General features: G+C 42.9%; 5 protein-coding genes, 1 long non-coding RNA gene and 1 pseudogene across 11 annotated transcripts; 5 read left to right on the forward strand and 2 right to left on the reverse strand.

Annotated features, from left to right (window-relative positions):
• Window positions 1-2,424: 2,424 nt before the first annotated feature.
• On the reverse strand, window positions 2,425-38,597 carry LOC146672658 (uncharacterized). Its single transcript, XM_085402595.1, has 3 exons — window positions 36,809-38,597; window positions 2,584-2,904; window positions 2,425-2,481 (listed from the first exon to the last, which is right to left on the reverse strand). The coding sequence occupies exons 1-3, from the start codon at window positions 37,085-37,087 to the stop codon at window positions 2,425-2,427; spliced, it is 657 nt and encodes a 218-aa protein (XP_085258721.1). The 5' UTR covers window positions 37,088-38,597.
• On the forward strand, window positions 11,535-14,819 carry LOC146672659 (uncharacterized). The gene is made up of 2 exons (XM_085402596.1): window positions 11,535-11,592; window positions 13,306-14,819. Exons 1-2 carry the CDS (start codon window positions 11,535-11,537, stop codon window positions 14,817-14,819), a joined length of 1,572 nt encoding a protein of 523 aa, XP_085258722.1.
• Window positions 28,014-36,415, forward strand: LOC146672660 (uncharacterized). Its single transcript, XR_014908421.1, has 2 exons — window positions 28,014-32,004; window positions 32,336-36,415. It is a non-coding gene; the product is annotated as an uncharacterized LOC146672660 (long non-coding RNA).
• Window positions 38,598-41,184: 2,587 nt separating the features above from the next.
• Window positions 41,185-45,404, reverse strand: LOC146672661 (uncharacterized; annotated as a pseudogene). The gene is made up of 2 exons (XR_014908409.1): window positions 45,202-45,404; window positions 41,185-42,116 (listed from the first exon to the last, which is right to left on the reverse strand). The product of XR_014908409.1 is annotated as an uncharacterized LOC146672661 (transcript).
• A 24,870-nt stretch (window positions 45,405-70,274) lies between these two features.
• Window positions 70,275-102,212, forward strand: LOC146672662 (uncharacterized). Of its 4 annotated transcripts, none has more exons than XM_085388218.1 (4): window positions 70,275-70,365; window positions 95,801-95,906; window positions 96,325-96,471; window positions 100,364-102,212. In XM_085388218.1, exons 2-4 carry the CDS (start codon window positions 95,889-95,891, stop codon window positions 101,651-101,653), a joined length of 1,455 nt encoding a protein of 484 aa, XP_085244344.1. In that variant the 5' UTR covers window positions 70,275-70,365; window positions 95,801-95,888; the 3' UTR covers window positions 101,654-102,212. The 4 variants fall into 4 exon arrangements, with proteins under 4 accessions (XP_085244344.1, XP_085244359.1, XP_085244354.1 ...); XM_085388228.1 differs by lacking the exon at window positions 70,275-70,365 and adding an exon at window positions 70,421-71,134; XM_085388222.1 differs by lacking the exon at window positions 70,275-70,365 and adding an exon at window positions 85,223-85,376.
• LOC146672663 (uncharacterized) lies at window positions 78,460-80,452 on the forward strand. Its single transcript, XM_085388242.1, has one exon. The coding sequence runs from the start codon at window positions 78,992-78,994 to the stop codon at window positions 80,441-80,443; it is 1,452 nt and encodes a 483-aa protein (XP_085244368.1). The 5' UTR covers window positions 78,460-78,991; the 3' UTR covers window positions 80,444-80,452.
• Window positions 102,213-107,112: 4,900 nt separating the features above from the next.
• LOC146672664 (phospholipase D1-like) lies at window positions 107,113-109,125 on the forward strand. 2 transcript variants are annotated; one of them, XM_085387581.1, is made up of 4 exons: window positions 107,113-107,435; window positions 107,726-107,974; window positions 108,398-108,491; window positions 108,830-109,125. In XM_085387581.1, the coding sequence occupies exons 1-3, from the start codon at window positions 107,214-107,216 to the stop codon at window positions 108,449-108,451; spliced, it is 525 nt and encodes a 174-aa protein (XP_085243707.1). In that variant the 5' UTR covers window positions 107,113-107,213; the 3' UTR covers window positions 108,452-108,491; window positions 108,830-109,125. The 2 variants fall into 2 exon arrangements, with proteins under 2 accessions (XP_085243707.1, XP_085243712.1); XM_085387586.1 differs by having other exon boundaries at window positions 108,834-109,125.
• The last annotated feature ends 35,054 nt before the right edge of the window (window positions 109,126-144,179 follow it).

Genomic DNA, 144,179 nt, shown 5'->3' on the forward strand with positions numbered 1-144,179 from the left:
ATAATAGAGAAAACAAAGCACCATCACAATAAACTAGCTAGTCATAGATATCAATATTTACTAAATAATAAACGATATTGTGCAGCACGCAAGATAGACAGCGCACAGTGTGCTTTGAGGCAGCAGCCAAGAAAGCTTTAGTCCGCGTCTGTGAATACCCATGTGTGCATACCTGTGTGGATCAGCATGCTTGCATTCCAAAGGTTTCTCCATGTAATGATCTGCTAGGGAGTGTGGGGGGGCCACAGCCCCGTCCTCCAGGGTGTGAAGCGGGTATGGAGGAGATCAAAACTCCAGACATCCAGAGGCCCCCAGAACACAAGAGACCATGGAAGACCAACAGAGGGGCAGCCGCGCCACTGTTCCAGTAAGAGCTGAGGAGAGTCCCAGATTAGGGCTCGCCCAGCAGCCGCGGAGCAGAAGTCAGGGGGAGTTGCAGTGACGCGCCCGTGAGCTCCGCCGGCCCCCAGCTGTGCCTGAGTGACCGAGCCCCAGGCCGAGAGGCCGGGGGCACCCCACCTCCAAAGGGGCCCGAGCGAGCCCCAGGTCCCAGGCCCCGACAAGCGGCCGCCAAGGAGTGAGCCGGTGTGTACCCGGACGCCCACCCCCAGACACAAAGAACCACCAACACACCGACACCTGAGGGAGTCCGCCACCGGCAGGGGAAGTGGTGGTGGGTGGAGATAGGCCTCCAAACCTTGGAGGGCCTGAGGTGTCCCCAGAGAGGTGGCGTCTGATACCCAACCTGACATATAGACACAGACATACAGGCACACACAGACACAAACATCCATTCCCACCCTCATGCTCTCATATGCACTCACTCCACACTCAACCAACGTGGAGACAGACATAAAGAGACGCTGTACACACAATCACACTCCCCAAGCGTACTCTACAAACCGGGTCTAGGTACCCTTGCCCCTGGAGGGGGGAATTGCACCCAGACCCAGGTGGTGTTACCCTTTTCCCTGCGGTGGGGAGAGGCAGACCACCCCGACTCCGCAGCAGCAGGGAGGCCCCACACCCCAGACCGCAGTCGGACGGCCAACTCCTCCTACTAGCCCTCCCGCTCCAGCAGGCCGCAGAGAATGGGGGTGGGAGAAGACTCCAAACCTCCCTCCACCCGCTCATTGTAGTGTTGATGCATATGTGTTCTAAGGTGCAATTAAAACCCAGGAGGGCATGGAGCTACCTGCCAAGGAGCAGCAGGTAAGCGCATAGTCCCTCCTGCTAGCCCTCAATGACTAAGTGTATTTAAAATTGAGAGGTGGGCAACGACGTCAGGGGTGAGGTATACACCCTGATGGTAATTTGGACTCCGTGATTGTGCCCACCCCCAAGATCCTATATGTATGTGTAATGAGAGTGTGAATAATGTGAATGTCTAAGTTGTGGGATAAAATTGAGGCAGAGGCAGCCAGAAGGGGACGGGGGGGGGGGGGGGGGGGGGGGGGGGGGGGTAGCCTCCTCTGCACCCTGGTGACATACCCCCAACTCCAAGGCCCTGCATGTGTGGGTGGTTGTGGAGGAGCGGGAAGAGGGAGGCAGCTGGAGATGGGGAGGGAAGGAAGGGAGGGGCAGGTAACCCCTCCCTGGGGCCAGCTCCCCCGCTGACCCCAGTAGGCACTCCCACCCTTCGCGACCCGCCAGGGAAGGGGGGCCCAGGCCCATCAGACCGGGGCCCAGTGCAGTAGCGCCCTCCGGCTCCACAGAGCCCTGGACAGTCCACCCAACCCCACCACAGAGAAAACTGCACCCACCCCACCATCCACACATCTTCCAGACTACATAAGACGGTAAACGCCCAGGCTGAGATCTTCCTCCACCTCTCCTGTATCTCCCCCTCCTGCAGAGAGTTCCTGAAGAGAAGAAAGCTCCTTCAAGATGTGACCATCCCCCCCACCAGTTGAAGAGCCCCCCAGGCGGCTCGACGCACCGGCGGCACCCTGCTCCAGGGCCGGGCCCCCATGCACCCACCCGCCCACAACCCCGGCAACACACCAACCAGGACCCAAGCCCCCGAGGCCCGGCCTGAACGTCGCCTGAAATAAAGAGCATCTCTGCAGACGTCCAACTACATTTGACTGTTTCAGTTAACACACTCAGTTTACTGGGCTGCAATAACTACAATACTACCACCATAATACTACAGTAATACTAAAATCATAACTGAAAGGAAAATCTGAATAATCACTCAGAGCTGCTTTTCCATGCAGTAGAATTGCTAACATGCTAACACAGTTTAATGAGCAGAGTTGTTCCAAACAGTCAGGCTAAAATGACGAGATAACAATATAAAAACATACCTCACAGTAGCTGCACTTGTAGAGTCTCTTTCTGGTGTGGATCTGTTGGTGTCGTCTCAGGTCATGTGGAGCTTTAAAAGTCTTCTCACACAGGTCACATTGATAAGGTCTCTCCTCAGTGTGGGTAAACGTGTCGTTGTAACTGTGCGTCTGTTGTAAAGTATTTGCCACACTGTTCACAGCAGTACACATCATGTCTAGTGTGAATGCGTAGGTGTGTATTTCGGCTCCCTCTCTGGCTGAAAGTTTTCCCACAGATGTCACAGCTGTATGCCTTAATTCCAGAGTGGGTAACTAGATGCCTCTGTAAGCTGCTACTGTGAGTAAAAGCTCTGCCACACTGATCACAGCTGTACGCTTTAACTCCACTGTGGATGAGTTGGTGTGTTTTTAGAGCATCCTTGAAGGAAAAAGACTTTCCACACAAGTCACAGCTGAACGGTCTCTCTCCAGTGTGGATGACCTGATGCTGTTTTAGTTTAGCCCTCACAGTAAAACCCTTCCCACACTCGTCACAGGTGTGTTTTTTCTCTCCCTTTCTTCTGTGAGGTTTGTCGGCCTCCTGAGAGCGCTGACTTCTGGCTCCATGTTGGTCCTGCAGTGACAGAGATACAAACAGAGGCAGTGAGTGAAATGCAGTCGTGGAACAAACTCAACCTTCAAACTCCATTAACACTAGTTTTAAACCTGAAGGTGGAGCGTGGCACCAAACACCTTAAAGGTCTCTTATCCCCACCTGCTGGTAGTTCTAACACATTACATCCAACCTGCTGTTAAAGATAATTCATGACTGTTCAAACACTAAAATCATGCCCATCCCTCCTGATTGCACACACACACACACACACACACACACACACACACACACACACACACACACACACACACACACACACACACACACACACACACACATTATTTTATAATTTAGATTATTTTGTTGTTTCCTATTACATATTTCTATCATTTGTATAGATTTATACATAATTATTCAGTGATAATAAATCCTATGTTTGTTTATTCTAAAGGAACCCCGTTAGCTTCCACAACAGATGTTGCTCGTCTTCCGTCAAATACTCACATAAAATATTACACAATAAAGTGGATTCAAGATATCCACATAATTTCACTCTTACATCCACAGTGAGGTTTCACAATTGTTCAAATATAAGCAATCAATAATAATAATAATAATAATAATAATAATAATAATAATAATAATAATATTTCTCTGTCAGCCTTCTCAGTTACGAATCATCTTCTGCTCCTCTGTCATGCGGCGTCCCACAGGGCTCAATTTTAGGGCCACTGCTCTTTTCACTGTATCTATTGCCTCTGGGTTCTATCCTTAGAAGGCATGGGATCTCATTTCATTGTTATGCCGATGACTGCCAAATTTATTTGCCACTAAAACACAAGGATGGCATCCCCATAAAACCTATAACCTTATAAATAAAATTGAATTTAATATATTCTGAGCTAAGTTGATCTATAGTGTTACATCATATTCTATAAGGATGTTATGTGTTTGTAGACTTTCTGCCCAGTTTGACCCATTTAGCAGAAGTCAGCCTGTTTAAGGCTCTGATATCTATTCTGTGTGACTTAAAGCAGTTATGACATGGTCTGATTTTCTCACCCAATAAAGGAATATTTCATATATCAGTCTACTCTTCATTCTATCAGACACAGTTATCACAGCTCCTACATTTGCTTTTTACACATATATGTAAGCATTGAGCCAAATTTAGTACCAACATATTAAACGAACAATATTTGTCTCTTATATATGATACATCTGTATACACACTGTCACAGATACTTGTCTGTGAGTGAAGTGATTAATATAATAACTATAATATTGGCCATATTATATTTACATTACCACAGTGAGGTGACTTTAGTCTCATGAACAACATCAGCTAATTGTTATTTACAGCTAATCTTAAACAACTGTTCAGCACAGAAATGAAGCCCAACAATCATGTTTCACAGTCCTGTGGTCTCAGCCTCAGATACTCATCAAATCACACAGAGCTCATGTAGAAACAAATGAATTAAATATGTTCTCCTTCATTTCTGTCAAACAAAGCTGTATGAAACGTTTCCAGCTGTTAGTATCATGGTTGCTAGGCAACCTGGGCAGCGCGACGGAGGCTAGACGTCCCATTTCACGAGCCTACGAGCCTCGCACTTCGGCCTTAGCGGTCTTTGAGTACGCGGCCCTTGAGGACTTTAAAGCTGCAGAACCTGAATCGGGATACAGCCATGATGATCTCCAGCCTCGTGCTCGCCAACATTCTCACCTGAGTTAAGAAGACGATCACTGAAATGGTCTCAGCAGGTCCTTTGATGACAGCAATGAAATGCAGTGGTAAGGCTTTTTGGGGATTAAGTTCGTTTTCATGGCAAAGAAGGACGATGCAGTTCATCTGATCACTCCTCATAACATTCTGGAGTGCAGGCAAAATGCTATTATAAAAACTTAAGCAGCAACTTCTCCAGGTTCCAATATTTATGCAATTCTCAAACCTTTTGGCCACGACTGTATAACCTCTTCTGAAGAGAAGTTTCCAGCAGAAATCATCATTAAGGCAAATGAAAAGGGCTGGATGGATGAGGAAATGATGAAAGAGTGGCTGAGGGAGGTGTATGTAAGGAGACCAGGTGGTTTTTTCCACGCATCACCATCGCTGTTGATCTGTGACTCTATGCGTGCCCATCTCACAGCCGATGTGAAAAAACTTGTGAAGCAAATGAACTGTGAGCTTGCTGTCATTCCGGGAGGCCTGACAAAGGAACTCCAACCGCTGGACATCGGTGTGAAAAGCCCGTTCAAAGTAAGGCTGCGAGCGGCCTGGGAGCGATGGATGACCGGTGGAGACCACAGTTTCACTAAGAGTGGAAGGCAGTGCCGGGCGAGTTACGCCACAATTTGCCAATGGATTGTAGATGCTTGGGCTAACATGTCTGCTGGCACTGTTGTTCGAGCTTTCGCAGAAGCCGGCATCGTTTCCGAGGAGCCGCACGGCACGGAAAGTGACTCTGACGGTGAAGACAGTGAACCTGGCATGTTTGATGGAGATTTAGCGCAGCTGTTCAATTCAGACACAGAGGATGAGGACTTCGATGGGTTTGATTGATGATAAAAATGTGAGTACCAAACTTTGTTTTGCTCCTGCTTTATTTTTAAATACGCACACTTGTATGCTTGTGTGTTGTTGATGATGACGATTATTGGTAATAAAAATGTGAGTACCAAACTTTGTTTTGCTCCTGCTTTATTTTTAAATATGCACACTTGTATGCTTGTGTGTTGTTGATGATGATGATTACCGGCAATAGAAATGTGAGTAAGGTACCGAATTCAGGTTTGCTCCCGCTTTATTTTTAAATACGCATACGGTACTTGTATGCGCCCTATGGTCCAGTGCGCCTTATGTGTGTGTTAAATACAGTAAGGGCACACATAACTGAGACTGCGCCTTTTAGCACAGTGCGCCTTATGGTCGTGAAAATACGGTATATTTATTGTTTGTTTACTTGCACTGCTGTAACTGCAGCCTCGTCGTCTCATCTCTCTATATGCTGGACTGTCTGTAGCGGAGATGACAATAAAGTTTACTTTGACTTCAGCAGCGCGCAGGCGCACCGAGGGCTCTCGCGCTCACGTTATAGAATTTAGAAAAAACATCGGTGCAGATTATAAGTCTGTATCATAATATCTGTTTGTTGTTTTTATTTTGTTTTGCGAGTTGGTTATTAGATGCCGCTCCAGCCAGCCAGAGACTCCCCGCCGCCCCGCCCTCTCCTCCCTGTGCCGCCAGCAGCAGGCGCACCTCGCAAACGGAGGGCGCCCTTACTCCCAGCAAATGGCTGATAGAAAACCGATCGGTGCCTACGAATTTCCCAATATGCACTGGCATGACGTCGGGGAAGCATGGGTACGACCGATTATTTTATTTTTTTCTTGCCAATGCCCGTGATGCCCCCCCCACCACGATGCATTCTATTGGTTTGCACACTTACACACACCCAGCTGTGGTTTCCTGTTTTGCTGGACTCTGGAGAGCCCCGCCTTTAACGCTCTTCTCTCACAGAGAGCAACAGAAAACTTGGAAAAACTCCAGATTGACTGAACTCAGTTCAAAGTTACCTTGACACCTTTAGATGTGAGACGTAGTGATGGTCCGCTTGAAGCTGACGCTCCGGTGCGTGTGTCAGAAAGATCAACGCGCTGCTTCAGAAGCACCGTGTCGAGGCTTGATTCGTTTGGCCAGAGTCACGTGATCAGTGACGTCTGAAGCTTCGTTTAGAACGTACCTTTTTTTAAATCGAACTTTATTGAAACACAATGAGTATACAACATACAAATAGATGAAGTTTACAAAAGAACAGAACATGAACATACAGAACCAGGAGTAAAAAAATTATGATATGAGTAGGCAAAAAAAATCAACATATTGTAACGTGCAGTGGAGGTGAAGCCAGCCGCGGAGGTGTGCAGGTGGATAGCGAATGAGCAACAGCTTCTGACTTTCCAAAAAGTACTCATTTATTTACAATATCAAAAATAAAAGTGCTACCTCTACCACACATTACTAAAGAGCACACTAGTCCGCGTACACACGGGAGCATCCATTACAGGAGGAGTGCGAAGAAGAACAAAAAGGGGGTGACACCAGTCGTGAGACAGGAGGCGCCGCCATGTGGTGATACACTGCATTACAATAGCAACTGTTACAATATAAATATTGTTCTGAGAGGCTTTTTGTTGGTTGAGTCTGAAATTGATTGTATGTACAATTCATATCCTTATAGAACGGCAGAAATATGGTGTTTTATTAATAAACTTACATTTATGGATATAAAATAGCTAAAAGTATTAACATGCCTCAGAGAAATCACTAATAACACTAAGGGCTGGACGGATTTGATTTGCATTCTTCAAGAAGAGTGTGGTGTCATCAGCTAGCTGGCTGATGATGAGCTCCTTATCAGCTGTGCTGATTCCTTGTATAACAGGTCAAATCTCGGGGTGGAGTCTTAATCATTTTAATTGAGCTATTGCCATTTGTGTACAAGGTTTTGATAGCTTTACAGAAAAATGCCAAATTTTTCCAAAGAGTGGAAAATAAATTGATGTTCAATTGTATCAAAAGCCTTTTAAAAATCCAGGAAGAGAATGAAGCTATAGTCAGATACCAAATCAGAGTAATCAAGTAGATCTAAAACCAGTCTCATGTTCTTAGAAAGGTGTCTGTTTCTCATAAAGCCTGATTGTGTCTCATCCATAATTGTGTCCAAGAACTCTTTCATTCTGTTAGCAAGTACTAAAGCCATAATCTCATAGTCATCATTGAGCAGACAGATGGGTCTCCAATTATCAATAAGAAGTAAGTCTTTGTTTGGCTTTGGAATAAGTGTTATGAGACCCTGAGTAAGAGTAGGAGGGAGGATGTTATTCTCTACACTTCCTATGAAAAGCTGCAGTAAGAACGGAGCCAGGAGATTAGAAAATGATTCATAAAACTCTGCAGTTAAACCATCTGTGCCGGGAGATTTGTTGGCCTTAAGTGCAGAAATAGGATTACAAACGTCCTCCACAGTCAGAGGGCTGTCACAGTGACTTCTATCTTCCACAACAATAGTTTTTAGGTTTTTAATATTATTGAGAAACAGCGTTGAGACATATATATATATATTCTACTTTTCTAAATGATTGACTATTTCAATGGAGAACCTAAATGACACGGACCCGTGTTTGTTATTACATATCTCTATTTTGAATGTGACAAGTCTATCATTCCCTGTTATTCATAGGTATTAACAGAGTTTTTGGCCTTTTTTTCCATCTATAAAAGCTAATTGACTCTTTACAGTGGCCTGCTATGGTTAATAATAACATGTTCAGTCATGAGTGAAATCAAAGCTTTTCTTCACTTTAGCATTTAACATTCCCAACAATATAATGTGATACCTTAATTAAAACATGGCTAATAAAACACAATTTTCTTAATGCAAACATCAGTGACTCAACATTAGCAACCAAAGGGTTCAGTCTGCAGCTCACACTCATGTGAAGCTACAGCCTCCCCCTTTAGTCTCTGTCATTCTTCTGCTCCTGCAAAAACAAAGCAAGACAAAACCTCCACCCTTCTTCTACAGGCTGGGTGAATTGTTGTGGACATTCACTAATCCTAAAGTCGGCACCGTTTTTGTCTCAGTATCAAGTCAGTTAAACTTTTAGTCGTCAGTCCATCACAGTCCAGTCACATGCATACATCCACACACATTCATACCAGATATTGCTGATAATGGAGTCTCACGCGCAGCCTATTCAAGCCTCCATCACCAGCAAGATGACGTCATCATTTTAAAGGAAAACAGCTCCTTGTTTTTGGACTGGATTGACTCGCTGCAATCCTTTTAGGCTCAGGACTTCTCATGTGATCAATGTCACATATAAGTGAATTTCTCCCAAGCCCATTATAATCATGGAGAAAAACACTTTGCCACTGTTTCCAGTAAGAATATTTTATAGCGCTTTAAAGTTCAACCTCTCAGGTCTGGATTAAAGAGCTGATTTGTTAAATCGGGAACTCACAAAATACCAAAATATCACCACCGGTGGATCACACCTCTCAGATGTTCTTATCTCAGTGCACTGTAACAAAAGCACAAACAAACGCAACCAATAAAATACTAATAAAGTAACAAATACTGGGGCCCATTGCAAACATGTCCAAGCATAAAACCATCTTTCTCTCTCTTAGAGAAAGAAAACAATCCAAACCTCACTGATAAAATCAACCTAGTGTCAAGCAAAACACAAAAATCAACCAAAACTTCACCAGAAAGTTTTCCTCCCTCCCGGGACAATATTGTGCAGGAGTACAGGCACCGTAACTCCTTCTTGCACTGACAAAAACATGTTGGATTTACTTGATTCAATAGTGGACACTGGTTGCACACAAAGGTTTTGCTTTGGCAGAAACTTAAACAACTGAGTTAAATCAACACAACCTTTTCATATTCAGTAAAGCTGCATGTTGTGTTCATAAAACACGATTGAAACATGTTCAGATGGAGTAAGTTGAGCTCCTGGAACATTTTAATCCTTCAATTGAAATTGAATGGGTCTACAACAACTACCATCCTCCTATCTCTATCCTGGTTGCAGCAGGGCTGGGAAATAACCCTGAAGTGATAGGTTACCAGGCAGGGTACACCCTGGACAGCTCACCAGTCTATCAGATAGAAACACACAGCCGTTTACATTCATGGATAATTTAGCCCAGGACCTTCTTACTGTGGAGCAACAGCACTAACCAGCATGCCAACAATGGAGGAAATACAGGAAAGCTATGATTTCCTGTATTTGAGGCAGAATTATTTTGTTCTTGCCCTTGACAGGTTAATCCACAATAAATAGCAACAGCATGCATGTGGTGTGTGTGTCGTTGTCTGCCTCTTATAACTCCAGTGATTTTCCTGTAGTTTGAAATCTTATGCGGTGTTGACACAATAATTTGTTGTAAACCAGGAAATTCCCAACTGTGGTAGAAAGCACAGCTTAGCCTTAGCAAATGTTCAAAGAAAAGTCGTCACTTCCTGATTTCTGCTTCACTGATAAATATTGTCACACTGGGGTTTTTGCAAATGATATCAGTGAGCACTGTGTGGCAGCTGGAGTCAGACAACTGAAGCTCCCACAATCAAGACCACAAACAGCTTTCAAAGGAGATTTGAAGCTTTTCTGGCAGCAAGCTTCATGATTTATGGGACTGGAACTGGAACAGAAACTACCTGATCACGAATGGTGAGCTGGCATGGAATTATTTTTATGACATTTTATCAAAGTTATAAATAAGCATGCCCATTAACACATAGTGAGTGAGCATGTTGTCTTCCCACGCAGTGAACAGCGGACGCTAATGTTTTTGTCACTTTTTACAGAGTCAAACTCAAAGTAAGGTCAGTGCTTCCACGCTTTAAACGCTGCACGCTCACACTCTCTCCACACTCGATAGATTATCCATTGTTCATCTGCACACAGCTGCGGTTTTAGTAACGCAGTAACGCAGCGTGCTTACGGCAAAGTAACAGTAATCTAATTACCTTTTTTGCAATAGTAATCCCTCACTTTACTCGTTTCTTGAAAAAAGTAATCGGATTACTGCCCATCTCTGGTCGGAGCTGTGCACTTGTGGGTTCCACCTTGTGTACACGTTTATCTTTGCTGTGTGTACTTGTACCTCTGAGTGGAAGCTGAACTCTTGAGTTCGAGTATCGAAGCATCAGCTGTGACGTTAAAGTCCAAACAGCTCGTTCATTTGACGTGCAAATGAACGAAGGTAACGCCGTTTTCATGTGGATGTGTCACTGAGACACTTTCCACATCCACAGCTCACAAAATGGGAAAACTATAGAAGTATAACAATGAAGAAGTTACTATGTTACGGGTCCCAAGGATGAAGACCTCGATGACAAATATGTTACCTGTAAAAGCAGGTGAAGAGCAGAGTAAGGAAGACACGATGCGTCTCTGCTTTCCTCCAGAACGTGTCTGAGTCTGATTTATTTCACACAAATAAATGCTATAAAACACCAAACATGAGCTTTCAATATACTGTTCAGCTGGTTCCTCATTCACATCAATTACATTTACTTATTTCACAACATCAGTGAAATATACTCTTTTTAACTGGTTCAGTTTCTCAAGTTCACACTTCTTTCCATAACAGCTACATCCTTTTATCATATCAATAAACACATCACATTGTCTTCTGCAGTGTCTTACTGGCTAAACAGTTCTATTCAATAACAGCATTGGTAAATACATTACATTTGTTCCCTCCAGTAATTTACTGGCAAAATCACTATTTAGTGCATCATGAAACACAGCTTGTTTAATCAACCCATGAATGCCTCTGTTAGCTACACAGAGTTGCTCAGAGTGCTTGTGTTACACTAGCTAATCTACTCAGTCACTTTAACAGAACTATTAACATTCACATCTCACAGAACTGATTTGATTGGAGCATTACAACACGTTTGCACAGAGCATAGGAGCGCACTGACTCTGCTTCACGAGCGCTCCACCTAACGAGCGGGCTCGCGGTGCGGTCGCGCGGGACACTCCTCTGGTTTTCTCCCGTGTTTACATATAAATAACTTTGGCGGACCGCCTTAACTCTCCCATTCACATTAACGTGGGTAACCATGGTGACAATAAACAACATTTTCGGTGCGAGCACCGTGTACCGACCTGTAAAAGCAGGTGAAGAGCAGAGTAAGGAAGACACGATGCGTCTCTGCTTTCCTCCAGAACGTGTCTGAGGAAGCAGCGGAAGGTGGGCTCCACTTACTGCTCCCCGAAACCCCGGAGCAAGCACCAAAGTTCCGCCCTCACTGCTTTCTAACATAAAATGAATCCCTGTTACATGGATTTTCTATCCTCTTAAAGAAACTGAAAATAAATACATATAGCAATGAAAAATGTCCCGTTACATGAGTGTTTTACACAAAATAATATTAATGTGGTCATTCCCTCACAGGGGTGCCACAACTACACTGCTGTTTTGACAGAGACACAGTGTGTTTATCTAACTTGGCTGAAGCCAAAGTTCTCCAGACAAATTCAGTCTGTTTCTGCCAAGTGTGAACTCACTGGATGAGCGCCAGATACACAGAATCAAAAAGGGATAAATTACTTTTCTTATGTCATGTTCCCGTCACAAACTGGCTCAAGGAGAGGGGAAGCAGGAGTCCACAGATGAAATGTTGTAAGACTGCATGCTTGATACAGCACATGTGCATTCAGTGCTGCCATGTCAATCATGTTATAAAACACGGCAACTGGCCAGGTTGAAAACACCTAAGAAATAAGATAAATTGTTATTTCCATAGCCCTTTTACACTTACCTGTGTACACTTACACATACCTGAGTGGTGAATTCACCACTCAGGTATGTTGCAGGTCTTTTGTGGTTCTATGTTTATGTGTTTCATTGTGTGTAAAAGGGCTATGGAAAAAACAATTTATCTTATTTCTTAGGTGTTTTCAACCTCTGCTGCCACGCTGACGGCGTATGCGGCCAAACGGAAGAAGACAGTCTATATTCTTAGCAGCATGCACAGCGTGGTTCAGACTGATAACACTACCAAAAGGAAGCCAAACACTGTCACCCTTTACAACAAAACAAAGTGTGGCGTGGATGTGATGGACCAGATGGTTCGGGAGTACACTGTCCGCAGAGGAACACGGCGCTGGCCAGTTGCCGTGTTTTATAACATGATTGACATGGCAGCACTGAATGCACATGTGCTGTATCAAGCATGCACCGGGATGAAGGAAAGACGGGTGGACTTCCTGGTGGAGCTTGCAACAGAGTTGGCTCACTCTCATGTAGCTGCGAAGAAGGCAAGAAAAGAACAGTTGCTTTGGACACAACCCTCCACACCAAGCCCTGGAAAAAGAGCCATGTGTCAGGTCAAACACAAATGCAAGAACAATCATGCCACTGTGCGATGTGTTCACTGCAACAGATACACATGTGGTAAATGCAGACTAAAGATACCATGGCAGTGCTAGGATTGTGAGTGATTGCTGAAAATGTTGAAATGTACTCACTCACTTTTTATTATTATTTGTAAATATGTGTACAAATGGTTGGTTTTTTGTACTGTTTTTATCAATAAATGTCAGCAACAAAGGACATACACCCATGTGTGTTGATTTCTCCCTAAGATGGAAAACTGAAACACTCCACTCCCCCACCCCCTCAATCACACACCCCCACTCCCCTCCCTCCAGAATTCCCAGGTAACAACCTAATATACATATGAATGACTAGCCCATTTAGCTTCCACTTGTCTGAAGCTAAAGCCTAGCTAAAAGCCAAATGGCTGCTCTCCGGGGGTTTAAGTGGTGTTTGGTGCCACGCTCCACCTTCAGGTTTAAAACTAGTGTTAATGGAGTTTGAAGGTTGAGTTTGTTCCACGACTGCATTTCACTCACTGCCTCTGTTTGTATCTCTGTCACTGCAGGACCAACATGGAGCCAGAAGTCAGCGCTCTCAGGAGGCCGACAAACCTCACAGAAGAAAGGGAGAGAAAAAACACACCTGTGACGAGTGTGGGAAGGGTTTTACTGTGAGGGCTAAACTAAAACAGCATCAGGTCATCCACACTGGAGAGAGACCGTTCAGCTGTGACATGTGTGGAAAGTCTTTTTCCTGGAAGCGTTCCCTAAAAACACACCAACTCATCCACAGTGGAGTTAAAGCGTACAGCTGTGATCAGTGTGGCAGAGCTTTTACTCACAGTAGCTACTTACAGAGGCATCTAGTTACCCACTCTGGAATTAAGCCATACAGCTGTGATCAGTGTGGCAGAGCTTTTACTCACAGTAGCAGCTTACAGAGGCATCTAGTTACCCACTCTGGAATTAAGCCATACAGCTGTGATCAGTGTGGCAGAGCTTTTACTCACAGTAGCTACTTACAGAGGCATCTAGTTACCCACTCTGGAATTAAGCCATACAGCTGTGATCAGTGTGGCAGAGCTTTTACTCACAGTAGCTACTTACAGAAGCATCTAGTTACCCACTCTGGAATTAAGCCATACACCTGTGATCAGTGTGGGAAGGCTTTTACTCAAAGTAGCCACTTACAGAGGCATCTAGTTACCCACTCTGGAATTAAGCCATACAGCTGTGACGAGTGTGGGAAGGGTTTTACTGTGAGGGCTAAACTAAAACAGCATCAGGTCATCCACACTGGAGAGAGTCCGTTCAGCTGTGACTTGTGTGGAAAGTCTTTTTCCTCAAAGGGTTCCCTAAAAACACACCAACTCATCCACAGTGGAGTTAAAGCGTACAGCTGTGATCAGTGTGGCAGAGCTTTTACTCGCAGTAGCCACTTACAGAGTCATCTAGTTACCCACTCTGGAATTAAGGCATACAGCTGTGACATCTGTGGAAAAACTTTCAGCCAGAGAGGGAGCCGAAATACACACCTACGCATTCACACCAGACATGATGTGTACTGCTGTGAACAGTGTGGCAAATACTTTACAACAGACGCACAGTTACAACAACACATGTTTACCCACACTGAGGAGAGACCTTATCGATGTGACCTGTGTGAGAAGACTTTTAAAGCTCCACATCACCTGAGACGACACCAACAGATCCACACCAGAAAGAGACTCTACAAGTGCATCTACTGTGAGAGAAGCTTCTCACAGTCAGGTCATCGTAACATTCATGAACGTGCACACATGGAAGGAAACTACAGCTGTGACCAGTGTGCCCAAACATTCACCTCATTGTCTGCTCTGTGCAAACATCAGCGCGATCACTCAGGGCTGAAATCACTCCCATCACTGGATCACAGTGAATCTGAAGACACAGAAAGATCCTCTGGTTTCTGTGTCGGACTCAAAAAGCTTGAGATCAGGCTCCACAGAGTTCAGATAGAATCATTTAAACTTGTGTTGAACTGAACTGGTTGCTGGGCTGAACTTCTACATAATACAGATCTACATGGGATCTTCTTTTCTGTTTTTTACTGAGTCAGTTTTGTCCTTTTTTCTCTGTCCTGGTTTTGCTCGTCTGTAAATGATTGAAACTCAGTCAAATAGTTCATTGTTCTCCAGCAAAACGTTTTGGAAACTCATGTTTAACCTTTAAAACTCTGACATGTTTTAGCACACAAGGCTTCATCGGGGAGTTCACTCATGATTGGACCATGAGAACAAAGGTTTTTAGTTCTTTCAAAGAGAGTCTTGGAGATGTTTGATGTTTCTGTTTTTTCTACATAAAGGAATAAACTATTTTTCTTGCTTCATGTAGTGTGGAAGTTTTTAATGTTTCTTCATCTGTTATGTTCTTGAATGTGTTCACGTGAAGATGGTATAAATAAACTCTTGTCAGAGATTTACAGTTATCAAACAGTTAGGTGAATAAACAACACTGAGACACTTGGAGACGGTTAACGTGCTGCACGGGTGAGGGCTCAGAGAGGACTCACACCGAGCTGCAGTAGTCGTTTATTATTTATAGCAGGGTGAAACAAGCATAGCAGTTTCCTCTAATTTTGCATATGTGTGTGTGTGTGTCTAAGTTCGTATAAATATCATAGGGTGAACTTCCTCTTTCTATAAACAGAGCGAGTAGTACATTTTGTTCTTTTCCTATTAAGAGTAAAATATGAACATGTACTTTAATTCAACATAAAACTCATTAAAGCGTTTCTTCTTTAACATCCCCTCCTGATGTTAATATTTTTCACTTAATCATACTTTATTATCAGCCAACAATCACTTGATTATAACATTTTCAATTGTAGCATCATTCAGTATGTGTGTGTGTGTTTCTATACTAAATCTTCTTCATCCGGTTCATCTTCTAGTGGCAGTCCAACATAGGTAATTACTGTGGCCTGTACCATTTTGTCAATCATGGATCTTATGCATGGTAGGATACATGTAGAAAACAAGCATAATAATAGAAGCAGAACTCCTATCAGTACGAGTCCTTTTATCACGAGGGTCTTCCAGCTGCCACTCAGCAGCCAGGTCAGCCAGTCCTCATTGTTCGTGACATAGTCTTGTTGCTGCGCATTACTCAGTTGTCGCAACTTGTCTAGGGCGGTGGTCATGGTCAAGGAGTGCACGTTGTCCGGGATATAGGTGCAACAAGTGGTGTTGAATAAGACACAGAGGCCCCCTCTCTCAGCGAGAATCATGTCCAGGGCAACCCTGTGTTGCATGACCACTATTCTGATCGCGTCGATTTCCTTATTCTGAGCCTTATTTATCTTTGTTGAGCTGTTCAGGAAAAGTCCAAATCGGTAGTCAAGAGTCTCAATTCTTAACGTGTTTTTTCCAGTTCCGACCCATGGGAACAGTGAGTGCAGGACCTTCTGTCCGGTGGTCCACAACTTGAACTCCGCTGGTACATCACTGCCCCAGATTGGGTCATAGGGTTGCACGTCATCAGTGTTCCTCTTGCGTCGTGGTTGGTTCTGATGACATGGTTGACCATAACATACTATTGGCGAGACTAGAGCACACTGTAGGCATCAAGGGCGCTGCCTTGGATTGGTTTAAATCTTACCTCTCCGATCGGCTCTCTTCGGTTCACTTGGCCACCTCCTCCTCCTCCGCTGTACCTGTTTGCTGTGGTGTCCCCCAGGGATCTGTGCTAGGCCCTACCCTGTTCTCACTGTATATGCTTCCTTTAAGTGTCATTTTTGAGAAATACCACATTGCCTTTCACTATTATGCCGATGACATCCAGATCTATTTTGAGCTGAATGATGATCTAGCTATGTCCGTGAGTAACTTTCGAGAGTGCATGTGTGAGGTCAAGCAATGGCTTCTGGCAAATTTTCTTATCCTTAACGATAAGAAAACTGAAATTATGATCTTTGGCAGTGACGCTCTTTGTGCCAAACTTCATGATGCTTTTGGTTTTCTCACTAGTTCTTTCCCTGACACTGTTAGGAATCTGGGTGTGCTACTTGACAGCTCATTTAAACTTGATAAACAAGTATCTGCTGTCGTCAGATCTAGTTTCTACCAACTTCGCCTTATTTCCAGGGCCAAACACTACATCCCGCACAATGACTTGGAAAAGCTTATCCATGCCTTTGTTACGTCAAGACTAGATTACTGTAATTCACTTTATTATGGTCTCCACTCTACCCTTTTACATAGATTACAGACAGTCCAGAATGCCGCTGCACGCATTCTAACTAAAACTAAGAAGTTTGCTCACATCACTCCCGTCCTTGCTGATCTGCACTGGTTGCCTGTGAAATTTCGTATTCAATTTAAAATTCTGTTGTTTACTTTTAAAATTACTAATAACACAGGGCCAAGTTATCTTAAGGAACTCTTAAATTCATATCTTCCTACGAGGGCCTTAAGATCTTCCTCACAGTCATTGTTGGTTCAGCCCAGATCTCGCTTGAAGTCTAGAGGTGATCGAGCGTTCGCTCTAGCTGCACCTGAGCTGTGGAACAGTCTCCCGATTGGCATCCGGGCGTCTGATTCTATTCAATCTTTTAAATCACGGCTTAAAACATATCTGTTTGAACTTGCTTTTTCTACTAGTTAAATTCTCGCCTTGCTTCTAGTGAGTTGTTCTATTAATGTGTCTGGTTGTTTTGCGTTGTCCTGCGCTGTCAATGTTTTCTATCACTGTGTTTGATGGTACAGCTTTACAGCTTTACTCTGCTATAGCTGTGTGCTATAGTTTATTTTATTAGTGGTTTTACCTGTGAACATAATCTCTCACTTATATGACTCTGACGTTATAGTGCTAATTATTTTATTATTTTATTGTTGCGTAGCCTATGTCCTCTATCACTGTGTATGATGGTACAGTTCTACTTTGCTATAGCTGTGTGCTATAGATTATTCCTATTAGTGGTTTTTACCTGTGAACATAATCCCACACTTATATGACTCTGATGTTTTAGTGTAAATCATTTTATTGTTTTATTGTTTCATGTAAAGCACTTTGGCATGCCCCTGGCTTTTAATGTGCTCTATAAATAAAGATTGTTGTTGTTGTTGTTGTTGATGGAATACTCTGAAGGTGTGGTCTGACACTAAAATTGGGGCGCAGAGTCCGGTACAAGAAAAGCTCACAACTAAGACAAAACTGCTCCTGCAAGGAAAGCTCACTGTTATGCATGCAAGGTGATCAGCTCTAGGTGAGAAGACATTTAAATCTCACACTTGTTCTGCTGCATTTTTGAAGCTCAATTCCAGGAACAGATCGCAGGGTTCATTTTTATATACACTGCAACTGCCATGAGGACAGGGCCATTTTTTTGTTGTTGTTTGTTTTTCCTTTTGCTCTGTGCAGCATTTTGGCAGCATTTTTAAATTTCTCTTTGTATTTTTTCTTTCTTTTACTAGTGAAGAGATGTAGCGTGAACAGTTATACAGTCTAAATATCCCTTATGGGTCGTGTGAAATGGTGTTTTCAGTTTCATTCAGTTGAAGTAAAGAACGTTGAATATTTCTAAGTGTGCTGTTTTGAACCAACATGTCACAGTATGATCAGTGCTGTAATTTTTGACAGTCACTGTATCAATGTTATTTTTGCATCTCTTGAATAAAGGTTTTGACCTGCAAGTGCTAATTTCTTTAGTTATTGGGGTAAAATGGGTAATGTTAATAGGAAGGTGTTTGCCAATTCAGTAACCTAATTTAATGTTAATGGAAACTAACATTATCTCAAATTGTTTAGTTATAATTGTTGTTTAACTGAATCTTGATTTTTGATCTTGATTTGTTCTTTCCCAACATTTTTCAAAAGAAACAGTCTAATTTCTTTGCTGTGATTGATTCCAGAGAACACGGAAGAACTGACATTATTTAACTGTTGATTTATGTAGATTCAGTGGAGGAGTAATGTCAGTTTAATTCTTTACCTACTGTCAATGCAGTGAAATTAGACATTTTGTTTTGAAAGGTTACTGGTGGATGCCAGCAACCATCTTGGAAGAGAACAATATAATCTGTTATAAGGCCTCCATTTGAAAATTGTGTATTTGATACTAGAATATAATAGCAAAATGTAATTTGAAGATAACATGTAGTATTTAAGTGACCAAGTAGTATTGGGTAAAAGTTATTGAATGGTGTTGGGATAAAGTGAGAAAATTGTGAAGGATTAAAATATTCCAAGAGCTCAAATTACTTCATCAAAACATGTTTAAGTCACATTTTATCAACACAAATTGCACAGGCTTATTGAACTTGAATAAATTGTGTTAATTTAACTCAATTGTTTAAGTTGCTGCCAAAGCAAAACATCTGTGTGCAACAAATGTCCACCATTGAATTAAGTAAATCCAACAACATATTTTTTTCAGTGTAGTTTGGACTTTATGATTTCTGTAACTGGAAAATATTATTTTGTTTAAAGACAGAAGTGACCGCATAGTTGCAACATCAAAGGGAAATATTAATTAATTAGCATCAAGTATATTTGTTGCTTAAGCGTTTGCACTATAACTTAAGTAGGATTATAACTTTTAAGGAAGGAAAGATTTCAGATATTTAGTTCACTGCTTCAGTTATTTTTATATGAAATGAAAACATTTACGTTGGTCAAATATGATGCTCTAAATCAAATAAAAGTTTGAAAATAAATGATGTATTTTTAAATGCTGCAACAAATGTTCACAAAAAGTAACTATAATTAAAACCAGTTAAACAAAATCAAATGTTTGAATCATGCTTAACCAAATGCCAGGCTGGAGAGCTGAACCTAAAGTATACGTAGAAAGATTTCAACATGTGAGCAGTTTTTAATGTTTTTATCACATATAAATGTCACAGCAGTGGGTCCTGGCCCAATGCTTTGTGTTTTTGGTTTTCTTTGACTCTTGTTTTTCTTGGTTTTTGTTCTTCTTATTTATCAGGCTCTCAGTAATCTTAGTTCTCCCTCCCTCAGTGTTCATTTCAGCCTGTGTTTAGTTTCTGTTCCCGTGTCCCACGTTTCATCGTTTCATGTCGAGTCAGCCCTGTCTCTCTGTTTCCTGTGTCTCCCCAGTCAGCCCCGCCTCCCTCGGGCACTCATGTGTGATACAGAGTAATAAACCTGACTACATTTGCTACACTCTCTTTATTACCTGTTACTTTAAAATTCATACACTAATTATGTCTGCCCATCTCTCTAATGTGAAGGTCAAAGGTCAACATCCCAGTGACATAAGAATAATCCCAAAGGGGCAAAGGCAGCGGTTAATTTAGCACATTTAGCATTAAGGGTACAGCAAGGATATACTTTTACTTATTGTGGCAGGGGTGTGGTCTCTGGCCTGCTGCAGTGGAGGCTGGTGGCAGGACGTTGGACGGCACAGGTGAGGGTGATGGAGCTCATGACTCTCCCCTTTATAGTGACGGAGGAGACTGGCGTGGGGGAAGCGTGTAGTGGAGGAAGCCGAGGAGAGAGCTGGTTTCTGGCTACAAAGACGGCGTCAAACCAGAAAAGATTGCTTGTGGTCAAATAATGTGTAATAATAATGAAATAAATAGGCCATTGGGAAAAACGGGATTTTGAAATAAAGACTGACTTTGAAAAAAAGGACATTTTGGATTAAAAATGGCTGGGAATAAATAAAATGCCTCAGGAATAATCTCTGTTATTGTGAAAAATAATGATCATGAAATAATATTTCACAATAATAAGTAAATTTACCGTATTTTCACGACCATAAGACGCACTGTGCTAAAAGGCGCAGTCTCAGTTATGTGTGCCCTTACTGTATTTAACACACACATAAGGCGCACTGGACCATAGGGCGCATACAAGTACCGTATGCGTATTTAAAAATAAAGCGGGAGCAAACCTGAGTTCGGTACCTTACTCACATTTTTATTACCAGTAATCGTCATCATCAACAACACACAAGCATACAAGTGTGCGTATTTAAAAATAAAGCAGGAGCAAAACAAAGTTTGGTACTCACATTTTTATCATCAATCAAACCCATCGAAGTCCTCATCCTCTGTGTCTGAATTGAACAGCTGCGCTAAATCTCCATCAAACATGCCAGGTTCACTTTCTTCACTGTCAGAGTCACTTTCCGTGCCGTGTGGCTCCTCGGAAATGATGCCGGCTTTTGCGAAAGCTCCTACAACAGTGCCAGCAGACATGTTAGCCCAAGCATCTACAATCCATTGGCAAATTGTGGCGTAACTCGCCCGGCGCTGCCTTCCACTCTTGGTGAAACTGTGGTCTCCATCGGTCATCCATCGCTGGATGTGTTTGTCGCCGATGTGTTTGCTGCAGTAGGAGCGGAAGATGGCCAGCTTTTCCTTATAATCCGCTGGAAGTTGCTGCGCTACCGTAGTCCTGGTCCGGATGGAAAAATGGCACCGTTTCATAAAAAGTGAAAGTGAAACTGCTTTTAGCCGAATGGTGACCGTCGAAACGCTTCTCCCGCTCGTTCTTTGCTCGATGATCGCCTTATGTCCGCGGAAACTCAGCTGCGTATTCTTGACCTGTCGGAGCTTGTTTTCCAGCTTCCTCCACTTGCGAACCATCGATTCATTAATCTTAAATTCTCTCGCCGCTGCTCGATTTCCATGTTCCTCCGCGTAGCTGATGGCCTTCAGTTTAAACTGTGCTTCGTAAGCGTGTCTCTTTGCCATTTTCAGGGTTGTTAAAACAACGGTGTCCTGCATAACGCACATACCTGTTCTTTTATACAGGTATGTGCAATAAAGTCAACGCACACACTTCACCCTTTAGCGTTCTCATGGTGTTCTCTACTACGTCCTCCTTACAATACAAAGGGCGCACTGCGCTATAGGGCGCGCCGTACTTTTTGAAGAAAATCTAAGACTTTTAAGTGCGCCTTATGGTCGTGAAAATACGGTAAATAGCAGAATGCAATATATTTCACAATAATGAGCTTTTTTTCAAAATGTGTTCAATTATTTCACAATACATATCTGTGTCTTATTTATTCACATAGTTATTTATTTCATCATGAGTTATTTATTTATTTAATTTTGAACACTTTGGAGTTCCATATGGTTGTAGTGGGCTTGTAATGTAAATGTGGTCTGATTAAATGTGACATTAATGCTGACGCTGCATAAACCTGATAAAACAGTTCTATTAGTGGGTCTGTGTGATCAGCATCAGTGGGTGAAGGTGTTTCCTTGACTAGTAGAACGTCATGTTGGTGTTTAACAACACATGAGCCAACATCAGACTCCGAGCGCTACGATGCTAAAGATCAGAAGATCCAGTGTGACATCATCGTTACCTGGCAACAGTAGCCCTCATCTGACTTTATTGGAGGATATTTACACCAGCAACACGGTTTAGTTTGATATGACGGATCAACAACATGCGCTGTGATATCCAGTTCATCTGTAATAGATACTGGATCTAATCAGTGAGCAGATATTTGATCAGCTTATTTATAACTATACTAGAAACAAACACAACTGTGTTGGTGATTCATGCAAACTTGCATATCAGCCTTTGAAGGTTTTGTAGTATTGAGAACAAAGAGGTTGTGTTAGGGCTGAAAAGCCCGACTTGTTCTCCTCTGCAGGTCATCAAATGCACCACAGAAGTTTGTATTTGCACAGCCTGTATATGTTTGCTGGCTTTATTATTCTCTGTTCAAAGACAGTAAATATGGAAAATGTCTCATGTAGTATCAGCTTCATTTAAAATGACTGCAAACATTTAGAGAACATGTGCTGCTGTTTGTCCTACATTTCAACACTGAATGAACCCTTAAAACGTGATGGCAGCTGGCAGGTTGGAGTTCACATGAAATATCGGCTGCATGAAGACTGGAAATATAGATGATAAAAACATGCAGCCAAACATTTGTGGACATGAATAAACTATCTGATCCAAAAAGCAGGAAGTGACACAGCTAGAAAGTGTGTAACAGCTGAAGTCAAATTTAATGCAGAGTTGAATCTGCACTTGGATCCATCTGTGAAAGGTCCACATGTAGGGATCACATGAGTCCTGATGTTTGTCAGTCAGCTTGATAACTCCATCTACTGTGGCTACATATACTGGGCTGGTAGCTCCACAGTGTTGGAAAGAAACTATTAAATGTGCAAAGTTTAAAATCAGAGGCTCTTCTAACACAGGAGCCATGTTGAGTTTAGATCACAGCCGACCACCGGCAGTCTGAAATGGAATGAAGCCCATTGACAGCCAGCAGGTCTAAACAGGAACGCACCCATTTGTATGTGTGGCAATGATGTGGCTGCAGCTGACACAGGATTGGTTCAAACTAAACATCAGACACATTTCACAGAGTTCACAAATAAACTCACGTTTTTATTTTTGAAGATGATCATAAAGTAGAATTTATGGTCCAGTAGAAACAGCAGGAGGTTTGAGCCCTTCTGATGGCAAGGCAAGTTTATTTGTATAGCACAATTCAACAACAAGGTGATTCAAAGTGCTTTACAGAGACATTAGAAACAAAAACAAATAAAAAGCATGATTTAAAATTGATTAAAACAAGCAAACAAACTAACTAATTAACAAACAAACAAACAAACAAAACAGTATATAAAATCAAAACAGATCAGAACAGTAGATAAAATCAGTAGTTAAATGTAAGTTTTGAAATTTAAGCTTAAAAGTGTGGATTTGGTGCTTTATTCAAATGCAGCTGAGAACAGGTGAGTCTTCAACCTGGATTTAAATAAACTGAGTGTTTCAGCTTATCTGAGGCTTTCTGGGAGTTTGTTCCAGATATAAGGAGCATAAAAGCTGAATGCAGCTTCTCCGTGTCTGGTTCTGACTCTGGGAACTGATAAAAGACCGGATCCAGATGACCTGAGGGATCTGGATGGTTCATACTGGGTCAGGAGGTCACTGATGTATTTTGGTCCTAAACCATTCAGAGCTTTATAGACCAGCATCAGAACTTTAAAGTCTATCCTCTGACGGACAGGCAGCCAGTGTAAAGACCTCAGAGCTGGACTGATGTGGTCCACTTTTTTGGTCTTAGTGAGGACTCGAGCAGCAGAGTTCTGAATGAGCTGTAGTTGTCTGACTGATGTTTTAGGTAGACCTGTAAAGATGCTGTTACAGTAGTCAAGCCTACTAAAGATGAATGCATGGACTAGTTTTTCCAGGTCCTGTTGAGACATCAGATCTTTTATCCTTGAAATATTCTTGAGGCGATAGTAAGCTGATTTTGTTATTGTCTTAATGTGTTTTTCTAAGTTTAGGTCTGCATCCATCACTACACCCACATTTCTCGCCTGGTTTGTGGTTTTTAGATGTATAGATTGAAGTTCTCTGGTGACCTGTAATCGTTTTTCTTTGGCGCCAAAGACTATTACCTCAGTTTTGTTTTGTTTAGCTGGAGAAAATTGTACGGGGCCTTGGTCTCCTGGTGACATTGTGATATATATTTGTGTGTCATCTGCATAGCTATGACAGTTTATTTTGTTGTTCTTTATAATCTGTGCCAGTGGGAGCATGTAAATGTTAAACAGAAAGGGTCCCAAGATGGAACCTTGGGGAACTCCACATGTGATACTTGTCTGCTCAGATGTGAAGTTACCTGTTGATACAAAGTATTTCCTGTTTTCTAAGTATGTTTTGAACCAGTTTAGTACAGTTCCTGAAAGACCTGTCCAGTTCTCCAGTCGTTTGAGTAATATGTTGTGGTCAACTGTATCAAATGCTGCACTGAGATCCAGTAAAACTAAAACTGACATTTTTCCACTGTCTGTATTCAGACATATGTCATTAAACAGCAGAAACAGGATTTGGAGGAAGATGTTAATAGATTAGAAAGAATTGTACACTGTGAATCAATGCAAGTCTTTCTATATAGACAGATCTGTAATAATCCCTCAGGTAGGTTCTTCTGGGACAGTCACAGATAGAGACACCAATTCTGACATCCTTTGAAAGCCTGACTTTGAATTGTCATCACTCGTCATGCACACAGATGTTAATTCTACATATTCCTGGTACTGAACTCTAAATCAATATGAAGAAAATGCTCCTGCTAATCTGCATCTATGTTGATATCAAATCCTTTTCCAGCACATGGATAAATCTCTATAAATCTTTCAGTCTGATCAGAATGGGCACAGTGTTGTTATTGCAGCTCCCTGATGTTTGAAAAGCTAAATGTCCATTTTAAAGTGCTCGTGTGTAGGATTGTGTTTCCTTCCTTTGTGCAGTTCTTACAGTAAACATGTTTGAATGTTTCCTGTTCATGTCATGACAAGTCAGGTCAAGCATGATGAAGAGATTGATTAGTCAGTCACAGTGTAAAGAGTCCTCCTGCCTGCATCGCTCGCCAGTATAAACAGACCTTTGCTCCTGGAAAACAAATATATCAAAGTCATGTTGTCCAAGAAATGCATTTTATCTCACCAGTGAATCAAAGAAAGTCTGTATACTTTCTGAGAGTGAGAGGTGAACGTCAGACAGTTCTTAGAAAATGTAGTTTCTCTTTAAGCTTTTAACGTCTCTTTTACCCCCATTTGTCTAAAACTACTTGACAGCCCTTCATGTCAGAGGTTTATTACCTGTGCAGGATGGAGCACATGGTCTCAGTCAGGCCGGGAATGATCACTCCTACAGGAAGTAAATGTACTGTGATTTTATTTCACCTGTGAAATGATGAAAAACAGCAGAATAGCTCACGCTAACAAACGGGTGTTGAAATGTTTCATTTTCTGCTGTTTCACAGGTCAAAAAGGGCGTCGAACCAAACTGAAGCTGAGCTGCTGCTGCTGTTGTAGTGCAGCATCTGCTGTGTGCTTCATCAGAGAACCTTCTGTACACAGCAGACAGAGGCTGCTGCCACTGAAGTCCATCTGCTAGAGAGCTTTAAACACTGGTTATTGAAGTGGCTTTGATGATACTGATACACAGTCTTTGCTGCTGTCACAGGACAGGGATCCACCAGGGAGTAGTTGTCAGGATAAAGAGCCTTCGCTTCTCTAAATATAAACTGGATACTTGTAGGAAACTTTGGGAAGCAGCATTTTTCCTCATATCGTCTAAACTGAAGTTAGCTCAGGTGCTTCTTCCATACTTGCTCTGCAGAAAGCCAAAGAGTTTGGAGCTCTGCAAACATTTGCAGCACAGCTGGATGTTTGTAACTTTGGTCACCTCTGTATCATCCCTCAGATTCTTTCTGCACAGCTTTGAAACCATGACAGCACGAGTGATGCTGAGGAGACGTCCAGTTTAAACAGACCTTTATTCCTGGAACACAAACACATGAAGGGATGCTGCTAAAGAAGAACATTTAATCGCACTAATGAATCAAGCATCTGTATGTTTGTCTGTCAGTCTGTCAACAGTTCCTCTGATCGACTTCAGACTTGGTGGGTATTTTGTTTTTGCAGCGGTCAAAGTCGATCAGCGTGTTGCTTTGTCTGCTGTAAATCTGCCTGTACAAAGGGAAACATGCATGTTTTAGATGCAAACTCACAACATGGCTGCATTTTTGTGATTATGTGTATTTTATATTGATTTATTCTATTATGTTTTGTATATGAATCTTTACAAGTGTGTCGATACAAAGGCTTGATTAAAACAAAGGTCTCAGCTGTGCTGTTAGGGATGCTCTCATATTTGTTTCAAATGTAATAAATCAAAGGATTTCAGGCTTTTCATCCTTTTTATTTGTTTGGTTCTAACAGCAGGTGGATAAAAACATGCAGGTGATGAATATAATTGTGTGATATTATGAGCATTGTGAATAAAGAAAGAGCAGAGATAGTAAAAAGGAAACAGGTGATGGACGTGAGATTTTCAGAACAAAAGCTCCTCAGTGAGACGATCACCTGGACACAAGGTCAGGCAGCTGGGACTCATCTAGAGAGCAAAATGGAAAAGTGATCTGTGCAGAACATCACTGTTGATTGCAGTTATTTACATCAGACTTCTTCTCTGAGATAAGAGCACCATTTGTGGGAAAGATGACAGTATTTCCAGGCTGGATGCTGTTTGCAGGGAGAACTGAATGAAACTCTCCTGCACCTCAGCGCTGAGGTCCACACCTGTGAACACAGATGAGGTCAATCTGCTGCAGCACGTAGAGCTTTACTGATCAGCAGGTTCAAAGGATTCAGCAGAGCGTAGAGTCAGAGCTAAATGCCACATCACCATAGAGTTAGTTAACAACAGCTTTCTTTGCCCTTTGTCTCGATGGACTGAATCAGGGATACTCGTCATACTTCACCTCAACCACGTCACTGAGAGACCCCAGCCTGACACAGCAGCAGAGATGATGAAAGCAGAAACAGCAAACAGATGCTTCAGTTGTGTTTCTCTCTGTGTGTGCGCTCACGCCCACTTGTGTGTGTGAACTTTCCACGTACCTCAGCTTGTTTCTCCAACATGAGCCATCAGGGCTGAAAAACATCACTAACACATGAATTCTTTCTCTTTTTGTTATCACCTGTGATCATGTGTCTTATGTTTCTGTCATTCACCAGTTCTTGTATAGTTACGTGTAACTAGACTTCTGTGGGACGTAAATGATTGTTTTGTATGCAGATCTGTACAAAGGATGGAAACACTTGATTACAAAGGAGATCTCAGCTGTGTTGTTGTGGATGGACTTCAACGTATTTGTTAAAAAAGAGAATAAAGCAAAGTGTTTTAGCTGTTTGGGAGTTTTTGTTTGATTCGATTCAGTTTTATTTCTATGGAGTCAAATAATAACAAAGGCTCTAGAACAGCCCTGAGTTTGTCCAGGTGACACTCCTCTGAAGAACAAAGACAAAGAGGAAGAAGGGGATTCGTTTTCAAGTCTTGTTTCTTTCAAAATAAAAGCTGAAATGTTTTGGAAGCATGATAATATTTTCAGCCGGTCTCCAAGGAGACCTGCACCTCAGCGCTGAGCTCCACATCACGCCCTGTGAAAGCACAGATATAAATCTGCTGCAGTGAGAAGAACTTTACCCAACACAAGTGTAGAAGTAGACATTTGACTTTACCTACAACCTGTTAACAACAAAGCTTTCATTGCCTCTGTTGTTGATGTCATGTAGGACTAATCATACTTCACATCAGCCATGCACACGTCAGAGGATCTCCAGGCTTTCAGTAATAAAGCCAAGCAGATGATGTGAACATAGCAATAGTAAAACATGCATCATAATCAGCTGTATGTGTCGACTATGTGGCACCTCAGTCTTGTTGGCATGAAGAAAAGTTGTGTAACATGTAGCATAAGGGCTGCAAAGACATCATGTAGACAGCAGTCGTCTGTTAGTCGTAACGTATCTCCTGTTAAAGAGTTAAATGTGCGTTCTCCATCTCTGTCCTCTCACAGCTCGCCGTATACCAACTCCAGCTGAGAAGCCACCCGTCAAAATAAAAGTCTTAGTTCTGATATTTTGTAATGAGTTTGTAGATTTCCCACAGCTGATCGTAACAGCAGGCTGCCGGTTTGGAGAAGCCAGTTCAGGAATACTGGAACAGAAGCTAAACAAAGTCCTGCTGTGAACAGCAGCAATATGGATTTTACACATCCATCCATCTTTTCAGCTCAGGGTCGTGTGTGTTTGCACCATGTTTACAGAAACTGGAACGTGACTCCACTTGTGGACAAAATGAGCGTCGCCAAGAGTTTGAAGGCGTTTTTGAGACTAAACATGGTGTTTTAGTGTCAGGGGTACGATTAGGTTGTGGTTAGGTTTAGGGCTGAAGGTTAGGGTTAGGCATTCAGTTTTTAGGGTTAGGGTTAGGTGTTAGGTAAAGCATTACATCAATGTTCCCACGGAGATATGAAAACAGGACTGTGTGTGTGTAACCCTATCCCAGCTGTTATTAGGCAAGAAGCAGTTAACCTGTGGGAGGATGTCAGGGTACCAGGAGAGAATCAGACATGGATTCAAACCCACGACCTTCTTGCTGAGAGCAGGTTTATCCCACCTACAAAGATCATCTGTTTAAACGTGCGCTGTAACTGAGTATTTTTTAAACATGAGAAACCGAATATAAGGGTTGCTCTGCCACTGCTGCCTTGACCGGTTACTTCATTTTATCCAGTGACCACGTTGGCAGCATCAAAGCTGAGTAAGGCCACGCCCACACTTACACCGGAATTTTTGAAAACGCAGATTTTTCTGAGTGTTTGCGCCTTTGGTCCACACGTAAACGGCGTTTTCACTGAAAACTGAGATTTTTGAAAACGTCTTGTTAAGTCTAATTGTTGAATGTTGCCATTGTGTTTCTTAAATTTGTACAGTCTTAGTTCAAGCAGTAGGATCAAAGCCATCCCTTTGATCCTGACCACCTCTCCAACCACTCTGTGCTGGGGGAGGTTTTATTGTAGATACATCCTATCTGAAAGATCTGTTTCTTTTGATGTAAGCTTCCTGGGTTTATGACCCTTTGGTCAGCAGGAGGTCTGACACAGACACACACACACACACACACACACACACACACACACACACACACACACACACACACACACACACACACACACACACACACACACACTCAGTGTATACATTTACATACAGTGCCTTGTCTTTGTAACCAAAGGGGGTTGCAAGGGGAGGTGTTTTGTAAACTATTGTTTGAAGTTTGTCAATAAAAGGCAGCGAGAGGAGGCCACCATTGGGGTCATTTGTGGTGCTGGACACAGACGAGGCCTCCCTTGCGCAAGTAATCGATCGATCGACTGTCTTGTTTTCTTCATGATGAATAAGTCTCTAGAATTAGCGGGGTTTGTGGAAACACAGACCCAACATTTATTTGGTCCTCCGAGCCGGAGCCTAACACATTACATCCACCGAGGAGAGGGAGAGGACGCCACCGCAACGTCTGGGATGATTGACGTAAAGCCCTGGTGTTTCACTTTGCTTTGTCACCAGGCCGGGAAGTTTGCGCCTGAACTCCCCTCGGGATGGATGACGATTGACGGGATCCAGAGACTCTTCCCATGAACGTAAACAAACAGTGAGTACAGAAGGCCTTAAAGAGCGGCTACATGACCCTGCGTTGACCGCAGGTATGGGAGCGCGCTAGCCGCGTGAGAGAGACGCAGGCTTCTCCGCCGTGTGGGGAGTGGAGATAACCTAGGTTCGGTAGCTCCGCCATGAGGAGTCCGGAATCTCCGCCATTTGGGGTGTTAGAGAGTGTCCGAAGGTTGAATTCTCCGCCACATGGGGAGTTTGAGAGTTTTCAACAGAGAGCGCTAGCTGTGCGTGCAGGCGCTAGCTGTGCGTGCAGATGCAAGCGATAGGCCTATGTTGTGTGTGTGTGCGGGCCAGACGTGGTCTGCGTGAGTGTGGCTGATTGTTGTCTTGTAATGGAGAATAAAATGTGTAAGTCTGCCTTAGAAGGGGATGTAAAATTTATGGAGAAATTTTTACCCGGCAGCACGCAGTATGTAGGTTGTTGGTGTGAGAAATATGGATTTGAAGGGACATTAGTGGAAGTTAAGTGTAAAATGCGGGTAGAAAGAATAGCTGTAAGTGTAGCAGGTAAAACAGGGAAAGCGAAGCAGAGGAAGGAATTGCAGTTAGCAGTTGCTAAGTTGTGGCTGGAGCAGGCTCAGAAGAGGAGAGAAGCACAGAATGTTAAAAGAGCAATATTGCAAGCAGTAGTTGTGAAACCAGAGGACGAAACTACAGCTCAATCCACTGCAACTACTCTAGAACAACACCGTAGAAAAGCTTTAGAAAGAGCAAGAATGTTAGCAGAAAGGAGAGCCAGAGAAGAGCATGAGAGAGCAGAGGCAGAGGTGGAGGAGAAATTAAAGGCTGAGTATGGAGAGGCATTAGGAGCAGCATTGAGTCCATTACAGACTAGGCAGGGTAGGAAACAGAAAGTAAAGTTAGTGAACACAGACGTTACAACCACATATCCATCCCTGACACAACACAAAAAAAACCAAAAACAAACATATGGTGTTTCTGTAACAGAGTGTGAAGATGAAGAAAGTTTTTCTCCTGATCCATTCCGTGAGTGTGAGAATGTCTGACGTCATGGTGTGTGTGAAAGGTATCCAGCTGGGGCAGACGTGATTCTGCAGGTCACCTGCCCAGTGGACGAAGAGAAATAAAATAGTTGTGTGGATGAATGATGGCACGAAGAGTGTTTGGTGTTTCTCAGTCTGAAACAGCTGTAATGCTACTTTCTGTTTTGGAGAAAAGTACAGTTAAAGAAAAAAAAAACAGAGAGAGATGTGTGTTGTTTTAAGCAGTGATGAGAATAATGGAAGTGTGATGAGAGATGAACACAAAAACATACTGAAGATGCATTAACTATACTAACCCTACATGCATATTAGTTACATGAGAAGAAACTTATTATGTGCTAAGACAACAGGGTTATGCTGTATGTTGTGTGTATGGCTGATTGGATGAATGTTTGAGATTAAACTGGCTGTTGATTTGTCTTTTATTACTAAAGTTGAACCTGCCAATTGGGTTGTTACGATTTATCCCCCTGGCATGAAGAACACGTGTCATGACTTAAACAAGGCCTATCTTTCTTTTATTTTGTTACTTTCATGGTGCACTGAAAGTTTTGTTTGATGATCTCTGTTTGAGCAGATCTGCACGATTAGAATCGAAGCGTCGTCGAGAAAACTGTTGCAAAGTGAGCTTCTCCAAAATTAAAATGGGCTCAGGAGAAAGCCACTTATTTGGGACAATCAGGAAACAAGTTCCTGTCCAAAAGGATTCAACGAGGAAATCCAGTCTAAATTATTTTTCTTTTTGAAATGATGTCATTTTGCTGAGCGTGGAAACGAATGCGACGATAATTTCCACAATCAGCAAAAGAAGGAATCACTGAGTGAATGAGTAAGAATTTTAAAATAAATGGGGAACTGACTGACTGACAAAAGCTGACAAGACTGACTGACTCAACACCATTGTGTGAAGTTAACCCCCACCTGACAAAGGTGTGGATGTATCTCTGTGTGTGTCTCTGTTGCAGGAGCAGAAGGAGACCACAGGAGGAAACTTGGGTCACATGACTATGTGAACTCTGAAAATTTAACCTTTTTAGTTTCAATTCTCTGTCTGTGAATTTACCAGGTACCATTCACTACCTTGTGTTGCTCACAGAGATTACTGTGAGAAAGAGTGTATACACCTGCGCAGCGCTAACATTTACATTTCTTTTTACAGCCGATGGTTAATCATGTGATTTGATCATGTGATTTATAGCAGGACACAACTTAATGATGTTTCTCTACCACAGGATTACTGAGATTTTGTATGAAGGAAACTGTAGTTACAGGCTATATGTTGATGATGAAATTGCACTGTGTTGTTGAGAGAATGTTGGAGAAAATGTGAATGTTACAGGGGAGAAATTAATGCAGTGTGAGACATACTGTGATGAGACCATTGTTACTTTTTCCACAGCGAGTGTTAACTTTACGACTTTTCACAGCTCCTCTGGAATCTGGATGGCCGACACCTGACAACCAGGATGAACCGTGTGTTTGGCTGATGTTTGTTTTTCTTTAAGAGTGCTTGTAAAGGATTCAGCACAGACAGACAAGTGACAATTGAACAGATGTGCAGTAGTTACAGAATAGTTACATAGAGCTCATTATCTGACCACACTGTTGGGCTCATGGTGAGTGACAAACTTAAGGGAAGTCACTGATTACAATGTGGAATGACGTTGAGATGTTAAATAATTTGGAACAAATTATGGGAAAAGTAGGAGTTTAATGAGTTTCAAATAAACCTGCAATGATACTTGTCTCTGTGATGCTGAATACTTTACTACTCTTATGATCTACAGTTGGTTGCAAATGTGAAGTTGTTTTAAATTTAAGACTTTGTCTTCTAGGATACAGGAGCTGGGAGCTAAACAAGCTGAACATTTAAGTGCTGACTAATGTTTTTACACAGGGTTACAGCGAGTGAAGCTGCTCCAAGGGACAAACCCTGGAGATTGTTTTAGGGAGACTGTGCAACATTCTTGTACATGTCTCATTGGGGAGTTGACACATGGCGAAAGCCGTGTGGCGAGAGGAGTGTCATTTTTTCAATTTGTAGATGTTGTGAGGTGCCATGACGAGAAGGAGTGACTGAGAGGATCGCCCATAAGATGGAAGCTGAGGCCTGGAGAGAGTCTTCAGGAGGATCAGAGATCACCTTCAGCACAGAGAGCTGTGCTACTGGGCTTCCAAAGGATCGTCACGAGGAGACTTTGCACAGCAAATCTTAAATAAGATGAAAGAGTTTCGACGTTGACGTTAAGGAAGACAACTAAGGTGTACGACGTGCTCTGCCTTAAATCTTCAGCAGCGTTGGAAAATGGAAGCTGAGGGAGCGTGCCAAGCTCCAAAAAGTGATAGCGCAGAGGAGGTCCAACGATGGACTTGTGGTTCTGTGAACAGCACAAATGCCAGGTGACTGTAAAATAACTAACAGCACTTTTTCCACAAGTGAAGCCAGTAACTTACTATCCTAAAAGATTAGCTCTAGTTGCTCGTGCTTTACCTCCATGCGTGAGATCAGTATGTGCAGCAGCTTAAGCTGTACAATGTTTCAATAGTTTATTTCACCTTTTGACATTGTTAGTTCCACACAAGGTAGATGTTTACTACTGCAGACTAAACTTACATTTCTGTCACCTACAAGACACTTGTCTTTAATGTTACTGTTACTCTCACAACCACACATATTACCATAAAGTGGTGCAGAATTCTGAATCTGTCCAACCCTTTTTGCCAACGGAGGAGGGCACTTCTCATGAGAGTAGAGAGCGCGAGGAGAAGAAGTGTAAGCCGAGGGATGACTTAATAGATGTGCCACTCGTTGAGGGAAAGGTTTGGTTTGTTGATGGTTTGAGTTTTACAACAGCAGAGGGACAGACTAGAACAGGTTTTACTGTAGCAGACAGTGAGAGAGAGTTATCTATGTAGGACAACTAGCATGTTTCATATTTGCTTGAGCAGCAGAGATGCTAGCTTTAACGGAAGCGTGTAAAGCTGTAGAGAGACAATATACACTGATAGGCAGTATGCATTTGCTACTGTACATTTCTTTGTAGTGCAGTGAGTGAGACGAGGTGTGACAACCTCTACAGGGAAACCTGCAGAACACACCAAACTCTTGCAAAATCTGCTGGAGGCAGTGTTATTTCCCAGTAGAATTGCCGTTTGTAAATGTGCAGCACACATGTGAGGGAAAGATCCAGTTGCATTAGGGAAAGTTTTTGCAGATATGATCACAAAGGAGGCAGCAGTAGTTAAACATGGTGTTAACATTTTAGCAGTACAACATCAGCAGACATATAGGGCCACTCACCTACTGCAGGAAAACAGTTGTGACTTACAGAAGGAGCGAGCTTGCAGGATGGTGTTTATTATCTGTGTGATAAACCAGTACTGCCTAATAATTTGTATAAGACTGCTGCTATTTTGAGCCATGGGCTATACCATGTCTCAACAGGAGGGAGATGAGCAGTCGTTATACTCACTCTAGAATTAGTTTATACTCTAGGATTATTAAATACTTTTTAAAAAGAAAAAACTTTTTGCAGGCAGAGAGAACTAATGGAACAGTAAAGTTAAGATTTAGGAAGACAGGCAGGACATGGTTAGACTGTATAGAATAAGTACATGAGGATTACTCCAACAGAGAATGATCTGACTCTTTGAGATTACACATGTTAGAGCATTTAGAGTTCCAGTCTTCTGTAGTGATGATAGAAGAGCAGAAGAGAGAGCATATTAGCAGATTAGATGCTTGAAATGTTTAAAAGTAAAGTAGTCATGAGAACAAATGATCTGCCAGATGATTCTGTTTCTCTGCAGGAGCAGAGTCTGAAGTCTGGAGATTGGATGTTGATAAGGCCATGGAGAGGAAGTGCTGGTCCAGTCCACGATGGAAAGGTCCCTATCGGGTGCTGCTGACGACGACCACAGCAGTGAAGATTGCCGGAAGAAACATTTGGATACATCAAGCGCACTGCAAGAAGGTGACACACATCCAGGCCAGCTCGGAGTAAGTGCCAGGAAGACAGGGTACAAAGGGGGGGGGAGCCTCCAGGGCCCCTCGTCTCAATCCGGTGAAGAAACCAACTGAGCCACAGGTACTCATCAGAATGGCTGGGAATGTGTAGTGCATCTTCTTGAGCCTGTGGACCCTGAGTGGGATGACAGGGAGCGCACTGGAACAGAGCAAACCACACCCAGTACCAGCATGGGTTTTCAACAACTACTGGTGGCAGTTTATGAACACAACCGCTCACATAAACAACGAGACCAATGGTTATGCTTGTGATGCCACTGGCTACACATTCTTCTGGACTGTGGCCCTATAGCATCACTGAGAGCGAGACAGTTTGTTTGGTTGCCTTAGCAACACATCCGGGAACACTGCCAACTTTTCAACTGCTCTGAACCTGAATGGAAGGTTGATTCACCAGTAGCTGGGAAGGTGAACTGCTCTGGTAGGACAGACCTGCTCGTCTGACTCAAAGAATATGACTTGTTGCAGGACATTATACAGTTAAACGAACTGGAAACAGGCCAATTGCCTATGTGTATGAAGGACAATGGATTAGCCCAAGTTGGAGATTAACCATGGAACATGGCAACATCACCTATTCTTTTGTCTTTTGCAAGAAGGATGTAAACAGAGAAGCCTTTTGTCTACATTCACATCATGAACACTTGAGGTTTTGAGCCAAGAAGATCAAAACAGCTTGATCCAATTTCCTTTACAAAGCTTTTTCTGTGGTGACAACAGGACAGGAGAAGAGTTGTAAATGCAGATAATTCACCAGTTGACTCTAACCCCCACAGGATGCCTACAGTGAGAAGATTTGGGGGGTCGATAGGAGTCATAAAGACGGGTGTTGACCAGGCTGCAGCTTACAAGTTAGCTGAGAGCCACATGGACAAACAATAAAGTCGACTGATGCATTTAAATACCTATGTCTATATACAGTTGGATTGTAGAGACATGTGATTTTTGAGAATGATGATTCTTCTTGTTTGACCTTTGACATTCAGTTGTTTACTTGCAGAAATACATAATGAATTGCACGACAGGAGTAGATCCGCCACAAGGCTGGATAGCTTGGTTACTGTCTGGTCCTTGGTGGCATCTTCTTTTGAAGATATTAATTCCTGTTTTTGAACTGTTGAGACTGATTTGCTGATGTATAGGATGTAGTTTACTGTGTATGAATGAAATCTACACTGACACTGTCCAAACAAAGGGTGCATAAGTTGAAATTTAAGTATACAATGACAAAAAGGAGGGAAATGTTAAGTCTAATTGTTGAATGTTGCCATTGTGTTTCTTAAATTTGTACAGTCTTAGTTCAAGCAGTAGGATCAAAGCCATTCCTTTGATCCTGACCACCTCTCCAACCACTCTGTGCTGGGGGAGGTTTTATTGTAGATACATCCTCTCTGAAAGATCTGTTTCTTTTGATGTAAGCTTCCTGGGTTTACGACCCTTTGGTCAGCAGGAGGTCTGACACACACACACACACACACACACACACACACACACACACACACACACACACACACACACACACACACACACACACACACACACAAATTCTCACATAACACACACACACACATTCTTACAGAAGTTCACACATATACCATATTTTCACGACCATAAGACGCACTGTACTAAAAGGCGCAGTCTCAGTTATGTGTGCCTTTACTGTATTTAACACACACATAAGGCGCACTGGATCATAGGGCGCATACAAGTACCATATGCGTATTTAAAAATAAAGCGGGAGCAAACCTGAGTTCGGTACCTTACTCACATTTCTATTACCGGTAATCGTCATCATCAACAACACACAAGCATACAAGTGTGCATATTTAAAAATAAAGCAGGAGCAAAACTGAGTTTGGTACTCACATTTTTATTACCAGTAATCGTCATCATCAACAACACACAAGCATACAAGTGTGCGTATTTAAAAATAAAGCAGGAGCAAAGCAAAGTTTGGTACTCACATTTTTATCATCAAACCCATCGAAGTCCTCATCCTCTGTGTCTGAATTGAACAGCTGCGCTAAATCTCCATCAAACATGCCAGGTTCACTTTCTTCACTGTCAGAGTCACTTTCCGTGCCGTGCGGCTCCTCGGAAATGATGCCGGCTTTTGCGAAAGCTCGAACAACAGTGCCAGCAGACATGTTAGCCCAAGCATCTACAATCCATTGGCAAATTGTGGCGTAACTCGCCCGGCGCTGCCTTCCACTCTTGGTGAAACTGTGGTCTCCACCGGTCATCCATCGCTCCCAGGCCGCTCGCAGCCTTACTTTGAACACCGATGTCCAGCGGTTGGAGTTCCTTTGTCAGGCCTCCCGGAATGACAGCAAGCTCACAGTTCATTTGTTTCACTAGTTTTTTCACATCGGCTGTGAGGTGGGCACGCATAGAGTCACAGATTAAGAGCGATGGTGATGCGTGGAAAAAACCACCTGGTCTCCTTACATACACCTCCCTCAGCCAGTCTTTCATCATTTCCTCATCCATCCAGCCCTTTTCATTTGCCTTAATGATGATTCCTGCTGGAAACTTCTCTTTAGGCAAAGTCTTTCGCTTAAAAATCACCATAGGCGGCAGTTTCTGTCCATTAGCATGGCAGCCAAGCACAACAGTAAAAGAAGACTTTTCATACCCCGTTGTGCGTATCGCTACCGTGCTGGTCCCCTTCTTCTCCACAGTGTGACTCACCGGGATGTCGAAAGTGAGCGGGACCTCGTCCATGTTTGTGATGTGGCTGGCCTGGATGTGTTTGTCGCCGATGTGTTTGCTGCAGTAGGAGCGGAAGATGGCCAGCTTTTCCTTATAATCCGCTGGAAGTTGCTGCGCTACCGTAGTCCTGGTCCGGATGGAAAAATGGCACCGTTTCATAAAACGAAAGCACCAAGACGGGCCTCCTTGGAAATGTTCAATGTTCATCTCTTCAGCTAGTGAAACTGCTTTTAGCCGAATGGTGACCGTCGAAACGCTTCTCCCGCTCGTTCTTTGCTCGATGATCCACCGCTCGAGTCTTTCCTCCAACTCGGGCCACCTCGCCTTATGTCCGCGGAAACTCAGCTGCGTATTCTTGACCTGTCGGAGCTTGTTTTCCAGCTTCCTCTACTTGCGAACCATCGATTCATTAACCTTAAATTCTCTCGCCGCTGCTCGATTTCCATGTTCCTCCGCCTAGCTGATGGCCTTCAGTTTAAACTGTGCTTCGTAAGCGTGTCTCTTTGCCATTTTCAGGGTTGTTAAAACAACGATGTTCTGCATACCTGTTCTTTTATACAGGTATGTGCGATAAAGTCAACGCACACACTTCACCCTTTAGCGTTCTCATGGTGTTCTCTACTACGTCCTCCTTACAATACAAAGGGCGCACTGCGCTATAGGGCGCGCCGTACTTTTTGAAGAAAATCTAAGACTTTTAAGTGCGCCTTATGGTCGTGAAAATACGGTATACATTTACATACAGTGACTTGTCTTTGTAACCAAAGGGGGTTGCAAGGGGAGGTGTTTTGTAAACTATTGTTTGAAGTTTGTCAATAAAAGGAAGCGAGAGGAGGCCATCATCGGGGTCATTGTCGTGCTGGACACAGATGAGAGGCCTCCCTTGCGCAAGTAATCGATCGATCGACTGTCTTGTTTTCTTCATGATGAATAAGTCTCTAGAATTAGCGGGGCTTGTGGAAACACAGACCCAACAGAAAACTTTAACCTTGTAGACTTCATTATGTTCCAGCTGCTCTACAGACGCTGTGACCTCGAACTTAAGCAGGTCGTAACGTATGTGCAGCTCAATAACTTCATAATCAGACCCTGTGGTATTTAGGCAGCAGAACAACTAAGAATAACAACTACAAATAATGTTTTTAAGTTTCTGTTGTACTGCAAGGTTCTGTACAGGAGAACCAAACCAAGAGCAAATATTACGTCTCATTTACACCTGAGCACGAAGAGCCATCAACATTTAGCAAATTGAATCATCTTTGTTTAGATGCAAGAAGAATCATATAGAAATGAAAAAGTAGAAATAGAAATCCAGAGCAAAGATATCCTCTAATTCAGCGTAGCACATGTGCAGCTGCTGCGATTCACGTAAGCATTCGGCTCGTCGCTGTTGCAGATTTTTCTCTCGCTGTTCTGGCTCACAGCGCTGCAAACACAAAAATAAATATCCCCAAAGGTGTGAAAGGGAGCTAATTAGTAAGAGTATTGTTACTCTCCGCAGGAGTAGTCCAGCAGTAGAAATCAGTCCAATAACAAGGTGTGTAACATCTAGCAGGGTGACAGAAAAACCCAGGGTAACTTCTAAGGACCTCAACGTCTCTCTCACATTGTGTTTTTTAAACATGCTTCCATTTGTCACTTCAGTCTTTACTCTGAAATACAGGAAGAGAAATCATGGCTGAAACAATTTCTCATGAAACCAGGGGTGTGGTCCAACAGTCAGTTTGGTGAGGAAGGTTCCTAACTGAGAGAAGTGACCCAGAAGTATCTGTGTAGCAGCCACAATGAATCAAGATCATGAGCTTTATTAACTGATCAAAGTCTCTTCTTTCATCTTCTGTATCATTCAGTTTGCATTGGTAATGCCCATTATTGTAATGCTTTTTTAAGACCAGCAAAACTTTATTTCACTTTGGGTTAGCTGGGATAAGTGATGGATGGAGGGAATTTTACTTCAGCCACAGAAATCCTAAACAGGAAGGAGGAGCAGAGTTACAGTGGATCACTATCCAGCAGGGAAACAAGGTTTATTTCAATTTCTTGGCCATGAGTGAGATTTACTGAGTGGGCAAATTAGGGAGACGACACCATCAGATCCCGAGCCCTCCATGTGTTAATCAAGAGACGGCTGCTGTGCTACATCCATAAATAATGAATAAATTAGGAGCTAAAGCTGAAAGGACAGTTTATTTGTACCATCTTCACGTGAACACATTCAAGAACATCACAGATGAAGAAACATTAAAAACTTCCACACTACATAAAGCAAGAAAAATAGTTTTTCTTTCAGGTGGTTTCAGAAAAACAGAAACATCAAACATCTCCATGACTCTCTTTGAAAGAACTAAAAACCTTTGTTCTCATAGTCCAATCATGAGTGAACTCCCCGATGAAGCCTTGTGTGCTAAAACATGTCAGAGTTTTAAAGGTTAAACATGAGTTTCCAAAACGTTTTGCTGGAGAACAATGAACTATTTGACTGAGTTTCAATCATTTACAGATGAGCAAAACCAGGACAGAGAAAAAAGGACAAAACTGACTCAGTAAAAAACAGAAAAGAAGATCCCATGTAGATCTGTATTATGTAGAAGTTCAGCCCAGCAACCAGTTCAGTTCAACACAAGTTTCAATGATTCTATCTGAACTCTGTGGAGCCTGATCTCAAGCTTTTTGAGTCTGACACAGAAACCAGAGGATCTTTCTGTGTCTTCAGATTCACTGTGATCCAGTGATGGGAGTGATTTCAGCCCTGAGTGATCGCGCTGATGTTTGCACAGAGCAGACAATGAGGTGAATGTTTGGGCACATTGGTAACAGTGAAACAGTTTATTAGTAACGTGGGATCGTTTGTGTGCAGAGTATGAACTGAGATTCCTGAAGCTCTTGTCACACTGGTCACAGCTGTAGTTTCCTTCCATGTGTGTACGTTCATGAATGTTACGATGACCTGACTGTGAGAAGCTTCTCTCACAGTGTCTGCACTTGTGTGGTTTCTCTCCTGTGTGGACTCGTTTGTGTGATTTAAGCTGACCTGCAGTGGTGAAGGATGACCCACACTGATCACAGAGGTGCTTTTTAACCGCACTGTGAATCAGTTCATGTTGTTTTAAGTGATTTGTTGTAGTGAAGCTTCTCCCACATTCTTTGCAGTATTTCAGTTTGTCTCCAGTGTGTCTACGTTGATGTACTTTTAGGGTCTTTTGCTGACTGAAAGTTTTTCCACAGAGGTCACAATGAAAGTCTTTCCCACCACCACAGTGATGACAGGGTTGAGAACTGGAACCATCTGTGTCGCTCTGCTTCTAAACAAAGACACAAAGACAGTGTAAGTCAGTCCTTCAACATTTGTATCCTGAACGTCGCCTGAAATAAACAGCATCTCTGCAGACGTCCAACTACATTTGACTGTTTCAGTTAACACACTCAGTTTACTGGGCTGCAATAACTACAATACTACCACCATAATACTACAGTAATACTAAAATCATAACTGAAAGGAAAATCTGAATAATCACTCAGAGGTGCTTTTCCATGCAGTAGAATTGCTAACATGCTAACACAGTTCAATGAGCAGAGTTGTTCCAAACAGTCAGGCTAAAATGACAAGATAACAATATAAATACATACCTCACAGTAGCTGCACTTGTAGAGTCTCTTTCTGGTGTGGATCTGTTGGTGTCGTCTCAGGTGATGTGGAGATTTAAAAGTCTTCTCACACAGGTCACATTGATAAGGTCTCTCCACAGTGTGGGTAAATATGTGTTGTTCTAAGTGTGCGTCTGTTGTAAACTGTTTGCCACACTGTTCACAGCAGTACACATCATGTCTGGTGTGAATGCGTAGGTGTGTATTTCGGCTCTCTCTCCGGCTGAAAGTTTTTCCACAGATGTCACAGCTGTATGGCTTAATTCCAGAGTGGGTAACTAGATGACTCTGTAAGTGGCTACTGTGAGTAAAAGCTCTGCCACACTGATCACAGCTGTACGCTTTAACTCCACTGTGGATGAGTTGGTGTCTTTTTAGGGAACCCTTCAAGGAAAAAGACTTTCCACACAAGTCACAGCTGAACGGTCTCTCTCCAGTGTGGATGACCTGATGCTGTTTTAGTGAAGCCTTCAGAGTAAACTCCATCCCACACTCGTCACAGCTGTATGCCTTAATTCCAGAGTGGGTAACTAGATGACTCTGTAAGTGGCTACTGCGAGTAAAAGCTCTGCCACACTCGTCACAGCTGTATGCCTTAATTCCAGAGTGGGTAACTAGATGACTCTGTAAGTTGCTACTGTGAGTAAAAGCTCTGCCACACTGATCACAGCTGTACGCTTTAACTCCACTGTGGATGAGTTGGTGTGTTTTTAGGTGACCCTTCAAGGAAAAAGACTTTCCACACAAGTCACAGCTGAACGGTCTCTCTCCAGTGTGGATGACCTGATGCCGTTTTAGTTTAGCCCTCACAGTAAAACCCTTCCCACACTCGTCACAGGTGTGTTTTTTCTCTCCCTTTCTTCTGTGAGGTTTGTCGGCCTCCTGAGAGCGCTGACTTCTGGCTCCATGTTGGTCCTGCAGTGACAGAGATACAAACAGAGGCAGTGAGTGAAATGCAGTCGTGGAACAAACTCAACCTTCAAACTCCATTAACACTAGTTTTAAACCTGAAGGTGGAGCGTGGCACCAAACACCTTAAAGGTCTCTTATCCCCACCTGCTGGTAGTTCTAACACATTACATCCAACCTGCTGTTAAAGATAATTCATGACTAGGGATGGGTACCGGTGTCCTGACATAAACGGTAGTAACCAGACCGAAAAGCAGCGCACATTTCGGTGCTTTATTTCTGTCCTTTTTTTTTCCTGAGCTGTGATACACTTCTAGCCAATCATTTTACGTTTCCGAGGATAGTAGGCGGGGCCAGGTACGTACGTTCTGTTAGAGCAGAGCTACAGATTAAAAATGCCCAAGGCGAAGCGGTCAAAAGTCTGGCTGTACTTCACAGCAAAATATGCAAACTCAGCAGCAACAAGTGCTTTAAGCTGATACTGTGCAAAGGAGGTAACACCTCAAATCCGATGAAACACCTGGCGATGCATAGCGTTTTTTTTTTAAAAGCCGAGAAATGCGCCGTATTTGATGGCAGCAGCAGCCGTTCTTCTCTGTTGTTCGTGTGTAATTTACGTTGAGTAGGCTAACCACGTTATTACATTAATGCATGTAAGGTGAACTAGCAAACATCATCATAGCTACATGCGGCTGTCTTCTTGTTTGATGGCAGATGCTCCCTTCACCCTGGCCAAAAAGGCTAAAATGACCAAAGAAAAAGAGGGAAACAGCTAAACATGAGAGGTTTTTGGACAAAGTTTGTGTTTTTTCCATTGTTTAAGCTTCCAGCCAAGAGTGATACCATATATGCCCCATAGCTGCAGAAAAGGCTAACATTGTTATCTTTTTACATAAAACCAGCTGAACATGAGAGGTTTTTGGACAAAGTTTGTGTTCTCCATTCTTTAAGTACCGGTTTGAGCACCGTTTGAGCACCGGCACCGTTTCAAAAGTACCGATTTGGCACCGGTATCGGATAAAACCTAAACGATACCCATCCCTATTCATGACTGTTCAAACACTAAAATCATGCCCATCCCTCCTGATTGTACACACACACACACACACACACACACACACACACACACACACACACACACACACACACACACACACAGTTTTATAATTTAGATTATTTTGTTGGTTCCTATTACATATTTCTATAATTTGTATAGATTTATACAGAATTATTCAGTGATAATAAATCCTATGTTTGTTTATTCTAAAGGAACCCCGTTAGCTTCCACAACAGATGTTCCTCGTCTTCCGTCAAATACTCACATAAAATATTACACAATAAAGTGGATTCAAGATATCCACATAATTTCACTCTTACATCCACAGTGAGGTTTCACAATTGTTCAAATATAAGCAATCAATAATAATAATAATAATATTTCTCTGTCAGCCTTCTCGGTTACGAATCGTCTTCTGCTCCTCTGTCATGCGGCGTCCCACAGGGCTCAATTTTAGGGCCACTGCTCTTTTCACTGTATCTATTGCCTCTGGGTTCTATCCTTAGAAGGCATGGGATCTCATTTCATTGTTATGCCGATGACTGCCAAATTTATTTGCCACTAAAACACAAGGATGGCATCTCCATAAAACCTATAAAACCTATAACCTTATAAATAAAATTGAATTTAATATATTCTGAGGTAAGTTGATCTATAGTGTTACATCATATTCTATAAGGATGTTATGTGTTTGTAGACTTTCTGCCCAGTTTGACCCATTTAGCAGAAGTCAGCCTGTTTAAGGCTCTGATATCTATTCTGTGTGACTTAAAGCAGTTATGACATGATCTGATTTTCTCACACAATAAAGGAATATTTCATATATCAGTCGACTCTTCATTCTATCAGACACAGTTATCACAGCTCCTACATTTGCTTTTTACACATATATGTAAGCACTGAGCCAAATTTAGTACCAACATATTAAATGAACAACATTTGTCTCTTATATATGATACATCTGTATACACACTGTCACAGATACTTGTCTGTGAGTGAAGTGATTAATATAATAACTATAATATTGGCCATATTATATTTACATTACCACAGTGAGATGACTTTAGTCTCATGAACAACATCAGCTAATTGTTATTTACAGCTAATCTTAAACGACTGTTCAGCACAGAAATGAAGCCCAACAATCATGTTTCACAGTCCTGTGGTCTCAGCCTCAGATACTCATCAAATCACACAGAGCTCATGTAGAAACAAATGAACTAAATATGTTCTCCTTCATTTCTGTCAAACAAAGCTGTATGAAACGTTTCCAGCTGTTAGTATCATGGTTGCTAGGCAACCTGGGCAGCGCGACGGAGGCTAGACGTCCCATTTCACGAGCCTAAGAGCCTCGCACTTCGGCCTTAGCGGTCTTTGAGTACGCGGCCCTTGAGGACTTTAAAGCTGCAGAACCTGAATCGGGATACAGCCATGATGATCTCCAGCCTCGTGCTCGCCAACATTCTCACCTGAGTTAAGAAGACGATCACTGAAATGGTTTCAGCAGGTCCTTTGATGACAGCAATGAAATGCAGTGGTAAGGCTTTTTGGGGATTAAGTTCGTTTTCATGGCAAAGAAGGACGATGCAGTTCATCTGATCACTCCTCATAACATTCTGGAGTGCAGGCAAAATGCTATTATAAAAACTTAAGCAGCAACTTCTCCAGGTTCCAATATTTATGCAATTCTCAAACCTTTTGGCCACGACTGTATAACCTCTTCTGAAGTTTAGTGGATATTATACATGGTTATGCTCAGGATGTGTCGGCCAGTTTCCACTGGAAACGCCTTTTGGTTAAACTGTCAGCGAGGAATTTGCATTTGCACTGTTACATTTTTATATAACTGTAATGCACATAAACAACAGCTGCTTGTTTCAGTGAAAATACATTGATGGGTTTTTAATAAAGTTGTGCAGCTGTAAAGTATTTTGTCTGGTGTCAATTATATCGTCAGCTACATCATTATGGCAAATGTTCAGATGTATATGGTGATAAATATCTTTGGTCATATGGTCCTGCTCTGTCTGTCACCTTCTGTGTTGAGCTCATTGTTTCCTCTGTAGTGGCTGAGCTGAGTCCAAGTAGCTGAAAATGTTCCTCTGCTGCTCCGTCAGACTCTCCTCCTCCTGCTGATCAGCTGGGACACAAAACAGATCTTTGTTAGGCTCCACACTGCACTGAAGAGTCAAAGTGTCTCATATGTTCATCTGACAAGTAAAAGAACACATTTTTGTTTCCCGAGGTGGACAACTTGTTGGAAACAAACGCAAAAGGTTTGAGCACTGATACCTGCCATTGCTGGCATTGAAAGATGCAACGCCAGCAATGTGGATTGTCAAGACTCAAACCAATCATCAAGCAAAGACAACAGGGATCATTTGTTTCTGTTTATTTAGCATTCACAGCATTTGTAGTTGCCTTCTGTGCAGGGGAAGTCCACGCACACTGTGTGGTACCGCCATCCGCAGAAGGTGCATTCAACCTCTGTAGGAGAAACGAGATTGTCTGAGACTGAAATGATATTCACTAAAGAAGTGGTGATTTGTAAAACTTCAAGTGTATGATAAGGTGAAAACAAATACACAACTGCATGTCATGTAGTTGAAGGTTTTTTTTCTTTTGGAAGACCGGAAAACACTGAAAGTTATAAATTAGTCCTTTATTTATCCAGGTAAAAAAAAATCTCATTGAGATTAAAAATCTCATTTCCAAGAGAGACCTGGCGTCATGGCAACACAAGTCACATACCACACAGGTATATAACATTTAAAACAAACACAATATCCCAACATGTGTAACAAATGTATTGTGCTTGAAACAAATTCAGAATAGGTGATAAAGCAGCTGCACATGTGTGTCACGAGTAAATCTGGCTGTATAACAAACAGAAACAAGTGATGCTGCTGTCTTTGCTCAATGGTTGGTTTGAGTCTTGACAATCCACATTGCTGGCATCTTTCAATATGTTGAATGCACCAGTGTAAGTGCAGCCACTCAGACTCAATGTGTTCATAGAAACAGGTGCAGATGTGTCACGAGTTCATCCAGCAGTAGCTATGGCACTTGGCCACAGGGGGCAGCAGTGGACTGACCTGCATTTGAGACTGCTCCAGCTGCTCTGTGACAGTCAGTAGATCTGCTACAAATTGCAGATCATATGCAAGTTTTGGAAATGACATTATAAATATTCCTAACTTAGCCACGGCAGCATTGTTGATGTATTACCTATATACTACAAATTATTCCACCTGCTGAAAAGTGGATCTAATGTGGGCGGACTCACACTTAGCAAATAAACCTGTGATGTGAGAATGTAATCAAACTGTTGATCAGAGGCAAAGTAATTTAAAGTTTATGATGCTATCGTCTAATGTTAGCTGACATGATGTTAGCTTGTAAACTTATGTTGTTGTCTGGGTCTCATGTCTGATCTGATGATAATAACTGTGACAACACAGAGATTAAATAAAGGACGTTGGTGGGACTTCTTATGTTAGAACTATAACTTCAGTTAAGGAGTGAGACGTAAGGTGACAAGGAGAATGAAGAGAATGAGAAAGAAGTAACTGGGAAGAGAAAATGAAAACAAAAATTTGAAATGATCAAATTTGTGTTAACAGATGCTGGTGATTTTAAAAATTCAAGTAATTTAAAGGTTTTATCCTATTTGTTGTTGTTTTTTTCATATTCTTCTATTTGCAAGAGGTTATTAATAAAACAGGTTCTCTTTCTGGTTTCTCTTTTTGGACGCACTCTCTACAGCTTATCACATCCAAAATGGTGGATGTCAAGTACAAAACCTCGACAGAAACAATCAGCAAGAATTTTAGCATCAGTCCAAAATAAAACTGTCCAACTACAGAGTTTTAAAATCCAACTAAACTATGAACAGAGATCTTTTACAAATAGGCTATTGATGAGATGACAGTGGTAACAAAAACGTACACATCCGCGCACACAGACAAAATGGCGGGAGAGCGTTTAACGGTCGACCTCATGAGTCCGTTACCGTGAACTATGGAGCGGCAGATTTGTGCTGGAACTGAGCTGCACACAGCTGATGTTAGCCAGGAAACATTACACACTGCTAACGTTACCTTCACACGGAGCTCCACACGGAGACGATCAGTGTCAGGCACAAACACCAAGTTCAGAAAAGAGGAACTTTGAGCAGGAAGGAAAGAGTCAGAGCGGCGTTTGAGGACACGTTTACAACCACGAACATCAGAATCTGTCTGTGCTGCATTCAAGTGCAAGTTGGAAACTCACTAATCTCTGTCATGTTGTCCAAAGATGATTTATTTCTGCTGGTTTTCCTGTTTGAAACACAAACATGTGTCAGCACTTTGTTGTTCTTCACCCTGCAGCATTTGAATATTTCAGGAGTAAACTGATCATAAATTCATGAAGTCATGAATGAAAGTGCAGACTGAGAGTGGATCACATGATGTTTGAGGTGTGTCATGTGACATGTTCAGTATTGTCACACATGTCTAGATTGTCCCTGATATCATAACTGCTCAAACACTGATGATTATATTTGAAGAATTATTCCTGATGGCAGCAAAGTTTGAATGGAGCTCTCTGTCTGTGCTGATTTGTCGCCCTCTGGAGGTCAAAGCACAAACTGCATGATGTCACTGTAACCACCACAGAGACAGGAAGTGTTTTTAAATGATGAAATATGTCAGTGATGCTGATAGTGTGTTCATCACAGACGTTCAGGCTTCGTGTTGACATGAATCAAAGTTAATGTCATTATGGACCAAGGACAGTACTCTGGGTCTCCTGCAGAACAACTCGAGCTGTGATACCTGAATGAAGAGCCTCTGCTGCTTTAAAGAAGGAGGCTCGAGGCAGAGGTGAGGTGCAGACCAACCAGCTTTTATTCAGCAACTTTAACAGAAGGATGAGAAAAATAAAACTATACAGCACAGTGATGCTGACTGAAGCCACAGCATTAAACTAAACAAGCATCTGATCATCTTTAACAACATCTAATAAATAATGACAACTATTTAATCCTGTATTTCCTACAATAAAGCCTGTTCAGATATTTGTTGCTGATGGAAATGTAAAAGGCTCCCAGGAACCAAAGGACAACAACAGAGGCAACAGTCACAACTGCAAAGGATCCCCTAACACATAAACTGGTTCTAAGATATTTTCTAGCTCTGCAGAGGAGCTTGATTGCACGGACAGTAAAAAGTGGATTCAATAACAGCAGCGAGCGCTGAGTGATATAACGGTGCTGCGAGCAGCAGTGCAAAGGCTCACACAGAGACAGCAGCTACACTGTGTGTGGATGTGATCCACAGTCACAGCTGTGGGTTTCAGTCAGTGTGTCTCTAACTTCATGGTCACATTTCAAAGCTTATTGGAGCCAGAAGATGTTCAAGTAAAAGATTTATTGCTGTACTCGTCTACCAGGATAACAGGAGGTTCATAAAGCTGTGTAATACTTCAGCTTTCCATCATGGAGTAGTAGTTGTGTCCCTTTGTGTTTATTAGTGTGTTCACACGTCTACTTTAACTTCACTCTGTAATGAAAGGATTCAAATCACTGATAAATACATACATGCTGACTCTGAGTCTCAGTGAAGGAGGAAAGGATGGATGAAGGCAGCCTAGTGTGGGTCATGTGTGTCCAGCAGTCATCCAGGGCCTGGATCCATCTGTAACAGGAAGACAAAGTCCAGCCTGTAATCATCCTATCAGGCACAGCGTTTCCATCCAGCATCCTGACTACGCTAACAACCCGTCAAACGTCTCCTCTGGTCCACAGAAGTCACACTTCCTGTGTCATGTTTACCTTTTTAAGTGTGCTATTCAAGCCTGTGTGACCAACTCTGACTCTCCAGATTCCATCCTGGTCTCTGCTGCAGCTTCTTCTACACGACTGTTTTCTGTATAATATCTGCCTTTCCCGTCTCTGTCCCAGTGTGCCTGCCACTCGTCCTTCATCTTTACCTTCATTATACTCTTCACCTCACTTTCACTGTATTTTATAGTCAAACCTGCACGACTTCTTCTTGCTGCACCTTTTTAAACTTATCGTCCTGTTCATTGCATCAACACCGATATTCACAGGGAGCCATAAGAAATCCACTTCTATCCCTCTGTGTTTGATTCTATACAGTAAATGAAGTATATCAAAAACAATATGTTGCCTAGAGTCTGACGACATATCACCTGTACTCACTAGCACGCTGCTAGAGTCCCAGCAAACCACATACCTCCATATTAGTGCGTCCTCCACCCAGTTCAAGCCAGTAACATCACTACCAGCTCCCAGTATAAACTGCCACATCATCTGTAATTCTTTTACTCATCACCAAACTTATTTGTGGGAGAACAAATGCAGCAGCCGTTCTTTTATCTGACAGTGTTGACGCATCAGTAAATATCCTCACATGACCTGAGGACTTTCCCACTATATGAACCTGCTTTTAGTCGCCCCTCCTCCCTCGCCACAAGCTTCCTTTACAACATAACTTATAAAAAACAACTTTATTGACAATCAGCAATAACAGTTACAGACAGTCTAGAAGAAGAATCACATGATCAAGGAGCAGAAGTTTATGGTTTTAATAGCTTTTACATTTTGGGAAAGTTTTAAAAACATTGTTTGGTTTTCTTTCTAAAGCGTTGAAAGGACGGCTTTGCATCAGAAAAGTAAGATCAGCAAATGAATCCATTAAAGTTCTTTTGCCTTGTTTGCAAAAGAAGCCAAACAACATTTGTGTTACAAAGAGAGACTTCAGAACAGATCAAAGATCACAAACATCAGGCACTGATGGAAACAGCCAAACACAGAAACAGAGGCACCAGCAGGTGAAGGAGGCCTGTTGTAGAAATGACTCTGAGTGCTCAGGTAGAAACGCATGAAGAACCAGTGCGTCTAATATTTGGAGACCAATCTGTGTTTGAGTGTCCTGGATGAAACACAGATCATGTTGCAGAGCGAGGACGTCGTCTTTCCTCCCGAGTGTGTAACTACAGGACGTGTGCAGAAGGTTTAATCGTCCTCCTGACAGTTACTGATGAACGAGTCCTTCAGGGAGGCTCCAGGATCACTGTGGCTTTTACCAGCTGCTGCTAAACTGAGAGGTGTTGCTGCTTCATGTGTGAAGATGTTTGCATGGCTTTAACAGTGCAGACGTTCCTCATGTGCACCCATTTCATATGTTTTATTGTGATGTTTAGTAACATCTGCTTCCCTCCTTCAGGCAGACGATAAAGTGAGCTCAGCCTTAAACATGTGGAGAGAACGTTTGACCGACAGTCCTGGGACGACTGCAGAACAATGGTTTGTTTTTAATGATAAAGTTTCATAATGGAAATAAATGCTGAGCCTGTTTCATGATGTTCGCCCTGCAGCATCAGGCAGGATTAATACTGTAACAAACGTGTGTCACAGTTATAATGACTTTAAATGAAGACTTGGGTTGGATGGAGATGTCAGCTGGATTTGTGCTGACTGTCACTTTAAATGTTTTCAGTTCTGTTCAGCTTCTAAATCTACTTTTGTATAATGTTTGCTGAGTTTTGCACTTCATGACGCTTTTAAGAAGAGCCAATAAATCCTGACTTTACACAAAAATAAAGGTTTAATGTGTTTAGTGTGACAGTGGAGGAGAGCGCACATAATAAGAGTCATTAACAGAATGGTGACAATTATAATCTGTCTCATTTTAGGAGCAGCTCACAGGCACAACAGACTACAGAGCAATCAAAGCACCAGTTAAACGTCCATGTGACCGGCTTACAGCCAATGAACAATCAGTCCCCACTGTCCCCACCAACATCACTGTACTGGAGAGACTGTGCTGCCATGGTCAGAGATGAACTGGTACTAAAATGTAAGGCAGCTGATGTGTGTGGCCTTAGCAGCACAAATGCATCACGGCTGCAACGCTGCAGTGTGTTTAAACATTTGAACATTTCTGTGGCTTCAAACCAGCAGCTCCTCTGTACTCAGTCGTGTTTGTGTGTCTGTCAAAGTGATTGTTGTCTTTAAAAAGCCTTTTGTGTTTGAGTTTTGTGAGCCGAGCTTCTCTTTAGTCTAAGCTGAGTCGATATATTTGATTCCATGTTTGGTGTGATTTTCAAAGTCAGCAGCAGCAAACGCTGAACAAGCAAAGTTTGGGCCCATCAGAGACAGCAGTGGATCTGCTGACCTGTAGGTGTTGGAGGTGTTTGTGTGCAGCTGTGGGTCAGTCAGCTTTATTTCACTTATCCATGACAGAGCGCTGTTAGCTGTGAGTTAGCATCCACTGAGCTGTTTCATCTACTCTGTCACTGCCAGCAAGCAGAGCCCAGGGTTGGCTTCATAAGCTGGACGTGGCCTTGCTCAAGGGCACTTTAGCAGCACGTTCCCAGCAGTAACAGAGGGATTCAAACTGGTGACCCTGGAGTAGGAATCACCCAGAAAAGTCACCTTATGCCAGAAGTTTTAGTGAGACGGGAACAACATTACAGCTCTGATGTCATTGACCTGTGCAGTGAGGACATATTGAACTGTGAGGACACAGCTTATAGGTTCAACACTGACCCTGGGTCAGCATGTGCAGGTGACATGGTGTTGGTGTCACCACTACAGACAGCTCAGGTTCAACTGGTTCTTCTTTGATTTGCTTCTATAGCACAAAGGTTGACACCAGTCTGGTCCAGTTAGCATCTGAATCCATAAACGTGTGAGCTCGTCCCACCAGAGGACGTCAGCATCATGGGGATAATGTCTACAGCAGGAAAACACAGGGACAGTTGGGTTTGCTGCACATCTGGAACACACAGTTAGCTCAGATATGTTCATGTCGCTAACACCAATACAGTGACTGAGTGCTCTATAGCAGCTAATGCTAACAACTGTAACACTGCTGTTTGTCATGGTTTTCAGACCAAATGATAACAAAACGTTGGGAAAAGTGAAATATTGGAACATGAAATCATAAATTATTACATTTAAACAACAATAATACAGCTAAATTTCCCCTGTTGGCTCATAAGCTGCTCACCTGGATGCTACATCAGTGCAGTCCTCTCTGAACATTAGATAATCAACACACACACACTTATTGTTGAGAGGCTGACTTCACTAAACTCACAGAAACTCTTAAGAAGCTCCTCAAATGATGACTTTGGAGTTTTGTGTTACTGTCAGTGTATAAAAGCTAGAAAAGGAAGAAAAGCAGGAGAAATGATCAAAGTGCTGCTGTGTGCAGGAAGAACTACAACATGTTAGTGAGAAACACAAACAGGGTGTGAAACACACTCCAGAGGAAACGCTGTGTGCAGGCTGTCTGTGACTTCCTGTGTCTCTGCCACAGACTGGGACAGACACCAGTGAAACCAGTCACTGTGGTCATGTGCTTGTAGCCAGCAGCCTGTGATGTGAGGCTGCTTGAGTCAGTCGTCTGCTTCCACCATGTAAACCTTGGTGTCTCCTACATGCACAGATGTTTCCTGCAGACTGTGCTGCTCCAGCTGTCACACAGATGTTGAATCAGCAACATCTGCTGTCACGTCCTCCCTGGTCCCACAGATAACAGGCTGCATACAAGAGGCTCACCTCTGCTACCTGCTGCTCCACTCCCCATCGCTGTTTTGGCCACGCCTCCCGTTGGTCAGCAGGTAAAGGTGAAGCCTGGGACATGGAAGCCTTTACAGCAGAGCTTCATGGGCCTGTCCAGCAGCAGGCTGAGGAGAGAAAGGTGACAGAGTTCGCTGTTACAAACAGTTTCTCAGCTTTGATCTAAAAGAGCTTCTTTCCTGTTAAAGCAGCTGAGAGTGAGCACATGTTCTCCCCCTGAGGTTCTCATGACAGAGGAAGAACTCACAGCTGAGGAGGACCAGGATCTCCATCCACTCACAGTCCCTGCAAACAAAACCACCATTTGAACTTTAACATTTGTTGTCAGTTCTTGTGTCACTCAGCACATCTCAGCTGTTCCTCTGAGTTTCTTCTGAAAGTCTTCCTGTGATTGGCTGTTCACAGACACATGACTACATGAATCAGCTCCACATGTTCTCAGCAGCAACATCTGGGCAGCTGTGACAGGTTAAAGACAACATGTTTCTAAGTGCAATTAGAAGAAGAAGCCAGTAAAGACGCGTCTGTGATGCAAAGCAACAGAAGAGCAACGTGAGCCACAGTAAGTGATGGAGGATGAACTGGTCCTGTCTCTGTTGGTGGGCTCATATACTGGCAGGAAGGAAGCTTCTCTGGGATTTCTCCCTCAGCACCAGTGAAGCCTCTGTTTCAGTCACTATTGTCTCTTTGAACTGTGATTATTTTATGCTTTCACAGCATTTTCCTGTTTCATGGTGTTTTAGAAGCAGCAGTGTGTGTGAGCTCTCAGGGCCACCGTCCATCCTGTATACTTGTTGTTTGTAGTGTCACCAGTGCAGTGATGACCACAGGGTGGCGCTGTGCTGCATCACAGGCAGCCTGCGCTGGGCCTGTTCCATATAACATATATATCAGATGATGATATGAAACATCGTTTGTTTCATGGTGTAAAATATGTTACATGGTTGTGATGCTCACTGTAGTGTCTGTATTAAAGTTCTCTCTTTCTCTTATATTTAATTTAACCACACTACGGACGCTCGTTAGCAACAACGCCGGCAAAACCATCGCGTGGCTCCGCCGTCCGCTTCTTTATTTTCCACGTAAACCTTTCACAATAAAGCTCAAGATCCTATTGAGACTTTTCAAAATAAAAGGAATCACATGAAAGAGCATGCAGAGAGTTTAGGGATGAAAAGCCAAAAAGAGCCGTCAGGGGCTAAAACATGAATTTACAACAGGCTTTTCCCCGCAGCACGCCGTGTGATAAATACTCACAAAGACTCACAAACGTGTCGTTTCATGCGTCGGTCAAACACTCGACGCCCAGCTGGAAACACTTCAGGGAAGTTCATCTGCCCGAGATTCAGAAAATCGCCATAAACGCTCCATATTCACCTTTACATGGAATATAAAGGGAAAAGAAGAAACACAGTGCTGTGTCAGCGTTAGACATATAGATATATCCTTGCTTTTAATACATTTGAAGGTGGGTGGGAGAGGTGCTTCTCCGCGTAGTCTACGGTCTCTTTGGGATCGGTAAAGCTTTTCCTCACATCACCATGGGTCACTAACAGCTTTGCAGGGTATAGCAGTCTGTACCTGACGCCGGTCATCCCACGTAGTCTTCCTCTCATATTTGCAAATGCGGCTCTGCGTTTCCAACAGAGGGAGGGAAATCTGGGAGGATGTTTATTTTAAAAACCCTTATACATCAGGTTCTTGTTCTCTGCAGCTTTCAGCAGAATTTCCTCACCAATGTGGTAGTAGTGCAATCTCAAGATGATGGGCCGAGGAAGATGACTTTGTTTGGGACGCTGGCGATTCACTCTATGTGCTCGATCGATGAGTGGCTTCTCCTCGAGAGATAGCGCCTCCGCCAACAGGTGTGAACCAACTCAGTCATCTTGGGTCCCTCTGTGCCTTCTGGTATTCCTGCAGTTCTTAAATTATTCCTCCTGGAGTGCCTCAAGAGCTCCACATCTCTCATCTAACTTCTTTACCTCCGCAGACAAACGCTCCACAGTGGCCTGGAGAGTGGCGATGGTGTCAGAGTGGTTCGAGGCACAGTCCTGCAGTTCAGTCAAAGTGTTATCATGCCTGGCCACGTCGCTTTTTATGTCCGAAATTGAGGGCTGGATGCTCTGGTTCAAGGATGATATCTCGCCTCCTATGGTGGTAGAAATCTCTAATATGCAAGTGTCCAGTGCTAGTTAGTTAGTTCTAGTTCTAGTGGTTAGTGGGGCTTTATTTGATGATTCTAGAAACCTTCCGATTACAAGACGAGCTGCCAACTCTTGAGCCACGATCGGCCCACATATTGTTGTCTTTTGTTGCAGACACCAAGTGTTGAGATCCTGTCTCAACCTCCTACATTCTTCCAGCAGGTTACACATTATTTTTTGTATTTGGAATCAAATATATGTGTCAGTTGGGCCTAGTGCAGGGGTCAGCAACCTTTAACACCCAAAGAGCCTTTTGGACCCGGTTTCCACGCAAAGGGTCAGGGTTCGGGAAAACACTGGGAGCCGCAAATACTTTGTGACATCTAAAATGAAGATAACACTGTGTATATTGTTTTTACCTTTATGCTTTGTGTGAACAACTACAGTGTGTTGCTTATGAAATCCATGAAGTGCTACAGAGAAAATTACATTTGATTTATGTAATGAACACATTTTGAGCTCTTAAAGAAATATAACAAAGGAAAGCTGAACTACAATGATCCATGTAGCAAACACAAACTGTTATATCGCCTTTGGGCTTTTGGAGCCTTGACCTGACTTTTAAAAAAAGCGCGTTCATGCAAACATCGTCGGGTCTGCCGTGATATGTTTACAACGGGACTTCTGCTCCTGAACCTCTGCGCACAGCGTCTGCAGGTAAGGTAACTTTATTTATACCCAAAGGCAAGGTAAATTTGCTTTACAGAAAAATGACAGCATTTGACATCCCTTTAAAAAAACACATACCTAGTAAATATATAAAGCTCACTGTGACACATACTTTAATATTTCGAATCAAAAACAGTTCTTATTTAATTCAGTGACAGCAACGGGGACAAAGCTATTTTTATAACGCTTTGTCCTGCATCTCGGAAATAGAAACCTCCGTCCTGAGGGAAGAAGCTGAAATTCACCACTTAGAGGATGGGAACCATTTTTAAGGATTGATAAAGCCATCCTCTGTACCTTCTCAGAGTACAGGGAGGCTAAACAAGACTGTGGCTCACCTATCAGACGACTGGACCATCTCACTATCTGATTCAGAGAGTTTTTCTCTGTGACAGAGGTCTGACCGAACCATGCCACCAAACAAAAGGATAAAACAGACTCAATAAAAGAACGAGAAAACAAAGTTAAAATTTTTTGGTCAATGTGGAAATGAACAAGTTTCCTAAGGCAATAAAGGTGCTGGTGACCCTTTTTACAAACTGATTTGCAATTTTGATCAAAGTTCAGTTTTTCATTGATTATGGTCCCAAGATATTTATATGATTGTACTTGCTCTATTTTCTGACCTTTAATTAAAGTGACTCCGTGCCCATTTTGTTGTTTCCTAAAATCAACAACCATGTCTTTTGTTTTAGATATGTTCAGCTGGAGATAAGACTCCTCCCACCACTGAACAAAGTCAACAATGACTGGGCCGTGGTTAGTTTCACCCTCTTTCAGTAAGCTGACAATAACAGAGTCATCTGCATATTTAATAATGACCCTGTTTTCATGTCTGCCCTGACACATGTTTGTATAGAGAGTGAATAATAAGGGCGATAGGACGCAGCCTTGAGGAGAACCTGTGGAGGAGAACACTGGGTCAGACAGAACCCCATTTATTCTCACTCTTTGTGACCTGTCAGTTAGAAAATCTAAAATCCAGCCCACCAGGTTTTTCCTGATTTCAAACTGTTCTAAAAGTCTTTTAATTAAAATATGGGGCTGTGTTGTATTAAAAGCCGAAGAAAAATCAATGAAAAGAAGTCTTGCAAAAGTCCCTTTACTCTCTACATGTTTAAGAATCAGATTTAGTAAAGTCAAAAGTGCGTCCTCCACTCCTCTGTTGGGCCTATATGCAAACTGCATTGGATCCAGCTGACCTTCAGTCTCTTCATAATCACATTTCTGATGATTTTTTCAAAGACTTTCATGACAACTGAAGTGAGGCAACAGGCCTGAAGTCGTTTAGATTTAGGGACAGGAACCACGACTGCTTCTTTGCAAAGAGAGGGCACATGTTGTGTTTGCAAGGATTTGTTAAAAATAACCTGAAATATAGGACTGAGTTCATCAGCACAAGGTTTAATTAGGCGGCCACTAATATTATCAGGACCCTGGCTCTTGTTCACATTGACTGTATGAAAGGCCTTTTTAACATCGCTGAGTTCAATGATAAAGTGCTGAGTATCTCTCAGTTTCTGTTTCACTTCCCAAATATCCTCGCTGAAATCAGAAGAACTAAAACGAGCAGAAAACATGTTTAAAGCATTTGAAAATCTCTGTCTGAATTAAAACATCTAAAATGACCTGACTGCTGCTCTGGGGATTTTGAAACCCTGCTATGGTTTTCATACAAGTCCAGGCAGACCCAAAAGTTTTTGCAGCAAATTTGCTCTCAAGAAGGTTTTTGTCTGTTTTGCTTTCAAGATCTCGATTTTCATTTCCTTGGTAGCTGTCTGAAAATCGGTAACAGCCCCTCTTTAAAGGCCTGTCTCTTTTTCCTTAAACAGGATTTGACACTTTTAGTGACCCATGGCTTATTGTTAGCGTAAATTTTAACGCGCTTACGGGGTATAATCATGTCTTTACAAAATACTGCATAGGAGCTAGTAACATCAACCAAAGCGTCGAGATCATCTCCACAAGACTGAAGACGGGGCTGTACGAAGTCACTTTATCTCTACAGGACTGTAAGCTGTCGTCTGTGAGGCGTGAGCGTGTTTGTTTTAACACAGTTCACGGTGGAGAACAGCTGCTGACATAATGTGGATCCGAAGATCCATAACTGGCCTACCTGGGGCTGAAAGTCTCCATAAATGCAGGCGTTTCGGCGGCTACACCGGCTTCCACCAGTGTGACGCTTATTTTGAGAAAATAATAGAATATAAATGTATTTTTATATTTCAATATCACAATAATCTTCCAATGTAGAACTACAAGTTAAAAAAGAACTAACATAAATCAAATCCACTTCAGCTAAATACTTCTCATTTATTTCCATCTTACATGCTGTGACTGCAGCCATTCCCACATCTCTGTGAATGGGACTCATGGACATGGATCAGTGGTTGTTGATCAATGGTCCTGAGAATCTGCATAATTAAGATGAAGGAACGGAGCTCCCAGCCCATCGTTCCTGCAGCTGCTTTCAGTCTTTATGCAAATGTCCTGTTTGTAAGACTGAAACCTGCAGCTGAGACTGAAGACGTCACCTGATGATGACGACACGTTTCTCCCACAAAACGCTGCGTCCAGATGAACAGAAGCAACAGACTCACTTTCCTGGATGATTGAGATGCATCAAGACTTCATTGTGTGTTACTTCTCATTCAGCACAGACACATTATTCCTGTTAGGTCATGTCAGCTGTCACTCAGTACAAGCACAACTGTGAACAACACAAACTTCTCTTCAATGTGTCACAGAAACACTAAGTGTGAGAGCCTGTATGACACACAGGACAGACTGTAAGCTCTGCTGGCTGCACAGCACTTTGTAGCAGTTTTCCAACATGTCCTCCACCCGTGATGTCAGTGGTGGGACCCCAGTCACAGCACTCAGCACCACCTCCTTTAAATGGATTTTATAGCAGTTCCTCCCGTTACTCGGTGCAACGCTTCTTAAATGTGTTTTTGCAGGATAAAACACAGCAGGTGGTGTAGAGAGGACGTCAGCTGACGGAGCAGAGGGAGGCAGACTGTGGATAAATGACAGAGTGAGAGGAGAGCAACCATGACAGAAGCACAGGTGTGGCAGATAGAAGTGGCTTTATAGACACTTATTGTCAGTCCTCGTGCATGCTGTGGAAATAAGTGTCTGTGTCATGAGGTGACATGTGAGCTTATCTTTGGTCAATAAAGCTGAACGACCAGTTTTCACTTTGCTTGTTACGCTTGTTTAGTGACGTCTGGGTTTCTGTGGAGCCCGAATTTTGATGAGTTCTGGTGAAATCATCTGAGATCATCTGAGCATCGGTGAAGAGTCAGCAGAGAAAGTGTGGGACAGAAGTTTGCTTTGGACACATGGACTGAAATCAAAAAGTAACAAACAGGATTTCCAATGGACAGTATGGAGAAGTGAAAGTACACAAAGGCTGTGCTGGAACACGTGTGTTACACTTTTTGACAGCTGAGAACAAAACACAATATTTTGCATCATCTCTGCAGTGTCTCTTCTTTCCTCTGCTGTTGTGCTTTTAGCTCCAAACTGTTTCAAATGGTTTGTCAGCAAGCTGACCTCTGACCTCTGCAGTACTAACTCCTGACCCGTACAAAGAGCGGGCGTTTCTGACCTTTGACCTGCAGCTGTATGTCTCTCAGTCTCAGTTCTTCTCTCCATCACTGATGGAGCAGGTGTAGTTGCTGCTGACAGTCAGTCGTTTGTTTTCTCAGAGTGAGGCTGAAGTCTGAACTGTTCAGAGCATCAGGTCTCATCAACGTGCGCTGCTGTAACGCCGCTTTGTCCTCTGAGATCACCAGGTATGAAACCTGAGTGCTGACAGAGCAGCATGTTCCCCCTCATTCACCTCCACCACCACAGCCAAGGCATGCTGGGAAACTGAGGACACACAGACGGAGAACTGAAGTGTCTGCTGTGTGTTCATCTCAGAGTCCTCACAGGTGACACATTAGCTCCAGAACACCAAGCCAGGTGTTTGAAGCCTGACAGGGATTCTTCCCATCCAGAGGGAGGATTTAGCTGCACAACAATGAACATTAGTGTGTAGTTTAGAAACACAGACTGTGCCTGCACTGCATCTAGTGAAGAAAAGTGTTACTGCGAGAGAACGAGGCTCCTTTAAAGCAGCTGATATTAAGGTTGAAAAATCAACAATAAGCTGATGTAATCAACGTTTCACAAAATGGTCAGCAGCTAAAATCTGGAGCCGTTCTTTGGTGGTAATTAACAGTTTGTTCTTGTTAGCTAATTATGTAATTAAAGGTAGCAGCAGAAGCCTTGTGTTGAAAGCCCATTCACTCACACATTCACACAGTATGTGTGTGTCTGTGTTACACTGTGGACATCCCTTCTGTTGGAGCGCCATCTTGTGGCAGGTTTAAGAAATGTTATTCTTGTAAATCCAAACTGATGCACCTCCATAGCAGACTGTGGAGGCTTTCAGTGACATGAAGACTTGATTTATACTGTCATATTCTCCTGTTACACAAAGCACAGCACGCTGAACATGGATGAACTGAAACTCCCAGCATCTGACTGAGGAAAAGCACAAATCATTCTCACACTGACTCCTGCTTGATTTTAGATTTGCTTTCAAATCCTCACACTTTCATATGAAGCACTAAATGGGCTCCAGACTGTTTATCTCAGCTTCCTGTCAAACACACTGCTGCTCACACCGAGGCTCAGTTTACTCCTCCAGCCTGGCTTAACCTGCTGTCTGTTAAAAACAGTCCCACACTCCTCTGTTTAATCCTTCTGATCAGACTCTTTGATTTTGTATTGTTTTTACCTGAAGTTATGTTTTTGACATGGTTCTGTCTGTGAAATAAACCTCACACACACACTGCTACAGTCCTTCATACACTTAGAAACGAAGCTGCTCCTTTCCTCAGTGCTGACACATAAAGAAGAGTTGGTTTTATATCCAACACGTCTCTGTTCCAGAAAACAGCTTCAGCAGCCTCTGAGTCTGAACTTGGAGTTGGTTATAAGCCACAGGCCTGTGTGCACAGCAATGAGGAAATATAATGCAGTAAGTGAAACATGGATGTGTGGAACAGATTATCCCAAAGGTTGATTCTGTTCATCTGGACGTTCTCAGTGAAACATTTGGTCTCTCGGTCAGGTGACTCCTTTAGTCTCAGCTGACTGCAGGTTTCCAAACCTTTGTCACTGGATCACTCACTTCATCTCCAACGTGTCCCTGACACAGACAGCTGGAGCCGTTACAGCAAAATCATTGATCATCGTTTTTAGAACATTAGCTGGTGTTGGTGGGCAGGCTAGCAGTGCTAATTGTTAGCACTAGTTCTGCTGCTCTCCCTTTGTCTCTGTTATTGTTGGTCTTTAGTGAACAATAGAAAGTGTCTTCATGAGACTGTTGCCTAATGTTCAAATGTAGATAACACCACCTGCACCAACCTGTTACACAGCACAACCCTCTGGTGTAGCTTTGGCTGGAGCACATATTGGCAGCTCCAGTGACATCACCACTCCATGGTGACATCATCTCTACAGACTGTGGCTGTTACATATCCTCACCTGGTAATAATAAGACTGTCCTCAGCTGCACACAGCTCCAAGATGAACAAACTGAAGTAAATACAAATTAGAGTTACGATAGATTGAAATCTTGTAATCAGAGCTAATTCTTAGTGAAACTCTCACAACATCATATCATGATCCTGGGTTAGTGTCTCGGTCTCAGATCACAACATCAGCACAGGCTTGGCTTGGGTGAGGTATTGAGTGGTTCTTGTCCATGACAGCTGCAGGTACAGTGCCATCAGCCATGCTGCACCACATGTCTGCCCAGGAACATTAGTGTGGCTGAGTCTCATGTAAACAAGCACCACGACTGCAGTTTTTGTGTTGGATGTAAAAGGCGCACATGACACTGTGATGTAGGCTAGAATCATGGCAGCAGTCAATGACGGTCCAGGCGTGGGATTTCTCTCGTGGAAATATGCACATTATCTTCTCCTTTCTATTGGTAGGTGGCACAGTGCACTTGTGGCACGTAAGCAAGCTAGAAGACTGGCAAAGTTATGGAAGCAACACATTAACAAGAGAATTCTGAGTAAAACCAAAGTTACTTTCCCTAGTAACTAGTTACTTTGAAAGTAACGAGTAACTTGAAGTAACTGAGTTACTTTTGAGAGAAGTAACTAGTAATGTAACTAAGTTACTATTTTAAAGTAACTTACCCAACACTGCTTATAACCAACTCCAAGTTCAGACTCAGAGGCTGCTGAAGCTGTTTTCTGGAACAGAGACGTGTTGGATATAAAACCAACTCTTCTTTATGTGTCAGCACTGAGGAAAGGAGCAGCTTCGTTTCTAAGTGTATGAAGGACTGTAGCAGTGTGTGTGTGAGGTTTATTTCACAGACAGAACCATGTCAAAAACATAACTTCAGGTAAAAACAATACAAAATCAAAGAGTCTGATCAGAAGGATTAAACAGAGGAGTGTGGGACTGTTTTTAACAGACAGCAGGTTAAGCCAGGCTGGAGGAGTAAACTGAGCCTCGGTGTGAGCAGCAGTGTGTTTGACAGGAAGCTGAGATAAACAGTCTGGAGCCCATTTAGTGCTTCATATGAAAGTGTGAGGATTTGAAAGCAAATCTAAAATCAAGCAGGAGTCAGTGTGAGAATGATTTGTGCTTTTCCTCAGTCAGATGCTGGGAGTTTCAGTTCATCCATGTTCAGCGTGCTGTGCTTTGTGTAACAGGAGAATATGACAGTATAAATCAAGTCTTCATGTCACTGAAAGCCTCCACAGTCTGCTATGGAGGTGCATCAGTTTGGATTTACAAGAATAACATTTCTTAAACCTGCCACAAGATGGCGCTCCAACAGAAGGGATGTCCACAGTGTAACACAGACACACACATACTGTGTGAATGTGTGAGTGAATGGGCTTTCAACACAAGGCTTCTGCTGCTACCTTTAATTACATAATTAGCTAACAAGAACAAACTGTTAATTACCACCAAAGAACGGCTCCAGATTTTAGCTGCTGACCATTTTGTGAAACGTTGATTACATCAGCTTATTGTTGATTTTTCAACCTTAATATCAGCTGCTTTAAAGGAGCCTCGTTCTCTCGCAGTAACACTTTTCTTCACTAGATGCAGTGCAGGCACAGTCTGTGTTTCTAAACTACACACTAATGTTCATTGTTGTGCAGCTAAATCCTCCCTCTGGATGGGAAGAATCCCTGTCAGGCTTCAAACACCTGGCTTGGTGTTCTGGAGCTAATGTGTCACCTGTGAGGACTCTGAGATGAACACACAGCAGACACTTCAGTTCTCCGTCTGTGTGTCCTCAGTTTCCCAGCATGCCTTGGCTGTGGTGGTGGAGGTGAATGAGGGGGAACATGCTGCTCTGTCAGCACTCAGGTTTCATACCTGGTGATCTCAGAGGACAAAGCGGCGTTACAGCAGCGCACGTTGATGAGACCTGATGCTCTGAACAGTTCAGACTTCAGCCTCACTCTGAGAAAACAAACGACTGACTGTCAGCAGCAACTACACCTGCTCCATCAGTGACGGAGAGAAGAACTGAGACTGAGAGACATACAGCTGCAGGTCAAAGGTCAGAAACGCCCGCTCTTTGTACGGGTCAGGAGTTAGTACTGCAGAGGTCAGAGGTCAGCTTGCTGACAAACCATTTGAAACAGTTTGGAGCTAAAAGCACAACAGCAGAGGAAAGAAGAGACACTGCAGAGATGATGCAAAATATTGTGTTTTGTTCTCAGCTGTCAAAAAGTGTAACACACGTGTTCCAGCACAGCCTTTGTGTACTTTCACTTCTCCATACTGTCCATTGGAAATCCTGTTTGTTCCTTTTTGATTTCAGTCCATGTGTCCAAAGGAAACTTCTGTCCCACACTTTCTCTGCTGACTCTTCACCGATGCTCAGATGATCTCAGATGATTTCACCAGAACTCATCAAAATTCGGGCTCCACAGAAACCCAGACGTCACTAAACAAGCGTAACAAGCAAAGTGAAAACTGGTCGTTCAGCTTTATTGACCAAAGATAAGCTCACATGTCACCTCATGACACAGACACTTATTTCCACAGCATGCACGAGGACTGACAATAAGTGTCTATAAAGCCACTTCTATCTGCCACACCTGTGCTTCTGTCATGGTTGCTCTCCTCTCACTCTGTCATTTATCCACAGTCTGCCTCCCTCTGCTCCGTCAGCTGACGTCCTCTCTACACCACCTGCTGTGTTTTATCCTGCAAAAACACATTTAAGAAGCGTTGCACCGAGTAACGGGAGGAACTGCTATAAAATCCATTTAAAGGAGGTGGTGCTGAGTGCTGTGACTGGGGTCCCACCACTGACATCACGGGTGGAGGACATGTTGGAAAAGTGCTGTGCAGCCAGCAGAGCTTACAGTCTGTCCTGTGTGTCATACAGGCTCTCACACTTAGTGTTTCTGTGACACATTGAAGAGAAGTTTGTGTTGTTCACAGTTGTGCTTGTACTGAGTGACAGCTGACATGACCTAACAGGAATAATGTGTCTGTGCTGAATGAGAAGTAACACACAATGAAGTCTTGATGCATCTCAATCATCCAGGAAAGTGAGTCTGTTGCTTCTGTTCATCTGGACGCAGCGTTTTGTGGGAGAAACGTGTCGTCATCATCAGGTGACGTCTTCAGTCTCAGCTGCAGGTTTCAGTCTTACAAACAGGACATTTGCATAAAGACTGAAAGCAGCTGCAGGAACGATGGGCTGGGAGCTCCGTTCCTTCATCTTAATTATGCAGATTCTCAGGACCATTGATCAACAACCACTGATCCATGTCCATGAGTCCCATTCACAGAGATGTGGGAATGGCTGCAGTCACAGCATGTAAGATGGAAATAAATGAGAAGTATTTAGCTGAAGTGGATTTGATTTATGTTACTTCTTTTTTAACTTGTAGTTCTACATTGGAAGATTATTGTGATATTGAAATATAAAAATACATTTATATTCTATTATTTTCTCAAAATAAGCGTCACACTCGTGGAAGCCGGTGTAGCCGCATTTATGGAGACTTTCAGCCCCAGGTAGGCCAGTTATGGATCTTCGGATCCACATTATGTCAGCAGCTGTTCTCCACCGTGAACTGTGTTAAAACAAACACGCTCACGCCTCACAGACGACAGCTTACAGTCCTGTAGAGATAAAGTGACTTCGTACAGCCCCGTCTTCAGTCTTGTGGAGATGATCTCGACGCTTTGGTGGATGTTACTAGCTCCTGTGCAGTATTTTGTAAAGACATGATTATACCCCGTAAGCGCGTTAAAATTTACGCTAACAATAAGCCATGGGTCACTAAAAGTGTCAAATCCTGTTTAAGGAAAAAGAGACAGGCCTTTAAAGAGGGGCTGTTACCGATTTTCAGACAGCTACCAAGGAAATGAAAATCGAGATCTTGAAAGCAAAACAGACAAAAACCTTCTTGAAAGCAAATTTGCTGCAAAAACTTTTGGGTCTGCCTGGACTTGTATGAAAACCATAGCAGGGTTTCAAAATCCCCAGAGCAGCAGTCAGGTCATTTTAGATGTTTTAATTCAGACAGAGATTTTCAAATGCTTTAAACATGTTTTATGCTCGTTTTAGTTCTTCTGATTTCAGCGAGGATATTTGGGAAGTGAAACAGAAACTGAGAGATACTCAGCACTTTATCATTGAACTCAGCGATGTTAAAAAGGCCTTTCATACAGTCAATGTGAACAAGAGCCAGGGTCCTGATAATATTAGTGGCCGCCTAATTAAACCTTGTGCTGATGAACTCAGTCCTATATTTCAGGTTATTTTTAACAAATCCTTGCAAACACAACATGTGCCCTCTCTTTGCAAAGAAGCAGTCGTGGTTCCTGTCCCTAAATCTAAACGACTTCAGGCCTGTTGCCTCACTTCAGTTGTCATGAAAGTCTTTGAAAAAATCATCAGAAATGTGATTATGAAGAGACTGAAGGTCAGCTGGATCCAATGCAGTTTGCATATAGGCCCAACAGAGGAGTGGAGGACGCACTTTTGACTTTACTAAATCTGATTCTTAAACATGTAGAGAGTAAAGGGACTTTTGCAAGACTTCTTTTCATTGATTTTTCTTCGGCTTTTAATACAACACAGCCCCATATTTTAATTAAAAGACTTTTAGAACAGTTTGAAATCAGGAAAAACCTGGTGGGCTGGATTTTAGATTTTCTAACTGACAGGTCACAAAGAGTGAGAATAAATGGGGTTCTGTCTGACCCAGTGTTCTCCTCCACAGGTTCTCCTCAAGGCTGCGTCCTATCGCCCTTATTATTCACTCTCTATACAAACATGTGTCAGGGCAGACATGAAAACAGGGTCATTATTAAATATGCAGATGACTCTGTTATTGTCAGCTTACTGAAAGAGGGTGAAACTAACCACGGCCCAGTCATTGATGACTTTGTTCAGTGGTGGGAGGAGTCTTATCTCCAGCTGAACATATCTAAAACAAAAGATATGGTTGTTGATTTTAGGAAACAACAAAATGGGCACGGAGTCACTTTAATTAAAGGTCAGAAAATAGAGCAAGTACAATCATATAAATATCTTGGGACCATAATCAATGAAAAACTGAACTTTGATCAAAATTGCAAATCAGTTTGTAAAAAGGGTCACCAGCACCTTTATTGCCTTAGGAAACTTGTTCATTTCCACATTGACCAAAAAATTTTAACTTTGTTTTATCGTTCTTTTATTGAGTCTGTTTTATCCTTTTGTTTGGTGGCATGGTTCGGTCAGACCTCTGTCACAGAGAAAAACTCTCTGAATCAGATAGTGAGATGGTCCAGTCGTCTGATAGGTGAGCCACAGTCTTGTTTAGCCTCCCTGTACTCTGAGCAGGTACAGAGGATGGCTTTATCAATCCTTAAAAATGGTTCCCATCCTCTAAGGGGTGAATTTCAGCTTCTTCCCTCAGGACGGAGGTTTCTATTTCCGAGATGCAGGACAAAGCGTTATAAAAACAGCTTTGTCCCCGTTGCTGTCACTGAATTAAATAAGAACTGTTTTTGATTCGAAATATTAAAGTATGTGTCACAGTGAGTTTTATATATTTACTAGGTATGTGTGTTTTTAAAGGGATGTCAAATGCTGTCATTTTTCTGTAAAGCAAATTTACCTTGCCTTTGGGTATAAATAAAGTTACCTTACCTGCAGACGCTGTGCGCAGAGGTTCAGGAGCAGAAGTCCCATTGTAAACATATCACGGCAGACCCGACGATGTTTGCATGAACGCGCTTTTTTTAAAAGTCAGGTCAAGGCTCCAAAAGCCCAAAGGCGATATAACAGTTTGTGTTTGCTACATGGATCATTGTAGTTCAGCTTTCCTTTGTTATATTTCTTTAAGAGCTCAAAATGTGTTCATTACATAAATCAAATGTAATTTTCTCTGTAGCACTTCATGGATTTCATAAGCAACACACTGTAGTTGTTCACACAAAGCATAAAGGTAAAAACAATATACACAGTGTTATCTTCATTTTAGATGTCACAAAGTATTTGCGGCTCCCAGTGTTTTCCCGAACCCTGACCCTTTGCGTGGAAACCGGGTCCAAAAGGCTCTTTGGGTGTTAAAGGTTGCTGACCCCTGCACTAGGCCCAACTGACACATATATTTGATTCCAAATACAAAAAATAATGTGTAACCTGCTGGAAGAATGTAGGAGGTTGAGACAGGATCTCAACACTTGGTGTCTGCAACAAAAGACAACAATATGTGGGCCGATCGTGGCTCAAGAGTTGGCAGCTCGTCTTGTAATCGGAAGGTTGCCGGTTCGAGCCCCGGCTCGGACAGTCTCGGTCGTTGTGTCCTTGGGCAAAAAAGCACTTTGGGGTCCTTAGGGACGAGTAAAGCGCTCTACAAATACAGGCCATGTAATGGCAGAAACATTCTCTAGTGTAAATCCTGACTAGTTCATTAACTACAGATCAGTTTCAGTGAACATTATTCACAGAGGGATCTGAGTTCCTTATACCAGACTCTACAGAAACTGTAACACTGTACAGCTCTGCGACTCAACAATATGACAACAATGTAACACACACTAGAATCATCAAATAAAGCCCCACTAACCACTAGAACTAGAACTAACTAACTAGCACTGGACACTTGCATATTAGAGATTTCTACCACCATAGGAGGCGAGATATCATCCTTGAACCAGAGCATCCAGCCCTCAATTTCGGACATAAAAAGCGACGTGGCCAGGCATGATAACACTTTGACTGAACTGCAGGACTGTGCCTCGAACCACTCTGACACCATCGCCACTCTCCAGGCCACTGTGGAGCGTTTGTCTGCGGAGGTAAAGAAGTTAGATGAGAGATGTGGAGCTCTTGAGGCACTCCAGGAGGAATAATTTAAGAACTGCAGGAATACCAGAAGGCACAGAGGGACCCAAGATGACTGAGTTGGTTCACACCTGTTGGCGGAGGCGCTATCTCTCGAGGAGAAGCCACTCATCGATCGAGCACATAGAGTGAATCGCCAGCGTCCCAAACAAAGTCATCTTCCTCGGCCCATCATCTTGAGATTGCACTACTACCACATTGGTGAGGAGATTCTGCTGAAAGCTGCAGAGAACAAGAACCTGATGTATAAGGGTTTTTAAAATAAACATCCTCCCAGATTTCCCTCCCTCTGTTGGAAACGCAGAGCCGCATTTGCAAATATGAGAGGAAGACTACGTGGGATGACCGGCGTCAGGTACAGACTGCTATACCCTGCAAAGCTGTTAGTGACCCATGGTGATGTGAGGAAAAGCTTTACCGATCCCAAAGAGACCGTAGACTACGCGGAGAAGCACCTCTCCCACCCACCTTCAAATGTATTAAAAGCAAGGATATATCTATATGTCTAACGCTGACACAGCACTGTGTTTCTTCTTTTCCCTTTATATTCCATGTAAAGGTGAATATGGAGCGTTTATGGAGCTCGTTTATTGACCAGCTGTCAGTTAGAAGGTAAGAGTTACTAGGTTAACAGAGGTTAGCAGTAACAGTACGGGGAAGTATATTGTGTTGTTCTTTTGTTGGTTTTTATTTTATCGTACTTTACTTTGTTATTTTGATTTTACCTGTTGTGAGTGCTTCCCGTAATTCTCCTTTTTCTTGCGCCGCTGCGGCCAGAGTTCACAACATTACATATTTTTGTATCTATAAACAGGAAGCTGACACTCTCCAGACTTTATCAAAGGTGTGAGCGTCACAGCAGAGGCCTTTGTGTCAACGTAGCTGAAGACAAAACACAGAAACACATGAAGGAGATTTTCCTGGCCTGGATTTTATACAAATATTCTGCAGTACATCAAAAATGAAAGAAAACCATTAGTCAACATATGAACATCACCTCTGAAGTTACAGAGCTTTGATTGGAGACACAGCTGAGCGTTTTGCATTTTGCATAATTAATTACATAATTAATTATGTAACCATAATTAAATGGTTACATCATCTTTAAAGTCCCCAGAGATCAGGAAAAGGGCCTGAGGGTGCTGTGTTTGGAGTCTGCTGGTTACAGTGTGCAGGACCTCACAGGCTGCTGCAGCGTTAGCAGAGGGCGGGACATACACAGCTATCATAATCACGTGTGTAAACTCTCGTGGTAGATAGTACGGTCTCATGCTAACCGCTAGCAGCTCAATGTCCTTACAGCATAACGTCTCTTTGATAGAGAAATGCCCAGAGTTACACCATCTATCGTTCACAAACACAGCCAGACCCCCTCCTCCCTTCTTACCACTCTCCGCTGTTCTGTCATAAGAGGCTCAGCAGCTAAAGCAGCACACCTGGGTCTCCCAGCCTATTAAAAGCAGCCCTTTGCTTCACCTGCTTCACTAAACATTATTATTTTAAGCAGAGTGGTGTGATTTATGTAGGCATTGCTGTGTGACAGGAGGACTTTTCTTGCACACCCACCAAATGAGGGCGCACATGCTTCCACGCCCACTGGTGACTGCACACATCCTTTCAAGGAAGCATTTCATTCATCCCTAACAAATGGAACAAAACACTGTGCAGCGTGTTCAGGTTTGAACGTGGCCCTGGCCTCTCTCTGCATCCACCTGGCACATGCAACACACATCCACTCCCTGCTGAACTGCTTGTATTTGATGTGTTGAAGTTTTGGTAAAGTTTGAATAAATTCCACTTTATTTATAGGAACATTTCATCTGTGGACTCCTGCTTCCCCTCTCCTTGAGCCAGTTTGTGACGGGAACATGACATAAGAAAAGTAATTTATCCCTTTTTGATTCTGTGTATCTGGCGCTCATCCAGTGAGTTCACACTTGGCAGAAACAGACTGAATTTGTCTGGAGAACTTTGGCTTCAGCCAAGTTAGATAAACACACTGTGTCTCTGTCAAAACAGCAGTGTAGTTGTGGCACCCCTGTGAGGGAATGACCACATTAATATTATTTTGTGTAAAACACTCATGTAACGGGACATTTTTCATTGCTATATGTATTTATTTTCAGTTTCTTTAAGAGGATAGAAAATCCATGTAACAGGGATTCATTTTATGTTAGAAAGCAGTGAGGGCGGAACTTTGGTGCTTGCTCCGGGGTTTCGGGGTGCAGTAAGTGGAGCCCACCTTCCGCTGCTTCCTCAGACACGTTCTGGAGGAAAGCAGAGACGTATCGTGTCTTCCTTACTCTGCTCTTCACCTGCTTTTACAGGTCGGTACACGGTGCTCGCACCGAAAATGTTGTTTATTGTCACCATGGTTACCCACGTTAATGTGAACGGGAGAGTTAAGGCGGTCCGCCAAAGTTATTTATATGTAAACACGGGAGAAAACCAGAGGAGTGTCCCGCGCGACCGCACCGCGAGCCCGCTCGTTAGGTGGAGCGCTCGTGAAGCAGAGTCAGTGCGCTCCTATGCTCTGTGCAAACGTGTTGTAATGCTCCAATCAAATCAGTTCTGTGAGATGTGAATGTTAATAGTTCTGTTAAAGTGACTGAGTAGATTAGCTAGTGTAACACAAGCACTCTGAGCAACTCTGTGTAGCTAACAGAGGCATTCATGGGTTGATTAAACAAGCTGTGTTTCATGATGCACTAAATAGTGATTTTGCCAGTAAATTACTGGAGGGAACAAATGTAATGTATTTACCAATGCTGTTATTGAATAGAACTGTTTAGCCAGTAAGACACTGCAGAAGACAATGTGATGTGTTTATTGATATGATAAAAGGATGTAGCTGTTATGGAAAGAAGTGTGAACTTGAGAAACTGAACCAGTTAAAAAGAGTATATTTCACTGATGTTGTGAAATAAGTAAATGTAATTGATGTGAATGAGGAACCAGCTGAACAGTATATTGAAAGCTCATGTTTAGTGTTTTATAGCATTTATTTGTGTGAAATAAATCAGACTCAGACACGTTCTGGAGGAAAGCAGAGACGCATCGTGTCTTCCTTACTCTGCTCTTCACCTGCTTTTACAGGTAACATATTTGTCATCGAGGTCTTCATCCTTGGGACCCGTAACATAGTAACTTCTTCATTGTTATACTTCTATAGTTTTCCCATTTTGTGAGCTGTGGATGTGGAAAGTGTCTCAGTGACACATCCACATGAAAACGGCGTTACCTTCGTTCATTTGCACGTCAAATGAACGAGCTGTTTGGACTTTAACGTCACAGCTGATGCTTCGATACTCGACCTCAAGAGTTCAGCTTCCACTCAGAGGTACAAGTACACACAGCAAAGATAAACGTGTACACAAGGTTGAACCCACAAGTGCACAGCTCCAACCAGAGATGGGCAGTAATCCGATTACTTTTTTCAAGAAACGAGTAAAGTGAGGGATTACTATTGCAAAAAAGGTAATTAGATTACTGTTACTTTCCCGTAAGCACGCTGCGTTACTGCGTTACTAAAACCGCAGCTGTGTGCAGATGAACAATGGATAATCTATCGAGTGTGAGCGTGCAGCGTTTAAAGCGTGGAAGCACTGACCTTACTTTGAGTTTGACTCTGTAAAAAGTGACAAAAACATTAGCATCCGCTGTTCACTGCGTGGGAAGACAACATGCTCACTCACTATGTGTTAATGGGCATGCTTATTTATAACTTTGATAAAATGTCATAAAAATAATTCCATGCCAGCTCACCATTGGTGATCAGGTAGTTTCTGTTCCAGTTCCAGTCCCATAAATCATGAAGCTTGCTGCCAGAAAAGCTTCAAATCTCCTTTGAAAGCTGTTTGTGGTCTTGATTGTGGGAGCTTCAGTTGTCTGACTCCAGCTGCCACACAGTGCTCACTGATATCATTTGCAAAAACCCCAGTGTGACAATATTTATCAGTGAAGCAGAAATCAGGAAGTGACGACTTTTCTTTGAACATTTGCTAAGGCTAAGCTGTGCTTTCTACCACAGTTGGGAATTTCCTGGTTTACAACAAATTATTGTGTCAACACCGCATAAGATTTCAAACTACAGGAAAATCACTGGAGTTATAAGAGGCAGACAACGACACACACACCACATGCATGCTGTTGCTATTTATTGTGGATTAACCTGTCAAGGGCAAGAACAAAATAATTCTGCCTCAAATACAGGAAATCATAGCTTTCCTGTATTTCCTCCATTGTTGGCATGCTGGTTAGTGCTGTTGCTCCACAGTAAGAAGGTCCTGGGCTAAATTATCCATGAATGTAAACGGCTGTGTGTTTCTATCTGATAGACTGGTGAGCTGTCCAGGGTGTACCCTGCCTGGTAACCTATCACTTCAGGGTTATTTCCCAGCCCTGCTGCAACCAGGATAGAGATAGGAGGATGGTAGTTGTTGTAGACCCATTCAATTTCAATTGAAGGATTAAAATGTTCCAGGAGCTCAACTTACTCCATCTGAACATGTTTCAATCGTGTTTTATGAACACAACATGCAGCTTTACTGAATATGAAAAGGTTGTGTTGATTTAACTCAGTTGTTTAAGTTTCTGCCAAAGCAAAACCTTTGTGTGCAACCAGTGTCCACTATTGAATCAAGTAAATCCAACATGTTTTTGTCAGTGCAAAAGGAGTTACGGTGCCTGTATTCCTGCACAATATTGTCCCGGGAGGGAGAAAAACTTTCTGGTGAAGTTTTGGTTGATTTTTGGGTTTTGCTTGACACTAGGTTGATTTTATCAGTGAGGTTTGGATTGTTTTCTTTCTCTAAGAGAGAGAAAGATGGTTTTATGCTTGGACATGTTTGCAATGGGCCCCAGTATTTGTTACTTTATTAGTATTTTATTGGTTGCGTTTGTTTGTGCTTTTGTTACAGTGCACTGAGATAAGAACATCTGAGAGGTGTGATCCACCGGTGGTGATATTTTGGTATTTTGTGAGTTCCCGATTTAACAAATCAGCTCTTTAATCCAGACCTGAGAGGTTGAACTTTAAAGCGCTATAAAATATTCTTACTGGAAACAGTGGCAAAGTGTTTTTCTCCATGATTATAATGGGCTTGGGAGAAATTCACTTATATGTGACATTGATCACATGAGAAGTCCTGAGCCTAAAAGGATTGCAGCGAGTCAATCCAGTCCAAAAACAAGGAGCTGTTTTCCTTTAAAATGATGACGTCATCTTGCTGGTGATGGAGGCTCGAATAGGCTGCGTGTCAGACTCCATTATCAGCAATATCTGGTATGAATGTGTGTGGATGTATGCATGTGACTGGACTGTGACGGACTGACGACTAAAAATTTAACTGACTTGATACTGAGACAAAAACGGTGCCGACTTTAGGATTAGTGAATGTCCACAACAATTCACCCAGCCTGTAGAAGAAGGGTGGAGGTTTTGTCTTGCTTTGTTTGTGCAGGAGCAGAAGGATGACAGAGACTAAAGGGGGAGGCTGTAGCTTCACATGAGTGTGAGCTGCAGACTGAACCCTTTGGTTGCTAATGTTGAGTCACTGATGTTTGCATTAAGAAAATTGTGTTTTATTAGCTGTGTTTTAATTAAGGTATCACATTATATTGTTGGGAATGTTAAATGCTAAAGTGAAGAAAAGCTTTGATTTCACTCATGACTGAACATGTTATTATTAACCATAGCAGGCCACTGTAAAGAGTCAATTAACTGTTATAGAGGAAAAAAAGGCCAAAAACTCTGTTAATACCTATGAATAACAGGCAATGATAGACTTGTCACATTCAAAATAGAGATATGTAATAACAAACACGGGTCCGTGTCATTTAGGTTCTCCATTGAAATAGTCAATCATTTAGAAAAGTAGAATATATATATATATATATGTCTCAACGCTGTTTCTCAATAATATTAAAAACCTAAAAACTATTGTTGTGGAAGATAGAAGTCACTGTGACAGCCCTCTGACTGTGGAGGACGTTTGTAATCCTATTTCTGCACTTAAGGCCAACAAATCTCCCGGCACAGATGGTTTAACTGCAGAGTTTTATGAATCATTTTCTAATCTCCTGGCTCCGTTCTTACTGCAGCTTTTCATAGGAAGTGTAGAGAATAACATCCTCCCTCCTACTCTTACTCAGGGTCTCATAACACTTATTCCAAAGCCAAACAAAGACTTACTTCTTATTGATAATTGGAGACCCATCTGTCTGCTCAATGATGACTATGAGATTATGGCTTTAGTACTTGCTAACAGAATGAAAGAGTTCTTGGACACAATTATGGATGAGACACAATCAGGCTTTATGAGAAACAGACACCTTTCTAAGAACATGAGACTGGTTTTAGATCTACTTGATTACTCTGATTTGGTATCTGACTATAGCTTCATTCTCTTCCTGGATTTTTAAAAGGCTTTTGATACAATTGAACATCAATTTATTTTCCACTCTTTGGAAAAATTTGGCATTTTTCTGTAAAGCTATCAAAACCTTGTACACAAATGGCAATAGCTCAATTAAAATGATTAAGACTCCACCCCGAGATTTGACCTGTTATACAAGGAATCAGCACAGCTGATAAGGAGCTCATCATCAGCCAGCTAGCTGATGACACCACACTCTTCTTGAAGAATGCAAATCAAATCCGTCCAGCCCTTAGTGTTATTAGTGATTTCTCTGAGGCATCTGCTTTATGTCGAAATCTAAAAAAATGTGAATTACTAGCAATTAAAGGCTGCACTGCAAATGCTCTCTGTAACATTTCTGTTAAACAAGAAGTCACATATCCAGGTCTGTTAATATCCAAAGACCAAAGGTCAAGATGCTCGTCAAACTTGTCAAACAGTGTTGGGGAATTCTCAATGGTGCTTGGTGCCATACCCTCAGGGACTTTAATGTTATATAAAAACACTGACAGCTCAATATCTGCCTCAGTCACTCTCCCTGATCCAGCTGAGTCAGCAGTGGGAAAAATCTGCTTTTCACAGGAACTTGGTAACAGCAATAAGAGAATACGTAGTTTATTCCAAGAAGATATCATGTCTCTCCCATATATAGAATATCTTACTGGAACCGACATGTTCCAGATATCACCTGGAAGACAGTCTGGATGATCCCATAAATATCTAATTGTGAACAAGGTGAAGGAAATCTCATATAAAATTCTTCATAAATGTGACCCAGCCAGTCACTATATGGTAACATTTAAAAGAGACATAAATACTAATTGAACTTTCTGTGGGGATCATCCAGAAACTGTGGCACATCTCTTTTGGTTCCTCTACACAGAGATTCTGGAAGAATTTAGCAGTTTTGTTATTGTCCATATTTTAAGGGAGTTTTCTTTACGATGGAAAATGTTTTATTCTTTTTCTTTAAGTTCCCCAGGAAGAATGATAAATGTTTTTTTTTATAAAATATTTGTTAATACTTTTAGCTATTTTATATCCATAAATGTAAGTTTATTAATAAAACACCATATTTCTGCCTTTTTATAAGGATATGAATTGTACATACAATCAATTTCAGACTCAACCAACAAAAAGCCTCTCAGAACAATATTTATATTGTAACAGTTGCTATTGTAATGCAGTGTACCACCACATGGCGGCGCCTCCTGTCTCACGACTGGTGTCACCCCCTTTTTGTTCTTCTTCGCACTCCTCCTGTAATGGATGCTCCCGTGTGTACGCGGACTAGTGTGCTCTTTAGTAATGTGTGGTAGAGGTAGCACTTTTATTTTTGATATTGTAAATAAATGAGTACTTTTTGGAAAGTCAGAAGCTGTTGCTCATTCGCTATCCACCTGCACACTGCGGCTGGCTTCATCTCCACTGCACGTTACAACTGGCGCCCGAACTTTTTCCCCTTGGACTTCAGACGATTTTTGCATCCCGCCGAGGATTCTTCTCTTCTAGCACGTGAACTGTCTCGGAAATCCCCCCAGTTTTGCGGACGCTCGGACGTTTTCTCCAGCCATGGCCGCAGCCTCAGCTCAGGTTGGACCCGACTAATTTCTGGATACCGTGATGTGCCGCTGCTCCGCTTGGGAGAAAGAAAAAGAGAGAAGCTGACTCCGCGACGCGAATGGACTCCGTGGATTTGTTATTTGTTGTTGGTTTCGTCTTCTAAGGATTCATTCTTCTGTGGAGAGCCTGGACATGAACATTTCTGCTGGCTTTTCATTCCCCTTTCCCTCTGCTGAGACTGACTGTAGCACATGTAAGTGATAGCTTGGCCGACTACAACCGTTGGTGCTGGTCTTCGGCTCAGTATAACGAAACGACTTAAAACTAATCTTGCATTGAGCTCTAGTGTTGCAGACATGCTATTGTAATAACATGGTTCTGATCACTCCAGTCTAATTTCAGTTGTTGGGCGAAATTTTATATGTGGTTTTTCTCAATTTAATCTTGAACGCATTTTTGCAGTTTTGTCTTTCTAGTCTGACCTAACTGACTCTTTTACTGCTATATCAATAACTGCGCTGTGCCCTGGAGCGGCTTAATTTTTTTGAAATCGCAATGGCACACTGCCCAGACGACTCTGACTCAGACATGGAACTTACCTCGTTACCTATGTGCCAGATAGTTGAAAATGTGACTCCTAGCCTTAGCCAACAAGTGGTGGAGTTAAGAACTGAGGTGAATAAGCTTAGTGATTGTTTACGTGACTCACTGAACATACAGCAGAGTTTACTAAGGCCGTGGGACCAACTCACAACGGGGAACTCTCCCCCTCCTGCAGTCCCACAGTCTCCTGTTTTCCCAATGGCCACATCGACACCTCATGTTCATGTGATGGACAAAACTGAACCCACCAACAGTACCAATCCGTTCCTGCCCAGCAACCCATTTCAACCTACAAATCCTTTCCTCCCATCTCACTCAGTTGAAGTCAGCAGCACTTCCAGAGTGATTGCGGCAGCTTTACATCACGCAAAGCTGGAGCCTCCTGTGTATGCTGGGGACGGAAAAGTGCAACCTGAGGACTGGTTAAATGCAGTTGGCATATACAAAGCCTCATTGAACCTAACTGATGGGCAATTGCTAAATGAACTGCCACACTTTCTTGCAAAAGAGCCCTGGAAATTAGGGGTGCAACGATATTCGTATCGATATTGAACCGTTCGATACAGTGCTTTCGGTTCGGTACGCATATGTATCGAACAATACAATTTTTTTCAATTTTTTTCAATTTTTTTTTTTTTTTTTTTTTTTTGTGTCCCGTTTGGATCTATAGCCATCAGAATTGTTGTCTTGAGGCCAAGAAAGATGCCAAGAGGATTTATTTTAAGTGGATCATCATATTGGTCCATTTGATTGACCTTTATTATAATTATGAATTTACTTTATTTTCAGTTGCAAACGGGACAGACATGACTGTGGGATAGGACAGGGGGAAAGAATGAAAGAAAGAGGGGGAGAGAAAGAAAGAAAACCAAAGGGGAGGAAAAAAAAAGAACAATACAAAATTTGTAATTTATTTTATCAACTTTCCTTCTGACGATGCCGTCTGTGTTGAGCGCTCAGTGAATCTGCATTTGACTACTCCGCCTAGGCTCGAGAGTGCAGCCTAGGCGGAGTAGTCGAACGCAGATTCACTGAGCACTCAACACAGACAGCATGGTCAGAAGGAAGAGCGCAGGGCAAGCTAGCAAGACAGAAGTGGACCTCCCCACCCTCATTCAGATCTGGCGTTTGGAATTATTTTGGTTTTCATGTGACGTATGACCCTGAAGGTAAGCGAGTCATGGACTAAAGTAAAACAGTATGTTGGATGTGCCATGCAATGCTCAATTACATGGGTGGGAGCTAGTGTGTTAGCGCAGTTAGCTCGTTAACGTGTTGGCCGTCTAGCCCCTCTGTATAGGGTAGCTCGTTAACGGAGATTTGCCGTGTTGTGGCGTTAAGGTTATTTCAACGAGATTAACCTGAAAGCACTAGTGGGAACACAACGAATATGACTGCACATTTACACCGACATCATCCTAGTGCAAAGACAAAAACAACAAGCATGCATGCTACAAACTTTAGCCGAGTCATTTAGACAGCTGTTAGCACAGGATTCTCCTTATGGAGACCTGATATGTTTAATATGCTGCTGAGAATATAGCCCAGAAGAAGCGGATAGTATAGCTTTTATTTTGGAAAGAGACATTTCTCTGTAATAAACTCTCTTTTCCAAAGATGAGTGATTCCTCAATCAGATACAGGGCTCGCAATATCGCTAGCCCGACGTCCCGGGGCTATCTCTGCCCTGCCTGTCGGGCTATTGTAGGAAGGAAAAATATATGTCAATGCTTTTGCATTCTTTCAGAAATGTAGCTGGGTAATTATGTCATTGGGTGAGCCACTGTCAATATGTGACATATTGAAATCGTGTTTGAATTTGCGCTTGTTTTTTTGCTTTCACTTTGCAATCGCGCGAACTGTGTATAGAGAGCGACAGCACTGATCTGTGAGTGATGATAATTTGTGCACCAATTCCTCTGACATCGTCTTATTAATTGTTAGCTTACTATGCAAACATGACAAGTGAAATCTCCCGCAGCTTAAACATGTGAGAGGTTGATCGCGCAGAGAATCGCTGAGCTTATGTGAGTGCGGCAGGATATATATTTCACTACGATGACCTGGATGATTGAGAACCTTCACAGACAGATATATATTTTAGTTCTGCTGAGCCAAATAAGACAGGTCAGGGTGAAGAAGTGACAGCCAAAGAAAAGCTTACCACAAAACGGAGAAGTTATGACAAATCAGACTATAAGGCAAAAAGAAAGTGCAGCTTTATGGTTTCATGGACAAAAGAATTTCTGTGGCTGCAATATGACGAGCTAAAAAACAACACGCACAAGGGTTAGGGTTAAATTTAAAAACTGTACTTTTGTGTTAAAATATATATTTATAATTTTAATAAATGACAAATTAAAAAGGCATGAACATTTTTTTTGTATCGAAAAAATATCGAACCGTGACACCAAAGTATCGAACCGAACCGAACCGTGAATTTTGTGTATCGTTGCACCCCTACTGGAAATGGTTCAAGGCACTGAGCTCCCACATCACATCATGGGCTCAATTCTGTCAACTGTTTAAGACAGTTTTTCTGCCCTCCGACAACCAAGAACGCATCCTGAGAGGAATTTTGGATCGTGTTCAGGCTCAGGACGAGCCGCTCCCAACCTTTGTCGCCCACATGTTGAGTGAGTTTGACAAACTGAAGAGCCCCCCACCTGAAAAAGACAGAATTGACCTAATTAGTAAACATGCTCTCGAAAAATACAGAGTTGCCCTGTATGGCGCTAATGTCACTTCTGTAATGGACCTGCTGCTACGCGCTCATGAGCTTCACTCAGTGCTTGGACCACAAAGACCACAGCCTGCTTTATGTAGCAAAGACAACTATAAGCCTGAACCTTACTGCTTCAAATGCTCTCAGCCAGGGTTCACTACACGCACCTGCCCAAACTGTAACACCCAACCTCATTTGCCACAACGAGCCTCGAACACCGCTAGGCATGGCCCAGTCCAGCCATTGCCAGCACCTGGCCCCTCTGACCCTGGCCATGAAAAGGTGGAATTAAGCAGCACCACATCCCAGCCACAATACAGGCAGTCGGGAAACTACGGCGGGGGGGGGGGGGGGGGGGACATTTCACAGAGGCCAACCTTCCCCCAGTTACTAACGGAGCCTCACACGCCCGATTCACTACAGGGTGGACACAGTCTTGGACACTTGGAAGACAATTTTTCACAAGTCCACTGGAATACCCCACTAAGAACGAAAGTGAACTTCAATGCTTCATCTGTGGATGCTACCCTCGACACAGGTGCTTCCCTCTCGGCTGTACGAACAGATCTCATTCAAGTAAATGACTCTTACCCTAGAAACACAAGTGAGTGGAATGGTCCTGCAGTTAACCTCGCCAATAATGCTCCCTGTATCCCTGTTGGTGTTATTTGGCTCAATATTGCATTCATGAACAAGAACTTTTACCAGCGTTTTGCCATAATACCAGATTTGTCCTCTCCTTTCATTCTGGGAATGGATTTTATGGCAAGAGCTTCTGTTTCTATTCACATTCCCACTAGAACAGTCTACATTGAGGACATCCCCTGCCCACTCGCAGACAATGAAGAGGACCTTCAAAATGATTACTCACATTCACCTGGAACACTGATGTCTTTGGACTTGGTTCGCTCAGACTTAACAGCCAAACTGTCTGAAGCAAGTCTCTCAGAGAACAAGGATGCTTTACTAAATCTGCTCAGCAAGTTTAGCTCCTTGTTTGATGGTCAACTTGGTCGAACGGCTCTCACTGAGCACACCATAGACTGGCAATGCAACACCTGTCAATCTCCCACCCTATCGCACGTCACCTGCTAAGAAACGTGTGATTGAAGAACAAGTGCAACAAATGTTGAAGGACAACATCATTGAACTTTCCACAAGCCCTTGGGCAGCTCCTGTAGTCATTGTAAATAGAGCGGCCACGGAACCAAGGTTTTGTGTGGACTTTCGAGGGCTCAATCAAGTTACCCGAAAAGACTCTTATCCCCTGCCTCGTGTAGATGAGTCTTTGGACTTTCTGGCAAGAGGAAAGTTTGTCTCGACATTGGACTTAGCGCGAGGCTATTGGCAGGTTGCTGTAGCAGAGGACTCGAAGCCTAAAACTGCCTTCATCTCTCACTGCGGTCTCTTCCAGTTTCGGGTGCTGCCCTTTGGGCTCTGCAACGCACCTGCAACTTTTCAGAGACTCATGAACTCTGTGCTTGCTGGCCTCATTTGCAAAATGTGCGCAGTCTACCTGGATGACATTGTTATCGCCTCACCTACCTTTGAACAGCACTTAGTGGATCTTGAGGAGGTGCTGGGCAGACTCCAGGCTGCTGGCTTGTCATTGAAGCTCAAAAAGTGCCAATTCTGCCTCGATGAATTCACCTTTCTCGGGTACCGCATCACATCATTAGGTGTTAAGCCCGATCCGGACAAAGTAAAGGCGGTTAAGGAGTTTGATACCCCAACCTCAGTGAAACACGTCCGTCAGTTCCTTGGCTTGACTGGCTATTATCGACGCTTCATTCAGAATTATGCCCGCCATGCTGAACCTCTTCACGCCATCACCAGAAAAGACAATGCTTTCCACTGGGACGACAGCTGTCGAAGGGCCATGGACACTTTGAAGGATCATGTCACATCAGCCCCGATCCTGTCATTTCCAGACTTCAACCATCCCTTTTCCATTCACGCCGATGCATGTGACATTGGTCTTGGGGCAGTGTTGATGCAAAAGGATGACAAGGGTCGTGAGTATGTTGTGGCTTTTGCTAGTCGCTCCCTTCACAAAGCTGAACTCCCCTACTGCACTTCAGAGAAGGAGTGCCTCGCTGTGATATGGGCTCTGGAACACTTCCGCCCATATGTTGAAGGTGTTCATGTTACTATCTTCACTGACCACAACAGTCTCAGGTGGCTCATGTCTCGTCAAAACCCAACGGGCCGACTCGCCCGCTGGTCACTTCGTTTGCAGGACTTTGATTTCACAATAGTGCACAAACCTGGTGCACAGAACAAAGTTCCTGACGCACTGTCACGCAACCCTTTGCCTCTGACCTGTGACAGGCCGACTGATCTTTTACCAGATCATGCTGTTATGGGCAGCCTGGACATTCGTACTCTGCCCCCCGTCATTCTGGCTGACCGTTCACAATTGAGGCAGCTGCAGTTAGACGATCATGTCACAGGTCCACTCCTCAGAGACATTGAAGCAGACTCTCTGAACAGCTCGGACAATGCCACCTTGTTACAGTATGTTGTGTATGACTCTCTTTTGTATCACAGAGAACCCAAGTCCACATGTGCTTTGCACCCTTTGAAAGAGCTGAAACGGTTTGCCCCTACTTCCATGAGAGGCACCTTGCTGGACTATTACCATGACCACCCCACAGCAGGTCACTTGGGTGTTTCTAAGACATTGGCTAGACTGCGTTTTAGGTTTTTCTGGCCCAAAATGGCAGCTGATGTGAAACGCTATGTGATTTCATGCTCAGTGTGCCAACTCACCAAGCCAAGTCAGAAAAAAGCAGCCGGTCTTATGGTTCCCATTGTCCCCCAGAAACCCTGGGAGTATGTGGGTGTGGATTTTGTTGGGCCACTTCCCCGCACCCCCACTGGTAATGCTTATTTAATCATGTTTGTTGACTATTTGACTAAATGGGTTGAAGCCAGTGCTGTCAAAGAAGCTACATCTCAGGTAGCAGCTGGTAAATTCGTCACTGACATTTTTGCTAGGCATGGTACACCCACTTACCTCATTTCTGACAGAGGGTCTCCTTTTGTGAGTGAGCTTTTTGAACATGTTGTTTCTGCCTTAGGCTCGGTGCACAGACTCACTACGGCATATCACCCTCAGACAAATGCTACTGAACGCGTCAACCGGACTCTGAAAACTGCAATCCGCGCTTATGTAGGTGATAAGCACACATCATGGGACAAGTTTCTCCCTCAGATTTGCTTTGCTCTGCGCACCGCCCCCCATGACAGTACAGGTATGACTCCTGCCATGATGCTTTATGGTCGTGAGTTAGACACCCCGCTTGACCTTATCACTCAGCCTTCTACAGCAGGTGTTGATGAACCGGGTGTGCCTTACCCTGAGACTCTGAGAGCCTCCCTGCAGGAAGCTCACGACCACGCCAAAGCAGCTTTGGACTATAGCCATGACAGACAAAAACATTACTATGACTTGAGTAGGGATGGGTATCGAAAACCGGTTCTTGTTGAGAACCGGTTCCCACTGTTTCAATTCCTTGGAATCGTTTGCCATTTTTGCAAACGATTCCCTTATCGATTCCAGTCGCCCCGAATGACGTCACCACATTGCGGAGTGTCATTTACCTGGCAGGAAACACGGCGCCTAAGCGGCTCAAACGCTCAAAAGTTTGATTATACTTTATGAGAACCGATGACAACAGGGCAACTTGCAAAGTAGATATTGCATTTAAGGGAGGAAACACTACGAATATGCAAAAGCATTTGCTCACAAAACACGCGATGACACGTGTTTTTAATTCCGCTCCGGACTCGTGACTCTCAACCCAGCAGCAGCGGTAACGTTTGCACGTCCTCTCCCGTTAATGCGGCAGGTAAATAATCAACTAACAGTGCATATTATGTTAGCGCGATCTGCCTTATTACAAGACCTGCCATTACTGTACATGTAGGTGACCATGATGAGAGAGACAGACAGAGTCTGGCTAGCGCTCGCTGGCAGTTCTCGCTGCAGTCTACCGGTAGCGTCTCCTTTCAGGCCAGGATAGACGAATGTCACCGAGCAGTGTCTAAGTTTGTGGTCAAAGGCTTGAACCCATTTGCCACAGCAGATGCCCCCGATTTTTGGTAAGTGAATGTGTTTAATTGTAGGCAGGGACATTACTGGATATTCTTGTGTAATTGCCACAGAACAATTTATGTTATACTTTGTTATTGCTACAGAAGAATATTTATTTTATTATTTTACATTTACAATTTTTTTTCCTGGGGACCCTGTGACACCCCATTGAAGAGCCGTAGGCTGGATCTCTTAAGATCTCACTGTTGGGTTTGTAAGGCCATGTCACTCCTAAATTTCTATCTTGTTCAAAGAGAAGATATAAAACAAAGTTCTAAGCTAATCGACCTTAGTGTTCTCCTTTTTAAAAAATAAAAAAAGAATCGATAAGAGAATCGATAAAGAATCGAATCGTTAAACAGAATCGAAAATGGAATCGGAATCGTTAAAATCTTATCAATACCCATCCCTAGACTTCAGACATCGACATGCCACGTTTCGTGTTGGTGACCTTGTGAGAGTTAAGACGCACCCCAGGTCAGACGCTCAGTCTAACTTTACTGCTAAACTTGCACCACTGTTTCAGGGACCATTGTGTGTATCTCAGAGACTCAGTGATGTTAATTACAGGCTCACTTGGGTGGACTCCGGTGTGGATGCAGGTGTTTATCATGTTGTGAACATGCAACCGTTCCATACCTGGGACTCTCTCACTTCCAAAGAACATTCTGTTTCATTGCCTGCTGAGAGAGAGACCGCAGAGGGTCTGAACTCTGACTCTCAGGCCCACCCTGGCCCCCCTGCAGACACTGACATTGACTCTGAGCCATTCCCCTTTGATTTACCGGACATTGACTCTTCTTCTGGTGTGGGCGCTGTTCCAGAGAGTGTTTCACCCAGATCTGTCCAGCACCCAGCTGCTGGTGGACATTACAATCTCAGGCCCAGACGTTGCCCCAGAGTTACGTCTGGCTGGAGCAACAAAAGATGGACTAATGATTTTCACACAACCAGGCTTGATCTGAAGTGAAATGTTTTGGTTAAACCTGTTTGATGCTGTCTTGTTGCATTGCTACTTTGAGTCATGATATGTAGATGTTTTTGTTTGCTCTACTTAATCCAGTTTTATGGCTCTTTCGTGCGTTAAGGTTCATTCTTGGCATTTACTTAGGAAAAAAAAAAAGAACAAAAGAAAAAAGTGAAAAAAACTAAGAAAACTGATTTTCCACTGTACATATTCATCTTATTTTCACCAATTTCATTTTTAAATGGTCTTTTGCCCTGTGTGTGTGCACCAATCTTAGCTGTAACCTCTATGTATAGGGTACTGTTAGGTGTGGTGTGTGCTTTTTCAGCTGTGTACGGCTGAGGACAGCCTTTTTCTCACCAGGGGGGGACTATGTAACAGTTGCTATTGTAATGCAGTGTATCACCACATGGCGGCGCCTCCTGTCTCACGACTGGTGTCACCCCCTTTTTGTTCTTCTTCGCACTCCTCCTGTAATGGATGCTCCCGTGTGTACGCGGACTAGTGTGCTCTTTAGTAATGTGTGGTAGAGGTAACACTTTTATTTTTGATATTGTAAATAAATGAGTACTTTTTGGAAAGTCAGAAGCTGTTGCTCATTCGCTATCCACCTGCACACCTCCGCGGCTGGCTTCATCTCCACTGCACGTTACAATATGTTGATTTTTTTCGCCTACTCATATCATAATTTTTTTACTCCTGGTTCTGTATGTTCATGTTCTGTTCTTTTGTAAACTTCATCTGTTTGTATGTTGTATACTCATTGTGTTTCAATAAAGTTCGATTTAAAAAAAGGTACGTTCTAAACGAAGCTTCAGACGTCACTGATCACGTGACTCTGGCCAAACGAATCAAGCCTCGACACGGTGCTTCTGAAGCAGCGCGTTGATCTTTCTGACACACGCACCGGAGCGTCAGCTTCAAGCGGACCATCACTACCTCTCACATCTAAAGGTGTCAAGGTAACTTTGAACTGAGTTCAGTCAATCTGGAGTTTTTCCAAGTTTTCTGTTGCTCTCTGTGAGAGAAGAGCGTTAAAGGCGGGGCTCTCCAGAGTCCAGCAAAACAGGAAACCACAGCTGGGTGTGTGTAAGTGTGCAAACCAATAGAATGCATCGTGGTGGGGGGGGGCATCACGGGCATTGGCAAGAAAAAAAATAAAATAATCGGTCGTACCCATGCTTCCCCGACGTCATGCCAGCGCATATTGGGAAATTCGTAGGCACCGATCGGTTTTCTATCAGCCATTTGCTGGGAGTAAGGGCGCCCTCCGTTTGCGAGGTGCGCCTGCTGCTGGCGGCACAGGGAGGAGAGGGCAGGGCGGCGGGGAGTCTGGCTGGCTGGAGCGGCATCTAATAACCAACTCGCAAAACAAAATAAAAACAACACAACAAACAGATATTATGATACAGACTTATAATCTGCACCGATGTTTTTTCTAAATTCTATAAAGTGAGCGCGAGAGCCCTCGGTGCGCCTGCGCGCTGCTGAAGTCAAAGTAAACTTTATTGTCATCTCCGCTACAGACAGTCCAGCATATAGAGAGACGAGACGACGAGGCTGCAGTTACAGCGGTGCAAGTAAACAAACAATAAATATAAGAAGAGTAAGAAAATAAATCTACACTTTAGGACTCGGGGTAAAGGATCAATAACAATTTAAATTTATAATTTACAGTTTGATGATTTAAAGTCTCACACAACCCGTCAAAAGGGGCGGGGCCGGCTGCTTCCAAGTAGAGTACATTTCATTTATAATGATGTAAATCCAAGCCCATCATGGATTCACGATCTGAATCCTGGGTTGTGTGAAATCCCAGAAATCAACCTTAGACAAAGTGAATCTGTGAACTAAGGTGTAGGTCTGTTAGGTTAATTGTGCTGATCCTCGGGTTGGGGGATTTGTGTTTGTACTGGAGCGCAAAATTCAAACCAATGGAAGATGGACAACAAAAGTTCAAAGCCATCAGGTGCTCAGGTTAGAAAAAAGAGAAAAGATGCAGGTAAGCAGACGTGTGATTGGATAATGGCAGGTCATCCTGAACCAGTCAGACTAAACTCCAAACAATACATTATGTTACAGATTTTAATATTAATTAGTCATTGTTACTTGTTGATTTGTCCTTTTCTCATTGTGTGACGAATTATGACGACTGTTTGGTAGCTGTTATTGTCTCTCTCTCTCTCTTGTTGAAATCTCCCAATTCTTTGAATCTTTGGGCTGAAGGAGGGACAATACTCGGTGTATCAATGCTCAATCAACAATCATTTATTTCCATACAATTCAACAGTCAGAGCATTACAACGTCCGGACGGGAGAGATGCTACCAGAGGGTCAGGCACATGTCTCAAAATGGTGACGGGTTGCTCAGCTTTTTATAGTCTCTAGTGGCCCCCAGCTAGTCGTAAAAGCCAAAACATCACATTCTTTCTCTGTTACAGCGCCTAAGTTATGACCTCGGCAGTTGTTTCTCTGCTTTCTGTAAGGTGGGGGTGTGGAATGTGGTCTATCTATCTCCCCTGTCTTTAGACACAGAGTCTCCTGCTTACAACCTTCTCTTCATGATTCAACAATTAAGCATGTCAAGAAAACAGTGTAACACATTCCCAGCAGATCAAGGATACAGAGTGATGCACATTTATCTAATGAACTACTATGTGAATATGTTCTGTTAACTCAAAAGTATAATGAGAACTAAACTACATACAGCTCACACACTCTATATTAAAGGGTATAATATGATCTACAGCAGTATTCTAATTCAACTACTTTGATTACATATATAAGGTAACATATAATAACAGAATAATCTAACAATTCCCCCTTTTGATCTCTGAAAGAGATCACTTACAACATGCACTCTAGGGTTGCAAGGTCCAGGTTTTCTTGATCCTGAGGCCCTCTGTCCCCCTTTAACGGGTGGACCATATGTGGGATGACCTCTGTGTTCACGCAGTTCAGATGCAAGCAAAGTTAGATTTACAACCATAACAGCAGTTACAGATGACACTCCCATCATTCCCAATTTTCCCACAGCTTTATTTTGGTGCTCCAGGTTTCCACTCCCATTTTAATGCCCCCTTATACCTTTCAAATGTACTTAGACTAGAACCTCTGTCTAAGGAGCTTTTAACCTTCATTTTTATTGCTGCAGCTACCAGTGTCTTCCAGTTGGGTGATTCTCAGCTTCTTTCTTTGACCTCCGGGGTTAGACCACCCTTTAGTCATTGCACAGTTCTGGGGATTATTCTGCCCCGATTTCAAACAAAGATCTGTGTGTTTTGGGGTCACCTCCGTGTCCCCCTTTTTTCCAAGAGCCTCTTGAACCTCGTTGGTCTGGTGTTCCTGGTTTTCGCCAACCCCTTCATGGTTATTGCTGTGTTTGTGGGATCCATCTTCTCCAGGAGCCCAAACGTCATGACACTTGACCCCAGTTGCTGTCTCGGCAGTCCCTACATCTGTCTCTGCTGTGAAGGGTCCTCACATCTCCGTGTCCCCGTCTGGTGTCTGTTCCTTTCTCTGCAAGAGACAGAACACCAAAACACCTCTCTCCCTAGGCTTAATAATCTAATATTGTTATCCATTGTTGTTCTAATGATTCAAATTTGGTTTAAAATATTATGTTCAGGACTCTCTGACCCAGGGACTTATTCTAATCATAATCTATGTGTATGTAAAAGAAATCAAAAATTAGTGAACCCTTTCTAAGTCTAACACATTATAAGCTTAAGTTTTACCATAGCTAAATTATTAAACACAGAAATAACGTCATAAGATGTTCATAAAACCATTGTTTGATGTTCGGACTCAACTCCCCCTTTTTGACACACTCCAATGTGTCAATTCATTGGAGCTAGACAATTAAAAGAGAAGGTTAGTGACATCATATCTCAGAAAGTATCAGAAATTCTTCTCTCGAGTACCGTTGCTCCAGCCTTGTCATCCCAGAGGATCCTCAATCCCGGAAATTTCCCTTCTCCTCATGTAATAAAGTCTGTCATCCTTCCATGCCCTGGTAACTGGTCCATCCAGAGCTGTAACATTTTGAAATGTACATACAACAAGCCAAACCACACCTTGGTCACACCAAGCCTTTTCTGCCCTGGAGATGTCCAACGCCATCTTAGTCTGGACCAGGGTTGTAATAGTTTTGCAATTTTCATTAGTTTTTATTTTTATTTAGCTTCGACTTCAGATTTTCAATTTTATATCAGTATAAATCAGTTTTTACCAATTGTTTGCTAGTTTAGTTTAGTTTTGATTAGTTTCAGTTATAGTTTTAGTTGTGTCTGCAATAATTAAGTGTAGCAAAATCCCAGTCCCATCATATCAGTCATGCTCTTGTGCTTATCCTTGGGTATTGTGACTATTAACTCTTGCAGCACCGGGTGCTCCCAATTTTGGTTCAAGTGAATTTACAAACTTTGTGAAGGGAATTGACTCCTCTGCACACTGGAATAAACATAATCAACATGATCCACATTTTACTGCGTGTTATTTCACCATCTTATTGATTCAAATGCTCCATCCTTATGTGGTTTGTGACATTAGGTTTATCCACTCCGTCTCTAAATGTTTGAAGAATTTTCAAGTTTGGGGTCAAATTTTAAGAATTTGACCATAAGTGAAAGTTATGGTGTCATCACCCCCTTCGGGGCTTACCTTTCCCAGTTTTGATGATATTCCTCCCTATTCTTTGCAAATGCCCCCTGTTGGTGGCGAGAAACTGTTGGTGTGGTCAAGTGGGTGCTATAGAAACAAAAGCTCAGGACAGAACAGTTATCAGTCATGTACTTCATACAAATTTTGCATATGTTTTATTTCATATTGATCCTCTGAGCATAATGGTACATTTTAATCTGAATTTATCCAAACTAAACACAATAGGTTTTCTTTCTTTGCTTTGCTCTTGTTCTTTTGCAGTACCACATCCTATCAAATGTCCCTGTCAATTATATTCTACATCTAATAACTTACTATTTCAAATGAGAACCTAAATCACGTGGACCAATGTTTGTTATGGCATATCTCTATTCTGAATGTGGCAAGCCATTCATAGGTATTGTTAAGGTTTTGGCGATTTTCCTCTATAAAATTTAATTGACTTTTTACAGTGGCCTGCTATGGTTAATAATAACATATTCCAGTCATGAGTGGTATCAAAAGTCTTCTCCACTGTAGCATTTGGCATTCCCAATAATATAACATGATACCTTAATCAAAACACAGCTAATATAGCACGGTTTTCTTAATGCAAACATCAGTAACTCAAAATCAGCAACCACAGTGTTAAGTCTGCAGTTCATACTTATGTGAAGCTACAGTCTCCTCCTCCAGTCTCTCTTATCCTCCTGCTCCTGAAAAAACAAAACAAAACAAAGCGAAGCATCCACCCTTCTCTTGTCGGCTGGGTGAATTGTTTATTGGCATTTACTAATCCTAAAGTGGGTGCAGTCATTGTCTCAGTATCAAGTCAGTCAAAGCTTCCAGTCCGTCCATCACAGTCCAGTCACATGCATACATCCATACACATTCATACCAGAAGTTGCTGATAATGGAGTCTCACGCGCAACCTATTCGAGCATCCATCACCAGCAAGATGACGTCATCATTTTAAAAGGAAAACAATTCCTTGTTGTTTTTTGGACCGGATTGACTCGGTGCAATCCTTTTAGATCAGTGTTCCCTATAAGTGAATTTCTCCCAAGCCAATTACAATCATGGAGAAGCACACTTTGCAACTGTTTTTGTAAGAATATTTCATAGCGCTTTAAATCTCAATCTTTCAGGCCTGGTTTAAAGAGCTGATTGTTAAATCATGAACTCACAAAATATAAACATATCACCACCGGTGGATCACACCTCTCATTTGTTTTTCCTCAGTGCACTGTAACAAAAACGAAAACAGACATAACCAACAAAATACTACTAAAATAACACAAACTAGGGCCCGTTGCAGACATGTCCAAGCATAAAACTATCCCTCTCTCGCTTACGAGAAAGAGCACAAGCCAAAGCTCACTGATAACATCAAGCTAGCGCTAAGCAAAACCAAACAATCAACCAGAAATTCACAGGAACGTTTTGCTTCCTGCCGGGACAATATTGTGTGGGAATGAGAAGCTCAGGTGCCGTAACACCTTTTGTTCCTCCTTGAATTAAATCTCAATCACAGAAAATGCCGTACTCCAACCTAAACTTACACTATTAATTCATCATTTTCACTCTGTGCCACTGTTCCTCATCAGGGCTGTGTGAAGCACAGCAAAGAATTCAGTCAAGGCCTTGAGCCATAAACAGACATCACGCACAGACATTGTTTTCATAACCAAACCGTTTTAGACCTTATTCCTAAAATCTACATAAATGCCTTCTAGGTGACATATAACACATTCTAAGTAATCAATGGCTCCTCATAAAAATTATGCATTGGGATGTTTGTGTGCAGCATTTTGCATATCAGCATAAGCAAAGCATTCTTCATTGCATCAGCGTGTATGTGTGTGTGCGTGTGGATCACTCTTCATTGCACAAGCGTGTGCATGTGTATGTGTGCATCACTTCTCAGTGAATCAGCATTCCAATGTGTGTGTGTGTGTGTATGTGTGTGTGTGTGTCATTTCTCACTCAACGAGTGCACGTGTTCATGTGTGTATTTCACTTCATTCTGAATCTGTGTGTTTGGAGACGTGTGTGTGTGTGTGTGTGTGTGTGTGTGTGTGTGTGTGTGTGTGTGTGTGTGTGTTCATCACTTTCCTGTTCTGGTGTTCTGGGTAAACCACTGCCTGAAGCGTGCCCTGGGGTCCTGCCCCCCTCCTTTTCAGTTTGTTTGCGACCATTGCTGCTGCTGCTGCTGCCCAAAGTTCTGTCCGTCCTGGTTCTGACCCCAATTGGGGCAGTCCTTTCTCCAGTGTCGATGTTCACCGCAGGTGAAACCTGCATCTTCTTCTGTGTTTTTTGTCCATTCTGAGGTGCCTTCTGACCTCAGTTACTCCTCCTGTCTCGGTCACGCCCTTTTTGCCGCCCGATCATCCGTGTTGGTCCATCACTGTCCTGCACAGTGTGAATGCAAAGTTATCAAGGTCAGCATTCTTTCGCTCGGCCTTATTTTTCATTCGGGCTTGGCGGGCGTCTCATCACAGCTGAGCTCTGTCAGCTGACGCAGTCTGGGAATTTTCCCCCGTGTAGTGAAACGGGCCTTAGGTTTAGTGCTCTCCGTCTCGGCTGCATGAGATCACATTCCTGCAGGTCTGTTGACATTCTCAGGTCGTTGTTGTGGGTCCAGCTGTTGCAGCATTTGGTCAGTGTCACGTATGGGGGAGAGCAGGAGTCCAGTCAGCCTCGGCTTTCAGGGCCGGCAAAGCAGCCTGTAATTAAATATGTATAGAAAAAACAAAAACAAAACAAAACAAAAACAAACGAAAAACAAAAACAAACGAACAGGAAAATGATGTTGTGTTGGCTGTGTTATTCAGAGGGGAGACAACGGGGCCAGGCCCTGTGTCAGCCTTCTCTCCCCCCTTTTTTTGTTTTTTCTCTCCCGATATAATCAACTCCTAACCCACCAAGTTGACAGGACAACATTCACCTGTTAAAATTCTTAAGATCATGTTTAAAAGCCCAAAAGGAAATTTTCTTTCATTCAGTAATCACTTGTATCAATCAATCAGCAGAAAACATGTCACAATTTGAATCTTTTACCACTAAATTTGTCATGTCTTCACTGGTTGGTCAGACCAGTGTCTTTTTCTTTGAAGTTAAATTGTTGTCCTGCAACCCAGAGAGTTTATTTGTCAGTGATGTATTTATCCTTTAACAACAGATGTATGTTAAGTTTCGCTGCTTTAGCCTTGCTGGAAAATCTTCACGTGTTCATGAGTGTAAGCTGTTTCTTCATTGCGTGTGTGTGCATTTGTAGGCAGGCAGGTTAATTTTATCTTTTCTCAAACTAGGCGTTACCTTAAAAGGAGCCTTTCTCTCAGATTTCTCTGCTTGTGTGTGTTTTTGTTTCACCTTTTTGTTGTGATGCTCCGGACGCCTTCCCAACCTCCACAAGTCCGTTGGCCCCAATTTTATGTGTTAAAACTTCTCTTAATTCCTCCTCTAATTCTCTCCTTGCTGCTGTCTGTTTCACAGCTGCTGATTCGTGCTGGGTGTGGTTCCCATTACCTATAATTTTGCTTCGGCCGCTGTGCTTGTGGGGGCAGTTGGTCCAGGTCCGCAGCTTCCTGTATTAACACACTAAGAGATTTATTTAATTTCATTTTCATCACATGTTAAACAGATAAGCAGGCAACACGCCTACCTTGACAGCGTAAACTGCACGCCAGTCTCCCAACACATTCCTCTCTGTACTCCTCCATAATTCTCCACTGCACACCTCTTACTATCTCTCCTTTTTATTTTTATTACACCACAGAGTAATACACCCAATTATGCCCGTCTATCTCTATGTGGCTCCAAATTCCCTCTTTATTTAATTTCACACTCGTCAGGGGACAGGCACACAACAATTTCAACCACTGAAACGAGGAATTCAACCTTTTTATATTTCTTTACTAATCTAGACTCAACCTTTGTTCGCAAAATGTGTCTTGTTCTAGTCCGGAATAAATGTGAACCCGCGATTACGCTGCGGTCCCAGTGTTATTCCGTAGCTATGCGGGAGTCCTCAGTTCCCAAGTCGCCACCTCGGCACTTAACCTGCCTGCACGTCTACAGACAGGGGGGTTGCCAAACCATGAACAAAATTATTTCCACAGGTACACTAGGCATCAACCTTTGATCCTAAAATGTGTCTTTGCTCTAGCGTCCTCCTAATCAAACACATCAACCGTCACTGTCACTGTGTTCAGACTTCACACACAGAAACACACTCAGCGCGCGCCTCACCCACAGCCAGAGCGCGCCTTACACACACAGCGCGTTACACCATCAGTGTGACACACAGAGAGCGCCTCTTATCAGCAGAAATTTGCACAGAAACCTCTGAGCTCAACTATTAGGTCTTCTTAAAGCACACTGCACCATAGACCAAAATACCCCTTTCTCTGCGCTTATGACCGCCACAACGGGGCAAAGTCGCATCATAAAAGTGATGCTTGCATCCCCGAAGTTATACCTGACATCATAAACCAGGTTTTGCTCTATGTACTTCTTGGCAAGTAAAATTTTACTTTGTTTTATGACCGCAGCCCTTGAGACTCGACTGACACCACAAACCACCGTCAAACCTCTATCCAATGTACTAAAACTAGCACCAACCACTACTGCACTCCACGGCCGTACCACCGGAACACGGCCGTATCATAAACCAAACCTACGGACGTGTTTCGCTTCCGCGTTGCCAGTGTTCAACTGCACCGTGAGCCAGCATCTGCTTTTCCTTAAATCAACTTCTATTTCATAGCCGGCAAGAGCCAGGACTTTACCGACACCATAAACAACTTCAAAACCTCGACTTCAATGTACTGAACTAATGGCCGCGTCTTCAGAAGAAATTCTAACGTATTATTGCTACAGAAGCCAGTATTAGACAAAATTAAATGTGGAAGGTAAAGTGGCTGCAACTAGCTCAACGTAGTATCTTATTAGTTTCTCGGTAGAAGCAGTTTATTTAACACACTAGAATTCAGCCTCAACTTATGTTGTTAGTATCTTGCGCCAAAAACCAGACACCGACAAATTTACTGTGAAAATACATGTGACTCAGCGAACAGATTAATTTGGAAAGCCCAATATGCACATTTGGTATTTATAATACAACAGGCTGTGCTTACCTTTCTGTTTTAGGCCGGCCTTCTGTTCACTTTGCCCCACGATCTCACCAAAGGCCAAATCTACACCTCCTCAGCACACCAAAGATCCGGGTCACACGGCACCAAGTTGTTGAAATCTCCCAATTCTTTGAATCTTTGGGCTGAAGGAAGGACAATACTCGGTGTATCAATGCTCAATCAACAATCATTTATTTCCATACAATTCAACAGTCAGAGCATTACAACGTCCGGACGGGAGAGATGCTACCAGAGGGTCAGGCACATGTCTCAAAATGGTGACGGGTTGCTCAGCTTTTTATAGTCTCTAGTGGCCCCCAGCTAGTCGTAAAAGCCAAAACATCACATTCTTTCTCTGTTACAGCGCCTAAGTTATGACCTCGGCAGTTGTTTCTCTGCTTTCTGTAAGGTGGGGGTGTGGAATGTGGTCTATCTATCTCCCCTGTCTTTAGACACAGAGTCTCCTGCTTACAACCTTCTCTTCATGATTCAACAATTAAGCATGTCAAGAAAACAGTGTAACACATTCCCAGCAGATCAAGGATACAGAGTGATGCACATTTATCTAATGAACTAATATGTGAATATGTTCTGTTAACTCAAAAGTATAATGAGAACTAAACTACATACAGCTCACACACTCTATATTAAAGGGTATAATATGATCTACAGCAGTATTCTAATTCAACTACTTTGATTACATATATAAGGTAACATATAATAACAGAATAATCTAACACTCTTCATGTTTGTTTCTCTGGTGAAACAATAGTTTTGTGTTAATGTTAGGGCTGCACGATTTTGCATAAAATGAGAATCACGATTTTTTGGCTTAGAATTGAGATCATGATTCTCTCATAACAATAAATAAACATAAAACAACAAATGTCTCACGTTTTGTTGCAGCAAAATGTTGTCCTGCTTGAAATTCCGTCTCCACCATTGCTCGACGCTGCGTGTACAGAGCAGGTAGTGCAACAAGAGAAAAATAGTTGCGGGACGGCACTGTGTAGCGTTTGTCTAGGGTGTTGATCATTTTCCTAAATCCCTCGTTTTGCACAGTGTTGATGGAGCCATATCTTTGGTCATGTGATAAGTGATAGCCTCCGTAATGTCTTTGTGCCTGCGGGAGTTCGACGTGTATAGGGAAGCGCTGTATAAGGTTCCCGTTATTGATGTTTGGGTGGTTGACCGGGACGGATTTTCTCCTGTCACTTGCTCTCCGTTGTTTTTTCCCTGCTAATTTTAGCATCACACGGCACAGCTTCTGTATCACGTGGTATAAGGCTCCGCCCTTGTCATTTGTTGAGCAGGAAGAGTGAGCGCTTGTTTTCATGCAGAGTACGTCCCGGATCAAAATGCGGTACATTTGATCCCTGTTGTCTTTGCTTGATGATTGGTTTGAGTCTTGACAATCCACATTGCTGGCGTTGCATCTTTCAATGCCAGCAATGGCAGGTATCAGTGCTCAAACCTTTTGTGTTTGTTTCCAACAAGTTGCCCACCTCGGGAAACAAAAATGTGTTCTTTTACTTGTCAGATGAACATATGAGACACTTTGACTCTTCAGTGCAGTGTGGAGCCTAACAAAGATCTGTTTTGTGTCCCAGCTGATCAGCAGGAGGAGGAGAGTCTGACGGAGCAGCAGAGGAACATTTTCAGCTACTTGGACTCAGCTCAGCCACTACAGAGGAAACAATGAGCTCAACACAGAAGGTGACAGACAGAGCAGGACCATATGACCAAAGATATTTATCACCATATACATTTGAACATTTGCCATAACGATGTAGCTGACGATAGAATTGACACCAGACAAAATACTTTACAGCTGCACAACTTTATTAAAAACCCATCAATGTATTTTCACTGAAACAAGCAGCTGTTGTTTATGTGCATTAAAGTTATATAAAAATGTAACAGTGCAAATGCAAATTCCTCGCTGACAGTTTAACCAAAAGGCGTTTCCAGTGGAAACTGGCCGACACATCCTGAGCATAACCATGTATAATATCCACTAAACTTCAGAAGAGGTTATACAGTCGTGGCCAAAAGGTTTGAGAATTGCATAAATATTGGAGCCTGGAGAAGTTGCTGCTTAAGTTTTTATAATAGCATTTTGCCTGCACTCCAGAATGTTATGAGGAGTGATCAGATGAACTGCATCGTCCTTCTTTGCCATGAAAACGAACTTAATCCCCAAAAAGCCTTACCACTGCATTTCATTGCTGTCATCAAAGGACCTGCTGAGACCATTTCAGTGATCGTCTTCTTAACTCAGGTGAGATTGTTGGCGAGCACGAGGCTGGAGATCATCATGGCTGTATCCCGATTCAGGTTCTGCAGCTTTAAAGTCCTCAAGGGCCGCGTACTCAAAGACCGCTAAGGCCGAAGTGCGAGGCTCGTAGGCTCGTGAAATGGGACGTCTATCCTCCGTCGCGCTGCCCAGGTTGCCTAGCAACCATGATACTAACAGCTGGAAACGTTTCATACAGCTTTGTTTGACAGAAATGAAGGAGAACATATTTAGTTCATTTGTTTCTACATGAGCTCTGTGTGATTTGATGAGTATCTGAGGCTGAGACCACAGGACTGTGAAACATGATTGTTGGGCTTCATTTCTGTGCTGAACAGTCGTTTAAGATTAGCTGTAAATAACAATTAGCTGATGTTGTTCATGAGACTAAAGTCATCTCACTGTGGTAATGTAAATATAATATGGCCAATATTATAGTTATTATATTAATCACTTCACTCACAGACAAGTATCTGTGACAGTGTGTATACAGATGTATCATATATAAGAGACAAATATTGTTCGTTTAATATGTTGGTACTAAATGTGGCTCAGTGCTTACATATATGTGTAAAAAGCAAATGTAGGAGCTGTGATAACTGTGTCTGATAGAATGAAGAGTAGACTGATATATGAAATATTCCTTTATTGGGTGAGAAAAAATTTTGCAGATGATGTGGTTCTGTTGGCTTCATCGGGTGAGGGCCTCCAGCTCGCACTGGAACGGTTCGCAGCCGAGTGTGAAGCAGCGGGAATGAGGATCAGCACCTCCAAATCTGAGGCCATGGTTCTCAGCTGGAAAAAGGGTGGAGTGCCCACTCCGGGTCGGGGATGAGTTCCTGCCCCAAGTGGAGGAGTTCAAGTATCTCGGGGTCTTGTTCGCGAGTGATGGGAGAAGGGAGCCGGAGATCGACAGACGGATTGGGGCTGCAGCTGCAGCAATGCGGACGCTGCACCGGTCAGTCTTGGTGAAGAGGGAGCTGAGTGTAAAAGCGAAGCTCTCAATTTACCGGTCGATCTACGTCCCTACCCTCACCTATGGCCACGAGCTGTGGGTAGTGACCGAAAGAACGAGATCGCGGATACAAGCGGCGGAAATGAGCTTCCTCCGAAGGGTGGCTGGCCTCTCCCTTAGAGATAGGGTGAGAAGTTCGGCCATCCGGGAGGGGCTCAGAGTAGAGCAGCTGCTGCTCCACATCGAAAGGAGCCAGCTGAGGTGGTTCGGGCATCTGATAAGGATGCCCCCTGGGCGCCTCCTGGGCGAGGTGTTCCAGGCATGTCCCACCGGGAGGAGGCCCCGGGGCAGACCCAGGACACGCTGGAGAGATTATATCTCTCGGCTGGCCTGGGAACGCCTTGGTATTCCCCCGGACAAGCTGGAGGAGGTGGCTGGGGAGAGGGAGGTCTGGGCCTCTTTCCTTAGGCTGCTGCCCCCGCGACCCGGCCCCGGATAAAGCGGATGAAGATGGATGGATGGATGGATGGATGGATGGGTGAGAAAATCAGACCATGTCATAACTGCTGTAAGTCACACAGAATAGATATCAGAGCCTTAAACAGGCTGACTTCTGCTAAATGGGTCAAACTGGGCAGAAAGTCTACAAACACATAACATCCTTATAGAATATGATGTAACACTATAGATCAACTTAGCTCAGAATATATAAAGCATATAAACAGTTACAGCAATATGATGCAACAAACACAGCAGCTACTGATCCAAAATACTCAAAGCTTCATAGAACTGAAACCAACATTTATTTTAGCTCCATTCTGCTGCTGATACAGACTTTAGGTTTCTGAACATTAAACTTGTTGCTGCCTTTCATAGTGTGTAGCTTGAAGGCCCTGAGTACTTTCTCCCACACTGAAAACACTGGGATGATCACATTATTTGAACATTACCTAATAAGACTGATTCAGCACAGACAGTTATGTTAAACTTTCCTAGCAGTCCTTCACAAACAGGGAACAGTCTGTCTATTCTCTCCATCTGTCAGCTGCTGCTGGCTCTTCCTCCTCCTCTTCCTCACACACTGCTGAGTTTGTCCTGGTGGATCATCAGGGCTGCAAAGCCTCACAGATGATGTGCAGCAGTGGCTCCCTCAGTCTGTCCTCACTCTGGACACTTGCAGTCGTCACACATGGAAATCAAATGTGTGATAAGCTGCAGGATTCAAACACAAGTGTAACTTATAAACACATGTTCATACTTTTATTCCACAATCAGAGAGAAAGAAACAGAGAGAGAGTGCAGGACAGACAGACAGGTGACAGTCTCAGGTGTACACACTGCTACACAACAGCACCAGAGAAGCAGGATTTAGTGTTTGTGTCATTACGAGTGTAAACAAGAAGAGTTCCAGATGGTGCAGTGGACACATGTGTGACTGCTGTGATTAAAGCATCTTTCTTTCAGCTTAACGAGTGAACCGTCAGCTCGTTCAAACACACGTTAAAGTGCGTTTGGCTCGACACCACCGAACAGAGGCAGCAATATAACACAGCTAACATTAACAGTGCAGTAGATCCTGCTTGTGCCGTGATGTTCAGGACTGCAAACCGAGCAGCATCACTGACTTTCAGCTTGTTGTGTTTGTGGATATATGACTGACTTTAATTATCCACAAAATCATCACATTCTCTGTCAGATTAAGGTCGACTATTGAACGGCGTATATTTTAAAGGCTTTAAAACCAAGTTAACGCTGAAAGTACAAACATCACTAATGTCACATAACTCTGCCGACAAGGCATAGCTATGGCTATGAAATGCTCTTGGTGTATCACTTCTTCATTATGAAAGATGTCATTAATGCACTAGTAATGTCTCATCTGGAGTATTGTTCAATCATTTGGTCAGCAGCTAATAAGACAGATCTTAACAGACTTCAGTTAGTCCAGAATAAGGCGTCCAGATTAGTGTGAAGATGTTCATACTATACTAATATTGATAAAATGCATAATAACCTTTCTTGGCTTCCTGTACAGGCTAAAATATTCTATGGCTTACTTGTAGTTCTAAAGAAAGCAATTCTGTTAAACACACCACATTTATTCTGCTCAGCTGCAGTATCCAGATGAAATACATCATCATATTACACAGTTTTCAACAAGCTGCAATTTAGTAAATGCTCGAGTTAAAAGTAACGTTTTGTAAAACTGTTACATTTAGAGCAACTTTTAAGTGGAATAAGTTGCCTTAAAAAATTAGAGAATTATTCAAAACTTCAATGAACACTTAAAAGCCGATTTACAGAGCTTTTAGTTGTTGTAAATATTGTAAGACATGATTTGTTTTTGAAATTTGTGTAATGTGCCTCAATGTTATTGATATTATTATTATTATTGATTGCTTATATTTGAACAATTGTGAAACCTCACTGTGGATGTAAGAGTGAAATTATGTGGATATCTTGAATCCACTTTATTGTGTAATATTTTATGTGAGTATTTGACGGAAGACGAGCAACATCTGTTGTGGAAGCTAACGGGGTTCCTTTAGAATAAACAAACATAGGATTTATTATCACTGAATAATTATGTATAAATCTATACAAATTATAGAAATATGTGATAGGAAACAACAAAATAATCTAAATTATAAAATAGTGTGTGTGTGTGTGTGTGTGTGTGTGTGTGTACAATCAGGAGGGATGGGCATGATTTTAGTGTTTGAACAGTCATGAATTATCTTTAACAGCAGGTTGGATGTAATGTGTTAGAACTACCAGCAGGTGGGGATAAGAGACCTTTAAGGTGTTTGGTGCCACGCTCCACCTTCAGGTTTAAAACTAGTGTTAATGGAGTTTGAAGGTTGAGTTTGTTCCACGACTGCATTTCACTCACTGCCTCTGTTTGTATCTCTGTCACTGCAGGACCAACATGGAGCCAGAAGTCAGCGCTCTCAGGAGGCCGACAAACCTCACAGAAGAAAGGGAGAGAAAAAACACACCTGTGACGAGTGTGGGAAGGGTTTTACTGTGAGGGCTAAACTAAAACGGCATCAGGTCATCCACACTGGAGAGAGACCGTTCAGCTGTGACTTGTGTGGAAAGTCTTTTTCCTTGAAGGGTTCCCTAAAAAAACACCAACTCATCCACAGTGGAGTTAAAGCGTACAGCTGTGATCAGTGTGGCAGAGCTTTTACTCAAAGTAGCCACTTACAGAGTCATCTTGTTACCCACTCTGGAATTAAGCCATACAGCTGTGACGAGTGTGGGAAGGGTTTTACTGTGAGGGATAAACTAAAACAGCATCAGGTCATCCACACTGGAGAGAGACCGTTCAGCTGTGACTTGTGTGGAAAGTCTTTTTCCTTGAAGGATTCCCTAAAAAAACACCAACTCATCCACAGTGGAGTTAAAGCATACAGCTGTGATCAGTGTGGCAGAGCTTTTACTCACAGTAGCAGCTTACAGAGTCATCTAGTTACCCACTCTGGAATTAAGCCATACAGCTGTGATCAGTGTGGCAGAACTTTTACTCGCAGTAGCAGCTTACAGAGGCATCTAGTTACCCACTCTGGAATTAAGCCATACAGCTGTGACGAGTGTGGGAAGGGTTTTACTGTGAGGGATAAACTAAAACAGCATCAGGTCATCCACACTGGAGAGAGACCGTTCAGCTGTGACTTGTGTGGAAAGTCTTTTTCCTTGAAGGATTCCCTAAAAAAACACCAACTCATCCACAGTGGAGTTAAAGCGTACAGCTGTGATCAGTGTGGCAGAGCTTTTACTCACAGTAGCAGCTTACAGAGGCATCTAGTTACCCACTCTGGAATTAAGCCATACAGCTGTGACATCTGTGGAAAAACTTTCAGCCAGAGATGGAGCCAAAATACACACGTACGTACACACATGGAAGGAAACTACAGCTGTGACCAGTGTGACAAGAGCTTCAGGAATCTCAGATCATACTCTGCACACAAACGATCCCACGTTACTAATAAACTGTTTCACTGTTACCAATGTGCCCAAACATTCACCTCATTGTCTGCTCTGTGCAAACTTCAGCGCGATCACTCAGGGCTGAAATCACTCCCATCACTGGATCACAGTGAATCTGAAGACACAGAAAGATCCTCTGGTTTCTGTGTCAGACTCAAAAAGCTTGAGATCAGGCTCCACAGAGTTCAGATAGAATCATTTAAACTTGTGTTGAACTGAACTGGTTGCTGGGCTGAACTTCTACATAATACAGATCTACATGGGATCTTCTTTTCTGTTGTTTTACTGAGTCAGTTTTGTCCTTTTTTCTCTGTCCTGGATTTGCTCGTCTGTAAATGATTGAAACTCGGTCAAATAGTTCATTGTTCTCCAGCAAAACGTTTTGGAAACTCATGTTTAACCTTTAAAACTCTGACATGTTTTAGCACACAAGGCTTCATCGGGGAGTTCACTCATGATTGGACCATGAGAACAAAGGTTTTTAGTTCTTTCAAAGAGAGTCTTGGAGATGTTTGATGTTTCTGTTTTTTCTACATAAAGGAATAAACTATTTTTCTTGCTTCATGTAGTGTGGAAGTTTTTAATGTTTCTTCATCTGTTATGTTCTTGAATGTGTTCACGTGAAGATGGTATAAATAAACTGTTGTCAGAGATTTACAGTTATCAAACAGTTAGGTGAATAAACAACACTGAGACACTTGGAGACGGTTAACGTGCTGCACGGGTGAGGGCTCAGAGAGGACTCACACCGAGCTGCAGTAGTCGTTTATTATTTATAGCAGGGTGAAACAAGTGTAGGAAGTACATAAGCTAAAATAATTTAAGTTGGTTGTGAGTAGTTGGGCTAATTCAGAAGATATCAGATTCGGCTCTAGGAGGTGAGTGAAGTACAATAAACATACAACCACAGATATTGTGATTACAGTTATTATTTATAGTGAAAATAAAGTGCAATTACCAAATACCAATATTTACAAATTCTGCAGACAGGGAAAAGATAAAACATAATTCAAGCTTGTAAAATATCCGCTGCACAGCGGTGCAGCAACCTCGTCCAACCTCTGGCAAACAATGTCCATAAAGTTTATTTCATGATTGATAGAAGTCCAACGCGTATGACAGTCTAGACAGGTTGAAATTTGAAGTATGATGATCAGCACTAAGATTCCAAGACGGAAATCTCGGAAGTGAGATTTAGGGGACTGAAAACCAAGAGGGGAGAGTGTAGGCCGCAGCAGCCAGACCGCAGAAAGTTGTAGCTGGGGTTCTGGCTCGTTGGGCCTAGCTCGCCATCCAAAGTAGTGGTGTCGCTGTGGTCTCTCCAGGGCACCACTAGCCTGCACTATAATCACAGGACCACTATTAGCAAAATTCATCTAAATTTCCCAAGCGAGCTTTAGTTCCAGTGTACACAATAAGGTTCATGAGAAAATACCAATATACAACAAATACAACCATTGTAATAAATTAAAATAAATGACAATCTCTAATAACAAGACTACAGCCACGTAGAGTGAGAGTAGTAGTAATGTAGTAGGCCTCAGCCTTAGCTATCCCATCAGCTAATAGCACTGGCATACTGATACAGGTTACAAATACAAACAGACATTCAGACTCAACTCACCATTCACTACGTGCGATGTCACATACGAGCCCCCCACGCATCTACCCACGGCGGTATCAAAGTACTGTTGAACGCAATCCACAATTAATTCAAAGACAAGCCAAGATAGTAAACAGCGAAAAGCGCTCGCCCCATGTACCTGTTGCTTCCATCCGCTAACGCCTCTCCCCCGCGTCGTTTCGAGGCGACAACCCGGAAGGCATATAATAGTGCCTCGCGAATAGGATTGGTCACAACAGGCACGTGCAGCCTCGCGGCGTGGCGTGCGTCATGACGCGTCACGATGCCTTCACGGACACGCTCCGGTTGGAATTTAAGATTCCAATTTAGTTATAGACGCAGTTCTTTTTATTTTTATGTGGGTTACACAAGCATAGCAGTTTCCCCTAATTATGCATATGTGTGTGTGTGTGTGTGTGTGTGTCTAAGTTCGTATAAATGTCATAGGTAGGCCGCAGTAGCCTCCTACCAGACCGCAGAAAGTTGTAGCTGGGGTTCTGGCTCGTTGGGCCTAGCTCGCCATCCAAAGTAGTGGTGTCGCTGTGGTCTCTCCAGGGCACCACTAGCCTGCACTATAATCACAGGACCACTATTAGCAAAATTCATCTAAATTTCCCAAGCGAGCTTTAGTTCCAGTGTACACAATAAGGTTCATGAGAAAATACCAATATACAACAAATACAACCATTGTAATAAATTAAAATAAATGACAATCTCTAATAACAAGACTACAGCCACGTAGAGTGAGAGTAGTAGTAATGTAGTAGGCCTCAGCCTTAGCTATCCCATCAGCTAATAGCACTGGCATACTGATACAGGTTACAAATACAAACAGACATTCAGACTCAACTCACCATTCACTACGTGCGATGTCACATACGAGCCCCCCACGCATCTACCCACGGCGGTATCAAAGTACTGTTGAACGCAATCCACAATTAATTCAAAGACAAGCCAAGATAGTAAACAGCGAAAAGCGCTCGCCCCATGTACCTGTTGCTTCCATCCGCTAACGCCTCTCCCCCGCGTCGTTTCGAGGCGACAACCCGGAAGGCATATAATAGTGCCTCGCGAATAGGATTGGTCACAACAGGCACGTGCAGCCTCGCGGCGTGGCGTGCGTCATGACGCGTCACGATGCCTTCACGGACACGCTCCGGTTGGAATTTAAGATTCCAATTTAGTTATAGACGCAGTTCTTTTTATTTTTATGTGGGTTACACAAGCATAGCAGTTTCCCCTAATTATGCATATATGTGTGTGTGTGTGTGTGTGTCTAAGTTCGTATAAATGTCATAGGGTGAACTTCCTCTTTCTATAAACAGAGCGAGTAGTACATTTTGTTCTTTTCCTATTAAGAGTAAAATATGAACATATACTTTAATGCAACATAAAACTCATAAAAGCGTTTCTTCTTTAACAACTGTCCTTTCAGCTTTAGCTCCTAATTTATTCATTATTTATGGATGTAGCACAGCAGCCGTCTCTTGATTAACACATGGAGGGCTCGGGATCTGATGGTGTCGTCTCCCTAATTTGCCCACTCAGTAAATCTCACTCATGGCCAAGAAATTGAAATAAACCTTGTTTCCCTGCTGGATAGTGATCCACTGTAACTCTGCTTCTCCTTCCTGTTTAGGATTTCTGTGGCTGAAGTAAAATTCCCTCCATCCATCACTTATCCCAGCTAACCCAAAGTGAAATAAAGTTTTGCTCGTCTTAAAAAAGCATTACAATAATGGGCATTACCAATGCAAACTAAATGATACAGAAGATGAAAGAAGAGACTTTGATCAGTTAATAAAGCTCATGATCTGGATTCATTGTGGCTGCTACACAGATACTTCTGGGTCACTTCTCTCAGTTAGGAACCTTCCTCACCAAACTGACTGTTGGACCACACCCCTGGTTTCATGAGAAATTGTTTCAGCCATGATTTCTCTTCCTGTATTTCAGAGTAAAGACTGAAGTGACAAATGGAAGCATGTTTAAAAAACACAATGTGAGAGAGACGTTGAGGTCCTTAGAAGTTACCCTGGGTTTTTCTGTCACCCTGCTAGATGTTACACACCTTGTTATTGGACTGATTTCTACTGCTGGACTACTCCTGCGGAGAGTAACAATACTCTTACTAATTAGCTCCCTTTCACACCTTTGGGGATATTTATTTCTGTGTTTGCAGCGCTGTGAGCCAGAACAGCGAGAGAAAAATCTGCAACAGCGACGAGCCGAATGCTTACGTGAATCGCAGCAGCTGCACATGTGCTACGCTGAATTAGAGGATATCTTTGCTCTGGATTTCTATTTCTACTTTTTCATTTCTATATGATTCTTCTTGCATCTAAACAAAGATGATTCAATTTGCTAAATGTTGATGGCTCTTCGTGCTCAGGTGTAAATGAGACGTAATATTTGCTCTTGGTTTGGTTCTCCTGTACAGAACCTTGCAGTACAACAGAAACCTAAAAACATTATTTGTAGTTGTTATTCTTAGTTGTTCTGCTGCCTAAATACCACAGGGTCTGATTATGAAGTTATTGAGCTGCACATACGTTACGACCTGCTTAAGTTCGAGGTCACAGCGTCTGTAGAGCAGCTGGAACATAATGAAGTCTACAAGGTTAAAGTTTTCTCTTCAGTTATTGTTCTTTCTGCTGCTTGGTTTGATGGATCTGAGAGCTTTTGTTTTTATTATTGTCATTATAATTATCATTAATATTTTACTCTCTAGAAGCTTTAAAATAGTGTTTGTGTTTGAAAAAATTGATTTAAGAATTGAACAGAAACATCTGTCCTTCTGAAAATCGCTAATAAAATTTGCTAATAGTGGTCCTGTGATTATAGTGCAGGCTAGTGGTGCCCTGGAGAGACCATAGCGACACCACTACTTTGGATGGCGAGCTATATCAAAGGCACGGAGACAAAGTCAAAGGATGCAACCTGTAACTTTCTCTTCCTTCATGTCAGGACCATCATCCATGATTTATATAAAGTGCATATAGCAACAGTAGCACTTTAGTTTGGACTTTATGATTTCTGTAACTGGAAAATATTATTTTGTTTAAAGACAGAAGTGACCGCATAGTTGCAACATCAAAGGGAAATATTAATTAATTAGCATCAAGTATATTTGTTGCTTAAGCGTTTGCACTATAACTTAAGTAGGATTATAACTTTTAAGGAAGGAAAGATTTCAGATATTTAGTTCACTGCTTCAGTTATTTTATATGAAATTAAAACATTTACATTGGTCAAATATGATGCTCTAAATCAAATAAAAGGTTGAAAATAAATGATGTATTTTTAAATGCTGCAACAAATGTTCACAAAAAGTAACTATAATTAAAACCAGTTAAACAAAATCAAATGTTTGAATCATGCTTAACCAAATGCCAGGCTGGAGAGCTGAACCTAAAGTATACGTAGAAAGATTTCAACATGTGAGCAGTTTTTAATGTTTTTATCACATATAAATGTCACAGCAGTGGGTCCTGGCCCAATGCTTTGTGTTTTTGGTTTTCTTTGACTCTTGTTTTTCTTGGTTTTTGTTCTTCTTATTTATCAGGCTCTCAGTAATCTTAGTTCTCCCTCCCTCAGTGTTCATTTCAGCCTGTGTTTAGTTTCTGTTCCCGTGTCCCACGTTTCATCGTTTCATGTCGAGTCAGCCCTGTCTCTCTGTTTCCTGTGTCTCCCCAGTCAGCCCCGCCTCCCTCGGGCACTCATGTGTGATACAGAGTAATAAACCTGACTACATTTTCTACACTCTCTTTATTACCTGTTACTTTAAAATTCATACACTAATTATGTCTGCCCATCTCTCTAATGTGAAGGTCAAAGGTCAACATCCCAGTGACATAAGAATAATCCCAAAGGGGCAAAGGCAGCGGTTAATTTAGCACATTTAGCATTAAGGGTACAGCAAGGATATACTTTTACTTATTGTGGCAGGGGTGTGGTCTCTGGCCTGCTGCAGTGGAGGCTGGTGGCGGGACGTTGGACGGCACAGGTGAGGGTGATGGAGCTCATGACTCTCCCCTTTATAGTGACGGAGGAGACTGGCGTGGGGGAAGCATGTAGTGGAGGAAGCCGAGGAGAGAGCTGGTTTCTGGCTACAAAGACGGCGTCAAACCAGAAAAGATTGCTCGTGGTCAAATAATGTGTCAATCACCTGTGAATCAAACTGTGTGTGGCTCAGTTCATGTCACAGTGTTGTTTAGTATATCTTCACTTGTCTCACTCTCCTTCTGTTCTGTCCATCAGGACGATCCTCAGCGCTTACACAGATCCTCCATCGATGTTTTGGATCCAATCAGTGATCAGTTCTACGAGGAGGCCTGGATGTTCACCAGCGCTCGCTACACCTCCATCTACCAGAAGGTGAGTGTACTCCTTTGTACTCAGATTAACATTTTACTTCTTAAAATACATTTTCATATATGAGCTTTCTATTATTTCATGGGCCATTTAATCAATATTAAAATTACAAGCATATCAACAAAGGTGAAGCTGGTTTTTTCCACTTGCTGTCACACAGTCATGGAGGAATACAATAAATACATAATCAGTCATAGATCCTGAACAATGACGTTAAAAGAAAGTCTGTGGCTCTAAAAACTAAACAGTATAAAGACATGCTCCAAGCTGCTGTTTCTCTCCTACTCCTCTAGGTTTTCCACTGTCGGCCATCCAGCGATGCTGGAGGGCTACCTGGCCAATGCTGGCCTACACAAAGAGGTCCCGGCTCGGAGGAGCTGAAGAAGATCCTTGCCTTCCTCGTCAGTTTCCTCTTCAGTTCCTATCCCAACAAAACCTTCTTGCACCTATTAGCTCCAAAAAGGCTATGGTGCCCGTGGAGGTCTGGACCTGAGGCCTGTGCTCATCACGTGGATAGAAAACACTCTGACACCATTCTGGAGGTCTGATGGGACTCTGACCAAAACACAGATGAAATGAAACTTGTGGCTGGAGCTTTTAAAATTACTTTTTCACCTCATAGATTAATGCTCATGATTGCATGTTAGCAAGACATCATCTCCCCAAGGTGAAACTCTCAGGAGACATTTACTCTTAAACTGTAATCTGGTTGAGACTACTTGAGGAGATCTTAGTAGCGAGTATGTGGATTTAGTCTCTTCACCAACAGCAGACAGACCCATGCCAAGAAAGCAGACATGTTCTCAAAGAAAGCCGAGAGCAGAGATTGGAAAAAGCTAAAAAGAAAAAGCTGCAGCTTCAGACGACTATCTGCCTGTAAGGCTGAAAAAGTCCAGTTACGCTCTATTTTGGAAAAGCTCCCAGTTTTGGTAACCTGGACTTTTATTTCCCCTCTTCTGCTACAGATGTTGACTGTGACCTCAGAGGCCAACTGGACCACACAGCTGCAGCAGGAGTGAGGGAGAGGAGTCTTCATCCAGCTTCAAAGAAAACATCCAGGTAAAGTGACGTGGATCAGCGGATAAAGCCGTCTCCACTTTCAAAGGAGATCCTCTGAGAGAGAGACTCTCTGAGCCATTTTAGCCTCAAATTATAGGACTTTATAGTACAGCAACACTTTTAAAGGACAAAAATAAGATAAACTGTGACTGTAATACAAACAAAGTATTGCATGTGTTTTTAAAAGTGTTCCTCCGATGGGCAGGATATCACTATTAGACTGTCCCACCAGCCAACTTCAACAAGAGACCACAGCAGCATTCAGTGATCAGCACAGATGTTCCTCTAACACTCAGCATCTGATCCCTGTTGGTCTGTGTGCTTCTGCTTTTGCTCAGTTAGAAACCCTGCAGCAACCCGACCCAAAACTGTGTCTTCTTGTTGGCCTCAACGTTGAAGTGTCAAACGTCCAACATCTGGAAAGAAAACCACGCCAGTGTACTGTGATGTTTCACCAACATGTGGCAGACGCTGGTCCTGCCTTTCATGCTGACATCAGCAGAGAGCCCCGCCTACCTCAAAGCCTCCCCTGTCATGTATTGATCAGGATGATTATGAAGATGAGCGAGTGCAAATAAGACTGTAAAAGTCCACGAGCAGAATGTTTGGATGCTTTCTAATGATTCATGAATATCATGAGAGTGTTTGTGTGTTTTGTCTTTTCTTTGCTGACGTTTGTTACTAACAAAGACAATTTACGCTCTGTGTGTGTTTTCATCCTTACCAGCCGCACTCTAACTGCAATGAAGGAAACAAACTGTAGAAATGGTCGACTCAGTGACTTCATAAAATATTGAAGTGGTTCAGGTAGAGCCAGTTTTTAAATGACGATGAACACTGAGCGTATTGTATCTGTACAGCATGTTTTTCTATTAGACAGATTTGTAACAGAGGCCTTGCTCTCAGTAAGTTTGAAATCCTTTTCTGATTTATTTTGTAATCTCTGATCTTTGTATCCTGCTCAGTTTGCATGCTGCCTGTAGGAGTTTCTGTCTTTGTATTTGAAGAGAATTCATTGAATATACTCAGCTGCTTCCCTTTGGTGCCTCACACATCACTGAAGTTTTTCAGTGTCCAGTTATTTGTTTTTAATAGCTGTTTGAATTCTCTGTATGTTTGACCCTGTAGACTGTTTAATGGACTGCTCGTCTTCCTGTTTGTAACCACTGCCTGTTTAGGACTAAAGATTTGGATTTCTGACTTTAACACAGCCTCTGCGTGTCGTCCCTTTGTGTCCTCGTCCTCTGTGAATGTGTCACAGATGTTTCCATGATAATAACACAGCTTTCCCACAGTGGCTTGCAGCAGCATTTATTCACAGCACATTTGAGAAAGGTTCAGATTAACTCGATGAGTTTATATTCAGAATGATTCTGACAGTGGGCCACTGTGAATTGTGATCTTTCATCAGGTCAATGTTTAAGTTCAGTATTTCAAAGCAGGAGCTATGAACAGTCATCATGTTGGCATTAGAATTATTATTATTAATCATTATTAATAATGTCGTTACTCATGTATAACTTTGATTAGTATACATGAATTTTATCAATAGTAAAAATAATGAATAATTCATGTATAACTTTTATTGTGTTTTGTATATTAATTATATTTAAATAGAGAAGTTGACCCTGTCTCTACAGTAGCATCAGTGTAACATACATTATTGGTCCAAGCTGTCATAAATGGGGAGCCTGATCCTTTATTATGAAAACATGACGAGTATTTTTCTTGTCAGTTGGGAAGAAGTTGGTCTTTTTTTCCTTCTTTTTGCTCAGTTTGTCTTTTCTTTGATAATTGAAACTCTGATCAAACCTACTCATGTTCACAGCATGTAAAAGCAGCTGACAGTCCGTGGCATTGTTGTTTGTAGAGGTGCAGTGTAGTGGGAGCATAAATCAAAAGAAAACAGTAACATTTATGTAATAAAACATCTGAATGAAAATGAACAGGCCCTTTATGAACTTCAAAGGGATCTGAAAACAACACTTTTTAAAAGAGTATCTTGGGGTGCAGGTGGTCAAAATAGAAAACTGAGCTGAGACTCTAAGTTCAATCCATCCATTGGTTTTTACTTAGGAGGAAGAAATGTCAGGCTGGTGCAGGCTGGTTAGGTGCATGTGGTTATCTTTACCTAAATGAGTTCACTTTGTGGCTGCCAGGTTGGGCAGAAGTACCTGTCCCCTGTTAGGCTTAGCAAGGTTCTCCAGGAGTTTCTCCATGGGTAGAGCTTCTAGCTCCTCCAGCACATCTGTGGCCGTGCAGGCTGCCACTTTCTTGGTTGCTCTTTTTACCCCACTGGTTGTGAGTGTCTAAATACCCCCACTAGCTCGCTTTGGCTGCAGTTAACTTGGGAGGAAGGGGTGGGTGTCCCATGACTAGATGAAAAACAATTATCTGGGACACATAAATATAATAACACATGCATACATCTCTATCAGTTTTTCTTTCTCTCAGAAACATTGGATCTAAATTGCAAATGTGTTCCAGTTATACTGTTACTGTGTGACAAAGTGGATGAGCTGCAATGGTCTCCATTTGTCCCATATGTGTTTACTTCTTCTTCTTCTTTTGCATATTAAACACATTATTGTGTTACACACAATACATACAAAACTCATCCATCTCCTCCTCCTCCTCCTCCTCCTCCTCCTCTGTCTCTAACAGAGCAGCAGTGTATGTGGACTGTCCTGCTGGCACTCTGTCCTTCTACAGAGTCTCCTCTGACACTCTGATCCACCTCCACACCTTCAACACCACATTCACTCAAACTCTTTATCCTGGGTTTATGGTCTGCTCTCCTGGTGCCTCAGTGTCCCTGTGCTGAGTGGAGTGTAAAGAGTGTCTCCTGTTACAGAAACACTCTGACTGTTGAACAGATAGTTCAGTCTGTACATGTCTGTCTCTTTCACTCACAAACACGTTTTCAGATTCATGGATTCAATCAGTTGATGTTTGAAACTCTTCTAAATGATTCCTTGTAAACTTCTTCCTCTTCAGTCACAAACAAACAGGAAGTGATGTCACATGTGTTCCTGTCCACACAGCAGAATGAGTCTATTGCTGACAGTGATGTACAAACAGAGTGAGCATTTCTGAGGCCCAAAATAAACTGAGTAGTTCACTGAATGAACAATGGACTGTGAGCTCAGTTCCTTCATCATTAGTATGGATTATATATGTATATGTATTATATTAGTATCATATATATCAGGTGCTGCTGCTTTCAGTCATTGTGCAAATGTGCTGTTTGTAAGCTTGTAAAGCTGCAGTCAGCTGAGACTGAAGAAGTCACCTGATCAGTGAGCAAACGTTTCTGAAAACGTCCAGATGAACAGAATCAACCTTTTGGGATCAGCCAGCAATGCAGCATCATTGTTGTTCAGCTTCAGAGGTTTGCAGGAATGAACTGATGACCAGAAACAGCTGCAAAGTCCAAGAAAATACCAGCTGGAGTTCAGCTGCATTTGAAGAAGTCAAAGAAAAGTAAGGATGGCAAAGGGCGACGTTTTCTTCCAAAGAGCTGCAAACATGGTCGACGCCTCATTAGAAGAATCATCTGGACATTTGTGAGGAACTCTAACCAAGAAAGCAACGTCACACAGATCCAACAGACAGTTTCCATGACTGCAAGTGTTCAGTGGAAAAATGCTACATTGCATTATTGCATCCTCTCACCACAGGAGGCGCTGTTGGCACCACTGATTGCTGATCAGCTGTTCTCTGATGATCTGATTGATACTGTGAATAACGGGACTCACTGAACTCTGTGACACAGTGAAGATTACAGAGTTTAACTTCACCCTTTAAGACTGACCACAGAACCAAGTCCGCCAGAGCTTTTGTTATATTTTTACATGCTGTGGAGCCATTTGTGGGAGCATTTCAAGTTGCTATACATCAATACAACTGTTATAGCCCTAATTTTAATAATATGTGTGCATTAAGTCCATAGTAACTACATAAACTGCAAAAAAAACCTCTGCTCATCCATCTCTGTGTGTATCAGGATACATTTGGTTCATAATACACAGAAAAATCAGCGTTATTACCTGTAATAAATGTGAAAGATTCCTGCAGTGATAACCAGGCAGGACTGAAACACATCCAAGCTGTCACCACGGTAACAGCACCGTCCATCCACAGGTGAGGGGAGGAGCAAAAAGAGGGACTTTGACCATTTTATACTAAAAACACTCAACTAATGTTTCTAATATGAAACAAATAAGCCCACATTAATGTGAGCGTTTATTAAATAATAATAATGATGATTTCCTCCTGATCTCATTTCCACAGCAGAGAAAACTGTGGTGTATATTGAGGTGGAGGGTGTGGTCTGTGGCTCAGGTGTAGAGTGAGGGTGGGGTGCACCACAGCAGCATGCTGGGACTGCTGAGGGTGGAGGAGGGAGTGATGATGACATCAGAGCTGCAGCACAGAGACCAGTGAACACACAGTCTGTTCATCTTTGCATAGATACAATATACAGCACAATATTGAATGACAGACACGCTGTGGGAGCTTCCACAGATACACTGACGTCAGCATCCAGAGTCCTCCTGCTGCTCCCCCCTCAGAGCCCCGTGATCAGCACCAACACATTCAGTTAGATGACAGAGTCCAGCTGCAGCTAGAATCAGCTCCCCTCTGTGAACAACAGCACAGCGTCAGTGTTTCACACTCAGTGAAAGGAGGAAACAGCAGAAGAACACCATGTGTGCTACGTTTCCCAGGACACACTACAAACTGCACAAATACAGAGCAGCACGTGGAAGGACCTGGAGCTGCATTTACAGAGCTGCAGACAGCGTGATGTCCTGTATGGACAGGTGGAAGGAACCAAGTCCTCAGCTGGAACACTCGTGTTTGTCCACAGACAGGAAACACAGCAGGAAACTTCCTCACAGAAGTGCAGCTCATGGATAACACACTTCCTGTCAGTCAGAATGAGGCTGCAGCCAAACACAGAAAGGTGTTTTTGTCCAGATGAGCCCAGAGAAGAAACACGAGTGTTCACAGACATCAGAAGCTCAGAGAGGTGAAACATGAGGTTGGAGTCCTCGTCAGCATCCAGAAGAGCTGCTGTGAAACCCTGAGTACTCATGACAGACTCTGATGGCACAAACACATCATGATTCAAACAGAAAGACAAACATGGAGCTCCTGATCCTCCTGCATGAGAACAAGCTGACATGAGCGCTGTGTCTGAGAGTGTCTCCCTGTCACAGTGACAATAACACAGCTGCTGCTCACAGTCATTAAACTGACCTGAGGTCAGCTGTGCTCCTTACATATGAACCATGTGACCTCACATCAGTGCTGTGGATGACTGTAGTCATAGAAGAGTAGAGCTGTAGCAGGTGGTGTGAGGAGGAGGTGGTGTATTCTAGTTAACGCAGTACCGAAACACTCCAGCAGAGGGCGCTGTTAAGTCCTTATTGTAACACAGTTACTGTGTGCAGTTAGACTTCATACATAATCTGCACTTATTTCCATCAGACATGCTGTCAGTAAATGATTGGTTTCTATTGATTCTACTTCCTGTTGACTCGTTTGATGACAGTGAAACAATCACAGCTGATTGTGTGATGATGTAAACTGTCACTGTTACATTCAGTGTGTGTGACATAATGTTAGTGCAGGCTGATAACAGCCTGGTTCTGTTAGAAACACATGAACGTGTCCATAGATCAGTGTGTGTTTAACATGAGAGCTTCAGCCCTGCTGATGTGTTAAATAAAGACATGCAGGAAAACTGATGAGACTCTGAAATAACTCTTTATATTTATAATGTAACTCTGCATCAAAAGAACAACAAAGGATCCCAGACAGGTTTCTGTGAACAAAGACCATTCTGATGTTTCTGTGTTTCTAACACTTTGACATTATTAGTAAACAGACTGCAGTGAGCAGCATTTATAAAGAGCTTCTATATAAAGATATGACAGCTGTTTGACAAGTTTATCACTCTGTGTTTGGACCTGATCAGTCCAGCTGTTTACTTGAAACATGTTCATTTACCTGTTCTGTTATATTCATGTTCTTGTCTCTGTTGAAAACACATTTTAATGTCCCTCAGATTTTTCTCCCAGATGAATAAATATAAAAATGACACAAACTGACTGCAGCTACTTTTTGTCCTTTCTGTCAAAAACCTTCATGTGACTCATGAGAGACACGTTTCAGCTGTTTGTGACAGATCAGAGGCCAACAAGTCATTTATAACACTTTCCATCATTGTTTAAAGTTCTCAGTGTTTCTGTGTTGCTGCGTATAGGATCTCCCAGCATCATCACTGTGCTGTCCAATCATTGTGTGCGAGGTTACCCTTATAGTGCGATGTGTGTTTGCACAAAGAGAAGCATGTGTGTCAAATATAAATAAGCACAGAACAGAAACAGCTGCTCGTTTCTTCTGTTTAGAGTCAAGTTAGTGTTTTGTGTCTTTGTTTGAGGCCTGATGTCGAGCAGAGGTGTGTGTAACTGCACTGGTCTGTTATATGTGTGAAGTGTGTGCTTCTCTTCAGCATCATCTTTGTCACTGCTGATTCCTTTGTGTCATCATGTGTTGAGAAGAGAGAACAGTTATAACGGAGGAGCAAAAGGAAGCCCTGAAATCTGCATCAACAAGGAAGTGTTGGCTCACCAGTGATCCCAGCAGAGCCACTGGTTTGGCTCCAGTTGTTCTAGATTCAATGATGTTGTTGCTACAGATACATGTCAGCATCTTTATTGAATTTTATATGAAGCAGAAATGGTGTCATTAGGAGAAGAAGAGGAGAACAAGTCCGGCGAGGAGGCAGCAGCTCTTAAAGATGAAACAGCAGCTCAGCCCTGAGCTCAGAGAGCTGCACATGAAAAAGCTCCTCAAGCAGATCCTGTCAGAGGTTTGTCATCAACAGGAGGAACTGTTCACATCATAGGATGAAGATGCTGTCAGCTGGATGAAGAAGGTTATTTAATGCAAACGTTCACACTGAAGTCAAATTGTTGTCGTGTTGAACAGATTCATGTACTGATCGTCTTCAGAATGTTAGAAGAGCTTCAATGAATCATTAGAAACAACTTACAGCTGCACAGCTGTGTCAAACACATCTGTGTGTCATTGTGGGATTGTTGTGTTTCTACATGTGACACACGTCTAAAACATGCACACAATCTGAACACAAACAGGGACTCATGTGTTCCCACAGCCAGATGCTGAGAGCCATTTCCTTGTAGTCCTGTGTCTACATACATGAACCATTAGATGTTATTGGAATGATTGTCAGCTCTGATAGTTTCATGTGTGTTTAGCTGGACGCTGTTTGATCCTCGACATGTTTAAAGGTGTCCAGTCCTGAGACACTGGGGCTGGAAACAGCTGTGATGTCATTGGACTGTCACACAGACAGAAGTGCATGAAGTGAGCAGCCGAGGAGCCGCTGATGTTTTGGATTCAACAGCATTTGAAAGGTCGACACAGACACATTTGCACACAGAAAGCTGAATCTGTCATATGCCACAGTGAACTCACTGTTCAGTGTTTTTCAGGAAGCTTCTTAACTGCCTCTGCTGCCAAACAAGCAGCTGATGTCCTTGAGAAGAAGCTGAAGAAGTCTTCAACAACAAATACAGGAAGTGGACTTTCAAATACTAGATTCACTTTAGACTCACAGAGAAATGACTCAACCAGCTGTGTTTGACTATATGAAAGGTCAGTGTGTGTCTGCACACAGACTGTTGTGTTGGACTGTTATTCAGTTGTCTGCTGAATGTTTTCAAATGTCTGCATCTCAGCTGTGATGAGGCTGGGGGTCATGGGAGGCCACCGTAGCAGCCTCTTCAACATCATGACATCATCATAAATGCTGCTGGACTGTCTGATGGGCTGACGGTGAAAAAGCCGTCGGGAAGGAAACAGAAGACATTTCAGAGGCTGCAGCAGATTTCTTTGATTCGGGGCCTTTTTCAGCTTTATTGGACAGAGCAGTGAAGATAAGTGACAGCAAAGCAGAGAGAAAGGGGGCGTGGCCCGGGTCAAAGCCAGGCCAGCTGCTCTCCACCTCGTGGCACATGGTCACCTGCTCATCCTAGTGAGCTCCACCAGCAGCCCTTTCACACACTTTACACTGTCAAACACTGTGTGTGGACCTCAGCTAACAACAGGCTACATTTAAGTCTGGACTACATGCTTTTATATTGTTTTTATTCCATCAGCAGCTCAACATCATGAGCAGCTTTGACATAAAGACATCAAACTCAAGCTGACTTTAAACTACTTTTAATACAGGGGCTCAAAAACAACAACATCTTTATTATATATCAGGACAGAAAGTCATTTCATCTCAAAGGGAAACAGCTTTATTTGGAATAACCAGCACTATCAACTGGTTTGGGATCTCCACCAGTTTCATGTCTTTGCAGCTTCTCCAACAAAGTTCCTGTAAAATCAGCATGTTTGTCTTTATTGGTTTGATAGTGATTGATTATTCAGTCCCAATCTGCTGTCATCTAAAGAACAAAATGATGTTTCTATGAGTCACAAAGCTCCAGATGTTGTCGGCTTCACAAAGAAAACAAAGAACTTAAACACAAAGTGTTTGGAGCCAAAATGTTCCCAAGCTGCTCTTTTTGAAATGGCAGAGGTACAGTGGTGTCTAACAGCACACTGTGGAAGGCAAACATGTTATTGTTGGATGAAACTTCATGAATCCTTTGTAGATTTGAGCTGTTGGAGCCTTTCTTTTCTCTTCAGGTGTACAGATGCTGAGGAGGCAGGTGAAGCAGGTGGAGCTCTTGTGATGCTGGCAGAGGGTGTGTCTTAGTAACTCTGTGAGGCAGAACTGGATCCAACATTGTGGATGTGTTGATGTTGGAGCCATTAAGAGTCTCTGGCCACACTGTAGGATTTCCCTTTGATCCACTGTGGGGGCATTTTGGAGTCTGTCAGTGAAACTCTTCATGTTTGTGTTTGACTCCAGTTTATAGAAACAGAGAAATGTGTCATGCTTTTGTTCGGCCTCCACAAATACACACATTTGTTCATTGGTTGGACTTTTTGGAAGGAGACACATTGAAAACCATGTTAATAAGATCTTGTTGTTTCCTGTGGATCCGACACAGAGAGTGGACTTCAGACAGAAAGCGTGGAAGAGATTTTAGAGGCCGTGTGTGGCAACAGGAAGTTTCTGTGTGTTTGCTGATCTTACATGTGGAAAACAACACGTGATGTTTGTGAAGTCCTACAATGATCATTGTTCTCACAGCATTTTGAGTGGGAACAGTTCAAACTGGGAGTAGTGGGAGTTATTTACTGATTGAAACAAGCTGAATGTTTCTGTGACGATGAAGATCAGCAGCTCAGCTGATCAATGAACTGACATCTATCAGTCGTTTCATGAGATGAAGTCATCAGCAGACATTTGTTCTGACTGTGTGATGAATGTCAGAACGTCAGGGCTCTGCTTTAGTCACTGCTTGATGATCATTGGCTCATTGTTGAATCCAGGGGCCCAGTCTGACCTCTGACCCTTTGCTGCAGGTCTTCTGTGTTATCTCCACTTTCATGTCTGATCTTCTGCTGTATCGTCCAAAATAAACATCTGGATCATTTCCAACACTTCAGCAGATCTTTAGTTTGGGCAGTGCAGCACAGAATAACACATACAGGGAGTGCAGAATTATTAGACAAGTTGTATTTTTGAGGACTAATGTTATTATTGAACAACAACCATGTTCTCAATGAACCCAAAAAACTCATTAATATCAAAGCTGAATGTTTTTGGAAGTAGTTTTTAGTTTGTTTTTAGTTTGAGCTATTTTAGGGGGATATCTGTGTGTGCAGGTGACTATTACTGTGCAGAATTATTAGGCAACTTAACAAAAAACAAATATATACCCATTTCAATTATTTATTTTTACCAGTGAAACCAATATAACATCTCCACATTCACAAATATACATTTCTGACATTCAAAAACAAAACAAAAACAAATCAGCGACCAATATAGCCACCTTTCTTTGCAAGGACACTCAAAAGCCTGCCATCCATGGATTCTGTCAGTGTTTTGATCTGTTCACCATCAACATTGCGTGCAGCAGCAACCACAGCCTCCCAGACACTGTTCAGAGAGGTGTACTGTTTTCCCTCCTTGTAAATCTCACATTTGATGATGAGCCACAGGTTCTCAATGGGGTTCAGATCAGGTGAACAAGGTGGCCATGTCATTAGTTTTTCTTCTTTTATACCCTTTCTTGCCAGCCACGCTGTGGAGTACTTGGACGCGTGTGATGGAGCATTGTCCTGCATGAAAATCATGTTTTTCTTGAAGGATGCAGACTTCTTCCTGTACCACTGCTTGAAGAAGGTGTCTTCCAGAAACTGGCAGTAGGACTGGGAGTTGAGCTTGACTCCATCCTCAACCTGAAAAGGCCCCACAAGCTCATCTTTGATGATACCAGCCCAAACCAGTACTCCACCTCCACCTTGCTGGCATCTGAGTCGGACTGGAGCTCTCTGCCCTTTATCAATCCAGCCACGGGCCCATGCATCTGGCCCATCAAGACTCACTCTCATTTCATCAGTCCATAAAACCTTAGAAAAACCAGTCTTGAGATATTTCTTGGCCCAGTCTTGACGTTTCAGCTTGTGTGTCTTGTTCAGTGGTGGTCGTCTTTCAGCCTTTCTTACCTTGGCCATGTCTCTGAGTATTGCACACCTTGTGCTTTTGGGCACTCCAGTGATGTTGCAGCTCTGAAATATGGCCAAACTGGTGGCAAGTGGCATGTTGGCAGCTGCACGCTTGACTTTTCTCAGTTCATGGGCAGTTATTTTGCGCCTTGGTTTTTCCACACGCTTCTTGCGACCCTGTTGACTATTTTGAATGAAACGCTTGATTGTTTGATGATCACGCTTCAGAAGCTTTGCAATTTTGAGACTGCTGCATCCCTCTGCAAGATATCTCACTATTTTTGACTTTTCTGAGCCTGTCAAGTCCTTCTTTTGACCCATTTTGCCAAAGGAAAGGACGTTGCCTAATAATTATGCACACCTGATATAGGGTGTTGATGTCATTAGACCACACCCCTTCTCATTACAGAGATTCACATCACCTAATATGCTTAATTGGTAGTAGGCTTTCGAGCCTATACAGTTTGGAGTAAGACAACATGCATGAAGAGGATGATGTGGACAAAATACTCATTTTCCTAATAATTCTGCACTCCCTGTACTGGCAGACCAAGCAGTCAGCCGAGACTGCAGGACCAGACTGACCAACCTGTGCACTGCCTGGATTGATACAAGAAGGCCTATGACTCAATGCCCCACACCTGGATCCTGGAATATCTAGAACTATATAAGATCAACAGGACCCTAAGAGCCTTCATCAGGAACTCAATGGGGATGTGGTGGACAACACTGGAGGCCAACCTCAAGCCCATAGCACAAGTCACCATCAAGTGTGGGATCTACCAAGGTGATGCTCTGTCCCCACTGCTGTTCTGCATAGGCCTGGACCCCCTCAGTGAGATAATTGACAAGACTGGCTACGGATACCGACTACGGAATGGAGCAGTTGTCAGCCACCTCCTGTACATGGATGACATCAAGCTGTATGCCAAGAGTGAACGAGACATCGATTCACTGATCCACACCACCAGGATATACAGCAATGACATCGGAATGTCGTTCGGGTTGGAGAAGTGTAATCGGATGGTAACAAAGAGAGGGAAGGTAGTCAGAACGGAGGGGATCAAACTACCAGAAGGCAACATTGCAGACATAGAGGACAATTACAAGTACCTGGGGATTCTGCAGTCGAATGGGAACCATGAAGAGGCCGCTAGGAAAGCTGCAACCACCAAGTACCTGCAGAGGGTCAGGTGAGTCCTGAGGAGTCAGCTGAACGGTAAGAACAAGATCCGGGCCATCAACACCTACGCCCTGCCCGTGATCAGGCACCCTGCTGGGGTAATAGGCTGGCCAAAGGAGGAGATAGAAGCCACTGACATCAAGACAAGGTAGCTCCTTACCATGCATGGAAGGTTTCACCCCAAGTCCAGCACCCTGAGGCTGTACGCTAAGCGGAAGGAAGGGGGCCGGGGACTGGTGAGTGTCAGCACCACAGTCCAGGATGAGACAAGGAACATCCACGAATACATCACGACAGCGTGCTCAGTGAATACCTCAGGCAGCAGAAACCCAAGAAAGTGGAGGAAGGCGAGGAACCATCATGGAAGGACAGGCCCCTGCACGGTATGTACCACCGGCAGATAGAGGAGGTGGCTGATATCCAGAAATCCTACCAGTGGCTGGACAAAGCTGGACTGAAAGACAGCACAGAGGCACTAATCATGGCAGCACAAGAACAAGCTCTGAGTACAAGATCCATAGAGGCTGGGGTCTATCACACCAGGCAAGACCCCAGGTGCAGGCTACATGGAACGCCATAACCAAGTGGCCGGCATAGTATACAGAAACATCTGTGCCGAATATGGCCTGGAAGTGCTGAGGTCAAAATGGGAGACGCCCCCAAGGGTGGTGGAGAATGACCGAGCTAAGATGAGATGAGATGATGAGATTGCCTTTATTTGTCAGTTTCAGGTCTTTTGCCCACAACCGAGATGACAGACCTTGCCGACCGTACATACAATGCAAACATCACATTGGGGAGACAGGTCAGGCCAGGTAGCGAGGAAAAAAAAACATTGAAATGTGCAACACAAAAGGATAATACAGGAATGCACAGGTATCAACACACCATAACACAATAAACACAGACAAGCAACATGGGAAAGTGTTCCAGTGTGTACATCTGATATGGGACCGCTGCAATCTTCGACTGCGCCTCCAGCTGACCCGATGTCCACATCATGGGGGAGGTAAGCGTTGGAGGTGGCGTTGGATAGGGAGGGTGATGCGTCAGTGAGTGCTTATCAATATCAGTATATGTATGTGTGTGCGTGTCCATAGTTCAGCTGAGATAGTGTCCTTCGCCCCGCCAGGCTAAGTAAACAGTCTTCCAGCCAACCCAGGTGGCCTTGTGGGGAATGGGAAGGAACAGACTCAACACAGTCGTTATCAGGTAGTTTTTGTTCGGCTCCAGCCTTGAGCCCACAGCTGGCGCCGAAGGGGTAGCCGCATTATGATGGTAATTTTTCTTTTGCAAACAACTCATGAGAATTTCAAGCTGTTTTTAACACTCCGACACTGGTCTCTCAATCTCCCCTTAATAGCTGCGAGTTTCTACGTGATGTTATTAGCCGTCGATTCTGTGGTCTTGTCACTCTTTTTTGCTCACATAGCAGATTCTGAGACCTCACGACCGCAGCCAACTGATCCGAGGTGTAATCCAGCTTCCGCCCAGAGATGTTGTTCTGAATTGATTCTTTCCTGATATAATCCAACATACATACGCTCAAAGGTGTTATTCTGAGCATTCACTGCAGTCGTAAGCGCCGGTTCCGCTCTCTTAATTCTCCGATAAGCCAGGGCCAAGCCAGCTCCGATCAGCAAGAACCCTGTTATCATGGTTCTGAATAGGTAGATATCTTCAGCGTCCTCGATCGACAGTCCCACCAGGCACACGATCCTCTGCCACCCGTCCATTGTGTATCCAGCAGGGAAAGACCATCCAGGGCACTCGGGTTCTCCCGAGCCCAGACTTCTCGTTAAAGGGTGTCAATAGCATTCAGAGACCAGTTGATCACATCCATAATTATCTTTTAGGTTTTAGACACAGACTGTGAGAGGGTGTTCCAGGGAAAGTAATACAAAAAAGACACGAGACTAGCACTAGAATTACTGAGCCTTTTTTTTCCCTGGTACAAGTCCCTACTACTAGATTTACTAGCCCTGCGCAAATTTGCGTAAATTCCCCCGACCCTAACACCTCTTGGCACCCCAATGAGATTTTCACAGGTCTTCAGCTCCATTGTTCTCCTGCTTTTGTTGTGCAAAGACACCCTCCCCCAACCCCCAACCATGAGAGATTCAGGTCTTTCCTTCCCTGCAAGGCTACTTTCCTTCCTTACCTGCAGCGTACAATACACCATGTTAGTTTCTATGTGCAATATTTCTCATATGCAATATTAGTTCTTGTCAATCCTTGTCACTACATTGCATGCCTGTCCATAAACATATATACATACATTGTATATATGTTGTACATACATGTATATAGCCACACATCTATGCATAAAGTCTAGTTATACACACACACACACACATCTATATCTACATATATATATATATATATATATATATATATATATATATATGTGTGTGTGTGTGTGTATATATATATATATATACACACGCACGCACGCACACACACACACGTAGATAGATAGGTATATATATATATATATATATGTATGTGTGTGTGTGTATACACACACCAATATTTTTGAATACACGTGTCCATATTTATGTTTCCAGATTGTTTGTATAGTGCACTTTCTATACAGTGCTCTTTGTACAGTTTTTATTTTGCTGCTTTTGTCTTGCACTGTCCACTTTTTTCCAATGACAATACAGATTTTCCACTTGTGGGACAAATAAATGCAGATTTGCTGTGTGTGTGCGTGTGTGTGCGTGTGCGTGCGTGTGTGTGTGTGTTTGTGCAACATTGGCATTTGTTTACTCAGACCCAAGGCAGGCCAAACCTGTCAGGGTTTGGCCTGCCTTGGCTCTGGAGGACTCGGGGTCCGTGAGCAGTTTTGACTGTTGTTGTTGTTGTTGTTGTTATTATTATTATTATTATTATTATTATTATTTGGTGAAAAAAAAAAAAATTTGGTGATGTGTGTGTTTTTCTGCACAATGCTGTGTTAGTCTGTGTCCCACTCGTATGTATAGGCAGGGTGTGGGTGTGTATGTCTGCGGGTGTGGCTGGAGGATGGAGCACAGCCACCTGCAGGCCTGATGGGTGTGGCCCTGCGGAAGGACTGGCCACACCTGAAGATCCTGCCACACCTGTTGGTGATCAGGGCTCGTCGGGGGAGCTACTTAGGAGAGAGTTGGAGCTCCCACCGGCGCGGGATCATTGAGTTATCGTGCCAAGTCAGTGTGTGTCAGCTTATGTCTGTGCTGTTCGTATATGCCCGCCGAGGGTTAGTGTTGACGGCTGCGTCTATGGTTTCCCTGCAGGAGGAAGAGTGGTCCAGAAAGGCAGCACGCACGGGGAGTGCGGAAACACAACAGCGGGGAGCACGAGCCATGGGAAGCGCGCACACGGGGTTCGAGGGAGCAACGAGGAGTTATTGTGTTTACAGCTTTTCACTGTAAATAAAGAGCACTGTTTGCATCGCAGAGTCTGCGTTTTGGGTCCTCCTTTCCCCACATCCCCACGGTCTGCCATCCAGACCGTGACAAAACCTCTGTTTTACAGCCTACATATAAAAGACACACATTCACAATATATGGATACACAAGTCTGTTTTATTTCAAAGTGTTTCAGACTTTACAGCGTTTGCAGATCCAGTGTCCATCATCCCTGCATTTGGTACAGGTGAATTTCTGACATGTTGCACAGCTAAACCTGCTGCGATTCCTGTTGCAGTCCCGCCAGGCACACGATCCTCCATTTCTGCCACCCGTCCATCGTGTATCCGGCAGGGAAAGTCCCTCAGGGCACTCGGGCCCAGGCTTCTTGTTGAGAAAAGGGTGGCAATTGCATTCAGAGACCAGTTGATCAAATCCATAATTCCCTTTTAGGTTTTAGAGAACAGACTGTGAGAGAGTGTTCCAGCGAAAAGTAATACACACGAGACAAGACAAGGACACAAGAGGCTAAGCAGGGAAGATAAGGGGAAGGAGGAGAGGAGAAAAAGTGCGACTGCCTTCGCCGAGAGCCAAACGAGTTAGGGGAAGGTGAAGACGTACATGTAGAGAGCAGACAGGCAGCACTAATGCTGTTTTAGTCAGATCCACTTTCTTGATAAATTGCTCAATAGTAGAACAGGATGTATATTTTTGTGAGTGTATTGGGGGCGGGGTGAGCATCATCACAGTTTGCCTTTCCTCAGAAGTTACCACACACCACAGCTGGGATGTTGGTCTGTGGACGCCTCTCTGGGTGTTTCCTTCCTCTTCAAAGTTCCTCTTTCCTGAACTTGGTGTTTGTGACAGATGCTGATCGTCTCCATGTGAAGATAAGTGAAGCAGTGTGTAATGTTTTCCTGGCTAACATCAGCTGTGTGCAGCTTAGTTCCAGCACAAACAGCACAAATCTGTATATCCTGAATCCATAGCTCACGGTAACGGACTCACCGCTGGACCAACGAGGCCGAGTGTTAAAAACTCTTCCTCTTTTTAAGGTTGTGTGTGTGTGTGTTGGTTAACATTAAATGTCTCTAAGCAGGTGTAAATACTTATTTCCACTGTAGATGATCTATAGTCTGTATATAAAAGATGGCAACAGACTCAGGGTTCATAGTTTAGTTTCTTGAAGCTTTGAGTTGAGTGTTGTTTTTCTTCAGTTTCTGGAAGTTTCAGCTGCTTTTTACAGATATGTTTGTTGTCCTGAATGTTTGAAGGAAAAAAAGACTCTGTTATGATTCAGTTTGCATGTTTTCAAATGGACTCTGTATTAAATCTCCTTGCCTTCATTGTAAAGTTGGAGTACCCTGAGGTTCCATACTGGGACCAATTTTCTTTTCTTTTTACATTCATGATTTACCAAATGTCTGTCAGAACATCAATAACCAGCTGTGTGCAGATAATGCTGTTATTTTTACACAGGCAGAGTTTCTCCGGATTATAAACCATACAAACCTCAGGCTGTTCTTCCTGCTCAGGTCAAAGGTCCTCATCCCAGTCTGTGCAACCGCTTAGCAACCCCACTTCCTGTTTTTAACACCTCTCTCAGTCACTAACAGTCACATGAACACACACAGGAAGTTGACAAACTAGATGAAACTAGAAACTACTTCCTGTGCTTAAACAGACAGATGTACAGACACAGCTTTGCTTTCAGCTCTGTGGGTCTTCAGGTTCATGTCTGATTGGTCTGATTCTGATTTCCTGTCCAACCTGTTTAGTCCCAAAATAAAAGAACTTCAGATCGGACTTTCAATAACACACAGTACAGAAAAAAGTACCAAGCAGGTAGCTGGTAACAAAGATGTGTTTTCAAACAGTTTCAGTAAACCATCCTGTTAAAACTGTAACTGTGTTTAAGAGGAACATGAAAGCACCACATGATGCTGCTGTCTCCTGTGTCTGTACAGAGTTTGAAGAAGAAAGCTGAATCTTCTTCAGTCACACAATGTTCCTCTGTCTCTGCATCTGTTTCTCTGACTGCAGCTGTCCAACTCTGCAGCACGTTAACTCTGCTGATCCTCTTTGAATCCTGGATCAGGAAGTAAAGCCGTTGAATAATTGGTGGGGTTTTTTGTTTTTTTTTTACTGTAGCAATCAGAATTATTGTCTGAAGGCCAAGAAAGATGCCCAACAGATTTATTTAATCCAGGTGGATCATTATGGCTTTGCCATATTGGTCGACTTGATTGATCTTTGTTATTATTATTTGTTTATTCATTTTAAGTTATTACAAAATGGACAGACATGACAGGGGGAAGAGAAAGAAGAAAAGGGAGGGAAAGAAAACAGAAGGGAAGAGGGACAGTGAGAAAAGGCAAAAATAAAAATCTGCTGGATCACCTGTTGAAAGAAAAAAAAGAAAACAAGCAAAAAGAGAGCAACTCAGTACGGAGACCACAGCAACAACCTTCATATTAAATATACTAAAGTAATACTAAATATTAAATGTTATTGGGAAACACGCAAGACCGACAGCACACAATATGCTCTGAGGTAGCAGCCAAGAAAGGTATAGTTTGTGTCTGTGCCCACACCTGTGTGGATGAGCGCGCTTGTATTCAAACGGTTTCTCAGTAAAGCTATCTACTAGAGGGTGTGGGGAACCATAGGCCACCCAGGGCCCCAGAAATCCAGAGCACGAGAGCCCAAGGAGGACCACCAGAGGGGCACCTGTGCCACCCTCCCAGAAAGAGCTGACAAGAGCTCAGGGGTCACCCAGCAGCCACGGTGCAGAAGCCACAGGGAGCTGTGGTTACGTGCCCGCAGGCTCTGCCGGCAGCTAGCCATGCCAGGGAGGATGGAGGGACCCCCACCCCTGGGAAGGGGCCCATCTCAGCCACGGGTGCCAGGCCCTGTCAAGCCAGCAGCCCAGGATGCTGAGAACCACCAAGGCACCGACGGAAGAGGGCATCAGCCACCAGCAGGGAGTGTGGTGGGGGGAGATAGGGCCCCACACCTGGGAGTGCCTGAGATGTTCCCAGAGATGTGGAGTCTAAGACCCGACCTGATACACAAACATAGACAAAAAGGCAAACACAGATACAAGCATGCATTCCCACCCTCATGCACACATATACAATGCCCAATGTGGAGACAAACAGAAATGAACAGTGTACACACACTCCCCAAACATACTCTATACCCCTAGGTCCATGTACCTTCGCCCCCAGAGGCCCAATCTGCCTCTAGACCCAGGAGATGTTGCCCTTTTTCCTGGGGTGGAGACACGCAGACCGCCCCTGGTCCTGCAGTAGCAGGGAGGCCAAGCATCCCAGACCTCAACCAGATGGCCAACTCCTCCTCCCAGCCCCCTGCCCCGATGGCGAACAGAGAATGGGGGTGTGGGAAGACCCCATACCTCTCTTATTTGGTGTTGCTGTGTGCTGTTCTAAAGTGCATTTAAAACACGGGAGGGGCGTAATATTTTCTGCCAGCAGGTGTCAGCACGGTTAATAAATAAATAAAGTCAATAATCTGTTGGCTAAATGTTCTTGTTGTCAGAGGTAAACAGAGGTGAGAGGAGCAGATAATAAGGATTAAATATAGTGCTGAATAACTAATTTTATTATTATTATTTTTATTATTATTAACAATTTTATTTATATAGCGCCAAATCACAACAAGAGTCGCCTCAAGGCGCTTCATAGATACAGAGAAGAACCCAACAATCATATGACCCCCTATGAGCAGCACTTTGGCGACAGTGGGAAGGAAAAACTCCCTTTTAACAGGAAGAAACCTCCGGCAGAACCAGGCTCAGGGAGGGGCGGGGCAATCTGCTGTGATTGGTTGGGGTGAGAGAAGGAAGACAGGATAAAGACATGCTGTGGAAGAGAGACAGAGATTAATAACAGATATGATTCAATGCAGAGAGGTCTGTTAACACATAGTGAGTGAGAAAGGTGACTGGAAAGGAAAAACTCAATGCATCATGGGAATCCCCCGGCAGCCTACATCTATTGCAGCATAACTAAGGGAGGATTCAGGGTCACCTGGTCCAGCCCTAACTATATGCTTTAGCAAAAAGGAAAGTTTTAAGCCTAATCTTAAAAGTAGAGATAGTGTCTGTCTCCCGAATCCAAACTGGAAGCTGGTTCCACAGAAGAGGGGCCTGAAAACTGAAGGCTCTGCCTCCCATTCTACTTTTAAATACTCTAGGAACAACAAGTAGGCCTGCAGAGCGAGAGCGGAGCGCTTTGCCCACACAAGTCTGTTACGGCGACGAGCTGGAGTCAGGTCAAGACCCCGATGAGGACGACGGGCATGCAGTTGAGCGTCCCTGAGACTGTTTCTGACAGTTTGTGCAGAAATTGTTTGGTTGTGCAAACCAATTGTTCCAGCAGCTGTCTGGGTGGCTGGTCTCAGACGATCTTGGAGGTGAACCTGCTGGATGTGGAGGTCCTGGGCTGGTGTGGTTACACGAGGTCTGCGGTTGTGAGGCCGGTTGGATGTGCTGCCATATTCTCTGAAACGCCTGTGGAGACGGCTTATGGTTGAGAAATGAACATTCAATGCACAGGCGACAGATCTGGTTGACATTCCTGCTGTCAGCATGCCAATTGCACGCTCCCTCATTGCTTGTGGCATCTGTGGCATTTTGCTGTGAGACAAAACTGCACATTCCAGGGTGGCCTTTTGTTGTGGGCAGTCTGAGGTACACCTGTGCACTACTCATGATGTCAGATCAGCATCCTGATGTGGCACACCTGTGAGGTGGGATGGATTATCTCAATATGGCAGATGTGCCCACTACCACACATTTGGACTGATTTGTGACCACTGTTTGGGAGGGATGGTTATATTGTGTATCTGGAATGAATTTTAGGTCTCTACGTCCATCCCATGGGGAATGGGAGCAAAAACAAAAGTGTTGCGTTTATATTTTTGTTGAGTGTAAATGATCAGATTACATAATTGGAATACAATGTATCCAATTCAGGGTTGCGGGAGGATGAAGCCTATCCCAGCTGATACAGGACAAAGACAGGCTGCCAGTTTATTGCAGGGCTAACACGATATGTGTAACAGAAAATCCACTTAAATGTTTGATATTTCTTATAATAATCATAATTATGATTTTTATTTAAAGGTTTCTTTATAAATACATTTTGATTTTTTATAACCTCTAAAATATAAACCTGAGCTGTTTCAGATTCTGACCTCTAACCTCACTGCAGCTCCCTCTTCTTGTCTACCCCCAGTGTTGACACTGATCCTTGGTCAGTATAAGTATCATACAGTTTAAACGAAGCACTGAAACTTGCACATATTTATTACAGATGCACTGAAGCTAATCGAGATATTTGCTGTCAATCTGTGGCTGCGATTAAACACTTTACTGGAAACTTTATTAACTAGTAACTTCATCAGTCATGACAGAAGCTAATATTTCTGTGCTAACATCGTTTAAACAGGAACAGCTTTGCTCCAATATAAGCTAACGTTTACACCGTAACTTTAAGCTAGCACCATAAAGACGGTAAAACACATAATAATATCTACAAATGCATCTTAAAGCTGTTGTATTAGCACTCTGTGTATTACTCTGGGTATTACCGCCCAGTAGCACTCACCCCCATCATCACTAAGTGCTTAGAGCAGCTGGTCCTAGCACACTTCAAATCCTGTCTCCCCCCCACCCTGGACCCCCACCAATTCGCATACCGCCAGAACAGGAGCACAGAGGATGCAGTCTCCATCGCACTGCACTCTGTCCTCTCACACCTGGACAACAACAACACCTACGCCAGAATGCTGTTTATAGACTTCAGTTCAGCATTCAATACAATCCACCCCTCACAACTCATCAGGAAACTGACAGACCTGGGCATCAGTTCCCTCATCTGCAAATGGTTACTGGACTTCCTGACCAACCGCTCCCAACATGTCCGGCTGGATAACCACTGCTCATCTACCATCACAATGAACACCGGTGTACCACAAGGCTGTGTGATGAGCCCTTTCCTCTACTCCCTCTTTCACCCACGACTGCAGACCTGCTGATGGTTCCAACACCATCATTAAGTTTGCAGATGACACCACGGTGATTGGCCTCATCAGTGACAACGATGAGGCCGCCTACAGGGAGGAGGTGGATCGTCTGGCTGAGTGGTGCGACACAAACAACCTGCTGCTTAACACCGAGAAGACCAAGGAGCTCATCGTGGACTACAGGAGGAATGCTGACCCACATCCACCCATCTACATTAAGGGGACGGCTGTGGAGCGTGTGAGCAGCTTCAAGTTCCTGGGAGTCCACATCTCCGAGGATCTCACCTGGACGACCAACTGCTCCAAGCTGGTCAAGAAGGCTCACCAGCGCCTCTTCTTCTTGAGGACTCTGAGGAAGAACCACCTGTCCTCAGACATCCTGGTGAACTTCTATCGTTGCACCATCGAGAGCATCCTGACCAACTGTATAACAGTCTGGTACGGGAACTGCTCTGCCTCGGACCGGAAGGCGTTGCAGAGGGTCGTGAAAACTGCCCAGCGCATCGCCGGAGCACCACTTCCTGCCATAAAAGACATCTACAGGAAGCGGTGTCTGAAAAGGGCTGGGAAAATCATCAAAGACCCCAGTCACCCATCACATGGAGTCTTCACCCTCCTGCCCTCTGGGAGGCGCCACAGGAGCCTCCGGACTAAGACCACCAGGTACCGGAACAGCTTCTTCCCCACAGCTGTCAGACTCCTGAACTCTGCCTCCTGACATCTGACCCCACGTTAAACTCATGGACTGAACATACACACCCCCACAATGGACAACTGTACCCTCAAACACACAATAATAACATGGACTGAACCACCACTCACAACCACTAGCACTTTATATAGCCTCTGTAGAAACTACCTACACCCTCACTTATCTTAACTGCACTACTGTATAGCTCTGTGTAAATAATCATTCTGTACATTCAATAATCTTTAATCCTACAACTGTCTACAACTTGCACAGTTCCCATTTCTGTATAGCTGTATATCTCAAATTTCTGTAAAGTTATTTATTTCATATTCTGTATAGTTTTTCATATTTATATCCTGTTCATAGCCTGTACATAGCTTGTACTCACTACAGCCTGTGCATACTTAGTTATAGAATATTCACAACATACTTCATACCGTGTACATTATAACATACCATAATAGACCCATTTCTGTAATATACTTACATATCTATACTATTGCTAATATATATTGTAATATATCTATATCACTAAAGCACTTCTGGATGGATGCAAACTGCATTTCGTTGCCCTGTACCTGTGCATGTGCAATGACAATAAAGTTGAATTCTATTCTATTCTACTAACATAACCACATTAACATTACTGACACTCGCTGACTTTTAATAGTCATTCTATAAATGCTGTCCGTTTAAATGGTCTTACCTGTACACACTGCATATCCACCGGATTCCAGCCAGAGTGGATTCTGGAGTCTTCCCACGCTCCTGTTAGTGATCCTCCATCTGGATGGATGAGAACAACCTTCTGAACAATCTAGCAGAGATGGCTCATATCTATGGGACTGATTTGTGCTAATAACGCCCATTGTATGGACTGATAACAGCCGAAGCGGGTGAATAAAGTCACCCAGTAGCTAGCTGTGCCATTACCCAGCATACATCACTCCCTCCATAAATGCAATAAACGATACAAAAGTAATAGCCTATAATTAATTTCTCTGCTGTTTTTCAGGTAGTTGCTTACATTATATAATTTATTGTGTTCAGTATACGTCACTACAATGTGATTTCGGAAATATATAAATATACGGCTCTTCCGTGGCAATCTCCTGTCATCAATAAGCAACTTTAAGCGAGCTCTATAGTATTCAATGAGAGGACCCTGCATGTCAATTCTCGACGCGAGGGGGGTACCCTGCGCGTCTATAAGTGAAGCAGAGGAAGCCGGACCATGTGTCACACATTTGACGAATTGGGAGTGAGAACGTGTTGCAAAGAGAGGGAAGGTAGTCAGAACTGAGGGGATTGAGCTACCAGAAGGCAACATTGCAGACATAGAGGACAGTTACAAGTACCTGGGGATCCCGCAGGCGAATGGGAATCATGAAGAGGCCGCTAGAAAAGCTGCAACCACCAAGTACCTGCAGAAGGTCAGGCAAGTCCTGAGGAGTCAGCTGAACGGTAAGAACAAGATCCGGGCTATCAACACGTACGCCCTGCCCGTGATCAGGTACCCTGCTGGGGTAATAGGCTGGCCAAAGGAGGAGATAGAAGCCACTGACATAAAGACAAGAAAGCTCCTTACCATGCATGGAGGGTTTCACCCCAAGTCCAGCACCCTGAGGCTGTACGCTAAACGGAAGGAAGGTGATAGAGTTGTATTGTTGATTGTCATTCATGCTTAGAAACATTTACTCATTTATGCTTAGAAATATTTAACCATAGATGCTTAGAAGTGTATAATCAATTGTGTAGTGATAAGTTGTGTGATCTTTAACAGGCTACAGAGGCCTGGTGTGCATTCCACACTGGGAGCATGGGAAAGTTCGTACCTTGTTTAATTGTTATGGTAGGATTAACGTAGTTACATTTGTTTTAGTTTAAGTGCTTTTTGTGTATAAATGAACTGCTAGACTTCCTTACTGTGTTATCTAGGATGAGGGGGGGTCTACCCTCTTCCTGACCAAGGATGTTTGCTTGTGTGCTTTTATGACCCTTTGATCAGCAGTAGCACACACACACACACACACACACACACACACACACACACACACACACACACAAGGTACTCTTTGTGTATGTAGACGTCATATGTTAATGAACCTATGCATATTCATGTAACCTCAATAAAAGGACAGTGATACGGGAGAACGGACGAGAGCAACTGGGGCCAAGCGAAGGAACGGCGTTTGTCCGGTTCTCTCCCGTGCACGAGTAACATGAAGCTTGCCTACTTCGTGTCTTGCTTTGCGGTGTAATTATATTGCCTTCAACGTTCCAGCGAATAGGTTTATGCTACAAACCCATCATTAATTGGTCCTTCGATGCCGGAGCCCTGGAATCGCATTCACCGAGGGGAGGAGGGACACGCTGAAAGACTGATGTCAGCCAGGAAGTTCCTGTGGATTCGCTGTCTGTCCTTCTCCTTGATGAATGGCGATCGGCGGGATTCAGGCTGATATTACACGCTAAGCAACGCCAAGTAAGTTTAAAGAGGCCGACTCTATAACCGTGTCGTTGTGCAGTCTCCGCCATTTTGTGAGGCGTTGAGAAGTTCGCTGCTTTGTGGAGCGATAACTGGGTTAGTGTCCCGAAAAAGAAGTTTTGGTTAAATCGCCCAAGGGTCCCAAGCGTCCGGTGTGTGTCCGGTTTTGAAATCGCCCTGGGTGTGTGTCCCGAGCGTCCCTTCATTGGGTTTTGTCGCGCGAGTGGGTGAGCGTCCCACAGCTGGGTCAAGGTCCCGAGCGGTCCGGTGTGAGTCCGGAGTAGGCCTATTTTGTGTTATTGTCATTTTCGTCGTCGTCTCGTTGTTGTTGTTGTGTGTGAGTGTGTGCGGAGCAGAACGCGTGGTGTGTGACGTCAGCAGTTGTTGTTGTTATTATGGGTTTCTAAGCAACCAAGAGTGAGTTAGAGGGAGAAAGACGTTTGTGCTGGACTTTGCTCCTGGCAGCACAAAGTATTTATGTATAAAAGAGAGAGAGCGAAGGCTCCACAGCTGCGTGGGTGCACGCGAATGCGGTCGCGCGGGTTTCACGCGGACCTGAGCCGTGCGGTTAATCGCAGGCTTATAAATGGAAGAGATTCAAATGTTAGAAGTTTTCAGAAAACACACCAGCCTTGAAGAGTGTGTGGAAAAGGCCAGCCCACATCAGCAGCTGTGCTCTGGTGGGTGGCTTTGCCCCCACCCCTTCCTGACACAAAATGTTAACAGCCTGTGTGCCAAACCATTGAGGTGGATAGTTGTTAAAAGTAACCTACATTAAACTTGTGGTTGCTTAAATTCAGTACAATGACATGTGAGGAGAAGTGATATAGGTAAATATTTAAACTAATGAAGTGCATAGAGGCACTTGACCTGTGTGAAAGACTGTCGTCTCATTATGAGCCATTGTTGAGATATAGAGCACATCTGTGAAAACAACTAATATGCTCAACCCTGTATGACACATCTGAAAGTACATGATGGAGAAGCTGTGTTGAATATGTAAGTGTAAGACTTTGCCACTGTGGGCAGAGCATGCAACTACTGTGTGATGTCGCGTTGCAGTTTTGTTTTTGTTTTTTGAGCTGATGAGCAAGGTACACATTATCAGATCAAGAGCTGTCTGAGAACTACTCAAAGAGAGGGAAACAGAGAGTGTGCAGCGTTTCCATGAGCAGTTTTTCTGCACCTTGACTCGTGTGTGTGTGTAGCATCAGCATCATGTTTTTGTTTATTTGTTTTGTTGGATTAAAAATAATTAAATAAACTGGTGATCATGCTTATGGATCACCATGGCACATATCTCCAGCCATATGGTTTATTTATGCAGATGAAAAAGTGAGTGTGAATGTGTCTGACATCACAGTGTTTTTGTGCACTGTGCAAAAGTGATTGCCTCTGATTGTGAGTGAGAGCGGTGATTTTGCAGACCACCAGCTATTGTGAAGAAAAAAAAAAGAGTGAAAGAGAGACAAATTACATTGTAGACGAAGAAAAATAATCATAGGAAAAAGGTTTTGTGTTGATCAGCCGAAAAACAACTACAATGTCATTTTCTGCTTTTAAGAAAGGATTGTTCACACAAACACACACAGAGAGAGATGTGTGATATTAAGCAGTGATGATAATAATGAAAGTCTCTCAGTCTGTTGTTTACAGGTGGGGAACGGACCTGGATCAATCCTACACGGGTAGCAGTCGTAAGAAAATTATAGGTTGAAATCATTAGAAAAATTAGAAACACTCAGCCAGAATTTTTGGCTGAATTGTTTTGCAGCTTCCCGTCCTCATCCTGAACAAGCAAGCTCCAAGGAAACGAATCTCTCCCTGAAGACACCGAGTGCAGTTTCAGAAGCACGAGCATGAACATTTAACAGTGGACAGGAGTCCAAGAGACAATCTGAGCAGAGAGGTCCAGCAGCACTGTGGGCAAACGGCATCAGAAAGAGAAGAACCACCATCTAGATTGGATGGATGGAGATGCGTTTCCAGCCAGCTGCAACCTCACTGTGTGTGAAGGACTTTTGAGAAGACTGTCTGAGTTTGACATTTGCCATGTTTGGAGTGAGATGGCAATGAAAGAGACAGTGGGACAAAGAGAGACACGGGACAAAGCTGGGGAAAAAAAAAAGCTGACTGCCATTGGACTGAAAAGTGGGAGAGAAGGAGAGGAGCGGAAGAGGGCTGAGGCTGCTGTTTTAGTGTGGGCAATCAAATTAGGTTAAGGAATTCGGGGAGACAAGCGACTGCCTGGAAGTGGAGGATTGACACAGTGTCCAGACCACCACAAAAGGAGGAAGAGGACAAGCACTGAGGCATCCAAGTGTACTGTTAGAAAATGGAAAGGTGACACCACACATGCAGCTAATATCCACCAGAGATAACACAAGACCATACACAAAGTGTTACTCATTAAAAGAGGGTATTTGTAGAAGGGGTTAACAACACACAGTGTGGTTGCCGATGGTAACCTGTTTCAGAAGAAAGGGGGAAGGTACATGAAAGGATACATAAAAACAGAACATATATTAACCCTACTAACAATTCCAAACACAAAATAGCTTATGAAGATTAGACAACATTTTAAGTGTGTGAGTCTGTTTATTATCTTGTCCAAGTCACCTCGTGTGATGTAAAGACCAGTGAAACTCATAGCACATTGCATGCTCTGCTGGATATACAGCTCCACACACATGCAATGAAAATTAGTTTGTTATCTTTCATGAGTGTTAAAATAGTGTCAATTTAGCAGACACTTGTTATCAAATACTGAATTTATCCTAAAAAAAATTGACTCTCCAAGTTGCAGGACAACAATTTAACTTTTGTGGGAAAAAAAAAAATCCTGGTTTGATAAATCAGCGATCAGGCAATAAATTTAGTGTTAAAATGGTAAATTGGGAGAAGCTTCCTGCTTGATTGATGCAGCACAAGTAATTTACTGTATGAGGGAAATTGTCTTTTGTGATAATATTTTGAACATGCTTTCCTGTTGTCCTGTCAACTTAGTGGGTTAATAGCTGATATGCAAATTAGTTGATCGGTTTTAGATTAATGAAAGGTGATTGAATTCTAGCACGAGTGAATGAGATGTGTTTGAGTGGAAACTCTAAAACACTGAGTTCCTGCTTTGATGTGCGAGTGAATTCTGTATTTAGATATACAACTCTGAATACGTCAGAACAAACTTTTTTTTATGAAGTGCATGACAGCATGTCACATGTTTTATGATGAAGGAAAAAGGAAAATTTAATAAAATAGATCTGTGATTTAGATGAGTGAAGAGCACAGACCTGGTGATTAAACTCATAGCTAATAAGACACATTAGGCTTATGTGTGTGTTGTGCAGCTGATGGTTGGTTTGGAGTGAATCTAGCTGATGATTCTTCTTCTGTGTGAAGCTGATGAGGAGTTTGTGTCATAACTTAACAAGGCCTTTTTATTTTGATACTTTTACAGTGCACTGAAAGTTTGGTTTGATAATTTGTTATTTTCCATTTTTATCTTTTAAAAAGGCACTGATTTTGTTTGTCTATTTTCTTTTCTTTAAGCAGATCCGCACGTCGGGAATTAAAAGTGCTACACGTCGTCGAGAAAATTGTGACAAGTGAGTCTTCTCCACATTAAATTGGGTTTTGGAGAAGGCCACTTATAAGTGTCCCAGCCTAAAACTGGATTCAGCGATGTAATCCTATCTAAAGTTCTTTTTCTTTTTTGAGATGACGTCATTTTGCTGGAAGTGGAAACTAAAATGCGACTACAGGTTCCACTATCAGCAAACAAAGAAACAAACAAAGAAAGAATGAATGAGTGAATGAATGAATGGAAATAAAAACAAACAAACTGACTGACCACTGGTAAAAGCTGACAAGACTTCATCACGACTCAAAGTTAATCTCCACCTAGACAGGACAAAGGGTGGATGAATCTATATGTGTTTTTTGTTACAGGAGCAGTAAGATAACAGCAACATTCGAGGGTGCATGATGATTTAACCTGTGAAATGCCACTTTCTGTGTCTGTGCATTTACTAAGGGTGCTATTCCCTATTTTGTGTTGCTCAGAGGTCACTGTGAGAAATTGTATACATCTGCGCAGCGCTAACATTTGTATTTTCTTTTCTACAGCATTACAGTTTTTTATGTGTTTGATTATGTGGTTTATAAGAGGATTAGTTAATGTTTTTTTTTACTATAGGATTTTTGGGTTTACATGTGACTGACATTCTTTCCACAGCTAGGGTTGACTTTATGGTGTTTTTATGGCACCTCTGGAACCTGTTGACCTGTGTCTGACCTCCGTCTGACCACAGTCAATGTGTATTGCTTATGTTTGTTTTTTCTGGGACTGCATGTGGAAGATTCAGCTGAACCAGACAAGTGACATGAGTAAAACAAATAAGAGATTGCGTGTTTATGGAATAGTTTATTGTGGGCTCTTTGCTGGCCACTTTGAGCCCATAATAATAATAATAATATGTGAGTGGAGTGACTTTGCTTAAGAGAAGTCACCGATTACGTTAATGTTAACTGAGCACATGGGATGATCCATGTTTGAGGCGAATTATGGTAATAATAGTGATTTAATGATTTGAGAAAACATGCACATGACACTTGTCTTGCCCGTGCTGAATGCTTGTTACTCTTTTGATATAATTGTTTATACGTGTGAAGTTTGATTTTATTTCCAGATCTTGTGTATGCAGGCTCCTGGTGGAGCCAGTTTTTAAGACAGGGATCCAGGTTTGGTGAGTTGACGCATGAGCGTGTCCATGCGTCAAGAGGTGGAGTCCAGAATTAATATTAAACAATGTTTACTATTATTGTTGGAGTGATTTGTGTGATTAGCTGTATTTACAAGTATTAAATCTATGCAAGTGGTGCATCCATGTTCAGATGAGGCTTTGATGGTCTATAAGTTCACTGAACTAAAGAATGTGGTTTGATGATTGTTGACATGCTCTCCAAATAGAAGTTTTTCTAAAATACAGGTGCAGCAGTAATCTCCTGGGAAATCTTCAGAGGCCCAGTGAGAAGCAGAAACATTCCAGGCATAGCCCAGGCAGTGGTTGAGGTCAAAGATCAAGCTGGTTGGGGCCCATCATGAAATCAGACCTTGGAGCCACAGCAAGGACCATGAAACTGCCTGCAAAATAGAGGAGAGGATCGTCCACAAGATGGGAGAGAGACTTCAGGAGGATCAGAGATCATCTTCAGCACAGCAGACAGGACACAGAGAGCTGTGCTACTAAGCTTCCAGGAGATCAAGAGGAGACTTCCCACAGCAAGATTTAAATAAAATGAAAGATTCAATATTGACGCTGAGGAAGACAACTAAGGTGTACGACGTGCTCTGCCTTAAACCTTCAGCAGCGTTGGAACATGAAAACTCGAGGGATGAGGAGCGTGCCAAGCTCCATCGACAGCGCAGAAGGAGTTCGAGGATGACATCATGATTCTGTGAAAGCACAGGAACCAGAAGCTATGGTGGTGATGACAGCAGTTTCCTATGAACTGCTGGGATCATAACAGCAGTAAGACAACCCAGCACCCTTTCCACAGAGATGTTTCTCTGCAGAGCGTGGACAATGAAGGAGTCATAAATATCCCCCTCACAGGTCGAAGGCTTGAATGAGGTGATGGGGGTTGGTGGAGACCATAAAACTAGAGTGCTGAGAGGTCTGCAGCTTTGGAAATAGCTGAGACCCATGTTGACAAACAACAAAACCAACTGGTATGTTTGAATGTTTATTCTACATACATTTGGACTCTGGTCCTATGGACAATGATGGAAACAACTGGAAGAGACATTCATGACGCCCTGCAGAACTCAAACAACTCTGCAGAGAGACATGTGATTTGCACACCTGGAGGAAGCATTACCAAGCTGAGATGTTTTTGAAAATGTTACTTTTTTATTTTCACTATTAAATCAACAATTTCTTTGGTTGCTTATAGGATGCAGTTGCCATGAGATGAGATCAATGAGGAATGGGATAACTGCTAATACATTTGTTAAACTGTGTACTTTTTTCAGTAATTTAGGGTGATTTGACATATGCTGAATATAACAATGTTTGCATTGAAACTGTCAGACATGAGGTATTCATAACTGGGAACTTTTCTAGCATAAATGTCGAAAAGGGGGGAATGATAGAGTTGTATTGTTGATTGTCATTCATGCTTAGAAACATTTACTCATTTATGCTTAGAAATATTTAACCATAGATGCTTAGAAGTGTATAATCAATTGTGTAGTGATAAGTTGTGTGATCTTTAACAGGCTACAGAGGCCTGGTGTGCATTCCACACTGGGAGCATGGGAAAGTTCGTACCTTGTTTAATTGTTATGGTAGGATTAACGTAGTTACATTTGTTTTAGTTTAAGTGCTTTTTGTGTATAAATGAACTGCTAGACTTCCTTACTGTGTTATCTAGGATGAGGGGGGGTCTACCCTCTTCCTGACCAAGGATGTTTGCTTGTGTGCTTTTATGACCCTTTGATCAGCAGTAGCGCACACACACACACACACACACACACACACACACACACACACACACACACACACACACACACACACACACACAAGGTACTCTTTGTGTATGTAGACGTCATATGTTAATGAACCTATGCATATTCATGTAACCTCAATAAAAGGACAGTGATACGGGAGAACGGACGAGAGCAACTGGGGCCAAGCGAAGGAACGGCGTTTGTCCGGTTCTCTCCCGTGCACGAGTAACATGAAGCTTGCCTACTTCGTGTCTTGCTTTGCGGTGTAATTATATTGCCTTCAACGTTCCAGCGAATAGGTTTATGCTACAAACCCATCAGAAGGGACTGGGACTGGTGAGTGTCAGCACCATGGTCCAGGATGAGACAAGGAACATCCACGAATACATCACGAAGATGGCCCCAACTGACCGAGTGCTCAGTGAATACCTCAGGCAGCAGAAACCCAAGAAAGAGGAGGGAGAGGAGGAACCATCATGGAAGGACAGGCCCCTGCACGGTATGTACCACCGGCAGATAGAGGAGGTGGCTGATATCCAGAAATCCTACCAGTGGCTGGACAAAGCTGGACTGAAAGACAGCACAGAGGCACTAATCATGGCAGCACAAGAACAAGCTCTGAGTACAAGATCCATAGAGGCTGGGGTCTATCACACCAGGCAAGACCCCAGGTGCAGGCTGTGTAAAGATGCCCCAGAGACAATCCAGCACATAACAGCAGGGTGCAAGATGCTAGCAGGCAAGGCATACATGGAACGCCATAACCAAGTGGCCGGCATAGTGTACAGGAACATCTGTGCCGAGTATAACCTGGAAGTCCCGAGGTCAAAATGGGAGATACAAAGTTGTGCGTGTATGTGTGAGTGCATGTATATGAGTGTGCGTGTGCACATGTCAGTGTGCATGGGTATATGTTTGTGATCGGAAATGAAAGAGAAAAGGTGCTGCATTAAAGAATAGTTTAGAAGCGCAAGTTTGTCAGATGCCGGATGCCTTGCCACACCTTCCGGCTGTTTTTATTCTCCAGATCGTCCTCAATCCTCCTCCTAAAGTCTTGGGTTGGGTCGAGGTGTACTGTTCCCTGTTGCCAGACATGAAAGCAATGTTCCTCTCCTTCAGCAGCTGCTGGACCTCCCGGGTTATTCAGGGGTTTTGGTTGGGATAAGCCCGGATACATTTGTTTACTGTAACAGTGTCTATGCAGTGTTTTATGTAGCAGAGAACACTGTCTTCGAACATTTTCAGGTCCTGATGTTCAAAGATATTCCAGTTAGACATACAAAAGCACAAGCTAGTCATTTTAACTCCATCGGAGCTGGTAAAACTCCAAAAGCTGGCGACTGTCCTTGAGCCATGGAGGAAAATAAAACCATTTTATACTTATTGTTAATGTTTCTTCAAAAAGCTCTATAGTTGACAGTTATTGTGTAGATTAATAGTTACTTTCTGTCTACTAAAGGTTTGTGAGAGCTTTGTGGAGGTAAGACATGTCTCATGTTCAGTGGGTTTACCTACTTTCTGTCATCTGCATCACACCATGGAGGTTTCCAATGATGACGCAAACTACATGGTGAAATTTAAGACTGCCTTCACAAAGGACCTATCCCGATGTTTTGCTACACTCAACCATCAGTGGCTCAAGAGAGTTACTGTGCTTGACCCACACTTTTAGGATTTTAAGATTTTAAGTCTCTGATCCATCTCCCAAGTAATGGTGGCTGAACACCTGGATTTCTTTTGGGCATGAAATTTGGAAGCGGATGAGGTAGGTTGTTAGGTTGTCCAAACTTTAACTTTTCACTCTTCCAGGCAGCAGCATTGCCAGAGACTCTGACCGAGAGTGTCTTCCTCCTTTTGCAGGAGGGCAACTGGTCTGAATCCTTTCTCTCCCTCTGCTCCTTCAATGTACCAGAGGACTTCAGTTCGCTCATCTTCAACATTATCAACACAATACATGAAAGAAATTATATGGTGTGTTAGATTTGTCCAGCACGGGAGTGATAGAATGATCTGTAATTTGCAAAAAAAAAATGCTTTTGCAGCGCAAAATGTTTCTTACTTTTCTCTAACTAAAAAAATAACAATATTTAATTTCAAACCATATACATACAGGGCTCAATCCCTTCAATGAAATCGGCTTCATCTACACTGTGATCAGGGCTGTAGCTCCCCACACACACTGTAGAGATTTTAAGGGAGAAACCTTTTGAACACAAGCACGCCCACACACAGATGTACAAAGAGGCACTCAGACACACACTATCTTAGTTCGCTGCTCCCTCTAAACATGCCTTGTAATAGTAGCACTGTGTGTTGTTCAGTAAATTTTATTAATGAATGCTTTTTATGCATATGTTGGTTCTGATTCTGATTCAATTCTGATTGCAGGAACAGGACAGGAACAAAAAAAACAAACAAACAAAAAAGAATAAATAAAGTATCTTGATACAAGAGAAAAAAAATGTTAAATTTTATTTCAACCATCCCTTTCAACATGTAGGCTGCACTTCATTTGTCTTTGTGTGATCTGATCAGTGAAATAAACTGTACATAACAGCAGTTCAACACGTGTCAGCAGAGCAGACGGCTGTATTCAGAGAGGGCCAAGAACTTTTTCACACAATCCGAGATATAAGCTGCATATTAAAACCTCTAAAAACAAAACAGAAAGTTAACACAGGAAACATAGTGATCAAATTGACACATTTAGTTTCTTTATATGGTGGGGGGATGTATATGCTTCTTTCCACTATAATATTTTTTTTTCAATTGATATTCTATTAAGCATGTTTAGAAGAAAATTAACCTGATATCACACAGCAAGAAATGTTTTCACCACTCTAAAGTGTTGTGCTTGCTGGTACATGCAGCCAGGTGCACAATGACACAGAAAACAATTTCACTACAAACCACCAATGCTCATTTCCCGTTGTGTAAAATGGGTTGTGGTCACTGCTGTCATTGAAGTGTATGAAAGTAAAAAAAAAGACCCCTTCCTCTCCAGTGGATTTATTTTTTCCACACAGATGAGAAACAGAGCTCACAGATAAGCTCAACGACACACTAAAGATCTTTATGATGACTTTTGTAACCTTTTTGTAACCAAGCTAAATTAAAATGTAAAAGAGATTCTTACCCTGAGTGTGATATTTTTCCTCATTCATAGTTGGTTGTCACACTTTTTTGACTGATTTGTCAGACACATTTTTTAAAATAGTGGAATGTGAATAAAAAATTGTTTATATATAATTAATAGCTTATAATGTTTAACAGTTTTTCTCAGTGAGAGTAGTGTAAGACGACTGATGGTGGGGCATGGCCAGTATTTGGCTGCAGAGTTTTGAAATTATAGTGGAGAAAGCAGGGTGTCCTCTATACCTGGGGAGCAGGATGGTAATGACCCTAAACAACATGCAGATTAATTTACTTTTCACACAATACACAAGAGGCCTCAGACGTTTTACCTTGTGAGAAGCAAACTTTTCTGTAACCTGCTTTGGTCAAATTATCTTCCTCATTATGGTCCTGCACAGAAACCAAGAACATGTCGTCCTCGGTTGCCAGAAAGTCCTGCCATATGCCTGGGAAGATATTACAGTCGAACACGGGTAGTGTTCGTGAGAATAAAGATAAGGTGTATGAAAGTAAAAAAAAAATAAAGAAGAACTTTATTGACATTGTAGTTATACAACGAAATTTGTTTGGTAGCTCACAGAGGCCAGCAGCAATAAAACAAGAAGCAGCATAGTAATAAATAACCGTAGTAAAAGTATAAGATATAAAGTAAGAGGAAGGCACTTAGCACAGTAAATAACAAAGAAAATATAATAGTATTTACAATATGATAGTTTGAGTGCAAACAGTATAAGATAATATAACAGCATTTACAATGTGGTAGTTGAGTGCAAACATGAATGTCCCATAAAGTGTCTAAGATAATTAATAAATGGTAAATGTCCATAGGACCCCAAAGCGCTTTACACTACATTCAGTCATTCACCCATTCACACACACATTCACGATAGCAAGCTACATTGTAGCCACAGCTGCCCTGGGGCGCACTGACAGAGGCGAGGCTGCCGGACACTGGCGCCACCGGGCCCTCTGACCACCACCAGTAGGCAAACATGGGGTTAGTATCTTGCCCAAGGATATTTGGCATGCAGCCAGGAGGCAGCCTGGGATCGAACCACCGACCTTCTGATTAGTGGCTGACCTGCTCTGCCACCTGAGCTACAGCCACCCCTTTATAACAGTATAACAGTATTTACAGTAACAGGTAACTTAGTGCAAACATTAAAGCCCAGTAAATGACTTTGTACATTAGCAGCAGATATGATATGGGGTAAAGGAGTGTCAGGGTCCCTGTGCCTACCTGGTCGGCTCAGTATGGCTACATATGTTTTTATTTTAATTTTTGTTCCTGCTCTCTCCCCTGCTCTCTTTCCCTCCTCCCTCTGCCTGTGCGGAGCTCACCTGTGGGCATTATGAACAAACATGCAGACACTGAATGCTAATTAAAGTTAAACTCCAAAGCTCAGCACAAAAGTACAAAAACGTACCAGCTATTATTAAAGCATTTCTTTTGGCCTGGTATGAACCGTGATGTTTCTAAGTCTTGCCACAGTTGCCATGTAAGTCAGATTGCAGGTAAACCTAATCAGGTCATATACCTGGTTTAACTGAACGTGCCTCTAACACTTC

The sequence above is a fragment of the Rhamphochromis longiceps genome, linkage group LG3 (genome assembly GCF_057381845.1).
Source record: "Rhamphochromis longiceps isolate RC_006_pf linkage group LG3, R_longiceps_female_GT1.1, whole genome shotgun sequence".
NCBI lineage: Eukaryota > Metazoa > Chordata > Actinopteri > Cichliformes > Cichlidae > Rhamphochromis > Rhamphochromis longiceps.

Coding starts and splice junctions, on each gene's coding strand:
- LOC146672659 (XM_085402596.1), top strand. CDS start 11,535: ATGGTGACAATAAACAACATTTTCGGTGCGAGCACCGTGTACCGACCT. Junction 11,593..13,305: donor GTACCGACCTGTAAAAGCAG/GTGAAGAGCAGA, acceptor TTGAAGGTTGAG/TTTGTTCCACGACTGCATTT.
- LOC146672658 (XM_085402595.1), bottom strand. CDS start 37,087: ATGACCGGTGGAGACCACAGTTTCACCAAGAGTGGAAGGCAGCGCCGG. Junction 2,905..36,808: donor ATGGGTTTGATGATAAAAAT/GTGAGTACCAAA, acceptor CTGTCACTGCAG/GACCAACATGGAGCCAGAAG. Junction 2,482..2,583: donor TTACCCACTCTGGAATTAAG/GCATACAGCTGT, acceptor TGCTGTGAACAG/TGTGGCAAATACTTTACAAC.
- LOC146672663 (XM_085388242.1), top strand. CDS start 78,992: ATGAACATTTTTTTTGTATCGAAAAAATATCGAACCGTGACACCAAAG.
- LOC146672662 (XM_085388218.1), top strand. Junction 96,472..100,363: donor TGATCGTCTTCTTAACTCAG/GTGAGATTGTTG, acceptor CTGTCACTGCAG/GACCAACATGGAGCCAGAAG.
- LOC146672664 (XM_085387581.1), top strand. CDS start 107,214: ATGTGTCAATCACCTGTGAATCAAACTGTGTGTGGCTCAGTTCATGTC. Junction 107,436..107,725: donor ACACCTCCATCTACCAGAAG/GTGAGTGTACTC, acceptor CTACTCCTCTAG/GTTTTCCACTGTCGGCCATC. Junction 107,975..108,397: donor ACTCTGACACCATTCTGGAG/GTCTGATGGGAC, acceptor CTTCTGCTACAG/ATGTTGACTGTGACCTCAGA.